At 41.9% G+C, this 144,179-nt stretch overlaps 3 protein-coding genes across 4 annotated transcripts; 2 read left to right on the top strand and 1 right to left on the bottom strand.

Moving 5' to 3' along the window:
* Positions 1-46,037: 46,037 nt before the first annotated feature.
* Positions 46,038-72,411, top strand: si:ch1073-416j23.1 (rac GTPase-activating protein 1). The gene is made up of 16 exons (XM_060928901.1): positions 46,038-46,119; positions 48,378-48,580; positions 48,777-48,913; positions 52,888-52,984; positions 55,569-55,625; positions 55,768-55,866; positions 56,466-56,604; positions 57,516-57,679; positions 57,761-57,922; positions 65,813-65,908; positions 66,977-67,175; positions 67,907-68,012; positions 68,226-68,358; positions 68,459-68,651; positions 72,141-72,252; positions 72,339-72,411. The coding sequence occupies exons 1-16, from the start codon at positions 46,038-46,040 to the stop codon at positions 72,409-72,411; spliced, it is 2,052 nt and encodes a 683-aa protein (XP_060784884.1).
* Positions 72,412-72,815: 404 nt separating this feature from the next.
* Positions 72,816-103,123, bottom strand: gmppaa (GDP-mannose pyrophosphorylase Aa). Its single transcript, XM_060930434.1, has 12 exons — positions 102,940-103,123; positions 92,967-93,064; positions 91,247-91,350; positions 90,547-90,739; positions 90,309-90,368; positions 90,097-90,227; positions 86,519-86,653; positions 83,809-83,906; positions 80,161-80,207; positions 79,735-79,827; positions 76,519-76,687; positions 72,816-73,575 (listed from the first exon to the last, which is right to left on the bottom strand). Exons 1-12 carry the CDS (start codon positions 102,977-102,979, stop codon positions 73,475-73,477), a joined length of 1,269 nt encoding a protein of 422 aa, XP_060786417.1. The 5' UTR covers positions 102,980-103,123; the 3' UTR covers positions 72,816-73,474.
* Positions 103,124-111,316: 8,193 nt separating this feature from the next.
* Positions 111,317-131,319, top strand: LOC132891388 (protein lifeguard 3). Of its 2 annotated transcripts, none has more exons than XM_060928898.1 (12): positions 111,317-111,382; positions 117,943-118,187; positions 119,514-119,584; positions 119,707-119,771; positions 119,851-119,904; positions 120,006-120,056; positions 120,346-120,385; positions 120,542-120,579; positions 120,850-120,937; positions 121,363-121,458; positions 129,589-129,642; positions 129,917-131,319. In XM_060928898.1, exons 2-12 carry the CDS (start codon positions 117,962-117,964, stop codon positions 130,067-130,069), a joined length of 936 nt encoding a protein of 311 aa, XP_060784881.1. In that variant the 5' UTR covers positions 111,317-111,382; positions 117,943-117,961; the 3' UTR covers positions 130,070-131,319. The 2 variants fall into 2 exon arrangements, with proteins under 2 accessions (XP_060784881.1, XP_060784882.1); XM_060928899.1 differs by lacking the exon at positions 111,317-111,382 and adding an exon at positions 111,757-111,838.
* The last annotated feature ends 12,860 nt before the right edge of the window (positions 131,320-144,179 follow it).

The raw sequence follows: 144,179 nt of genomic DNA, 5'->3' as shown, positions 1-144,179 counted from the left end.
CGCACTCTGATTGGCTACACTACGACTAGGATATCAGCTCATATACCATGAGTAGAGAACAACAAAATGGCAGAGTGCATCAAGTCAGATATATCACTTTGTTATCAAGTATTTAAAAGAAACAGAAATAGCTAAAAGAATGTATCCCCCCCCACCAATATCTCCTGTTCCACACTCCAGCCCAGTCGGTGGTGGTAATGCACCTTTAAGTTGGTTTGCCAACCGCCAAAATCACCCTAAAGAAGAAGAAAAACAAAATGGCGGAGCATGTTGCTGAACCAACAGATGGCGAAATAAAAACTCTTCTCGATAACAAACCCCCCCCCAAAAAAAAGTCAACAAAATATGAAATAAAAGTATTTGATGGTAAGAATGCATCTTTTTATTTTTCAAAAATTATTATTATCACATTTTTCAGAAATTGCTTCTGTCATTTCGTCAGTTTGTTTACATTCTAAGCGGAAATTATTTTGTTGGATGCTTTGTATAAAGTTTTTATTTATTGAATTTGCAAAAAATAAAAATGTTCTGTTTCTCAAAACCCAGTGAATGTGGACAGAATAAAACCGTTATTCCACTCAATCTCATCGTACATGGCTTATAGACAACTCAGTGCTACGCACCTTGTTGGCTATCAGCTCATGTACGACTCGATTTTGTGGAATAACTGTTAATTATCCAGTGTTTGGCTCAGATATCTAGAGCAAGGCTTTATTTCTACAGCTAGTTGAATGTAATAAATGTATAAAGATGATTTATTTCTGCATGATTAATGATGAGGAAAGATATATTAGGTCCAACTTCTAACTGTCTTGTTCATCGCTGCTTGTATTAAAGATACGTTCCAACATGATGTCTGATCTCATGACTAATATCTCATCATCTCTAGCTGCTTTATCTTGTTCTACAGGGTCGCAGGCGAGCTGGAGCCTATCCCAGCTGACTACGGGTGAAAGGCGGGGTTCACCCTGGACAAGTCGCCAGGTCATCACAGGGCTGACACATAGACACAGACAACCATTCACACTCACATTCACACCTACGCTCAATTTAGAGTCACCAGTTAACCTAACCTGCATGTCTTTGGACTGTGGGGGAAACCGGAGCACCCGGAGGAAACCCACGCGGACACAGGGAGAACATGCAAACTCCACACAGGGACTCCAACCCGGACCTTCTTGCTGTGAGGAAACAGCGCTAACCACTACACCACCATGCCGCCCCATGACTAATATCAGCATTACAAATCTAAACTCACAAAGTTACACTTTATATTGAAACACAAAGCTAAACTTCAGGTTATTGAAGTAGAAACTGATCCAAAGGGACTCTGTTTGTTTAGCCTCGACTGTGTGCTGCTGTAGTGCTGTGACAGCAGGTGTGTGTATATCAGAGACCTGGTGGCCCGAGTTCCCCGCTGGGAATTCCGAGTCGAATGAATGTTTCATTCCGGTTTTCCGTGTTTCAGGGTTTTTCTGAGTTCTGAGTACAATGGATTGGAGCATAATTTCAGAATCTGGAGATGTCAATGCACTTTTCCTTCGTATTTATTTGTGATGTCTTTATTTAATTTTTATCCACATTGTTTTTTTTTGTGAACTTGAGCTGATGGATGAAGTGTTTTATTTCTAAATAAATTCAACGTGGTGAAGTTTGTGTCCATGTTACAACCCCAATTCCAAAAAATTTGGGACAAAGTACAAATTGCAAATAAAAACAGAATGCAATAATTTACAAATCTCAGAAACTGATATTGTATTCACAATAGAACATAGACAACATATCAAATGCCGAAAGTGAGACATTTTGAAATTTCATGCCAAATATTGGCTCATTTGAAATTTCATGACAGCAACACATCTCAAAAAAGTTGGGACAGGGGCAATAAGAGGCTGGAAAAGTTAAAGGTACAAAAAAGGAACAGCTGGAGGACCAAATTGCAACTCATTAGGTCAATTGGCAATAGGTCATTAACATGACTGGGTATAAAAAGAGCATCTTGGAGTGGCAGCGGCTCTCAGAAGTAAAGATGGGAAGAGGATCACCAATCCCCCTAATTCTGCGCCGACAAATAGTGGAGCAATATCAGAAAGGAGTTCGACAGTGTAAAATTGCAAAGAGTTTGAACATATCATCATCTACAGTGCATAATATCATCAAAAGATTCAGAGAATCTGGAAGAATCTCTGTGCGTAAGGGTCAAGGCCGGAAAACCATACTGGGTGCCCGTGATCTTCGGGCCCTTAGACGGCACTGCATCACATACAGGCATGCTTCTGTATTGGAAATCACAAAATGGGCTCAGGAATATTTCCAGAGAACATTATCTGTGAACACAATTCACCGTGCCATCCGCCGTTGCCAGCTAAAACTCTATAGTTTAAAGAAGAAGCCGTATCTAAACATGATCCAGAAGCGCAGACGTCTTCTCTGGGCCAAGGCTCATTTAAAATGGACTGTGGCAAAGTGGAAAACTGTTCTGTGGTCAGACGAATCAAAATTTGAAGTTCTTTATGGAAATCAGGGACGCCGTGTCATTCGGACTAAAGAGGAGAAGGACGGCCCAAGTTGTTATCAGCGCTCAGTTCAGAAGCCTGCATCTCTGATGGTATGGGGTTGCATTAGTGCGTGTGGCATGGGCAGCTTACACATCTGGAAAGACACCATCAATGCTGAAAGGTATATCCAGGTTCTAGAGCAACATATGCTCCCATCCAGACGACGTCTCTTTCAGGGAAGACCTTGCATTTTCCAACATGACAATGCCAAACCACATACTGCATCAATTACAGCATCATGGCTGTGTAGAAGAAGGGTCCGGGTATTGAACTGGGCAGCCTGCAGTCCAGATCTTTCACCCATAGAAAACATTTGGCGCATCATAAAACGGAAGATACGACAAAAAAGACCTAAGACAGTTGAGCAACTAGAATCCTACATTAGACAAGAATGGGTTAACATTCCTATCCCTAAACTTGAGCAACTTGTCTCCTCAGTCCCCAGACGTTTACAGACTGTTGTAAAGAGAAAAGGGGATGTCTCACAGTGGGAAACATGGCCTTGTCCCAACTTTTTTGAGATGTGCTGTTGTCATGAAATTTAAAATCACCTAATTTTTCTCTTTAAATGATACATTTTCTCAGTTTAAACATTTGATATGTCATCTATGTTCTATTCTGAATAAAATATGGAATTTTGAAACTTCCACATCATTGCATTCCGTTTTTATTTACAATTTGTACTTTGTCCCAACTTTTTTGGAATCGGGGTTGTAAATTGTCGTGTTTGTTGAACAGATGATGATAAACAGGAAGAATCTGGAGACTAATTAACTGTTCTTCGGGTCATGAGGTCAACAAAAACACAGAAACACACTCCCAGAGGTAGGTGTTTGTGTATGTGATTTGATTAGATTAGATTAGATAGAACTTTATTGATCCCTTTGAGATGGTTCCCTCAGGGTGTGTGTGTGTGTGTGTGTGTGTGTGTGTGTGTGTGTGTGTGTGTGTGTGCGCGCATGTGGGTGGGTGTAGATGCACATCAATATGCTCTTAGAAACACTGGTCATTAATGAATTTTTATATGAGTGCCGTATCACCGTAGAGCTGATGGTGATCTCCTGAGTCCTGACTGAGCTGATTATTTGCTGATTTATTTAAATCACTGTGCAGAAGAGAAACAAGTTGCTTCCCTTATTATATAAATTGTGATTAATGAGAGATGAACTGTGTTCCTCACACAGCTCAAATATCTACACACACAAACACATCCACTGCTGTCAGGATCAATAAAGGAACACGCAGGAGTTACGTATAAACACACACACATAAACACATACACACACACACACACACACACACACACACATATATATATATATATATATATATATATATATATATACACACATACATACATACATACATGCACACACAAATATACATGCACACATATATATACATGTGCACACACACACATTATATATATATATATATATATATATATATATATATATATATATATATATATATATATATATATACACACATACAAGTATATACACACATACATACATACCAGTGGCGGCTCCTGAATTTTTTTTCGGGGGGGCAATTTTCCCCCGTTATGTCTACACGGACCGTAAATGTCCACAGGACTGAAGTAAATTGACCTAGGTAGCAAATCAATTGGCCGAACTTGTTTTTGCCTGGTAAATTCAGATATCAATATAGACAATATCTCTTCTCTCCACTAGGTGGCAACACTAAACAAGTTAAAGGTGGCAAACTAAGGTAGCCTAGTAAACTAGACCCACCCGCCTAGCGGCCAAAAATATTTTTGCCTACGAGTGGCAAATATTCACATTTAGTCTGGCTTGCCAGGCTAAAACTAAGGAAGATTCATTGTGAAGCCTTCAAAGCAAAACATTTGGCATCACAATCAATTAATATTACATTACTCATTTATTTTCTCATATTATTCCAGTATTCTATAATAAGTAGACACAAATTCTTAATTATAAACATATTCTAATTTCTTCATTCTAAAGAATGCAATTAAAGTGGCAGGATATAAATCCAAAACAAATGTTTATTTAAGTTTTGAAAAAGATGAAGAAAAGCATAACCATCAAACAAACATGTGCAGCTTAATTGTGTTTTTTTTATATGGAATTGCACCATTTTAACAACAAATAATAATTCAAAATAAATTCTGCAATTTTTTTTCCCAAGAACTCCTCCAGAAAGCCATGCCTTAAAAGGAAATTTAAAGTATTACAAGCATGTCAATGAACACAAAAGGCTTTAGTTATTTAGCTATATACACACAAGGTTACACAAGGTTTTGTAGTCAGTGCAACTTGGCTTAACAAGTTGGAAAAAAGGTAAGGTGCTGCTGGCTCCAATGAGCACACATACTGTACAATATATAAAAACTGAAAATATGCTTAATTTACACCAAGTCAGAGAGAACTTGAGGCTACTGAAATATTCCAAGCATGGCAATGTTAAACTGCCATTGGTAACACACACACACACAAAAACAACTTTTGCCTAGTAAATTCAAATATCAGATATCACTGTACCATCTGCTGTGCTACTTCCAGAGTGGAAGAGAACGCAAGGGTAGCAAAAAAGAGCATTGACTACATCCCAGCCAGCTAGCCAAGTTTTCCGGTGGTACCAGTTCTTGTTAAAACCTCTTGAGTAGGTCTTCTCCCCCTTCGTAGACACTTGCTTGATGTTTAAATTCGGTCTAGGAGGTCCGAGCTGTTTGATTGCCGTTTTCTCCTCATTGGTACGACGACTAAAGGGAACTTCTTTCAGAGACGCTATCGTATTGTTGCACTCAACACTCGCCGCCATCTTCATAGAATGTTCACACATTTCCCGCACAAGTTGCGTTTTCCAGCCCAAAATTATGTTCAAAGCCCGCCAAAATGCACTTAAAACCCCCCAATCTGGCAACACTTGCGCGGCACAACAGGCGTATGACGTAAGCACGCTGCTTGTGCGAGCACATAAAACCTAATAGAAAATGCATTGGGAGCATGATTTTCAAAAAAAAAACGTACGTACCATTACTGTCAATGGGAGATTTTGGGGCAAATCTGAACCTGACAGAAATCGCCCCAAAAGGGCGTGGCTACACCAGCCGCGACCTTAGCCTGATTGGACAATGACATTACTGTTGCCGTGGTAGTAGGAGTAGATAAAAAAAAAAACTCCCTCCCTGTTTGGGAGTGCGTCGCCCAAATCACCCCTATTAACGAGCCGCCAGTGATACATACATACATGCACACACAAATATACATACACACACATATATATACACATGTGCACACACACACACACACACATAAACATACATACACACACATGCACACACACATACTGTATATATTTATACATGCACACACAAATATACATACATACACATTCATTTATTATGAGGAATGTTTTTAATGATGTTTTAAATTAAACATTTTTTTAATTAAATAGTTTATCTTTAAGTTACACTTAATTTTATATTTGGAGAACTTATTTACATTAAAAGTACTAGAGCGGCGGCGACAATTATCGGCAACTTAACGATCTTTTGGCCGTTGCAAAAGTAGAAAAGACTTTCGATGCATAAATTGTGCATGAATAATTCCTCAAACTTCCACTGGAAAAAAACGAGTTGATTCCTGATTACTCCGCGTATCAGATCATGTGACACCATTCCACAATTATCAACATCCAGATGATTATTTATTTTAAAAAAATAATCGGTATGTGGTATTAAGTTAATAAAACATAGTTTTTATTTAAAATTTGTTTCACATACTTATATTTAGTACAAAATATCTTTTATATAAATATATGGATGTGGGTGTTTACGTAAATGAGGAAGTAATTCTAATGTTTGTAAACAAATGAACTGATGATGTTTAACCTGCGTCAGAAAATCTTTCTGTTCCACTTTCTAAGTATTTTCGTAGATCACGTTTTGTTCATCATTCGTTGTTGTTTGTATTAATTTCTAGTTTTGTAGTTTACCAATAAACATCAACAGGAAATTGAGATTGTAACCACATGAAACTCCAGGTCAAAGGTCGCATGTCATTCCTCGAACCAGAATATAAAATGTCTCCTGATATTGTAATATGTGGTCGATATTTACAACAAACTGCAAAAAAAATTCTGAATGGAAAAGAAAAATCTGAATATTTCAAGCGTATAATTTTTTATATGCTAGGAATTTAATAATGTTCTAATTCTATTTATTGCAGTCAGATTCCAAATACTCTATAAACATTCCATTCTGTTATGATTCAGAAAAAAATTATTATAAATCACAGCACTTTTATTTTTTTAAAGTACTTCATTGACTTCAACAATGTTACACAAAGATTGATCCATAACAGTTGTAAATGTCCCTTAATCCCACAGGGTGTCAATAATGGTGGACACTGGTGAAAGTGATCACTATTATCGACACCTCATGTGACTTCTCAAACACGCATTTAGATACAAAATGGTGCCTGTCGAATGAAAGAGTAAGAAATAAAGTAGGTTTCAACGAGGAGATCATGAAATATTGGCAAATTTGATCAGTAAAAACATGTCCATGATCTTTCCACCATGCTTGCCTGCGATGATAACGTCCAGGTTTTCCGAAAAATTGCTGATCGTGCTAAAAAAATTCCATCTCAGGTAACGAGCTGTGTCATCAGATGACAAGATCAAAGGGTGAGGCAGGCCTTCGGTTGATTAATTAACCAATAATAACTGTTGGAACTGAAACTCACCTTTGTAAAATTGTTTTTATTGGTAAATCTGAAAAGGTGTTGATAATTATGGACTATCGATAACTGTAGCCGCTGCACTATTTAGCTTTAAAATATTTGAAGTTAAATATATTTTTTAAGATAAATATTAAGTTTAACCTACAATGACCTGGTGACTTGTCCAGGGTGTACCCCGCCTCTCGCCCATAGTCAGCTAGGATAGGTTCCAGCTCACCCACAACCCTCTACAGGATAAGCGGTTACAGATAATATCCGTCCATTATCTACTCCGCTTACCCAATATCACTTACAGTGGTGCTTGAAAGTTTGTGAACCCTTTAGAATTTCCTATATTTCTGCATAAATATGACCTAAAACATCATCAGATTTTCACACAAGTCCTCAAAATAGGTAAAGGGAACCCAGTTAAACAAATGAGACAAAAAATATTATATTTGGCAATTTATTTATTGAGGAAAATGATCCAATACTACATTCTGTGAGTGGCAAAAGTATGTGAACCTTTGCTTTCAGTATCTGGTGTGACCCCCTTGTGCAGCAATAACTGCAACTAAACATTTCCCGTAACTGTTGATCAGTCCTGCACACCGGCTTGGAGGAATTTTAGCCTGTTCCTCCATACAGAACAGCTTCAACTCTGGGATGTTGGTGGGTTTCCTCACATGAACTGCTCGCTTCAGGTCCTTCCACAACATTTCCATTGGATTAAGGTCAGGACTTTGACTTGGCCATTCCAAAACATTAACTTTATTCTTCTTTAACCATTCTTTGGTAGAATGACTTGTTTCCTTAGGGTCGTTGTCTTGCTGCATGACCCACCTTCTCTTGAGATTCAGTTCATGGACAGATGTCCTGACATTTTCCTTTAGAATTCACTGGTATAATTCAGAATTCATTGTTTCATCAATGATGGCAAGCCGTCCTGGCCCAGATGCAGCAAAACAGGCCCAAACCATGATACTACCACCACCATGTTTCACAGATGTGATAAGGTTCTTATGCTGGAATGCAGTGTTTTCCTTTCTCCAAACAGAATGCTTCTCCTTTAAACCATAAAGTTGTATTTTTGTCTCATCCGTCCGCAAAACATTTTTCCAATAGCCTTCTGGCTTGTCCACGTGATCTTTAGCAAACTGCAGACGAGCAGCAATGTTCTTTTTGGAGAGCAGTGGCTTCCTCCTTGCAACCCTGCCATGCACACCATTGTTGTTCAGTGTTCTCCTGATGGTGGACTCATGAACATTAACATTAGCCAATGTGAGAGAGGCCTTCAGTTGCTTAGAAGTTACCCTGGGGTCCTTTGTGACCTCGTCGACTATTACACACCTTGCTCTTGGAGTGATCTTTGTTGGTCGACCACTCCTGGGGAGGGTAACAATGGTCTTGAATTTCCTCCATTTGTACACAATCTGTCTGACTGTGGATTGGTGGAGTCCAAACTCTTTAGAGATGGTTTTGTAACCTTTTCCAGCCTGATGAGCATCAACAATGCTTTTTCTGAGGTCCTCAGAAATCTCCTTTGTTTGTGCCATGATACACTTCCACAAACATGTGTTGTGAAGATCAGACTTTGATAGATCCCTGTTCTTTAAATAAAACAGGGTGCCCACTCACACCTGATTGTCATCCCATTGATTGAAAACACCTGACTCTAATTTCACCTTCAAATTAACTGCTAATCCTAGAGGTTCACATACTTTTGCCACTCACAGATATGTAATATTGGATCATTTTCCTCAATAAATAAATGACCAAGTATAATATTTTTGTCTCATTTGTTTAACTGGGTTCTCTTTATCTACTTTTAGGACTTGTGTGAAAATCTGATGATGTTTTAGGTCATATTTATGCAGAAATATAGAAAATTCTAAAGGGTTCACAAACTTTTAAGCACCACTGTACTATAAATATGCAGATGACACAGCCATTGTCGGATTATTGTCAGAAAACAACTCCATCACAGCCTACCACCAGTCCGTTACAGACTTTGCACAGTGGTGCTCTGACAACTACCTCCAACTCGTCAACAAAACAAAAGAACAGGTCATCTATGCATCAACACCACCCTCTGGATTTACTCATATTTCCATTCACGGTCAACTAGTCGAACAGGTCAGGACTTTCAAATACCTTGGTCTCACAATTGACAATAAATTAAACTTCAACGAACATGTTTCCATCATACAGAAACGCACACACCAGAGACTGTATATTAGTACGCAAACTAAAATCACTGTCTGTTGCCCCCCATCTTCTTTTGCTACTATACAAGAGCATCATCCAATCCCTTCTACTCTATTGCTCCCCCTGTTTCTTTAATATATTAACTGTCACCAGCAAGAACAAGCTTATTAAAATCTCCAATTTAGCATCCAAGATAATACATCTCCCCACCCCCAGCCTCACTGAAGCAAATGACACAGCCATCACACGTCTAGCCCGCACAACAGCAAGCAGCCCTGACCACCCTCTGAACCGGTTCTTCATCCTTCTTCCATCTGGCTGCAGATATAGAGCCCTGGACTGGAAAAAAGTACATTTCAAGAAAAGTTTTGTTCTCTCAGCGATCACTGCATTAAACAAAGTTTTGTGACAAATATACACCCCTCATGCGGAAAAGGAAGGGAGTTGAACTGTGGAGGGAGGGAGGGAGGGAGGGAGGGAGGGTGGGGGTGCTGAGTGTGGGGCTATATGCTCAGGGGGCTGGAAGGGAAAATACTTGCTATAAAAATGCTTGAATATGGTGACATTCGGGAATGTGGAGGTGGAGTATGAGTGAAGATATGTGTTGTATGTGGGGCAATGAATGTATGTATGGTGGCATAGCTGGGTAAAGAAGAAGGGTTGGTGAAAGTATGGGGGTGTATGTAGGAGCTAGGAGTTTATGTATATGTATGTAGAAGTAGGTGGAGGTGTATATGTAAATGGTGTTTATGTATGTATGTACTTGTTTATGAGATGTAAGTCACAAAGATCTGACTAATGCTGAACCTGATAACATTGACTTGTCTGATGTGAAAACAAATATCCCCTTGGGACAATAAAGACTATTCTATTCTATTCTATTCTATTCTATCAGGGTGGTGGGGGAAGGTGGAGCCAATTCCAGCTGACTTCAGGTGAGAGGCGGGGTTAAACCTGGGCAGGTCACCAATCTATCACAGGGCTACACAGAGATGATCAGCCATCACACTCACGGGGGATTTAGAGGAACCAGGTGACCAAATCCACGTCTTTGGATTGTGGAAGGAAACTGGAGACCCGGAGGAAACCCATACAGGCACAAGGAGAACATGCAAACTCCACACAGAAAGACCCCAGTCAACCATGAGGTTTGAACCCAGAACCTTCTTGCTGTAAGGTGACCGTGATAACCACTACACCATGCCATTATTATTATTATTATTATTATTATTATTACTGATTACATGAATTAATCAAGTATTGTAAATTATTTTAGTTAATCTAAAAGACTGCACTAGATCAGGCCTCATGTCCTCATGTTATGCACACTCGTTCTTTTTTTATTTTAATTCATTTTTTTTTTTTGGATAAATAAGGTAAATATAAAACAAAAAAAACACCTTTTTTTGTTGTTATTTTATTATTATAGGTGCAACGGCAGGGGCTGTGGTGGTTTAATGGTTGAAGCTGTGTGTTACTGATTTGTAGGTCATAGGTTCAAGCCCCATTACTGACAAGCTGCCACTGTTGGGCCCTTGAGCAAGAACCTTCTCTGCTCCAGGACCGCTGTGTCATGTTTCCCTTGTTATATGTCGCTCTGGGTAAGAGCATCTGCTAATTGTGTGTAATGTCAAAGCTTTTTCTCTGTGTATAAGTAACCATAGCTAAACTTGCATTTTCTGAATAATGAGGATGAACTCCAGTAAACTACAGCACTTAGAGGATTGATGTCTCATCTGTGCAGCTTGGTATTTAAATCTTCCAGACAAATATGACTGCACTGCTTTATTTTTAGAGCAGCGTTTACTGAACTGATCTCACTTTAGTGATAAGCTTATTAATCTCTATAGTTATAAAATAAAACACACCGACCTTTAAGTCAAACACTGTGTGCTTAACGAGCCTCAGGAAGAAAGATCCCAGCAGCCCGTGAGTGGAGATATATACGCTTCTCTAATTCATTTCCCATGTACAGCAATTCATCTACAGCCTGCTAAAACCCGGCGCTCGTCTGACGAACCCTCGGAGCTAAACAAGGAGATTTAATGTCTGAAAGATTCCAAAGTGTGAACGCAGTGTGTTTCTGTTCCGGAAGCTGCTTTTCTGAAATCACACTTCAAACAGATCCACGCTTTGAAGTCTGGTTCTTCCATTATAGTAAAACGAAGAGGACGGCGTTTCATCAAAAAGTCGACTCGACTCTAATTTCACACCACGTTTACGTTTCAAAAGGTTTCGAAGATGTATGAAAATCCTCCTCAAAAACCCATTACAGTGTGCATGTGACTCGCAGAAGTCAACCATGAGTTCAGACTAAAGGAACAATTTCTCCAAAAAAGAAGTGTGAAGATCTGTGAAGGTCTCCTGTAAATTATTATTTATTGATTGTTTGTTGGTTGGTTGGTTGGTTGGTTCCTTACATAACAAGCTCTGCCAACTAAAAACAATATCAAAATATTCCCTTGGTCATCAGTCTCAGCTTCCATTCTCCATGCTAATCTGGTAGATATAAGCTTCCATTACTTGTTAGCCACATTAGCCTCTTCCATTCCCATCACAAATTCTCAGAATTCCTGTCACATCTGTGCATGGCTGGTGACTTCTGCCAGTTGTTGGGAAGATAGATAGATAGAGAGAGAGAGAGAGAGAGAGAGAGAGAGAGAGAGTACTTTATTGATCCCCAAAGGAAACTGAAACACAGAGCTAGCTGGATGATGTGTGGAATTCTGGGAACTGGACTTGTGATGGGAGCAGAGAGAGACACAACACCTTGTGATGCCAAAAGTAAAGGTCCTGACTGCAAAGTCATCTGAAATTTTCAAATTTTTTCATTGTGCATGCCATTTTCTGATGTCCCACAAGAACATCTCATCTCATCTGTAGCCGCTTTATCCTGTTCTACAGGGTCGCAGGCAAGCTGGAGCCTATCCCAGCTGACTACGGGCGAAAGGCGGGGTACACCCTGGACAAGTCGCCAGGTCATCACAGGGCTGACACATAGACACAGACAACCATTCACACTCACATTCACACCTACGCTCAATTTAGAGTCACCAGTTAACCTAACCTGCATGTCTTTGGACTGTGGGGGAAACCGGAGCACCCGGAGGAAACCCATGCGGACACGGGGAGAACATGCAAACTCCGCACAGAAAGGCCCTCGCCGGCCACGGGGCTCGAACCCAGACCTTCTTGCTGTGAGGCGACAGCGCTAACCACTACACCACCGTGCCGCCACCCACAAGAACAATATTATGCAAATGAATGAGATGTGATCATTTTAATGTCCTGAGGGTCACTTTTCTCTGTTTTGGGACCATGTTCCTCCCTCTTGAGGTACCGTAAACAATACAGCCCTACGGAAACAGGAAACAGTCGAATGAGAGGACCTTTAAATAATTAGCATAACTATGGAACTGCATCATACCAAGATGGCGACACACAGAAAACATTGTTACTCTGCTTTGACCTTTGAGAGTTTTGAGTTGCAGGTTTTGACATTCATGAATAGATCTGTGAAACAAAACACAAATGTATATTTTCTGTGTTCCTGCTTTTGTGTTCTAGTTTCTTTCTCTGTAAGATCAAAACAGGTGTAGAACTCCGTACTCGCTATCATGGAGTTGAGCCCATGCATTCGAAGGCTAAGATAGCTAAGCGCTAGCTAGAGTGATTTATTTATCTGTCCAGAAAAATTACGTCAACTAACCTTGCTCTATCTTGTAGTTGCACTCATGAGGCAGGCTTTCCTTTTCTTTTCTGCTGGCTTTTAGCTGGAGGGAGAGCCGAATCCGCCATGTTTGCCCATGGCAACTTGGTTTAGTTAAAAGTAGCTCAAACACACCCCATGGTGGTTACGTGATATTGTTGCTCACTTGCTTCGGCAATTTCCGGAATTGTAAAATACGGGACACTTTTTATCTCGGCAAAACATTTACACACAGGATACATGGTGTGTGTGTGTGGAGCAGCGAAACATCTCAAAACTCCAACAGTAACAGAAATAGAGCATTTTGCCCAGAATTCAACTTTACACTCAGAACCTTTAAATAAGAAAAAATTTCAGACACCAGCCCGGGACACTACCCCTCCCAGCCAGCAGAGGTCACAGCCTCCTGAATTGTAATACGACCTTTTCTAAAACCATTTTTAGGTAAACTCAGGGGCGATTCTAGCATCTGATCTTTGGGGGTGCTTAGCCCCCAGAGCTGACAGAGGCACCTGGCTTGAACGACAGTGTTTCCACGTTTATTCCGCATTTAGACTAGACTTAACTAGACAAGAAGACTAGACTAGACAAGACTAGACTTATGCAATGTTTTAACAGAAGCTGACCCAATAAACTATGATATCTACACATTTACAACCACTGACACAAATATTTACGTTATATTTTTAACTAAACAAGACCTACTACTGCATTTGTAATGTTGGAGCTATTCATTGTTATTGTGTATTGTGTAATAATAGTGTGTATTATTATGATTTTACATTAGTTTACATTAGTAAACGCTATGTTACATTAAATAAGATTGACTAACACACGGTGGTCTAGCACCGTAGCACTTGTACAGCTCTGCACAAATGTATCTCGATATGGATGATAAATGTCGTTTTTATCATTCTGTTCATAGACCAGGGAACATCAATATTGCATTATGCATATTATTGTGTTGTGTTTAACAATTGTAACTCCAGTCCGTACCTTCACATCTCGCTATGCCAGTAATACTCAGGTGCTACTTCGAGTTCCTCATCGGCGTGGAATCCAGTTAAAAAAAACACCATGTCGTAGCAAGCACTCGCGCGGACAGGCAACCCAATCAGAGAGGACGCAAGGAGGAGAGGTATTTTACTGGCCATAGACTATCACGTAACAAGTGAATTCAAGAACACACACGCGCCCGCGCACACATTCATTGCGCAGTGCACAAGGGCACTTATTTCTGAAAATTACGTCCAAAAGCAGTGTTTTTGAGGGTGCTGAGCTCGTTTTTGGGGGTGCTTGAGCACCCCCAAAAAAAGGCTAAACACGCCCCTGGGTAAACTTCTGGTTTACTTTCTGAATTTCTAGTACATAAACAATTCCAAAAACATTCATTCATTACGAATTATGTTCTGAGCCATTTCAGCTGCCTCAGCATGTATCCCATTTTCTTGGTTTGTTCTTTGGATTATCCTCTCTCCTGTTTACATGGTTATTTCCCCAACTTCTGTTCTGACTACTGCCTGGTTACACATTCAGGGAGAGCAGGGAGACTTGGGACAGTTTGCAGTCCCATAAATTAATTTCAACCAGTCAGGTTTTAGAGTCCATCAAAAGTTAGATATTGCCCATGAGAGTAACCGACTTCCTGTAACCGACTTCCTTTGGCGCCATGAAGCTCAACACTGCACTAAGGTTTGTGCAGTTCGATATTGTTGTCCCATGTCTCCCCACTATGTCCCAAGTTTCCCAACACAATGTCTTATGTCTCCCTGCAAAAATTAATGAGAAAACATTGGTTTCTCAGCTTGTCCAGTATATGTGACAAGCTGAGAAACCAATGTTGTGGTAAGAGGGTACGGTAAATACTCTCTAATGCAATATGAATGTGATGAGATTTGCAAAGAATTTCACACAATCTACAAAAGATGAAAACTCGTCCCAAGTCTCCCCGCTCTCCCATTCTATACATTTTACACTGAATGATACAAGAACAAGAATTTCAAACACAAAATTAACAGTGTTAATTAAAATAAAAAATAGGTACAAATAAAATCCGAGCATGAGAGTCAGTGGGTACGAACAGAAGTCAGGAGAGGAACAGGATGTTATTTTGGCTAAAATATCAACATTAAAGTGTGTGATGTCCATTCAAACTGTGTACTACGTCATGTTGATTGTTGAGTTAACTGTATCTTGTGGGTCCTGGATGGTGGGAAGAGTAAATATGAGAAACATAGCCAGATGTAAAAGCGCTAGTCTGTTCAGTGAAGATCAGGAGTGTTTGTGGATGACCTGCGATGAAGATTAGTTAAAGACTCTGGTCAAGAGGTTCGGTGAACCATCAAACATATTGAAGGGAAGTGCTGTATCACAGTGTTATGATGTTGAATTAGGATTTGCTGTGGCTACTGTATGAATTATGGATTTTTCGTTATAGGCTCCATCCTATGACTATCAAGTAGCACGGTCGTGTAGTGGTTAGCACTGTTGCCTCGGCGCAAGAAGGTTCTGGGTTCAAGCCCAGTGGCTGACGGGGGTCTTTCTATGTGGAGTTTGCAGGTTCTCCCTGTGTCTGTGTGGGTTTCCTCCGGGTGCTCTGGTTTCCCCCACAGTCCAAAGACATGCAGGTTAGGTTAACATGGGGCAGCCTTGGCCTGAGGTTGGGCTGAAGTGCCCTTGAGCAAGGCACCGAACCCCCAACTGCTCCCCGGGCGCTGTAGCATAGCTTCCCACTGCTCTGGCTATGTGTGCTTTAGATGGGTTAAATGCAGAGGAAACATTTCACTCTGCTTGAGTGTGATTAATAAAGTCTTGTTCTTGTCTTATTATAATGTCTCAGTAATTGTATGCCCAGCCACTGGGGATGCACAAGCCGATGCATACTTAGTGCCAGTCCCAAGCCCGGATAGATTGGGGAGGGTTGTGTCAGGAAGGGCATCTGGTGTAAAAGCCGAAGCCAAATTAAATATGCAGATCATGATGATCCACTCTGGCAACCCCTAATGGGAGCAGCCAAAAGAAGAAGGAATACTTTGTTGCACATGGCAAATAATTAAAGGCCAGTATGTTGGAACCAAAATGAATCCTTTTGTTCTGTTAATGTTTATTGCACCCTCTACAGGCCTGAAAAGTAATACATGACTAAATACCTGGCCAGAAGGGGGGAAGGTGTTGTTGATGGGAGGCATTTACCTACTTCTGGACATTACATTACATTAATGGCATTTAGCAGACGCTCTTATCCAGAGCAATGTACAACATACCCAGAGCAACCTGGGGAGCAGTTGGGGGTTAGGTGCCTTGCTCAAGGGTACTTCAGCCATTCCTGCTGGTCTAGGGAATCGAACTGGTGACCTTTTGGTCCCAAAGCTGCTTCTCTAATCATTAGGCCTGGACCTTGCTTTTCTGTTGCTGCATGGTCCAGGACAGTCAGTAAAAGAACAAGTACTCTCAGTCAGTCACCTAACTGCTGACAAAAGGTCATATGCAGGAATATTTTATTGTATTTTGATGAACTGCCAATAACAATTCTCGGAACTCTCCGGACTCATCGCCTTAGATTACATGAAAGAATAAATCATAATAACTGACAGTAATCTCCTGTCTCGCTAAAAACCAAAATCAGTTTCTGTAATAAAACAGGACATTGCACCACATGTTCATTACAGAATGGTAATGATTTTTTAATCAGAGTTAATTACCCACATTGCCTTTACAATGTATTACAGTAATTGTAATTATCCACAGCAGGCTGAGCAGAACCATCACCATAATCCACTTCTTATCACTACAGATAAGAACCGCAGTCATGTTTCTCAGCTAATTATCTTCCCTCATTAATGAAGCTCCACTTGCGAATATTGCTGTCATGATACGCCTGGAAACCTGCATGTCTTATAAATCCACAATCCTCAGGGGAATATACGAGAGTGCAGTTAAAACTATGATAATTAATCACTGCTTAATAAATTACATCACCTTTAAGTCCTGTAGGTCACAGAGGCATGGAGTGATAACATAGTCATTACATCATCACTTCAGGAGACACCTCAGTAGTGCACCTGAGATAAAGTCCATCTCTTTCAGTTCCTTTACTCTGAACAGATATGAAGGCAGTAATTTCTTCTTAAAAGGCGATGACCCATCATTTATAAAAGTGGTGGACATGTACAGTGTTCCTCTGAATGAGGAATTTATTTACAAAAATGCCTCATGGGAACAGTGGGAACGGTGGAACAGAGTTTTGGAACCATACAGCAGAGCCATTATAGGATAGGGTGCTAAAATTGTGAAATATAGTTCTGAACCCTGGGAGAGGGACCTGAAACTGGGAACTGGGTTCTGAAATCATGGGAGAGCATTCTGATACTGGGGAATTGGATCCTGAACTTTGGAAAAGGTTTTGAAACTGGGGAACTGGATTCTTAAACCATCAGATAGGGTTCTGAAACTGGGGTATTGGGTTCTGAAACAATGGGAGATGGTTCTGAAACTGGGGAACTGGATCCAGAAAATTTGGGAAAGGTTCTGAAACTGGGGAACTGGATTTTGAAACCATGGGAGATGGCTTTGAACCTGGGGAACTGGATTCTGAAACCAGAAGAGAGGGTTGTGAAACTGCGGAATTGGGTTCTGAAGCCACAGGATAGGGTTCTGAAACTGGGGAACTGGATTCTAAAACCACGGGAGAGGGTTGTGAAACTGGGGAACTGGATTCTGAAACCAGGGAATGGGGTCCTGAAACTGGGGAATCGGGTTCTGAAACCATAGGATAGGGTTCCGAACCTGGGTAACTGTATTTGGAACCCATGAAAGAGGGTTTTGAAACTGGAGAATTGGGTTCTGAAACCAGGGGATAGGGTTCTGAAAGTGGGTTATTAGGATCTGAAACCATAGTATAGGGTTCTGAACCCGGGTAACTAGATTTTGAAACCATGAGAGAGGGTTATGAAACTGGGGAACTGGGCTGTGAAACTATGGCCATTATTTTGGAATTGTAAGACATGGTTCTTAAACTGTGGCTCAGAGTTCTAAACCCATGGTACAAGGTTCTGACACCATTGGACAACCCATGAAAGAGGGTTTTGAAACTGGGGAATTGGGTTCTGAAACCAGGGGATAGGGTTCTGAAAGTGGGTTATTGGGATCTGAAACCATAGTATAGGGTTCTGAATCTGGGTAACTGAATTTTGAAACCATGAGAGAGGGTTATGAAACTGGGGAACTGGGCTGTGAAACTATGGCATTATTTTGGAATTGTAAGACATGGTTCTTAAACTGTGGCTCAGAGTTCTAAACCCATGGTACAAGGTTCTGACACCATTGGACAGACTTTGCTAATTTTGGACTGGATTCAGAAGCCACAGAATGGGGTTCTGAAACTGTGACAAGGTTCAGAAAACATAGGACAGAATTTTGAAACAGTGTGTGAGAAAAAGTTGAATTGCAGGACAGTTTGTGAAAACAATGTTCTGGAACCATGAGACAGGGTTCTGAAGCTGTGAGAGGGGCTGGAACTGTAAAACACTTCAGAAACTGTCTGAAAGGTTCATCTCAAAAAAACTCTCCTTCCAGAAAACTTCACCATGATGCTGTTATAGAGAATTAATCAACACCTCTTCTGGCCAATCAGAGTCCAGGATTCTGGACCATGGCAGATGTTGCTGAGGAAGGCAGAACACTTTTAAATCTGCAGAAGAACATGGTGAAATGCCCTTTTCACCAAGTAGGACAACATTTGGGAACATGAGCACTAAGGCTGTAGCGGGTTTCTCCTCTTTTATTCTCTGGGCTTTATCACATTTACTGCTTCACACACACACACACACACACACACACACACACACACACACACACACACACACACGCCCAACACATATTCCATAGCTACAAAGAAATAGAGTGAGGTTCATTCAGTCATTTGAGAATTGTTTTCATGTTATATGCAAGACTTTTTCCTGTTCTGTGTCTGTAGAGTTTAACGCCGTGTACAGCAAAGTTTTCTCAGAGCGCCACTGATGGATTTAAGCGAATAAAAGAACAGAACGGAGTGAAAAGTGCTTTTATCCTCATCATAATGAAAAACTGAAACAGATTCATGAGTTTTACGTCACACGCTGATTCAGAAAAAGAATGCGATTTGACACAGCTGCCTTTTTCTTTCACTTATTGTTTTCCCTCTTCCACTTTTTGTTCTTCTGGTTCTTCTGCCCATTATACTGTCATTTTTGCTTCTTTGACACATGCTGCTGCCCCTTGCACTTGTTCTTTTGTTCCTTCCAGAGGTTCTTCTTGTCTTCCATTCATTTTCTTTTCTTTCAGTTCTACTTATTCATTGTTATTTTACTCATTGTGCCTCATCCACATCTGGTTCCTCTGGTCGTTCTACTCATTCTTTGGTCTTTTAACTCAATCTTCCCTTTACCCTCTGCTCATTCTCCTACAACCTCCACAGCAAGAAGGTTCTGTGTTTGAGCCCAGTAGCTGATGGGGCCTTTCTGTGCGGAGTTTGCATGTTCTCCCCGTGTCTGTGTGGGTTTCCTACGGGTGCTCTGGTTTCCCCCACAGTCCAAAGACATGCAGGTTAGGATAACTGGTGGCTGTAAATTGTGAGTGTGAATGGTTGTGTGTCTCTGTGTGTCAGCCCTGCGATGACCTGGCGACTTGTCCAGGGTGAACCCCGCCTCTCACCCATAGTCAGCTGGGATAGGCTCCAACTCGCCTGCGACCCCGTACAGGATAAACACTTATGGATGGATGGTTGAGAGTTGAACTGCGTAAGGTGGCCCACTTTAGCTCATTCCTTCTGGACTAGATGGGGCCGGAGTGAGCTACACCATCATTGACGGTCTTATTTTTGTGGTTACTGCCTCATAGAGGCTGTAACCACTATGTCATCATGTTGTAAGAATGAGTGTAACAATAGCGCATGCGACTACGCATACATGTGTTCCGATTAAATGGCCGGTGAGTGTATACAATTCAGTTCACCATTCGAAATAAACGGAATAGACTAAAGAAATCACTTTCAGATGTGTTTATGCTTATTACCGAGGGAAAGTGCGTTTGCATTTTAAAATCTACTCCAGGTCGTCTCCCTTTCCTCGCTTTCTTCGGCCAGTGGTCCCATGTGTGATGGAGATGTGACACACTTCTGATAGACTGGTACCAAAATCCAGAATTGTGACACCCAAAGGCATTTTTGAGACAAAGTCGGCAAACAGTCTGATTTTGTCAATTTGGGTGTGCCGAATTCAAATCCGCAATATGCCGAGCTCTATCTGACCTCTGTTGACCTCTAGAGGTCATTGAACTTTGGGCCTGTAAACGTCTCAGCTGAACCCAGTTTCTCAGCTTTCTAAGGAATGAAATGCACTAAAATGATTAATGAAGTTAGCAAATGGCCTCGTTTGTTAAATGCTTGGGTGCTGAATTCATTTTTCATTTGTAAAACGACATATGACCTCTGATAACCTCAAGGTCATTAAACTTGGCCTATAGGCCTATGCATTTAACGGCATTTTTAAACTGACTTTACTCCCCCAAAAAGAATATGAACAGACAAAAAACAAATAGAAAGGAACAAATACAACATTAAATGCCAGTCCATGTACATGTGACTTACTTTTCACAATGAGAATGCCTCGGCGATCACCTTACATAACATTGCATTACATTTAGCGGTTATTGTTTATACAAAGCTACTGAAAAAAGGACAGATTCAGCAGCATACAAAATGTGGGGGCGTACAGGGTATACAGGTTCATCAGGGTTAGTGTATATGAGAGTTTTTTTCTTTGTTGTTTGTTTTTTATAAAGGCTTTACCCCGTTTAAAACAAAACAAACCAAAACAAAAAACAAACAACAAAGAAAAAAACTCTCATATATACTAACCCTGATGAACCTGTATACCCTGGATGCCCCCACATTTTGTATGCTGCTGAATCTGTCCTTTTTTCAGTAGCTTTGTATAAACAATAACCGCTAAATGTAATGCAATGTTATGTAAGGTGATCGCCGAGGCATTCTCATTGTGAAAAGTAAGTCACATGTACATGGACTGGCATTTAATGTTGTATTTGTTCCTTTCTATTTGTTTTTTGTCTGTTCATATTCTTTTTGGGGGAGTAAAGTCAGTTTAAAAATGCCGTTAAATGCATAGGCCTGTAGGCCAAGTTTAATGACCTTGAGGTTATCAGAGGTCATATGTCGTTTTACAAATGAAAAATGAATTCAGCACCCAAACATTTAACAAACAAGGCCATTTGCTAACTTCATTAATCATTTTAGTACATTTCATACCTTAGAAAGCTGAGAAACTGGGTTCAGCTGAGACGTTTACAGGCCCAAAGTTCAATGACCTCTAGAGGTCAACAGAGGTCAGATAAAGCTCGGCATATTGCGGATTTGAATTCGGCACACCCAAATTGACAAAATAAGACTGTTTGCCGACTTTGTCTCAAAAATGCCTTTAACTCCTTAAATAAGCACTTTTTTGAATTTTGGTACCAGTCTATGAGTTGTTACAGCAAGTTGTAGAAAAGAGTATTGAGCCCGCTGAGTAAGAGTAGAATAATATAAAGTACAGACACTTGGTGGGCGGCACGGTGGTGTAGTGGTTAGCGCTGTCGCCTCACAGCAAGAAGGTCTGGGTTCGAGCTCCGTGGCCGGCGAGGGCCTTTCTGTGTGGAGTTTGCATGTTCTCCCCGTGTCTGCGTGGGTTTCCTCCGGGTGCTCCGGTTTCCCCCACAGTCCAAAGACATGCAGGTTAGGTTAACTGGTGACTCTAAATTGACCGTAGGTGTGAATGTGAGTGTGAATGGTTGTCTGTGTCTATGTGTCAGCCCTGTGATGACCTGGCGACTTGTCCAGGGTGTACCCCGCCTTTCGCCCGTAGTCAGCTGGGATAGGCTCCAGCTCGCCTGCGACCCTGTAGAACAGGATAAAGCAGCTACAAATAATGAGATAGACACTTGGTATATTTTACTTCTGTGATTTTTAAATTGTTCATTTTTGGATTACGCTTCATTTTTGTGGCTACTGACTCATAGAGTAAATATATATGCTATATTTACTGTATGGACATGGGATCAGAAAACTATTTTACTTATAAGCAGCAGCCACATGGACCCATAGGGGACCGATTTTTATTCTTCTGCCCCTTCCATTTGTCTTTCTGTCTCTTCCACTGGTTCTTCTGTCCCTTTTACTCATTCTTTGGACTTCTAGCAGTTTTTCTGCCATGTTTTTCACCTCTTCTCCTAATTCTTTTGTCCTTTTCTTACTTTCTGTCTTTGTGCTGTTTCTGCTTGTTTTTCTGCCTCTTTGACTTATTTATCTGCCCTGAGACATGTTCTGCAGACGACAGACTTTTCTACAGTATGTATTTATCTGTTCTTTTAACCCCCTTCATACATTCTTCCGCCTTTTACTTTTCCAGTAGCTCTGCAATATTCACATCATCCTCAGACAGCTTTTATTTTCAAACTAATTGTTTTGCAGATCAAGCGTGATGCTTTGTCTCTCTTGAGGGACAGAAGGAACAAATAAAACAATAAACACTGGTTGTGATAAATCTCTGCTGGGATATGATGGATTGTCTTGGATGCTGAAAGTAATTTAAAGATTTGCTAAGTGAGGATTCAGACCGAGAGAACATGTTCAGCTTGGTTAATATGAAGAACACTGACATTTTCAAATCGCACTAAGCCCAGAGTTATACCGAGCGTGTCATCACAAAGCCTGATGAAAAATAAAGCTCGGCAATTAGAAACACAGCAGCGTCGGCTCGAGGAAATGTGTGCAAAGCAATTCATTTCCTTATCATTTCCTCAATTAGACTAATTAATTCAGCCTCCAGTTATTGAGGCTTAAAGGGAAAAATCATGCTGATTTATAATGAGATTATAATGGAGCATGAAAACTGTTTGGGTTTCGTCTGGTGGATTTCAGGCTCTATTTCGCAGGAAGGATAAATGAGAACTTTAAAGATGTCTGCTAGTCCTGAAGGAGATTACAACAAGGCTGTAATAGTGGAAAAAATAAAATAAATAAATAAAGTGCATACTTAGAGTGAGTTTAAAAAGCTAAATCTACAGAAATATTTTTGAAATTCGAATGCAGAGAAGCTGAAAATGAAAAGTTTGATGGAATGCGGTAATCCAAAGCGGCCCGGCACTACTGAATCCTGAGTTCTGATTGGCCAGAAGGTGTTGATTAATTCTCTATAGCATCAGCTCAGACAGTCGCACAGGTTTATATATCAGCCTAATTAACACGCTCGTTCTGATACATTATGGTTTCTATAGTAACCGCTCATTCACAGGGACGTGTACAGCAGACGCTCCACTGGTAATAAACAGATGTTGTCTGTTATCACCCAAATGAGGATGGGTTCCCTTTTGAGTCTGGTTCCTCTCGAGGTTTCTTCCTCATGTCGCCTGAGTGTTTTTTTTCCTTTGCCACTGTCGCCACAGGCTTGCTCATCAGGGATAGATTAGGGATAAAATTAGCTCATGTTTAAAGTCATTAAAATTCTGTAAAGCTGCTTTGCGATAATGTCTATTGTTAAATGCACTATCAAAATAAACTTGAGTTTAATCATGTGTGTGTGTAATCACTGACGTGGTGGAGATGTTTAACATTTATGCATACATGTCAACCCCTTTGGGCGTCCACCTGTAGTATCAGAGGAAGAAATCCATAAAATCAACATAAAATCCTTATAGCCTTCGAATTGCACCAAACTTTTATTTTGATGTACATTTGTACAATACACATTTACATTATTTTTCGCCAGAACAATGACACCATTAAATGTCTCCTTCCATTCAGGAAGATACCGCCTGCCGTATCTCATTTTCTTTCTCGGTGTTCCCATTCTTTCACTCAGTAGACGCTATTCAAAATCTCTCAGGTGTAAACAATGTCGCTCTGCACAATGAGAAAATCGTTCGAACAATGACCGTTTGGCGCGTTTAAATGCAGATCGTGCGCATGACCGGAACGAGCGAAGTCTCGCAGTCGCGATACTGCACGAGGCTTGAGGAATAAACATCCGGTTTCACATAGTCTGGGTTATCTGCCCCTGCATACATGCTGTTCTTTGTCTATAAATCGAGCTTTTGTATGTTTTTGCGACGATCAGCTGACGATGTTCAAGTAAGATACACAAAATAAATTTAGGTCAGAAAATACTGAAAATCCGTAAGACTTTGTTTATACGCCCGTACGCCCTTGAAATGAGCTAAAATCCGTATAATTTCCGGACAATCCGTATAGGTTGACATGTATGTTTATGGAAGGAGTCTCCAGTTTCAGAACGTACAGCTGTTAAAGGAAAACGATGTACGGTAACAGTATCCTCATCACTTGGTACATATCTGATCCTTAGTGCATTAGTGTAGCCTAAAATGTGAGGTTTTGAAATGTGTAATGAGTTTCTCAGGCATTTTTTGAGTGGTCCAAAAAATATAAAGGTTTTCCTGCATTACCTGTTCAACCCTCAGAACGTTACGATGATCTAAACCTAGAGTGCCAGCTGAAAGGTCACTCAGAGACATTTGTAATTCATTTTAAAACACGCAGAATAAATGACACAGAAGGGCTCTGTCTTTTTAAGATGCAGTCTGAGTTTAGGTTGGACCAAGCGTGTGACATTTCTGTCTAATTATCTTTTAGAAATGTCACAGAAAATTGCGTGTGGTTTTTCAAGTCATTCCACGTCGACGAACCAATTATTCACTTTTCCAAATAATCAAAACACACACACACACACACACACACACACACACACACACACACACACATTCAACACAAGAACAAGTGGGGAAGTGTGTCTGGATGCAAAATATATTCTTAATTTCCTTCATCAGTATCTCACACTCTCTCTCTCTCTCACACACACAGAGACACACACACACACACACACACACACACACACAGAGTGCCGAATTTAAATCAGATCAGCTGATCACATAATGGAGTAACAGGGTTAATTCAGGTATCATGTAACCTCAAGTTTCAGTCTGATCAGTGATTACAGAGACAAACTCAAAGCTACCGAATGCAAACCGAAACTCGAATCTAATCTACTAACTCCATTTCCAGGAAAGTTGGGATATTTTCCAAAATGCGATAAAAACAAAAATCTGATTTGTTAATTCAAGTGAACCTTTATTTAACTGACAAAAGTACAAAGAAAAGATTTTCAATAGTTTTACTGACCAACTTAACTGTATTCTGTAAATATAAAAAAAAGTTAGAATTTGATTCCTGTAACACACTCAAAAAAAAGTTGGGACAGAGGGAAAATAAAACTGAAAAGTTTATCGGATATTTAAGTGGAAGATTCCACAATAAGCAGGTTAACTGGTCACATGATTGGGTCTAAAAGGAGCAGCACAAAAATATCAGTCTTTGCAAGCAATGATGGGGCGTGGCTCACTGCTTTGTGCCAAAATTTGTGAGAGAATTGTTCATCAATTCAAAAAGAACATTTCTCTACACAAGATTTTAGGTCTTTCAAAATCTACAGTCCATAATATTATGAAAAGATTCAGGGACTTCGGAGACGTCTCAGTGTGTAAAGGGCGAGGTTGGAAACCACTGTTGAATGGGCGTGACCTTCGAGCCCTCAGGCGACACTGCCTGAGAAACCGTCATGCTAACGTAACAAATATAGCCACATGGGCTCGGGAGGACTTCGTAAAACCGTCATCACTTAACACAATCTACCGCTGCATCCAGAAACACAACCTGAAACTGTATTACACAAGGAGGAAGCCGTTTATCAGTTCTATACAGAAACGCCACCGATTTCTCAGGGTTTGAACTCAACTCAGATGGACCGAAAGACAGTGGAAACTTGTGCTGTGGTCAGACGAGTCCACATGAAAACTGTACGTTGACTTCTTAGTGCTAAAAGTGAACACAACCATCCAGTTTGTTATCAGTGAAAGGTGCAAAAGCCAGCATCTGTGGTATGGAGGTATGGAGGACATCAGTGTCCACGGTATGGGTGAAGGTACCATTGATATATGAGTCAAAATTTGCTAATGGGTAATAATGGTGAGACACGTATAAAAAATCATCTCCATCCACTATTTTAAACATAAATTGGATATTTTTTGGTTGAAATAAAATAATATTGCTCTAAGAAATAATGTTGACAACTTCAGATATCACAAGCTATATTTTCCCAATAAAATCATGAATTAATTTTTTGAAGTTGGTGAATTTCAGACACCCGACCGTAACAGTTCTGACTAACCAACTTCGACAAGGTTTGATTGCTATACAACTTATTGTCGGAATTAAATCAACTACACTCCATAAAACAGGTTTACTGAAGTGTTTAAAAAACCACATACAATGGGCCTGCACATTTTCTAAACACGAAAAAATCATTTTAAAAAAAGACCCTTATGCACGTTACTGTGTCCGTCAGAAGTCAACATCAACTTGTGAATAAGAATATTCCAACTAAAAACATTAATATAGAACAATATATGTAATCAATCACTTTAATATAAAAGCACCAATTGATTTATAATTAATTCTCGCCTTGGAATCTGCCTGTTTTCAAAATACATCGATGGTAAAATCAAAGGATCGCTGTCTGTCAGAAAATAACGTACACAAGACTGTATCGTATATCTCCGACCGGCATAGCACCGCATGATACACAAACCTCCAGGAAATCCACACTACCACAAGTTTTGATGACATCATCGCTTTCCGAGAAGATGGAGAAAATGGCCGCCTGAGCAGCATGTGTTTGCAGTCTGTCAGGAAAGCTAACGTGCATAATACGTAACGCACGTAAGTATAGATTTGTTCTTCACTCACTAAAAATGAACCGTAGCGATCGGGGAACTGGCTGAAATACTTCATAATGGATGTAAACAAAAATTGAATATGAATTTTACTATATAATTTTAGTCTTAGATTTCTCCTGTTACTTAAATATTCATATTCCCCTTTCCCTAGTCAGATCTTATAGTGCAATTAGAGTACATTTCAATGAATTCATCTTTGGTAATTTATGTCCGTCAAAAGTAACATGCATAAGTATACTAACCCACATGTGTTTAATATTGTATTGTTTCACAGAGTCCTGTTTCCAATCCTTAATGTTAATAGTAAGTTACTACTGTTATGTTATGAGGATTTCTTCACAATGAATTCTTGTGTTATGTCGGTTCATAAGTCATAAGTTCCTGTGAAGGACGGCCCCATGAGGACAGTTGATGGTTATATCTGTTAAAACTGTTAATATTATAGTCAGGCTGTCTGTTGTTGCCCAAATGAGGATGGGTTCCCTTTTGAGTCTGGTTCCTCTCGAGGTTTCTTCCTCATGTCGTCTGAGGGAGTTTTTCCTTGCCACCGTCGCCACAGGCTTGCTCATTGGGGATAGATTAGGGATAAAATTAGCTCATGTTTTAAGTCGTTCAAATTCTGTAAAGCTGCTTTGCGACAATGTTTATTGTTAAAAGCGCTGTACAAATAAACTTGATTTGATTTGATTTGATTTGATTTGATAACAGAAAAGTTATCACCTTGGCTCTTGGTTGTGAATCTTTTCACCTGTTTCTTGAATAATTATATTCTCATTTTCTGGAAAGAGCTTTGATATTTTCCATTAAGTATTGTAAAAACCTGATTATTTCATTCTTATATGCATGGAGTTTTGTAAAATAAGGAGAAAAAAACTAAAAATACTTCATTTTTTTCCATCAAAAAATAACATGCGTAAGCGTAGATTTGATAACTTCGCAGATGATTTTTTTGAAAATCCAGTGTGATTACTATCTTTTCAATTGTTAATATGTTTAATAAAATAATAAAAGTTTAATATGATGTAGTTTAATTTTTCAATAAAAGAATATGAATTTTGACATGATTTATTACATATTATTACCCATTAGCAGATTTTCATTCATATCGGGGTGTATATTGGGATTTTAGAGATGCATATGTTGCCATCAAGCTGATATCTTTCTTCCTGGGAAGTCCATGCTTATTTCATCAGAACAATGCCAGGCCTCATTCTGCACAGGCTACAACACTGTGGCTTTGTAGACACAGAGTGTGTGCGCTTGACTGGCCTGCTGCCAGTCCAGATCTGCCTCCTATTGAGAATGTACGGCACATTGTGAAGAGGAGACTCAGACAACGGAGACCACGGACTGTTGAGCAGCTGAAGTCTTGTATCAAGAAAGAATGGGCAAAAAATTTCAATTGCAAAACTGCAACAATTCGTATCCTCAGATTCCATACAATTAAAAAGTGCTATTAAAGGAAATGTGATGTAACATGACGGTAATAATGCCTCTGTCCCAACTTTTTTTTTGAGTGCGTTGAAGGAATGAAATTCTAACTTTGTTTATATTTACAAAATACAATTAAGTTGGTCAGTAAAGCTACTGAAAATCTTTTCTTCATTCTTTTGTCAATTAAATAAAGGTTCATGTACAGTAAATTAGCAAATCAGAGTTTTGTTTTTATTACATTTTGGAATATATCCCAACTTTTCTGGAAATGGGTTATTAATTCAATCCAATTCAATCTGGTTTCACACACACTTATGCAATCAGGAGCTCGAGATTGAAGTCTGAACCTCCAGGCTGCGAGACGCTAATCTGCTTAATTCTCATGTCACCAGATGAGAGGACATCACGTTATGTTGATTACGTTATTTTCCTAAAACTGCACGTCCCTACACTTTTTATTCCCCTTATACCGCAGCCATAATAAACAGCCGTTCCTTCACCAGTCTCTCTTTTCTCTTTCTCTTGAAATTAATAAGACAAAAGATCGCAGTTTGTCACGTAACTCAGGAACCACACAGAACTGTAAACTCCTCTGTCCTTAAAGCTCCACCTTCATCTCTGACTGTTACAAAGCGCTGACACTGGAGACTCCTTCCAGAAACATTACACAAACACATTTCTCCTGAGAGAAAACTCCACCACATCTACAATTACACGTTGTTTTTGTTTTTTAGCTGTTTATGCGGAGCAGGCTGGAGCTCAGACTGGAACATGATCAGCTTTATCTCCAGGCTACGGCGCGATGATGTCACTCTATTTTGCTCCCTAGTGGAATTACAGAGACTCATCCTGCAGTCCACAAGTCCACCGTTTTAATTTCGAATCCATTTTTCATTGCGCTGTGTACTTTTGTCAGTATTTGTTCTGATGTTCTTTGTTACAGTCTCTTATTTATCCTGATGGTCTCAGACCCTCTCAGGTGTCAAAGTAATTGCTTATTTGTTTGTTTGTTTGTTTGTTTGTTTGTTTGTTTGTTTGTTTGTTTGTTTATTCAGAATCTGTCTGATTTCTCATCTTTGCCGACCTCTGGATAGTTCTCTTATATTGCGGATATTGTTGCTCTCATGTCATGGACCACTCACATTATTCAACCCTTTTATCCCATTGTCACACTCAGACGCAGGTCTGATTCTTTCTGTGAGCAAAAATTTGCTTCACTTTGTCATTTCCCAAACACATCATTTCGATTTGTTTTGACTTATTAACATGAACAGAGTCTCATCAAACCGAACCAAAGGCATGTTGTGTCCTGAGAATCTCAGATCTGATCAGGAATCACAAAAACAAATCCATATTTTAGCATATGTTCATATTTTCTTAAATATTTTGACATTGTGACACTGGTTTAATGAATCATGACAGCAAGAGTGAAATACAATGAGACACAAAAAAACAGACAAATGAAAACTCATTATTGATTTTTTTTTAAATATGCACATTGATTTTAAAATTGGTTTTTGGACACAGAGGGATCAGAGACATAGGGCTGTATCTCAGGGATGGCTTGGGACACGCCCACAGTGGACTGATGATGGTGTTTATGTGGACTATTGCCGCTTTTCCACTACTAACGCGGCTGAGCCGTGCCGTGCTGAGTCGAGCTGAGTCGAGCTGAGTGGGGCTGTTGGAGTTGCATTTCGACTACAACCGCGCTGAACCGTGCTGGCTGGAAGTGGGTGGACACATTGGGTGGAGTTAGCGAAAGTGGGTGGACGTCACGTGATGTCGTTAGGCGGCGCAAACAGTGACATCAGTGACCTTTTAAGCGGTAGTCTCACAACCCGGATAGTAAACAATAAACATGGAGGACATGGAGTCGTTAGTGTTGCTGGTCTTGGTGCTGTGGCTTGTTGTCACCGACAACGCCAACAGATACTGGCAAGAGCGTATAGATGAGGCGAGGCGCATAAGGCTTCAGAAATTCTCATAATTCGTAATTCTTCTTCTTCCGGGTTTACAGTGTTTACAGATCCCAGCGTGCTCGCGGGGCGTGTGTGGGCGTGTGAGGACACTCCTCCTCACCAATCAGTGCACAGGGGAGTGTCTGCTCACGCTCCTAGCCCCACTCGGCTCGGTTTGGCTCGCTTCAGCCCTACTCCAAAACCGTGCGAGTTTTGGGTGCTAAGCAGGGCTGAAGCGAGCTGAGTCGTGCTGCTCTGAGGTAGTCGAAACGTGAGCCGTGTCGGGCTGAAGTGAGCTGAAAAAGGGTAGTGGAAAAGGGCCATATATAGTGAATACGGAATGTGGATTGGGGCACGCCCACAGTGGACTGATGATGGTGTTTATGTAGGGTGACCAAATTTCCCTAGTCTGAAACCGGGACACTTTTGCGTGCGACCATGCTCGTGCACGCACACCTTTTTTTTACGTAAGTGTGACACTCAGAGAGGTGCTCTTATCATTTTGTTGAAGCTCACATTTATCAACATCTCACATGAAATAAAACAAACAGGCATTTTGTTATCTAGTAGCATAGTGGGATACAGATCAGTTAAATTATGGTCAGACAGCAGATGTTGTAATGGCTGAGAATAGGCCAGGCTATGTCCATAGGCCAAATTTAAACTGATTTATTTCACCTGTTTGTGAGACACCAAGAAGAATGCATATGCACATGTAGGCTATATCTCTAAAATTGTATGCACTATAGCATGAACTTAAAAAGTAGATATGTGACCTCAACATAGCCGAGGTCAGAATCAACCTTACTAACCATTCCCCACAACTGAATGAATAAAGCAAGAAGATGTGGACAAAAGTGAACACTTTAATGGAAGGTGCAACAAGCTGTTCAACACAGCAATATGGCCAAACTGTCAGAATGGTGTGTTAAACAGAAACAAAAAAGAGACAAGTGATTTGAGAATATACACTCAAACAAAACAGCAGTAAAGGAGGAGAGGGGCGACAGCCCGAGGAAAGCCCCCACAGGAGCGCTCAGCATTTGCAACATAGGCTACCCAACTCAGTACAAGAACAAAGCACAGGAACAAAGCTAAGGCGACTGTCAATCCACCCACCCTGAACAAAATGCATTAGCCGACGTATATTTACAAGAAGAGTGAATCTTTTCCAGTTTTAATGTGATCCTGTATATCGGCGTTACCACCGTGGGCTACGGAGAAGGAACACTTACAGTGTGTGCAGTCGGCTTCGTGCGCATTGTTCTGCACCTCTCGGAGGAAGGGGTAGGTGCCCTGTAAATCTTTGGAAAAGGTACATTTTCTTTTCAGCATAATTGCTGCGGCATTACTGCTGCTAGCTGCTAGACAAAGAACATTCGCGCCAGTTAATGTTTATTTTATTGTTGCATGGCAACACGTTCTGTTGTCTGGAATAATGTGGCTAAATAAACACCCATGCCACAGGGCCAGGGGGCAGTAACCAGGAAAGTTTGCGATTCCTGTCAATTCATCAAAATAGTAAATGCAGACATTTCTCCGCTAATGATTCCCACGCTGCTCAGTCGCAAACGTCGCGAGTGGCGAAAACCGGGACATATCCGTGTTCCGACAGACTTTTGTCGGGACTCAGGACACACAACCCCAAATCGGGACTGTCCCGGTAAAACCGGGACATCTGGCCACCCTATGTTTATGTGGATTTATCTGTCCCGTAAGGATCTGAGGGACTTTGACAAGGGCCAAAATGTGATGGCGAGATGAGTGGGTCTGAGAATCTCCAAAATGGCAGCTCTTGTGGGGTGTTCCCAGGATGCAGTGGTTAGTACGAACAAAATTGGTCCAAGCATCCAAAGGACAACCGGAGAACCAGAAACAGGGTCATGGGTATTGAAGGCTCGTTGATGCTCATGAGGCACAAAGACTAGGCCATATGGTCCAATCCAGAAGAACAGAAGAGCTACTGTAGCACAAACTGCTGAAAAAGTTCATGCTGACACCTTTCTGTTTTATCCAGACGCATCAACTTATTCAACTTTTTAAACTAATTAATTTCCTTTTTAAATGGAAAATAAACATAAACATGTAGAATAATAACTCAGATGTGTTTGTGTTTTTATTACGCACTGATTATCCACAGGGTTTTTAAACAAATGACTGTTTTCTGGAGAAAAACAGATATTTATGATATTTTCTGCTCGACTCTCGCTATCAGAATTACATTTCTATCAGCACGGCTCTGGGGAGGCGTTTTTCAATTCAAACACAAAACCTGGGTTTGTGAGAGTGGAGTGGATTTAGAGAGAGAGACAGAGAGAGAGAGAGAGAGAGTAAAGAGAGAGAGATGGAGAGAGACAGAGAGAGAGATGGACAGAGAGAGACATGGAGAGAGTGAAAGAGAGGGAGATGGAGGCAGAAACTGATGGAGAGAGAGAGAGATGAAGAGAGAGAGATGGAGGGAGAGACTGATGGAGAGAGAGATGAAGAGAGTGATGGAGGGAGAGACTGATGGAGAGAGAGATGAAGAGAGTGATGGAGGGAGAGACTGATGGAGAGAGAGATGAAGAGAGAGATGGAGGGAGAGACTGATGAAGAGAGAGATGGAGAGAGAGATGGAGGGAGAGACTGATGAAGAGAGAGAGATGGACAGAGGGAGAGAGAGAGGTGGATGGAGAGATTGACAAGGAGAGAGAGAGATGGATGGAAAGATGGACGGAGAAAGAAAGAGAGATAGAAGGATAACATAAACCAGAGACGACTGTGGAGGAAAAAGAATCAGTGAATATTACATTCCAATAAAAGTAAAGTGGTTTGTTCAGAGACGGAGCTCCACATTCACACACAGTTACACATTCAGTAAAAAACCTCAGTATTACCAAAAATCATCCTGATATTCACGTCGTTCTGAAAAACACAATCAGCAAAACTGAACGTGTAAACCAACATCTGGAGAAACGTCTCTCTCTGTCTCTCCTGAAGCCTGAGTGAATAAAGAGAGACCTGTGTTCCTGTCCATGCTCAGAGCAGACCAGCAGCGTGAACAGGCTCATGTAGCGCTGCTGCTTCACAGAAACATGTCTATGATTACATCATTAACTCAACACTCTGATCAACTGAAAATCCCTGGAGGTTAGCGATAGTGAGTGAGTGAGCGACAGTTCTGTGGGTGGAAACAAACACCTTGTTGATAAGAGAGGGTCAGAGGGAAATGGCCAGATTGGTTCGAGCTATTTGGCCAGGAAGGATATAGTAACTCATATAATCACTCTTTACAACCGTGGTGAGCAGAAAAGCATCTCAGCATGGAACAGAAAACAGAAGAACACATTGGGTTCCACTCCTGCAGCCAAGAACAGGGATCTTAGAATCAAGAACAAGTTCCTATTAAAGTGGCCGGTGAGTGTGTGTACATATATATAAATATACAATGGTGCTTGAAAGTTTGTGAACCCTTTAGAATTTTCTATATTTCTGCATAAATATGGCCTAAAACATCATCAGATTTTCACACAAGTCCTAAAAGATGACAAAGAGAACCCAGTTAAACAAATGAGACAAAAATATTATACTTGGTCATTTATTTATTGAGGAAAATGATCCAATATTACATATATGTGAGTGGCAAAAGTATTTGACCCTCTAGGATTAGCAGTTAATTTGAAGGTGAAATTAGAGTCAGGTGTTTTCAATCAATGGGATGACAATCAGGTGTGAGTGGGCACCCTGTTTTATTTAAAGAACAGGGATCTATCAAAGTCTGATCTTCACAACACATGTTTGTGGAAGTGTATCATGGCACAAACAAAGGAGATTTCTGAGGACCTCAGAAAAAGTGTTGTTGATGCTCATCACGCTGGAAAAGGTTACAAAACCATCTCTAAAGAGTTTGGACTCCACCAATCCACAGTCAGACAGATTGTGTACAAATGGAGGAAATTCAAGACCATTGTTACCCTCCCCAGGAGTGGTCGACCAACAAAGATCACTCCAAGAGCAAGGCGTGTCATAGTCGACGAGGTCACAAAGGACCCCAGGGTAACTTCTAAGCAACTGAAGGCCTCTCTCACATTGGCTAATGTTAATGTTCATGAGTCCACCATCAGGAGAACACTGAACAACAATGGTGTGCATGGCAGGGTTGCAAGGAGAAAGCCACTGCTCTCCAAAAAGAACATTGCTGCTCATCTGCAGTTTGCTAAAGATCACGTGGACAAGCCAGAAGGCTATTGGAAAAATGTTTTGTGGATGGATGAGACCAAAATAGAACTTTTTGGTTTAAATGAGAAGTGTTATGTTTGGAGAAAGGAAAACACTGCATTCCAGCATAAGAACCTTATCCCATCTGTGAAACACGGTGGTGGTAGTATCATGGTTTGGGCCTGTTTTGCTGCATCTGGGCCAGGACAGCTTGCCATCATTGATGGAACAATGAATTCTGAATTATACCAGCGAATTCTAAAGGAAAATGTCAGGACATCTGTCCATGAACTGAATCTCAAGAGAAGGTGGGTCATGCAGCAAGACAACGACCCTAAGCACACAAGTCATTCTACCAAAGAATGGATAAAGAAGAATAAAGTTAATGTTTTGGAATGGCCAAGTCAAAGTCCTGACCTTAATCCAATCGAAATGTTGTGGAAGGACCCAGGGGCGCCGCTAGAAATCTTGGGCCCTATGGAAGATTACAATTTAGGGCCCCCCCCCCGGTAAAATTTTCAAGCGCAAGCAACTGAATTTGAAATCTGTTTTTGGCTGGCACTTCTACTTTACTATGCATGTGATCAGCTGCCGAGCAAGTTTAGGTGATACAATTATTTGGTATATGAACATTTTAAATGCAGAACTGTCAGAATTAGACTGAATAGACTGTTGCCAGTTTAACAGCATCAATTCTTGCACTCCAGCGAGTGTCAGACAAGCTGTGGAGAGAGCAGCCGGTAGTTTCTTTGTATGTGGCCCATCGTTCTGGACTGGCACTTACAAATTTGTAAAGACAATTGATGAAGCCAAAAAAAGCTGACACTTCCTCACTTGATCCTGCAGCGTGTACCCCAGTGAGATTTAACACATGAACATTTTGATTGAATGAACTCCATACTAAGTTACCTAAGAATAGTTGCTCATAAAAAAAAGAAATGTCTTTTCATTTTATTGCAAGTCTTAATAGCCTAATGCTGCTTACTGTAGCCTAGCAATTAAAATAGCTTTTAACCCTAAATCCTTTATTCATGGATTGTATTGCTCACCTCCTCCTAGGATTTGGGTTGAGGGCTGGGGTCCTATTCCTGAGGCTGAATCTGTGCATGTCGAGGGCACCTCATTAGTTTTGAAACCAGTTATTAGCACCAGTATCATGTAGGCTAGCCTAATATTTTACCTCACGTATTAGCCCAGTAGGCTAGTTTACTGCACAAGTTTAGCTAGTTCTGTGCAGACTTTCTACATTACATTCATCTGCTCTTCCATGGCAATAAACGTGAAGTATTTAAATAAAATGACACTGCACTGCTTATTGAAAAGTGTTGTCTTGATATTCCAACTCGGTTAAAATGAAATCTGCTAGTCTATCATTAGCTAGCATGCTGTAATGGCATTGAGTGTCAGTGAATAATAGGCTAGCTTTCTCTGGGAAAAACTGAGTCACCAATTGTCGACCCTTTTTCTCCCTTTCAGCTTTCTGCTGCTTCTCCTTCCGTTTTTGATATCCAGACTTCATAATTTATCTCACCACCAGCACTCCTGCTCCTGCTTAGCGACTTCTAGAATGTTCACCTCTGTTGCGCACGGAGAGAAACCGACAACTGATCTGAGCTGCGCTAATAGCGGCGCTGTGCGCACACGGAGCTACACAGTTCACTGTCCCCGCCCACAATCAGACTGTACCATTTACTAAAAAGGGAGGAGGGGTGAAATGACAATATCATAAATAATTCAAGGAAAATGTGATAGCAAATCATAACCATGTATAATTTGCATATTTTAACAGATGAAATGAAATATTTTATTTCAAAAACTTACACAAGGCAATACTATTAAAATAATATTAATATCCCTCACAGGGCCCCCTGTCAGTGCCAGGCCCTTAGAATCGTCCTAACTTTTCCCCCCCTAGCGGCGCCCCTGGAAGGACCTGAAGCGAGCAGTTCATGTGAGGAAACCCACCAACATCCCAGAGTTGAAGCTGTTCTGTACGGAGGAACGGGCTAAAATTCCTCCAAGCCGGTGTGCAGGACTGATCAACAGTTACCGCAAACGTTTAGTTGCAGTTATTGCTGCACAAGGGGGTCACACCAGATACTGAAAGCAAAGGTTCACATACTTTTGCCACTCACAGATATGTAATATTGGATCATTTTCCTCAATAAATAAATGACCAAGTACAATATTTTTGTCTCATTTGTTTAACTGGGTTCTCTTTATCTACTTTTAGGACTTGTGTGAAAATCTGATGACGTTTTAGGTCATATTTATGCAGAAATATAGAAAATTCTAAAGGGGTCACAAACTCCAAAGCACCACTGTATATATAATATGAAGAAGTCACACTCACTTTATATCATGTTGGCGAGCTATGTAGCTAGCTAATGTTGATTTTTTTACATTCCTGTTAAAGGGGCTTCTGGTGAAACGGGTGTCCCTTCTTCCTTTTCATCTTCAAATGACAAGCTTTCATATTTTAAGTCAAAATTATATTCCTGAAAAAGTATATTCCTTGTCCTGTTCACTGATGATGTCACTAACGCTACTGTAATTATGGTTTAAAACTAGGAAGTGGAATTTTCCATGGAGAATACAGACGCGTGGTGTGATGCACACAGTGAAACTTCACAGAGCATTTATAGGAAATATCAACACTTCGGGAACATTGCTTGATCAATCAGGTTAGTGGATCAGTATATATGTTTTTTGTAGACACTTTAGGCTGATGATGTTTCAGCTCTCGCACTCAAACACCATAGTGAAATAGTGAAAATGCAGACACTTTCTCTCTGCTGTTGTCTTTCACTTGCAGATTCAGACATATGACTCTCTAATTTAATTTGACCATGTATGACTTTTTTTTTTGCAAATCTAAAAGTTTCTTGAAGTTAGAAACTACAGGCCGATCAGCATCCTGCTAGTGATGGCGAAGATACTAGAGCTCCACGTTCATGTTTCACTGTATGAGTTTTTAAATAAGCATGGTCTAATTTTTAAAAAAAACAATCGGGCTTTAGACCATATCATTCTTGTGAGACTGCACTTATAGAGCTTGTAGACGATCTGCTCACTAACATGGACAACGGAATGATAACTGGCCTCACCCTAATCGACTATCGGAAAGCTTTCGATCTCGTGGACCATGATGTGTTACTGAAAAAGTTTGAGGTTTATCAACTGTCTGAAACAGCAGTTCTCTGGTTCAAATCATATCTTGAGAATCGGACGCAAAAAGTCTCGATCGGATGTGAGTTATCAAGCCCCCTTCCAGTGACCTCTGGCGTACCACAAGGTTCAATCCTAGGACCTCTTCTTTTTATCGTTTTCATCAACGATCTCTCTCTGCATGTAAACCAAGGTAATCTCTGCATTTATGCTGACAATACGACTCAAGTGGCATCAGGAGACGGTATTGCAGAGGTGAGATCTACGTTACAGGAGGCGTTCAACCACATCAACAAATGGGCAAGGGATAATATGATGGCACTTAACTCGGACAAGACTAAAACAATGCTGGTCTGTAGCAAACAGAAGATGCTGAAACTAGAAAGGGAACATCAAAGTCTGGAAATAACCATCGAGGACAAGCCTATAGAAACTGTTAAATGTGCAAAGCTTCTAGGACTGTACATTGACAGTAACCTCTGCTGGGAAACACACATCGATAAAACATGCAAAAAAGTTTCAAAGAGACTGGGTTTGTTAAAACGGACAAAAAAATTCCTGACTCGATCAGCAAGACTGGCATTTTTTAATGCATTAGTCTTGCCCGTGATGGACTATGGATGTTCCATCTGGGGAAATGTCACTGCATCACATACAACCAAGATGGTAAAACTTCAAAAGCGCGCGGCCAGAATAATTATGGACGCTAAGTGGGACGCCCATTCACAACCACTTCTAAAAGAACTCAACATTATGGAATTCCAAGACAGAGTTGCACATTCTAAACTAAAATGAGTCTTCAAAGCACTTAATGGACTGGCTCCGCAATATATTAGAAATAAGTTTAAATATTTTAGTGAAATTCATGAAAGACACTAGAAATAGTCATCATAATTTAATTTTACCTAAAGTTAAGCATAGTTTTGGGCTGCACACTTTTGCGTTTTGTGCAGGAAATTATGGAATAGTCTTTCACTGGATCTGAAAACCTGCAGGTCACTTTCTAGTTTTAGTATTAGGTTAAAGGGACTCAGGAGTTTGTAAGTTTTAGCCCTCAAAAGTATTTTATGTTATCTGTAGGTTTCATATACATATTATGTTTGCTTTGTTAAGTTTGAGGGCCACATGTATATTATCACTATGATATTTAAGTGGGGGTGGCACGGTGGTGTAGTGGTTAGCGCTGTCGCCTCACAGCAAGAAGGTCCGGGTTCGAGGCCCGTGGCCGGCGAGGGCCTTTCTGTGCGGAGTTTGCATGTTGTCCGCGTGGGTTTCCTCCGGGTGCTCCGGTTTCCCCCACAGTCCAAAGACATGCAGGTTAGGTTAACTGGTGACTCTAAATTGACCGTAGGTGTGAATGTGAGTGTGAATGGTTGTCTGTGTCTATGTGTCAGCCCTGTGATGACCTGGCGACTTGTCCAGGGTGTACCCCGCCTTTCGCCCGTAGTCAGCTGGGATAGGCTCCAGCTCGCCTGCGACCCTGTAGAAGGATAAAGCGGCTACAGATAATGAGATGAGATGAGATATTTAAGTGGAATCCTCAATAAAAAATGTGTAAAAAAAAAAAATCTAACCTGTTCTATATTTTCTGCACATATTTCAGTTTTCAGTTTATTCGTGTTGCATTTGTGCACAAATGGCCTGCAAATGGAGAGCATTACTCTTTGGAATTCTGCCACAATTTCTGAAAGCATAGTGGAGCAAATCCAGAGCACTCACATAAATAATATTAAAACTAACTACCCAAGAAGGACAAGAATACAACTCTAACACTGAAATGTTTGGAGAGCACAATGAGCAATGAGAAATATTCATCATAATGTACACTCTACCTGAAATTGTATTAGCTCAGCTCGTACAAAATAACCTAGCTCATTTTCCCAATAAACATGTTCCAGCTGTCAGTTTGCTCGATTAGACTGTAAACTCAAACTGCAGTGGAGAAAGTTCACATTAAAACGAGTTTCTGTCGCAGCAACTTTATATCGTTTTACACCACAGAGCTGCTGAATCCTGGATCGGAAAGTGTTGATTAATTCTCTGTAACAGCAGCTCTGACAGTAGTGCAGGTTTATATTAATGCATTTGCTCTGATACATCAATGTTTCCATAGTAACACATCATTCACAGGGGTGTGTACGGTATAGTGGTCATGTGACATAAACAGATTAAAAACAACTGTAATCGCTCTGGAAATGGATTTATGTAACATTTATAGAAGGACACATTATAAATTGATTGTATAGTGGATGATGATGATGATGATGTAGTTGAAGTTGATTATTCACTCACCAGCCACTTTATTAGGAACACCCATCCACTTGCTGTTCTCTGCGGGTCTGTAATCAGCCGATCCCTCGACAGCAGCACGATGCATCAAATCACGCAGATACAAACCAAGAGCTTCAGTTAATGTTCACGATGTTCAAACATCAGAATGGGAACAAATTGTGATCTCAATTTTTGTGTGACTTTCTGTCACTGTGGTATGGGTGTTGGTTTGAGCCAGATGGACTGGTTTGAGTATTTCAGAAACTGCTGATCTCCTGGGGTTTTCACACACAGCAGTCTCTAGAGTTTACACAGAATGGTGCGGAAAACAAAAAACACTGAGTGAGTGAGTGAGTGAGTGAGTGAGTGACAGTTCTGTGGGTGGAAACAAACACCTTGTTGATAAGAGAGGGTCAGAGGGAAATGGACAGACTGGGTCGAGCTTTTTTGCCAGGAAGGATATAGTAACTCATATAATCACTCTTTACAACCGTGGTGAGCAGAAAAGCATCTCAGCAGAAAAGCAACAGCAGAAAGAACACATTGGGTTCCGCTCCTGCAGCCAAGAACAGGAATCTTAGAAGCAACAACAAGTTCCTATTAAAGTGGCCGGTGAGTGTATATTGGATGATGATGATTGTTCGTTCGTATAAATCTTCAATGTGGTTATATGGGGATGTCGCAATTGCTAAGCCACACTACCGTGTCCTCGTCAAGGTTGATAAGGCCCCTGCGATCGTGTGATGGTTTATGGCGTGGACACTATTGCACTGTATGTGAGATGGTTTGTGGAGCACTGCATGGACATATATCATTGTCTCTGGTGCCAATAAGATGCAAAAAGGCTCACATTTTCCCCCAGCTGTTCTTCAGATGGTTAGGCGGACCCATGGGTGACGTTCCAAGTTGTGATCTGGAGGCTTACTAGAAGGGTCCCTCACAAACTCACGCAGAGGTGTAGAAAACTGGGCTCATCCTTCTTTCCATCTTTTGTGTGGAGCAGTTACAGAGAAGTTGTGCTCTGATGACAAGGCAATCCCTTCTTATGTGTTGGGGTAAGGGCCCCTCTGGCATAGCAGACACCAGGCTAGATGGCTCATCTCCCTTCTCAGCAAGTTTCAGGATAAGATGGTCACATCTGATGTGTGCTGGGGGGATTCCAGCAAGAAAAGGCAGCATTTCCACTGGGGTTGGCTTTTGCATGCCAGAAATAAGGCGCAATGCCTCATTCAGCACCATGTCAGTGATATTTGTTTGGGTCAGCAGGTTTCTTAGGCTTCGAGATAGCAATATCTTTAGCCCATCTCCAGACAGCAGGAATGGACAAGGTGTCAATGCACGTGGAAAGGAAGGTGTGGAGCCAGCCAAGGGCTCGGATATCCAGGTTGCGCAGAAACTCTGAGTGCACCATATCTAGATCAGGGGCTTTGCCAGTCTTCAAGCAAAGTATAGCATCCATAAGCTGTTCCCTGTTCCCTAGCTGTTCCATAAGCTAGGTCCTGAGAGGTCACTGGTGGCCGGTTGACGGGAGATGGCTTCTTTGATATTGTTTACTCATTGGTATAGAGTTTTAACCTCTTGACTTTGATCCTTCTACTTCCCATTGCTCTCTAAGATAGAAGCAATCGAGTTAGTGGAGACAGAGCAGGGCTTTGGCTTGCTGATGTGGCCTGTCAGGTGACTGATGGTCGACCAAGCCTTTCTACTGGAATGCGTAAAGTCAATGGAGTTAACATTTCCTTCCCATCTGGTATGTCTCTTCTCACGAAAGATGTTCAACAGTGTTGTGTTGTTTTCAACTTTCTCACTAATAACTTTCTGCATTATGTTTGCGAGGGGATGCCTCACACTCGTGATCCCAACATGGTATGTACTGGTCACATCTGCCACAAGGTATAGATAATTTAGTGGCAGTAGAGAGCATGGTTTTGAAAGCAGAGTAGCAATCAGACGGCTTCAATGTTGGGTCAGGGAGATCATTGGACAGTGCATCAGAGAGCAATTCAAATTTGGGCCAGTTGGCTTTCTGAAAGTTCCTTCTCTTCTTATTCAGGCTCCTGATCTTTATCTTCACCTTCATGCTGGTGATAACTGGACAATGGCCAGATCATGGAAACTTGTCTAAGGCTACATCCACACGACAACGGCAACAAGATTTTATTTAAAAAAATATCGCGTCCACATGGACAACGGATCAGTAAAATATCAGGTACATATGGCAACGCAACGCTTGCTGAAAACGATGCAATACACATGCCACACCTCTACATGCGCTATAAGACGGTCCCATCGGAGACAATAGAAGAAGTAGGACGCATGCGCATAAACCCCTTCTTCTACCCGGCGTGAAGTACTCACAGGAACAAACACACAACAACAAGAAGAAGATGGCTGCGACTACGCGAGGAAATCGTGCCTTCTGTGTGTACAAATTAGTTTTATTAGTGTGCATAGTTTTATATAACTTAATTTTCTTATTGTGTGAACATTTTGAAAAGCATTTTTATATAATTTATATAACTTTTTATATTGTGTGTGAACATTCTGAAAAGCAGTCTTATCCAATAAAAAAAGAAATTCAAGAAATGGTTCAGTTACTTGTTTATTTAAAAGAAAAGCTGTATACAAAAGTGAATGCAATGCAGTGGTTCATACAAAACAGCGAGAGTGCTGCTTGTTCTAGTCATGTGGTTGTGACATCATCGTAAACAAATCCGTTCTACTCATCCAGATGACTTCGCAATGGCGCCGTTGCCAGATTTTTCCACTCTGGAACCCCTTTTCAAAAAATATCGTTTTGGGGCACCCAAAACGCCGGTGCAGTGTGGACGCCAGGCCGAAACGATAAACAATTTTATCAGATTCACCTGAATCCGTTGCCGTGTGGACAGGGCCTAAGACAATGTGTTCACAATTAGGGGCAATATTGGAGGAGACAGAGATAAGGTCTGGGTTAGACCACTTCTTGTGGCAGCCAGAGTAGAAGGATGGATGATCTTTGGAATCATACAGAAGATGGAGGCCAGTAGTTTCAGCTCAATGTGCGATGATTTCCCCATTTTGGTTGGTATCTGGGTATCCCCAAGTGGTGCTGCGGCTGTTGAAGTCCTCACAGACTATCGAAGGTGCAGACACAGGGGGCAGGTTGTGCTGGGTGGCTGCGACAGGTGGAGGTTTACAGATGTTAGATATCGAACAGCCACCCATGGAGATAGCAGTCTATTCAATAGGGCTGCCCTGGGTGGATTTACCAGCAGAATTTCCCTCTATGCCTTATCGGACATACGAGGCGATACCATGATAATGGTTTAGGATGTAATTGATAGTTTGGAAGCCCTCAATTGTATGCTTATTTTCCTCCATGCAGTGGATTTCTTGCAGGACAGTGATGTTAGCATCATTTTCTTCAGCCAGATAGCATATAAGGTTGCGTTTTGCTCTGGTGAGCCCTTCAGTGTTTAGCTGGAGTATGTGGATTTTGATACCGGTCATAATGGCTCGTTCTCAGAGAATGAGTGTTCCCAAGTCCACAAAGATCTTTTGAACTTGTGCAAGAATACAGGTAGGATGGGTAGGATGGGGCAACGATTCCTTTATCACTCTGACTGATTTGAGTTGATGAACTTAGACAAACCTTACTGTTGCCAGTAAGTTGTTTCCACTGGTCACCGAGGACAATTCCAGAAGGTATTCAGCTTGACCGGCGATGACGATGATGATGATGTAGTTGAAGTTGATTATATAGTGGATGATGATACTAGGGTGACATGGTGGTGGCAAGAAGGTTCTGAGTTCAAGCCCAGTGGCTGACTTTTTGTGTGTAGTTTGCATGTTCTTGCCATGTCTGAGTGGGTTTCCTCTGGGTGCTCTGGTTTCCTCCGACAGTCCAAAGACATGCAGATTAGGTTGATTGGCTATCCTAAATTGCCCATCAGAGGTGTGTATTTTGTACCCACCACCAGATGAGGGTTTGGGTCCTTCTGGTGTACTATAATCAACCCAAGAGAATTCACAGAAGCTAGTTGATAGCTTCCTGGATTGCTGACCCTCAACAATGAGGATGGCAATAGATAGACTGATGATGGTGGTGATGATGTAGTTAATAATAATAATAATAATAATAATAAGTTAAATTTATATAGCGCCTTTCAAGAAACCCAAGGACGCTTTACAATTATAGACAAGGGAAAAAATAAATAATAAAAAAATAATAATAATAAATAATAATAATAATAATAGTAGGCGGCACGGTGGTGCAGTGGTTAGCGCTGTCGCCTCACAGCAAGAAGGTCCGGGTTCGAGCCCCGTGGCCGGCGAGGGCCTTTCTGTGTGGAGTTTGCATGTTCTCCCCGTGTCCGCATGGGTTTCCTCTGGGTGCTCCGGTTTCCCCCACAGTCCAAAGACATGCAGGTTAGGTTAACTGGTGACTCTAAATTGAGCGTAGGTGTGAATGTGAGTGTGAATGGTTGTCTGTGTCTATGTATCAGCCCTGTGATAACCTGGCGACTTGTCCAGGGTGTACCCCGCCTTTCGCCCGTAGTCAGCTGGGATAGGCTCCAGCTTGCCTGCGACCCTGTAGAACAAGATAAAGCGGCTAGAGATAATGAGATGAGATAATAATAATAATAATAAAAAATAAAAAAATAAAATGTAAAAAGTCCACCAAGTAGGGGTCAGGATGTAATTCCCGTGGTGTAGCAGCCACAGTCCCACCAAAAGGCGCATGAAAACGAGTCCTACATCTCCAGCACCGCTGCCGTGACCCGTCAACAACATCGCTTGAACATCACGCCATGGATCCACACAGCGAACAGAGAAGCTCCGCCATGTAGAGCGCTGGTGTGTCCCAAACCGCCTGCACAGCCACTGCGATGCCACCGAGGAACATCGCTCGGAACATCACGCCAAGCACTAAAGCACAGAGCGCTGGACAACCACAATGTAAAATGAGCAACAGGCTCACTGCAGTCCACAGCTGGGAGCACAGGCATCACCCAAGTTGATTATTATCTCATCTCATCTCATTATCTGTAGCCGCTTTATCCTGTCCTACAGGGTCGCAGGCAAGCTGGAGCCTATCCCAGCTGACTACGGGCGAAAGGCGGGGTACACCCTGGACAAGTCGCCAGGTCATCACAGGGCTGACACATAGACACAGACAACCATTCACACTCACATTCACACCTACGCTCAATTTAGAGTCACCAGTTAACCTAACCTGCATGTCTTTGGACTGTGGGGGAAACCGGAGCACCCGGAGGAAACCCACGTGGACACGGGGAGAACATGCAAACTCCACACAGAAAGGCCCTCGCCGGCCCCGGGGCTCGAACCCGGACCTTCTTGCTGTGAGGCGACAGCGCTAACCACTACACCACCGTGCCGCCCCTGGATGATTATTATTATTATTATTATATAGTGGATGATACTGGCCTGTATCGATTTTTATAAAGTTGTAAACTGAGGCGAGTTCAGCAGAAGATTTATTTCTGAGTGTGTTTGTGAAATGTAGTGAATCAAACCCCAAGTCACTGAGGAGCTCTGAGTCTCACACACACACACACACACACACAGAGAAAGTAGTCTGTAGTAAATTCTCTGACTGCCCTCTAGTGGCCACAGAAGGAACAGAACAGTTCCTACAGAAAGAAAAAAAGAACATTGGATAGATAATTAATTCATTAATAAATACAGCATGTGCTTTGGTGAGTAGGTAATTATTATTATTATTATAGTGTGAGTTATTTCTTTCCCCCATGGTTCTTCAGAAACTCATACACAAGAGAGGAAATAACTGTTGATAGCTACTGGAAACGTGAGAACAGGAAGTGAAATAAATAACAATAATAATGAGAAATTATTTTAAAAATAAAAAGTGGTGGATTTTAATAAACGCGCTCAGATGTTCAGCTGATTGAAACCGGAAGTGTGTGTAGGCAGGCAGGTAGATGGTGCAGCAGGTGTTCTGTCGTGGTGCATCATGGGAGAGGAGTTCATCAGGGAGCTGCTGAATTTGTGTTTACACCGACTCGCTTTAGAGCAAAACACACACTCTGAGCTCGGTAAGTTCCGCGTGGGCTTCATCCTCCTCCCTCTGTTGGTTTTATTTCCTGTAGTCCGCTTCCACACACATCATCTCAGAATAAGTCATAGTACAGAGGTTTGGGGTGTTGTGCGCATGCGCGAGTCTCTCTCTCTCTGCACTCAGGTGATGGGTTTTTTCAGGCAGAAACCACGTGATCAGGTGCCTTGAAGTTACAGTAAACAGGATGTGATGTTGTTTTGTTCTTTCTGCTTTTTTTTTTGTATAAACAGCTATCCAATATTTTTATTTATTTAAAGTGTTTTCCTCCAAAGCAGCAAGTATTTATTTCTGTGAAAATGTTTACTTTTTTCATTTATTAAAATATACCATACTATATTTAGTTTTGTTTTGTGATATATATAATATATATATATATATATATATATATATATATATATATATATATATATATATAATATATGTATGTGTATATGTTAAACATTTTATTTTTTCCTCCAAAAACTCCTGATGCTCAGCAGGTTGGCGTAAATATAAACCGCTTTAACAGAGGAGCTCTGCGTTCACACACACACACACACACACACACCAGTCGAGTCGGTTTATTTGTATCGTGCTTTTAACAACAGACTTTGTCGCAAAGCAGCTTTTCAGAAAATTAAAAGACTTTAAACATGAGCTAATTTTATCCCTAATAAATGTATTTATCCCCAATGAGCAAGCCTGTGGTGTTGAGGAAAAACTCCCTCAGGCGATATGAGGAAGAAACCTCGAGAGGAACCGGACTCTAAAGGGAACCCATCCTCATCTGGGTGATAACAGATCGCGTGATTATAAATAACTCTCTTCTCTAACTGTGTCCTATAGAGTCACAAAGTACAACAGTGTAATCAGGAAATTCATTATAGTGAGTATAAAACTGTTCATGACACCTGCAGTCCTAAAGTTATCGTGCCGATTTGTAGTCCTCAGCCATCGTAGCAAAACTCTAAGTGACCAGAGCGTCTTCTAAGTGTGTCTTTAGACTGTTCATATGGGGCCGTCCTCCACAGGGGCAATGTGATGAGACTCCAGCCAGAAGTAGGGCATCAGGATGGATCAGGCAGGTCTGAAGAGCAGGAGAGGTCAGCATCACTGCTGTTTCAGGATCGACATGTAACTCAACACACACAGAGAGAGAGAGAGAGAGACAGACGGGGGGACACAGGTTGTTGGGTATGCCTGGCATCACCTAATGAGTAAGAACAGGATACAGTTTGCACTGAGTGCAAGCAGGGACTCCGGCGAGACTAACTATAACAGAATAACTAAAAGGGGAGAGCCAGAAGGTAACACAGGCATGAGGGAGCCCTGGGCAGCAGCCACTACACCGTCAACAAACTCGAGTGAGCAAGCGAGTGGGGACTGACAGCATCCATACATCCCAGTTTACCAGAACACTCTATGTCTGAGGATCCTCCAGATCTACACCTTTACCTCAAACACCATTAACACAAGGCTTGACTAAACAGATATGTTTTCAGCCGAGACTTAAACACTGAGACTGTGTCTGATTCCCGAACACTACTTGGAAGGCTGTTCCATAACTGTGGGGCTTTGTAAGAAAAGGCTCTGCCCCCTGATGTAGCCTTCACTATACGAGGTACCAGCAGATAGCCTGCACCTTTTGATCTAAGTAGGCGTGGCGGGTCATAGAGGACCAGAAGTTCACTCAGGTACTGTGGTGCGAGACCATTCAGTGCTTTAAAGGTCAATAGTAGTATTTTATAATCAATACAAAATTTGATTGGGAGCCAATGCAGTGTGGATAAGACAGGGGTGATGGGGTCATATTTTCTAGTTCTAGTAAGGACTCTTGCTGCTGCATTTTGAACTAACTGGAGCTTGTTTATGTACTTATTGGAACATCCAGACAGTAAGGCATTACAATAATCCAACCTGGAGGGAACAAAAGCATGAACTAGTTTTTCTGCGTCACGTAGTGACATTAAATTTCTTATCTTAGTCCTGGTTTCTTGTTGGCTTTTATTTTTCTCAGCTTTTTAAATTTCTTGTTTCCTTTTTTTTTTTTTTACATTTCTTGTTGATGTAATTTTTCTTTGTTTTTTTTTTCTTCTTGCCTTTTTTCTTGTTGTTGACTTTTTTTTCAAAAGTTATCTTCTGGTTTTCTTTTTTGCTGACTTTTTTTGGGGGGTGACTTACATCTCAAAAAAAATGTATTTCTTGACTTTTTGTATTTTTTGTTGACCTTTTTTCCCTCCGTGATTTCTCCTGCAGAGCTTATTGAGGTGGTGAGAAACTTCGAGGCGGTCAGGAAGAAATGGCTCCACGCCGAACTCGAGCTGAAGAAATACAAAGAGCTGCTGGTGAAATCAGACGTGGCCCGAGCCGCCCTGGAGGTCAAACTCAAACATGCCCGCAATCAGGTGGACGTGGAGATCAAAAAACGTTTTAAAGTTGAGGCGGACTATCAGTACTTGGTACGACGCTGCTGAACATGACTCTTGTTTTTATTCAGTTATTTAACAATTATGGACCATTTCAGGTGAAAAATGACTTTATAGTAGCACAGGGAAGTAAAATATTAATTGTGAATCCTTGATAATGGTATTGTGCTTTTATTATTTATAAACTGTTCAATGTGCACGCTGAAGGAAAGTGATCATTTCCTGACAGGAACGCCAGATGCTACTGATGACCGAAATCCTTGCTCAGGATGGCAAATCAAGTTCCTGCCTTAATGAGGAACAGAGAAACATGCTGGCAAACTTCCATCACCAAGGAGCTAACGTCATACAGCACAGAAACAAACGGTACACACACACCTAATAATAATGGACTTGATTTGAAATACAGATATTTTGTCAGGAACTCTGTAAATTCAGCCATGTTTTTGTCCCAGAAACCTCAGGAGTTTAGAAACTTTGGGTACGTGTTTAATACGGGAACGTAAAGGTGCTTTCAGACCAAACAGTTCTCGGGTCTCTCATTGAGAGGGACTACTCCCTGGGGATCTCCTCCAAGAACTATACACCTTCAAGAGCTTTTATTTTATTTTTTTTTCTGTTTGCATAAGCTGGCTGATGGTTGCTATAGCGATGTCACTCGTTTGTTGTTTTTCATATGAATGTGCATCTTGTCCATTGATTAGAATTAGAATGCCTTTGTCACTATACACATGTACCATGAGATTAAAAGCAACTCCGATCACAGTGCAAACAGCATAAAAATATGCAATATAAACACAGAACAAAGAATATAGTGCAAAAAAAAAAAAGGGGTGCTATGTACAGTGTTGTGTTCCACATTATGGAGTGGGGTGTTGCACAGGGAGAGTCTGGGGGCTATAACTATAGACTATAAAGTCAGTGCATATTCGAGTTCAGGATGGTTATGGCTTTTGGAAAGAAGCTGTTTTTGAATCTATTTGTTTTTGTCTTGATGCACCTGTAGCGCCTCCCTGAGGGCAGCAGGTCAAATAGATCAAAGCCAGGGTGGGAGCTGTCCTTGATAATGTTCTTAGCTCTGCTGAGGCAGTGGGAGGTGCAAATGTCCATCAGGGAGGGGAGAGGGCAGCCGATGATCTTCTATGCTGCCTTTACTACTCTCTGGAGCCTCTCCCTGTCTGCAGCAGTGCAGCTGCCGTACCATACTGTGATAGTACGTCAGCAGGCTCTCAATGGATGAGCGGTAGAAGGGATGACTGCCTGAGCCAGGGAGAGGTTGAAGATTCTGGTGAAGGTGAGGGCGAGCTGATGGGCGCACGCTCTGAGCACCTTGCCAGGTATTCCGTCTGGGGCGGTAGCTTTCTTGGGGTTCACTGCCAGGAGCATCTGTCTGACATCGTGCTCCTGTACAGTGAATGGAGTGGTGCAGGAACAGGGTGGGGGCAGGGATGGAGCAGATGAGTGCTGCTGGGATGTTTCAAAGCAAGCAAAGAAGCAATTTAGCTCCTCTGCCAGCGGTGTACTCAGGTCTCCTGTTGACGCATCACAGCCTCTAAAAGTTGTGATGTCTTGTATACCCCGCCACACCTCCCATGTGTTGTTGCTGGACAGGTGGGACTCTATACTCATCCTATGGTCCGCCTTGGCTTTTTTAAATTCCTCTTTTCAGGTCAGCTCAAGCAGCTCTGTACAGAGCTCTGTCACCTTACCTGAAGGCAGCATCGCAGGCCTTGAGGAGTGAGCAGACCTGGCTGGTTCTCATCTGGCAGGGTTTCTGGTTTGGGAAAACCCGGACGTTTTTGTCCACTGTCACATTCCCGATGCAGAACTTGATATAGTCCAGTACCGTTCCTGTGAATATCTCCAGCTCCTGGTGTTCAAATAAGTCCCAGTCTGTCTGATTGAAGCAGTCTTGTAGTTTGGAGAGTGCATTGTCAGGCCAGGTTGTGACGTATTTTTTCACAGAAACATGATGTTCTTGTGTTTCTGTGAAAACATCAAACTATCAACATTCAGATTTAAACTTATGCACTTTTGTGTCATGGTTCAGTCTCACGTTTCTATAGAAACAGATCATTCCACTGAGCTATAGAACGAAGGAGACTGTAAGGTCTGGATTTCCTCCGTCGCATCTACACTCAGTAAAGCCTGGACTTCTCTGTTGCTTCATTTGTCAATTTTTGTTTTTCCATTTCTTAACGCTGATGTTAAGACCTGTATACGTGGCTAAAATTTTACACAGATTTTTAAAAAATTATGGTTGCCAGTGCTGCATTGGTTCATGTTCCACCAGTCACTATACCATTACATCACTTGTGGTTCCTCTTGTGTTGGAAGAGAACCTACCCTGAAGTAGGAGCTAAAAAAGTCCCTCAATATGGTGTTCTAAGAATCACAATCATCCTCAGTTCCTGTAGCGTGGACTCTTTAAATAAATAAGGGGGAACTTCCTCCAAGAGTTCTAAGAACTATGAAAAGTTCCTCCAGTTTAAAAGTGCCTTAAGAGTGTGTTTCCACTAAAGGAACCTTTTCAGGTACTCAGTAACTTTAGCTGAATCTGGCTCAAGGCGCTCAGTCAAAGCAGCACTCTTATCACAAACCCTCAGGCACCATGACGACCAACAACCACATTAAAAAGCCTAGAAACAGTCCAAGTTGCTATCCAGTGCAACATTTCTTAATCGTGGTGTTGAACTACCACCACCCTTTTGATTAAGATCACCATGATCAAGACCAGGACTAGCCTAGGCCAAGTCAAGATCAAGTAAAAATTAAATAAAGACTCGGTCTCAGAAAGACTGAGAAACCTCTGGGGCTGTGACTGTGCAACTCGGAGGCTTGAGCTTCTCAACAGAGTTCTCCTTACATCTGAGGGGTCAGTCTTCCTTTTTACATCTTATCAGATAAGTGTGAGGATTCTATGTCTACACTTGCATCTCCGAGTTTCTTTCAGGTTGATTAATGGCCTACCAGCTGAGCCAACACTTACAACTGCTTCTCTCAGCTCGCATACATGTAGGACCTCCCTCTTGTGCTAGAATCCCTAAAGTCAAAGTCCTTCCCATGCCAAGACCTGGTCTTCCCAGGCAGTCTCCCATCCCAGTAATAATCAGGCCTTTAAGGCGCATTGGGCGGCGCCAATCTCTGCTTCTATAGCACTATGCCTCTTGCCTTTCCAGCTAGGGTTACAGTGGGGGGCTGGTCCTCTGGTAACTGTGAGAGTTTGCCTCCCCACTCGCATCTGTATTGCAGCATGTCTTGCCAGATGGCAGTAGGTACCATTTTTGTGATGGTCTTTGATCTGATCGAGAGGCAGACACACTAACTACTAGGTCAGTGTTATGCTTGACATGCATGCATTGCATGGCGGCCAGACAATTTGATGGACCTTGTCCAGGTCATATCAGTTGTAGTCTTCAATCAGGGTGAACCTGTAGCTCTCCAAGCAGGAGTCACATTGGGTTTAGTTAGCTGAAGGCCAAGATTAACTGATTTCAGGTGTGACTCCTGCTTACATAGGATGAGAACCTTCTTTCACAACAGCACCTTTACAGATAAAATTGGATGCCCATGCCGTAGACCATATCTTGCTTAGCCTTGTTATTTGAACCATCCATCCTCAGGTCAACTTTCCCCTTTCAGGAACTCTGTAACCTTAGGACCATTTTAAGAGCTTGAGGTCCATTTCCACTGTGGGGAGTATTCTGGAGGAATTATTTCAGGAGCTCAATAGGGTTAGGTGTTATCTAGTAGATTCCTGGCTCTGTCCAGTGTGTACCTTTTTTATAGTGTGGACCATTTAACCCTCTTACCTTGCAGAGGTAAGACAGAGTGGATCCCTAAAGTTTCTAGAAAGGCTGGACCCCTGGGTGGTGGATGTCCTTACCATGGTGGCCTCCAGACCTACTCAAAGCCCATCTTCTATCCTGACTTAGTGTTTTCTCCTCCTGGTAGTTCTTAGTTAGAGGTTTACCATTGCAGGAAGTCTGTGCTACTCCGAGATGAGTGTAACCATGTGCCTTGGAGGGATGAAATGGTAACACAAGTGACTGTGGTTCTATGAACCCTAAATAAATGTCAGGGTTCCTTGTCATTTGGAACTTTCGCCAGTTTGGCAAGAAGGTTCTGGAGAATGACTGATTGATTGATTTGTTGAAAGACAGTTGTATTTCTTGTCAATGCAGAGGTATTCAGGTGTTGTACATGCTCTCTGGTGGTGGTGCTTCTTCTACAAGATTCATATTCCCCCTCCAGTTTTCAGACTGTGTACGTTTTATAGATTTAATCATTACAAATGTTTGAAACATCTTTTAATGCATCCTTTTTTTAATGAATATCAGGTTGTCTGTGATCGACGAGTCGTCTTTCCTGTCTCATTCAGACATCAGCTATGACAGGACTGATGATGACCTGGTAGGTTCAGGTGACCACAAACAGGTTTTATAAGAATATCAATTTGAAAAATATTGCATTATACAACCCTGATTCCAAAAAAGTTGGGACAAAGTACAAATTGTAAATAAAAACGGAATGCAATGATGTGGAAGTTTCAAAATTCCATATTTTATTCAGAATAGAACATAGATGACATATCAAATGTTTAAACTGAGAAAATGTATCATTTAAAGAGAAAAATTAGGTGATTTTAAATTTCATGCCAACACATCTCAAAAAAGTTGGGACAAGGCCATGTTTCCCACTGTGAGACATCCCCTTTTCTCTTTACAACAGTCTGTAAACGTCTGGGGACTGAGGAGACAAGTTGCTCAAGTTTAGGGATAGGAATGTTAACCCATTCTTGTCTAATGTAGGATTCTAGTTGCTCAACTGTCTTAGGTCTTTTTTGTCGTATCTTCCGTTTTATGATGCGCCAAATGTTTTCTATGGGTGAAAGATCTGGACTGCAGGCTGGCCAGTTCAGTACCCGGACCCTTCTTCTACGCAGCCATGATGCTGTAATTGATGCAGTATGTGGTTTGGCATTGTCATGTTGGAAAATGCAAGGTCTTCCCTGAAAGAGACGTCGTCTGGATGGGAGCATATGTTGCTCTAGAACCTGGATATACCTTTCAGCATTGATGGTGTCTTTCCAGATGTGTAAGCTGCCCATGCCACACACACTAATGCAACCCCATACCATCAGAGATGCAGGCTTCTGAACTGAGCGCTGATAACAAATTGGGTCATCCTTCTCCTCTTTAGTCCGAATGACACGGCGTCCCTGATTTCCATAAAGAACTTCAAATTTTGATTCGTCTGACCACAGAACAGTTTTCCACTTTGCCACAGTCCATTTTAAATGAGCCTTGGCCCAGAGAAGACGTCTGCGCTTCTGGACCGTGTTTAGATACGGCTTCTTCTTTGAACTATAGAGTTTTAGCTGGCAACGGCGGATGGCACGGTGAATTGTGTTCACAGATAATGTTGTCTGGAAATATTCCTGAGCCCATTTTGTGATTTCCAATACAGAAGCATGCCTGTATGTGATGCAGTGCCGTCTAAGGGCCCGGAGATCACGGGCACCCAGTATGGTTTTCCGGCCTTGACCCTTACGCACAGAGATTCTTCCAGATTCTCTGAATCTTTTGATGATATTATGCACTGTAGATGATGATATGTTCAAACTCTTTGCAATTTTACACTGTCGAACTCCTTTCTGATATTGCTCCACTATTTGTCGGCGCAGAATTAGGGGGATTGGTGATCCTCTTCCCATCTTTACTTCTGAGAGCCGCTGCCACTCCAAGATGCTCTTTTTATACCCAGTCATGTTAATGACCTATTGCCAATTGACCTAATGCAGGGGTGGGCAATTATTTTTTTCCATGGGGCCACGTGAGAAACAGAAAATTTTGTGGAGGGCCGGACCAAAAAGCTGAACTAAATTCTGCATAATATTAATTGTATTTCTTTATATAAAGCAATAAATATCATTGTTTTTACAAGCTGCTAAGACTGGTAAGAGTATGGAAAAAACGAGGTTGCCTTACAAAAAATGTCATTTATTCGATCAAATTTCCCAAAACAATGATTAACAAAATGTGAACGTTTGTACCTTTTTTTTTTTCAAGTCACATTCACCCCAAAACACAATAAAGACATCACAATATTGCCTTTCTACTCCAAATATCAAGCAAGATACATCATATTATAATAATGATGCCCACATTTGTAGTCTAATCACCTCATTTGGTGTTTTTCAGTTTTTCATTTGTTCAGTGAGAGAAATCTAGTCTCTGTTGGTCTTTAACGAGTGCATCAGAGTCAGGTTGAATGTCTGAGGCGGAGATGCGAAGCACAGCTGACAGATGATCATCAGTCGATTCGGTGTAGGAATCGGATCTACAGATCGGCTCGGGCTCCGGCGCCTGCTGGTGACGTCACACTATGTGATTGGCTGGACCGTTTGAAGGATGACGTACAAGTTTGTGGTTGGTCTGGACAAATTACGGAAATGGTTATCGCGGGATTAGGTTTCGTGGGATTTCATGTCATGTTCATGTTGCGCGCATTGCATTTTTGTTGAACACAACTTCAAAATAAAAGCAATGCACATTCAGTCCATGCATGAGGTAAAATTAGAAAATACGTTTATTTTGTAATTTCTAATTAACCTTACGCGGGCCGGTCAGAATGAACCAAAGGGCCGGATGCGGCCCGCGGGCCGGAAAATGCCCAGGTCTGACCTAATGAGTTGCAATTTGGTCCTCCAGCTGTTCCTTTTTTGTACCTTTAACTTTTCCAGCCTCTTATTGCCCCTGTCCCAACTTTTTGAGATGTGTTGCTGTCATGAAATTTCAAATGAGCCAATATTTGGCATGAAATTTCAAAATGTCTCACTTTCGACATTTGATATGTTGTCTATGTTCTATTGTGAATACAATATCAGTTTTTGAGATTTGTAAATTATTGCATTCCATTTTTATTTACAATTTGTACTTTGTCCCAACTTTTTTGGAATCGGGGTTGTACGTACCACACAGCCGAATCCTATCTCCAACATGGCGGATTGTGTTTGTAGGATTTTGACAGTACGGCTGTTGTGAAGCCTCTGAAGTCGAGATCTCGGGAGAAAAGAGTGAGCATCATTCATTCGGTCTCTCTTTCTGTTTTTACTTTAACTTGTTGATGTGCACAATTACAGTGTGTTTATGTGGAATATGTTATTTGGAGAGAAACCCGTTTTTTTTTTCTTCTGTTTTCGTCCTGCACGTTTTCAGCGTTCGTCGATGGGGCCAAGTGTCGGATTTCCGATCCAGAAACGTGGGCGACTCAGTGGACGTTCTGGAGACCTGCTCAGTGCGAGACCACCAGAGAAGGTTCATGAGTCATTTTTTTTTTAATACACATTAGATTTCACTGTAAAATGCTGTTTTGCAAAATTGTACAAGATGGAATTGATGAGTCAATAAATAATGTTAATTGTAACAAATGTCAGGAAAATTAAATGCTTCATTTTTTTTAAAATTACTTGTGTAAACACAAGAAGCTGTAAAAATTATGCGCAAGGTTATTTTGGATAGCAAAAGATATTTTTATATCCACTAAATTTCTCGGAATATTTGAACTTGCGTAATCAAAATGATTTAGCATAATTGAAAGGACACGAATATAAAGCAACGCGTTTTATTGGTAAACTGATGTGCAGTCAACACAATGAAGATTTTTTTTAAACATATATAGAAGTTTTAATAATCCAGCAGTGTCTCCTTACTCACTAATCTGAACATGTTGGATCATTTATTATAATCTGGTCATCTCACATTGCCTCGCTAACTTGGGTGGCGAAGTGATTAAATAAATTATAAATGACGCTTGCAGGAAAAGCAGAGTGACCATCATAATGTGGATGTAGAGATATGTGATGGGCTCTGAGATGAACTTAATTTCCTCTCTGTGTGTGTGTGTGAGAGATTAGGAAGTGGAGGCGACAGTGGTTACGGCATCAGTCACTACCCCTGATAATGGCGGTCAGCTCCACATGGTGATTGACATCACTCAGGAAACACCGGAGCCCATCAGAACCCCCCGAGCTGATCTCCTGCCGTCTGTGAGCGGTGAGGCTCGATTACATCACCACCTTTAATAACCAGGAGCCTCATTTAAAAATTTAGAAATCTTTACATGGATTAAAGAGTAAAACCTGAGCATGCACACTAAATCCATGAAATGGTACATGCACAAGAAAATCTGATTTAAAAAAAAAAAACCTGCCTATGCACGCCTGTACGCTTTATAAAGCTTCATGAAAGTATACGCAGGTGAATCCACCTTTCTCCTGCCCAGTTACCACCCACAAATATCCATACATGGGCAATGCAAATTCAAATTGAATATTTTAAATTTTAAATATGGGGTCTTGCATGACTGCGTTGACCGTGGTGGAGATAAGAAGAAAGAACTGTGCGGAAGGTGAAATAGAAGTTGTGTCTGAGACGTGACGTTAAAAGATCTGGTTAAAAATATCCCTTCGGAAGAACGTGCATCATGGAAGCGTCTCGCTTCTGATCTGGGTGGGTTTTAAAAGGGATTTGTTGATTTTATAGAATGAAATGACTTTCAGTACGTGGAAACAGGTGACCGTTCTTCTGACTGGAGCTGTGAAGGTTGATCTGGAGTGTGGGAGGAGGAGGAGGAGGAGGAGGTCCACTTTCAGCTATAAAGCGCTACGTATCCGTGGAGTGTCGCTAATTCCTGCTGTTCTTTTGGAAATGTTGTATGTGATGAACCCATTGGTTCAAAGCTTCTGTAAATATACACCCCCCCCCCCCCCCCCCCCCCGAGTATTTCTTATTACCCCTGAGGAGGTGTAAGCTCTGTGTATGAATGAGGCTTCTGTACTTTTAATTTTGTGCTTTATTAGTTAATTACGTCAATCTTTTACACTGTTGAGAAAGAGAGAAAGAAAATAAAGGAAGGATAGAAATAAGTCAGGAAAGAAATGTGTGTGTGTGTGTGTGTGTTACAGAGCAGACATCAGTGTGGGCTCAGTCTGAAATCACTGAGGTTGACATGGTGATTACGCAGATGGAAGAGACCAGTGCAGAACCCGAAGTTCCTCCATCTTTCAATCCCATTGTGGACGCTAACGTCCAGCAGAATATTGTCCAGCATGTCTTCCAGCCCAAAACTGTATGAGTCTCTACCTTACTAGTATTTGGGACACTGCCCCGTGCTGTGATTATGTTCATGCCCCCTCTGCCCCCCCTGCAGGTGATCCGTCCCGAGACCTGCACTCCCTGTAAGAAAAGGATCCGTTTTGGGAAAGTGGCGATGAAGTGCAGGGACTGCCGTGTGATCGCTCATCCCGAGTGTAAACACCTGTGTGTGGAAAAATGTTTCCAGAATACACAGAGAACTGCCCAGCCGAATGAGGTAACACACACAACCACTTTCCTAAGTTTTCCCACACCAGTGTTGGGAGGGTTACTTTTAAAATGTGTTCCGTTATAGAATACATGCCCCAAAATGTAGTTTGTAACGTATTCCGTTAAGTTACTCAATGTGAGTAACTTATTCTGAATACTTTGGATTACTTAATTACTTAAGCAAATCAATAAACGGACTACAACACATCCAAAACTCTGCAGCTAGACTCCTCACCCATACTAGACCTTGGCATCACATCACACCCATCCTCCATCAGCTACACTGGCTTCCTGTTAAATTTCGCATCCATTTCAAAATCCTCCTCCTTGTTTACAAGGCCCAGCACAACCTAGCACCCACCTACCTCTCTAGTCTTCTCACTCCATACTTACCCACCCGAAATTTACGCTCCTCTGATACACTCCTTCTCACCACCCCTTCCACAAATCTCCGATCTATGGGTGATGGGGCTTTTAGTGTGGCTGGCCCCAAACTCTGGAACAGCCGCCCACTTTCATTGCGTCAATGCACCTCCCTTTCATCTTTTAAAACCATGCTCAAAACTTATCTTTTTACCCTTGCTTTCTCCTCATAATGCTGAATGATTGAGGTTATTTTTATTAATAATTTTTATTTTATTATTATTTTTAATTGTATTTCTGCATTATCTGTTTTTTTTTTGTTTGTTTGTTTTTTTTTAACTTTGTTGCTGATTCTGTGTCATGCTTCTGTGCTTTTTAACTAGTTCTACTTTGACTTTTACTTACAATTTTTACACTCTTTTTTTTTTTTTTATAAAGTGTCCTTGGGTATCTTGAAAGGTGCTCCAAAGAAAATTTATTATTATTATTATTATTAATATATTGTCATGCTTTTTACAACTGCATGAATGTAGCAATCACATCCTGCAAATTCTTGTTTGTTTTTCTCTACAAATTGGCTGTTTAGCTCCGGTCTCCAATACATTTGCTGTAGAGGAGAAAATATTAGGGTTTGTTAACATAAGATGGTTTATCTGCTGGGTTGTTTTACAATCAGGGTACGCAAGCTAAAAATCACATTTAACACTTATCTTCAATATCAAACGGCTTGACTAAATAAACTCGGTTGTTTATTGTAGCCCTGTGATCGCTCTATTTACCATGCAAAAAAAAATTTGGTGATAACGTTATTTTTGGTGAATGTATGGCAATATATTTCATATTTAGCAAAATTACTCGTGTCATTTAGAAAAAGTGCTTTTTTGACCACAGGGATGCCAAAAGGGATGCACTTACATCATTCTTTATACCATAAAACACATATTTGGTTCCATATCATTGGAAACATAGTTAAGTTTTAATGTTGAATGCCAGTAAGTTTTCAGACTATTTTGATCAAATTAGTATGTAATTGTGTAAAAAAAAAAAAAAATGTCCTCTCCGAGACAGCTAATTTTTCAATATAAAATAACATATCTAAAATGATTTTCATCCTAAAATGTGGTCAAGATATTGGGACATAAATATTAGAGACAACTAACACAAAGCTTACAGCCTTATATTTAAAAGCACTATGGAAGTAGTGGATTCTGAATTGTCCAAAAAAAAAAAAAAAGTCCTCTCCGAGAATCACTTCATTTGTTTCTTCCAGCCCTGCTTAAAGCTACACTTCATCTTCTTTATCTTATAGCAGATTACACAAAACTACCATAGACACATGTCAAAAAATGACCTGAAATCTGTTCTTTAACTCGTCCTTCACTTAAAAACTGGGACAAGAACCAGTTTGAATCAATTTGAATTTTGGACCCCTGTGACACAAACTTTGTACCCTGATTGTAAAACAACCCTGCTTAAAGATAATTAAAGATAATAAGAAAGCCCAGGCTTTACTTAACCATTTCTTTATTCACAAAGGTGGAAGAGTGTTAAACAAACATAAAACATGTCACTGAAAAGTACTTACTGTTATGGTCAGCAACATTTTCCATCACTAAGTTAAAATAAAAAGTAGCCTTGCACGAGAAAAAAAAATCAGCATTTCCAATTACTCTTTTCCTGATTAGGACAACAGAAAGACATGAAATAGGTTTTATAAAACAATTTTAAAAAACTTGAGATTTTGTTTTGTTTGCATTTACTTACAGTATTATTTTTCCACCAATAATTTCAAATTATTAAAGATCCTTCAATTCAAATCAAAATATTCAGACTTGATGTGACAATGACAAAATGCTATTTAAACCTTGCCATCAGATATAATTTATAATAAACACAAGATGGTTTGGTTTGGATCAGTCACCAAACAGGAGAAGAACAGACTGCAATGGACAATAAGGTCTGCAGAGAAAATTATTGGTGTCAACCTGCCCTCCATCCAAGACTTGTACTTGTCCAGAGTCAGGAAACGGGCAGGTAACATCTCTGAGGACCCATCACACTCTGGTCACAATCTGTTTAATCTTCTCCCCTCAGGGAGGCGATATAGATCACTGTATGCAAAAACAACCAGACACAAGAATAGTTTCTTCCCTCAGGCTGTCTCTGTGATGAACAGCTAAAATCCAGATTCTATATCAGTAATATCACTTGCAAAATATCTGCACACTCGTACCGTCATTCTGTGCTCACTGTTACTTATATTTATACTTATTTAAATTTACTATTCTTCTTTGCACTATGCACCATATTGCACCAAAAGGGAAATCCTTTCTGTGATGAACAGCTACAATCCAGATTCATATATCAGTAATATCACTTGTAAAATATCTGAACACTTATACCGTCATTCTGTGCTCACTGTATACTTTATATTTATTTAACTATCCCATACTTGACTTACCTGGATTACTTTGCACTATGCACCTATTTTTGTTGTTGTTTGCTTGTTTGTTTGTTTTGTGTCTACGCTTTTTTTTTATCTGTTTTGTACTATGAGAGCTAAGTGAACCGGAGTCAAATTCCTCGTGTGTGTCCACATACCTGGCAATTAAAGTGTTTCTGATTCTGATTTCTGATATGTTTAAGTGCAACCCAGCAACATTACTTCATAGCCATTTAACAAGGGGCTTGCGACAAGAACTATCCAAGGAGTCAATGCTGAACTGCTTGGTTGAAAAAAAAACAAACAAACTTAAATCTCTTCAAAAATCCAATAATTGGCAAACACTTGCAGTAAACATGTGAGGTGCTGCTTCTCAAAGGCATGCCCGAAAACAAATGAGGTTACAAGTGAAAATGTATCATCTGTGAACAAGACCAAGATATTTTCAGCAACCTTCCTATTATTCTACAGTCCAGTAAAGACGGTTGTAACGCAGCAAGAGCACCTGTTCAAAGTGCTTGTCTGTCATACGGTTACGGTGTGGGGTGAAAATAAGTCCTCCCTGGCTAAAGAGATGTTCCACAGGAGCACTCGACGGCAGAGTTGTATTATATTTCAAGAAGAGGGCTCTGATCACTGGATATGCCTTTAATGAGGCCGATGTCTTATCAGAATCTTGAAGTTACCTCTGTACCTCATCCTCTGCTGTAGAACTGGTCACCTGTGGACTCTGAAAACTGAAGAAGTTGTCGTCATCATCTCCTTCTGGCTCATTTCCCACTGAGGCAGCAGTGGTGCTGGTATCATTTAGATGGTTCTGTGTTGAGGAGACGAGCCTCTTGGACCATTATTCTTCTCATGGATTCTCTCTCATCATCGGCAAGCCACCACAGTCGAAATTTTGGGATGGTGGATGCTGCCATCCTTGCCTCACGGGAGGCCAACACAGCTGCAAATCAAGTGTCGATGGCTTTGATGACTCCTAAGAGGATGCGAGTTGAAAATTGCACTTGTGTCAACTTTTCAGATAACTTGGCTTTCAGACTGAGAAGGGTGGGAATCACATAACCGAAATAACAGTTCTTTTCCCCCTGGAGCAGGCTGACTGAGTGGGCAAGTGGTTTCAGAATGGCTGTGTACTCTTTGAGAAACATGGTCAAGTCAAGTTTATTTGTATAGCACTTTAAACATTGTCGCAAAGCAGCTTTACAGAATTTGAACGACTTAAAATATGAGCTAATTTTATCCCTAGTCTATCCCCAATGAGCAAGCCTGTGGCGACGGTGGCAAGGAAAAACTCCCTCAGACAACATGAGGAAGAAACCTCGAGAGGAACCAGACTCAAAAGGGAACCCATCCTCATTTGGGCAACAACAGACAGCATGACTATAACGTTAACAGTTTTAACATGAAGACAGTTTCGTTGATGTTATAAACTCTTCATTGGTGGAAACTTGAGTGCAAAACTGTTCAGTTTTGTCTCTTGGGGATGCAGCTTTCAGTTGGTCATAGATTTCACTGAGCTGACTTTCTGGTAGACTCATTAGCTTCTCGATTGCATGGTACTCTGAACTCCACCTAGTCACTGAAGACACAACACATCTCATTTGGGCAATTTCTTCAATTGTGTCAGAAGCACCTGATGAGCGATGAGCCTTATTCCAGATGGCAGCACATTTTGCCATTGCGCTCCTATATAATTTCCTGGAAACACCCTGTGAAGCAACTTTATCAAGGTCAGTCGTGGCAATGAGATTTAAAGTGTGCGCAGCGCATCAATGGTGTGGTGGCAAAAAGAAGTTTAGCTCCTCATACTCTTGCTCCTCCTCAAGGGCTGAAGTGACATCAGCAAACTGTACATCATCTGTGTCTTCCAGATCATCTTCTGTATCCGATCCTCCATATTCATTGAAAGCTTTCACAAAATTGCTCCCGTTGTCTGTGACTGTAGCACTAACCTTGCCTTGGATATGGAATTCAGCATGAACCTGGCTTATTTTGGCAGCAATAACGTCATAGGTGTGACGGTCTCTTATCCTCTCACACGCCAATGCAGCAGACTTGCGATCTAATGTGTCTGACTCGATCCAGTGGCATGTGATGCCAATGAAACTTCTGTGATGCGCGTTCCATATATCAGCTGTTGTGCACACATTTTGAGCATGTTGTTGAAGAATTTCAGTTCCATCTTCCTTAATTTTTTTGAAAGGTTTTCTCAATGTGCATCATCAGTGTTTTTGTGCACACAGGAGTCCTGCCCCACTTAGTCCTTCAACCGTCTTACGGAATGACTGGTTCTCAACAGTAGAAAAGGGCTGCACTTTGTTGACTGTGAAGTGAAATACCAAGGCATTTACTCTCCTTTGGGTGATGGCTGGAGTGCTAAGGATGGCTTGTTTGAGAGGAGGAGGCGTTGCATCTCTGCCGCTTTGTTCATCACCATGATCCGATGTTTTGGATAAACTGTGCATGACTCTGGGATGCATCCTCTGACAAAAAAGGACAGACGGAGAGAAAACATGGGCCTGATACAGAAATGGTTTACTATACAAGATCACTGTATAAACTGCTGCCTTAATGTCCACCCTGTCCACTGGTATTACTTTTATATTAAGATTTAAAAATTCTAGTTGGTATTGCTTTCAGAACAAATTGACTTACGAAGACTCTACACAAACGTCATTCCAAAAATAGGAACTATTTCTAAATCTTTTAAGTAGCCTATAATTTTACTTTAAACAAGCAAATTTGCTAGACTAAGAATATTTTGTCAATTTGTCTCTTCTCGTCGTCTTCCGCTTATCCGGGGCCGGGTCGCGGAGGCAGCAGTCTGAGCATGGAAGCCCAAACTTCCCTTTCCCCAGACACCTCGGCCAGCTCCTCGGGAAGAACACCGAGGCATTCCCAAGCCAGCTGAGAGACATAGTCCTTCCAGCGTGTCCTGGGTCTTCCCCGGGGCCTCCTCCCGGGGGGACATGCCTGGAACACCTCCCCAGGGAGGCATCCAGGTCAATTTGTTCTAAAAACAATAAAAACTCAATTTGATTTCTTTTTTTTATGAGAAACAGGATATTTAGACAGCGTTTTTTTGCAGTAACTCGTCCATGATCCCGCACAACACCAACTTCTCTCTCTTAGAGCGGACCGTTTGGCTTCGCAAAAATACAGTAGAGAAGCCTGATGCTTAGAATAAAACTGTGCAAACTCATATGAAAACAGTTTAGCAGCATGAGTAAACCTACCTGTAATAGTTCACTGTCTCGATATTACAAAAATTGAGTGGTATGATGATGATTAAGGCGGCACGGTGGTGTAGTGGTTAGCGCTGTCGCCTCACAGCAAGAAGGTCCGGGTTCGAGCCCCGTGGCCGGCGAGGGCCTTTCTGTGTGGAGTTTGCATGTTCTCCCCGTGTCCGCGTGGGTTTCCTCCGGGTGCTCCGGTTTCCCCCACAGTCCAAAGACATGCAGGTTAGGTTAACTGGTGACTCTAAATTGAGCGTAGATGTGAATGTGAGTGTGAATGGTTGTCTGTGTCTATGTGTCAGCCCTGTGATGACCTGGCGACTTGTCCAGGGTGTACCCCGCCTTTCGCCCATAGTCAGCTGGGATAGGCTCCAGCTCGCCTGCGACCCTGTAGAACAGGATAAAGCGGCTACAGATAATGAGATGAGATAATGATTAAGCTACAATAGCTAAACATATGATGATAATAAAAATCAGCGATAACCACCACAACCTATTTAACACGTCTATACATGTTCAGTGAAACTTTGCCATTAGTAAGCTATGACTATCCTTAACAGTTTTGCTAGCCAAGCACCATTACCAGACAAAAACTGCAGAAACATTTAGGCCTAAGCAAAGATAATTGAATACTGAATATTGAATGCTCCGCATTTGCCCTCTCTGATTTAAGCCTTATAAATGGCGTTAACTAGAACTGCACATGATTTCAGCTAGCAGGTTGTCGGCTGCAGGTTTTCAGCTAGCTAACCTCAATGGCGAGAAGCCTTAGTAATCGATGGCTAAATAAATCACATTGCAGTAGAACATTGGCACATAACCCAGGTAGCTAGAGATACCTACAACTAAAACAACTAGTTGCAGTAGGCTAGCATCGGGTTTTTTTTTTTTTAATTTAGAAAAATAACTTGCTTGAAGATGTTTCTTTAGGTTGGAGGTGGAGTCTTTCGACGCTGACAGCAGTTTGGTTGCTGGTACACAGAGTTTGCATTGCACGGTCAGATTTCGCCCGTCCCTTTCTTCTTTGAATGTGAAGTGGTGTCTGAATTTCCACGTAAGAAAGGCATTCTTGCTTGGGTCCTGCTGACTCTGTTGTGCTTGCTCCGGGTCCGTTGTCTAACTGACGACACCGTTAGGAGGACATTTACATTAGAAGCTCTTATTGCGCGTTGTTTGGGTTTCTGGCAATGCATGGAATTACCAAAATTAGAGAGGGGATAGCTAAACACGTTAAACTGGAAAATACCGCCGTGTAATCCATTTATTTTTACAAAGTAACTATTTTAATTGCCACCCATTTAAGCGGTAACTGTAACGGAATACAGTTACTCATTTGTATTTTGAATACGTAACGCCGGTACATGTATTCCGTTACTCCCCAACACTGTCCCACACCACCCCATTGCTCCTCTCTCTCCACTGGTTTCCTGTCGCTGCTGCATCAGATTTAAAACCCGATACTTGCCTATAAATCCCAAACCAGAGCAGCTCTGAGCCCCGTAACGCTCGTAACCCCCCACACTGCACCACGTCGCCTCTGATCCGCGAACACCGCGCACTGACGGAGACAGTAAAGCACTTCTGTAGTCACTCTGGGTAAGGACACGGGCTAAAGACTGTAAATATTTGGATAACATTAAGATGGCTGGGGAATGGAGTCGGATGAACAGATGGATGGAGAAGAGAAGGTGTAAAAATGGAAGAAAGCTGATTGGATGGACAGGATAAATAAATGGATGAATGGACAAATGAACAATATCCCAGTATCTCATGCTCGCTTGCTCTCTCTCGTTGAGATGATCTTGCTCTGTTCTTCTGGGTTCCTCATGTTTGTGATGTTCCTCTGTAGGGGGCGTTGGAGAGTTTTTGTCCCTCCACTCCACCCCGGATCCCAGCCCTGATCATTCAGTGTGTTGAAGAAATTGAGCGACGTGGCCTTCAGGAGGTAAACACCTGCCTTATTGATCACACAGCACTGAGGAATCTCCTTTACATTTCTTTCCTTCCCTTTCAGTACTTCAGCTTCTTATCTTTCCATCCAGGCCACTCCCCTTTCCTTCCCTTTCAGTACTTCAGTTTCTTATCTTTCCATCCAGGCCACTCCCCTTTCCTTCCCTTTCAGTACTTCAGTTTCTTATCTTTCCATCCAGGCCACTCCCCTTTCCTTCCCTTTCAGTACTTCAGCTTCTTATCTTTCCATCCAGGCCACTCCCCTTTCCTTCCCTTTCAGTACTTCAGTTTCTTATTTTTCCATCTAGGCCACTCCCATTTCCTTTCGGTAGGTCAGTTTCTTATTTTTCAATCCAGGCCACTCCCCTTTCCTTCCCTTTCAGTACTTCAGTTTCTTATCTTTCCATCCAGGCCACTCCCCTTTCCTTCCCTTTCAGTACTTCAGCTTCTTATTTTTTAATCCAGGCCACTCCCCTTTCCTTCCCTTTCAGTACTTCAGCTTCTTATCTTTCCATCCAGGCCACTCCCCTTTCCTTCCCTTTCAGTACTTCAGCTTCTTATTTTTCAATCCAGGCCACTCCCCTTTCCTTCCCTTTCAGTACTTCAGTTTCTTATCTTTCCATCCAGGCCACTCCCCTTTCCTTCCCTTTCAGTACTTCAGTTTCTTATCTTTCCATCCAGGCCACTCCCCTTTCCTTCCCTTTCAGTACTTCAGTTTCTTATTTTTCCATCCAGGCCACTCCCTTTTTCTTCCCTTTCAGTACTTCAGCTTCTTATCTTTCCATCCAGGCCACTCCCCTTTCCTTTTTTTTTTTCTTTCAGTACTTCAGTTTCTTATCTTTCCATCCAGGCCACTCCCCTTTCCTTTTTTTTTCCTTTCAGAACCTCAGCTTCTTATCTTTCCATCCAGGCCACTCCCCTTTCCTTCCCTTTCGGTACTTCAATTTCTTATCTTTCCATCTAAGCCACTCCCCTTTCCGTCCCTTTCCTCTCCTCTTTTTCACCTTTTCCTCCCGGATCTGAGGTGAAGTGTGTGTGTGTGTGTGTGTGTGTGTGTGTGTAGAAGGGGCTGTACCGTGTCCCGGGAGGAGAGCGGGCGGTGAAGGAGTTACGGGAGCGGTACCTCAGTGCTAAAGGTCCTCTCCTGCTGCACCGTGTGGATGAGGTTCACGTGGTCTGTGGCCTCCTGAAGGACTTCCTGAGGAAACTCCGAGAGCCACTAGTCACCTTCAAACTCCACAAAACCTTCATGGAGGCAGCAGGTAATATTTCAGCGCGCGCACACACGCCTGCTGTTATTCTGAGTTTGAAGTGAAACTTTAGAGTCAGAACTGAAAGTCATGTCATACTGAACTGCTGAGTCAAACCTGGAGTAAGGTCTATTGATTCCTCCTTCCTCATGGGTTGAAAGATTGATGCGTCCCTACATTATATATCCAGAATGTACACAATGATCAGCAAATTAACGTCATTCTAAATCTAAAGTCTCTGAGCTCCCAGTGTTGATGAAGAGACGTCCGGCTCAGCTGGATTTCTGAATTACAGTTTTTTGTTCTCTGGTGTAAGTTCAGTAGATTTCATCATGAACTTTTGACATTTTCCCTCAAAGGAATTTTTAGAAATATTATGAAGTTTAAACTAAATTGTTCTTGGTCCAGTGTTTGTTCAGCCCTGAACTTTCCATGGTGTTGAATTCGGACAGCGTTCAGTCTCCAGGCTACAGATCCTCCATCCGGAATCATCAGTCAGGATCAGCTCCTGAATTTCTGCTCTGATGATTAAAGTGTGGAAATGAGGCTTGACTCTGTTTGCTCCCCTCTGGGGCCGTGTCTGAGGGGAGGGGGCGTGGCCTCTGGGGCCGTGTCTGAGGGGAGGGGGCGTGGCCTCTGGGGCCGTGTCTGAGGGGAGGGGGCACGGCCGAGGGGGCGTGGCTTCTGGAGCTGAGTGGGTGTGGCCTCTGTACCTCATTCCCATGTTGATCATTGGTTGATAGAGTTGTCAGATGATGATAACAGCTCAGCGATGATGATTCAGGCCATCGGAGAACTTCCACAGCCGAACAGGGAGACTCTCGCCTTCCTGATCCTGCATCTACAGAGGTAACACACACACACACACACACACACACACACACGAAATAACTGATTACTTGTGAAGTGGTCATATATATTTGGAACTGAAGCACTGTGCACCTCTGTATTGCATGTTCACGTGTTTTAACATTGTTTTTCCCCACATGGTGTTATTACTGTCGACCTGAACACTTAATGTTCCTTTAAACGTGACTCCGTGAGCCGGTGGCTGTGTTTCAGAGTGACTCAGAGTCCTCCGTGTCAGATGGATCAGAATAATCTGGCTCGTGTTTTTGGACCCACCATTATCGGGCACGGCATGTCTGAGCCGTCTCCGCTTACCATCATGAGGGACACCAACACGCAACCCAAAGTGAGTAACACACTCAGGTGTGTGTGTGTGTGTGTGTGTGAGTGAGACCTCACTGCTCTGTACTGTCCAGTCTTATTTTGTCGTGACTTTTGTGCGTCAGGTGGTGTTGCGGCTGCTCTCTCTCCCGGCTGATTACTGGAACAGCCTCCTTACTGCAGAGAGAGATCAGCCCAGATCTCTCTCACACCCGGTGAGAGATCAGCCCAGATCTCACACGCCCATGGACCGAGATCAGCTGATCTCTTCAGTAATCTGGTCCAACATCGGCAGCTCCTCTCCATCCACAGACCGAGGTAAACACACAATCTTTTTTTTTTTTTCCTTTCTTTCCAGATTAATGTATTTATGCGATCAGCACATTTTCTGACACTTGGTGTCTTTTGAAGTGGGTGGAGCTTAAAGCCATCTTGCTTTTGAAGTCAGATCAATAAATACACTCCATAGCCAAAAGTATGTGCACCCCTCTTCTCTTCTGGGAAGACTTTCCACTAGATTTTGGGGCGTGGCTGTGGGGATCTGTGTTCATTCAGTTCAGCTACAAGAGCATTCGTGAGATCAGATACTGATGTTGGGATGTTGAGGTTGTTGAGGTTCCAGTTCTAGTTCATCCTAAAGGTGTTCAGTGGGGTTGAGTTCAGTTAGGGTTCTGTACAGGTCACTCGAGTTCTTCACTCCAACCTTCACACACCATGTCTTCATGGAGCTCCTGTGCTTTGTGTCCAGGAGCATCGTCATGTTGGAACAGGTTTGGACTCTTAGTTCCAGTGAAGGGAAACTGTAATGTTACAGCAAACATAGACAGTTTATACAACTGCGTGCTTCAGACTTTGAGAACAGTGTGAGGAAGAACCACATATTGGTGTGATGGCCAGGGGTGCACATACTTCATGGCCTTTTTATATTAAAATTTTATACTATTTTTAGAATATCACATGGTGTTTTTCTTGAGTAAAAAATAAAATATTTTTAAAAAATTATTTTAATTCATATCTTAATTACTAACCCCATTTCCAGAAAAGTTGCGCTATTTTCCAAAATGTATTAAAAACAAAAACTTGATTTGCTAATTTACACAAACCTTTATTTAACTGACAAAGTACAAAGAATAGATTTTCAATAGTTTTACTGACGCAACTTAATTGTAGTTTGTAAATATAAACAAAGTGAGAATTTGATTCCTTCAACACACTCAAAAAAAAAAAGTTGGGACAGAGACATTATTACCATTGTGTTCCATCACATTTCCTTTAATAACACTTTTTAATCATATAGGATCTGAGGAAACTAATTGTTGCAGTTTCGCGATTTGGAATTTTTGTCCATTCTTTTTTGATACAAGATTGCAGCTGCTCAACAGTCCGTGGTCTCCATTATCCGATTCTCCTCTTCATGATGCACCATACATTCTCAATAGGAGATGGATCTGGACTGGCAGCAGGCCAGTCAAGCGCACGCACTCTGTGTCTATGAAGCCACGCTGTTGTAGCCTGTGCAGAATGAAGCTTGGCAGTGTCCTGCTCAAATAAGCATGGACTTCTCAGGAAGAGATGTCACCTTGATGATGTCGTCTCTCTAAAATCCCAATGTACACCCCATGGTACCTTCAGACACATGCCCCTCCCCCATGCCGTGGGCACTGATGCCCCCCATACCATCACAGATGCTGCTTTTACACCTTTCTCTGATAAACTGGATGGTCATGTTCATGTTTGGCACTGAGAACTCAATGTCCAGTTTTCCCAAAAACGAGCTGAAATGTGACTCATCTGACCACAGCACACGTTTCCACCGTCTTTCAGTCCATCTGAGATGAGTTCCGGCCCAGAGAAATCAGCAGCGTTTCTGTATAGAACTGATGAACGGCTTCCTCCTTGTGTAATACAGTTTCTGGATGTAGCGGTGGACTGTGCTAAGTGATGACGGTTTTCTGAAGCCCTCCCGAGCCCATGTGGCTATATTTGTTACATTTAGCATGACGGTTTCTCAGGCAGTGCTGCCTGAGGACTCGAAGGTCACGCCCATTCAACAGTGGTTTCTGACCACGCCCTTTACACACTGAGATGTCTCTGAAGTCCCTGAATCTTTTCACAGTATTACGGACTGTAGATTTTGAAAGACCTAAAATCTTGCGTTGAGAAATGTTCTTTTTGAATTGACGAACAATCCTCTCATGATTTTTAGCACAAAGCAGTGGGCCACGCCCCATTCTTACTTGTAAAGACTGAGCCTTTAGTGCTGCTCCTTTTAGACCCGATCATGTGACCAATTAACCTGCTTATTGTGGAATCTTCTAGAATGGTGTTACTTGAATTTCCGATGAACTTTTCAGTCTTATTTTGCCAGTGAAACAATTGGAAATCTTTTCTTTGTACTTTTGTCAGTTAAATAAAGGTTCGTGTGAATTAACTAATTGCAGAGGTTTATATATACGCTACCGTTCAAAAGTTTGGGGTCACTTTGAAATGTCCTTATTTTTGAAAGGAAAGCACTGTTCTTTTCAATGAAGATCACTTTAAACTAATCAGAAATCCACTCTATACATTGCTAATGTGGTAAATGACTATTCTAGCTGCAAATGTCTGGTTTTTGGTGCAATATCTCCATAGGTGTATAGACCCTTTTCAGTCACGTGACCTTCGTAAACACGACCGCCATTTTGGACATGTAGTGGACTTCGGCTCGAATCGGTTTGAATGCGAGGAAGGCGACAAACATAAAAGAAAAAGGAGCGAGATGCAGAAAACTGTATTTACTAGTTTACTGTAATTATGATCTGGCAGCTATTTACACCGGATCCAGTGTAAATAGCTGCCGGCCGCGAGCTAGCGCGCTCCGGAACCTCGGACGTTGGCTCCGGCAGCTATTTACACTGGATCCGGTGTAAATAGCTGCCAGATCATAATTACAGTAAACTAGAATGGAATGTTAACAGCAATGTAATGCCTTTTCTGGCTAATTTTATTCGTCTTACCTCCAACAAAGTGGTCACTACACAAGCGTTGGTATGCCGCTATCCATCTTCTCCGTCGGTCAGCATCTACCGGGATCCGATAAAATGATAACCCTTGCCTTGTTTGTTGATGGTTACTACATCCAGGTGCACAACAATATAGTGGCATGATGGAAGTCTTGCTGAAAATAAACACTTTCTTTGCTGCCGTTCCTCAATGCTGGCTGTGGTAAACTACTGGTAGTACATGTCCAAAATGGTGGCCGCGTTTGTCGTGACGTCACGTGAAAAGGGTCCATAGAGGCCCATTTCCAGCAACTCTCACTCCAGTGTTCTAATGGTACAATGTGTTTGCTCATTGCCTCAGAAGGCTAATGGATGATTAGAAAACCCTTGTACAATCATGTTAGCACAGCTGAAAACAGTTGAGCTCTTTAGAGAAGCTATAAAACTGACCTTCCTTTGAGCAGATTGAGTTTCTGGAGCATCACATTTGTGGGGTCGATTAAATGCTCAAAATGGCCAGAAAAATGTCTCGACTATATTTTCTATTCATTTTACAACTTATGGTGGTAAATAAAAGTGTGACTTTTCATGGAAAACACTAAATTGTCTGGGTGACCCCAAACTTTTGAACGGGTGTGTGTGTGTGTGTGTGTGTGTAGTATTTTGGAAAATAGCCCAACTTTTCTGGAAATGGGGTTAGTAGATTAAGCCTAATTTGCATAAATGAAAATTGTAAGAATTACACAGGTCACATTTTGTCTAGCTTCAAATATTTATTGTGCATCAAAGTATATGCAATAGGTGTGTGTGTGTGTGTGTGTGACAGATCGGATGTTCAAACCAGTTACCTCTCCTGAGCTGGCCAAGTACAGCACGACTCCAGGCAGCTCTTCCATCAAGGGCAAGATCAAGATCCTGGGCAGTGCTTTCAACAACCCGTAAGGCAGACACACACACACACACACACACACACACACTCACTCATTCACTCTCTCTCACAAACCTCATGAAAAATTAATTTTTGAATCCTGCTGTATTCCAGAACCAAACCAAAACCTGAACCATCGAAAAAGAAGTTCTTTACATCGCCAAAGTGAGGCGTGTGTGTGTGTGTTCACTCAGTGTTGTAGTGTATATTAGCATGGTCATGTGACTTAGCACTTTATACTAATTATATTGAACCCATGGAGAACCTTGTACTCCTGATGATGTATTTCTGTGATATCAGTGTGTTGTGTGACAGATTATTGACACAGTGACTGTAAATCACTGAATCTGAGCCATGTGTGAAAACGTGATCCTTTTTAATCCATATTATGTTAAACTATACATGGGGAGACGTTATAGAAATAAAATGTGTGTCTGCTTATAGGAAAAATATTTTGGCACTTTTTCTCCCCCTCACAGTAAGCACTGTGTTTTATATTAAAAAAAAAAAAGAACAAATAAACTGAATGCATTGAGCAGCTTCTCTTGGACTTTCATTCAATAAGTACAAACATTTCCATTTTACACTTTTTATTGAACACAACACTTACATCATGACCTGATTTATTAATGTTTCAGAACAGGAAACTCCTGATCCCGAAATCACACACTTATCTGCCTGTTTTTTGGTTTTTTTCCAAATATATCTTTAAACGGCTTGAAGGAATTGCATCAATAAGCATTATTACACTCAATTCTGAGACTCCGAGTAAAAATCTGCCTCGCTGTAGCCGAGTTGGTCATCCTAACAGTTACGCTGCTACGCTAACTCGCTCATCTAAGTAACATTTCGGTCCTGCAGTGAAATACTGTACCTCCTTTCATTTAATACTTTAGTTTATAGCTAACCAACACTACAGCGAGCTGTCTGTTCTCATTCTGACTGTGATTAGTGAATGTCCTCAGCACCTCAACGTTACACTAGCTCTCGCTAGTGAATGGTTTTAGCAAATGGACTCCCTGTAATTAAATAAAATAATGAGCCTTATAACGAGTGGCAGTCACTGGAGCACACGAGCCCGAAGGTATGAGTTTGGGGATTACGTATAAAATAAGTTGGTGTTACCAGACAGATTCATATCCACGTATGAACTGGACACAGTGAGGGGAGGGGTGCCAATATTTAACACTACATTGCGATACATCGTATAACCGATAATCGACGCTCTGCTGTTACAGGATGATCTGGTTTTTGAAGCTGCGGTTCAGGTCTTTGTGTGGAAGGACGATGGAGTTCAGGATGATCACTTCAGACGGGATCGTCACGTTACAGCCTGCACACACGCGTTAAAAATATAAAATACACACTCCAGTTAAAAGTGCGCACACAACACATGATGCTACAGTAACTAGATAAACTACGGTTACAAAAAAAATCAAATAATGAAAACAGAACTCTAAAAAAAACTGTGTAAAACTACAAAAGCACACCAAACGTGTATATTTTTTTTTTTTATAAAATTGGATAAATATTTTTAAACGAGATTATGTAATTTCTTTCTTGCATTCCCTTTTGAGCTCCACTACAGAATATCAAAAAAAAAAATAAGTAACTTTTAAAAATGCACATTGATAAAACTTGCTGAATTCGTGCTGAGTTTATCTCAAGAAGAAAATAAATATATCACAATGGAAAAATAACTCCGTTCCGCCCGAATAAGTTCCAAATCTGTGCTCAAATCAGAATTTAAGGGAGTTGTACTCAATAACGTACAATATGACTCGGGTCATCAATGACATGGACAGGCTTTAATTTTCAAACAAATTTTGCATACACTGTACACACACAATCTTGCCTATAAATACCCGGGGGAAATGATGGGAAAATTGTCATTATTGAAGATGCCACGCCTAAGCCAAAATCAACATGAACAGGCCATCGGGATGTTGCGTGCCGGAAGTACACAGACAGAGGTCACCCGGCACTTCGGTGTTCATCATTCGACCATTTCCCGTTTGAGTCAGCGTTACAGACAGACAGGGAGCACCAGGAATCGTCCACGCCCTGATCAGCCTCAAGTCACGACGCCAGTTCAGGATCAGCACATCAGGCTAGCTCACCCCCGTGACAGATTCCTGACACCCTCAGTCACTGCTGCTGAGACCCCTGGACGACACAGACCCAGAATCTCCAGCATGACGGTCCGAACATGGACCAACTGTCACTTTGAATTTTTTTTATTGTGAATTAATTCTTGAGTTTGACAATAAATGTCCTTTATCGATGTTTCAAGATGTGTGTGCATTACATACAATATCATAAATTTCAAATATATGCATGGATCTAAAGTGATATCGTGTTGAATTCCATTGTGCGTTTTTAAAGTTACTTAGTGTGTGTGTATGTGTGTGTGTGTGTGTGTGTGTGTATATATATATATATATATATATATATATATATATTACACACAAATGTTCCTGAGTAGCTTATATCACTCGCTGCATGAGCACTTTTTATACTCACAATAGAGCACTTTCAGTAAGGGGAGCAATAACTGCAGTTTCACTCGGGATCAATAAACTTCCTTTCCATCTATCTACAGTGCCTTGCAAAAGTATTCATCCCCCTTGGTGTTTGGTTGCATTACAAGCTGGAATTAAAATGGATTTTTGGAGTGTTTAGCACCATTTGATTTACACAGCATGCCGACAACTTTAAAGGTGCACATTGTTTTTTTTTTTTTGTGACTCAAACAATAATTTAAGATGGAAAAAAACAGAAATCTGGAGTGTGCATAAGTATTCACCCCCTTTTGTATGAAACCCCTAAATAAGAGCTGGTCCAAATAATTCATTTCAGAGGTCACAGAATTAGTTGATTAAGATCCACCTGTGTGCAATCAAAGTGTCACATGATGTCTGTATAAATCACCCTGTTCTGGAAGGACCCTGACTCTGCAGCACTACTAAACAAGCAACATGAAAACCAAGGAGCCTCCAAACAGGTCAGAGACAAAGTTGTGGAGAAGTATAGATCAGGGTTGGGTTCTAAAAAATATCCCAAACTTTGAATATCCCACGGAGCTCCATTAAATCCATTATAGCACAATGGAAAGAATATGGCACCACTACAAACCTGACAAGAGAAGGCCCCGCCCACCAAAACTCACAGACCGGGCAAGGAGGGCATTAATCAGAGATGCAACAACGATAACACTGAAGGAGCTGCAAAGATCCACAGCGGAGATGGGAGTATCTGTCCATAGGACCACTTTAAGCTGTACACTCCACAGAGTGGGCGGGGCTTTATGGAAGAGTGGCCAGAAAAAAGCCATTGCTTTAGAAAGCATGTTTGGAGTTTGCCCAACAGCATGTGGCAGACTCCCCAAACACATGGAAGAAGATTCTCTGGTCAAATTAAACTAAAATTGATCTTTTTGGCCATCATGGGAAATGCCACGTGTGGCGCAAACCCAACACCCTGAGAACACCATTCCTACAGTGAAGCATGGCGGTGGCAGCATCATGCTGTGGGGATGTTTTTCATCTGCAGAGACAGGAAAGCTGGTCAGGACTGAAGGAAAGATGGATGGCACTAAATACAGGACAATTCTGGAGGAAAACCTGTTTGAGTCGGCCAGAGGTTTTAGACTGGGATGAAGGTTCACGTTCCAGCAGGACAATGACCCTAAACATACTGCTAAAGCTACACTGGAGTGGTTTAAAGGGAAACATTTAAATGTCTTGGATGGCCGAGTCAAATCCCAGACCTCAATCCAACTGAGAATCTGTGGCATAACTTGAAGATTGCTGAACATCAACACAACCCATCAAACTTGAAGGAGTTGGAGCAGTTTTGCCTTGAGGAATGGGCAAAAATCCCAGTGGCTAGATGTGCTAAGCTAATAGAGACATACCCCAAGAGACTTGCAGCTGGAATTGCAGCAAAAGGTGGCTCTACAAAGGATTGACTTTGGGGGGTGAATACTTATGCACACTCCAGATTTCTGTTTTTTCATCTTAATTATTGTTTGTGTCGCAATAAAACAATTTTCACCTTTAAAGTTGTTGGCATGTTGTGTAAATCAAACGGTGCTACCCCTCCAAAAATCCATTTTAATTCCAGCTTGTAATGCGACAAGACAGGACAAACACCAAGGGGGGTGAATACTTTTGCAAGGCACTGTACATGTATAGATAATGCAACATTAAATGAATACAAGATCTACATCTGTAGGAGCTGCTGCTGATGCTGTTGGATGTGTGTGAAGTCGTACCCAGGATGGTGATGGACGGTGTTAGTTTTCCGTCTCTGAACAGAGTCTCGCTGTCGATTTTGGCGTACGGGTCGTTAGGGTTCGGGTCACTCGGTGTTCCCTCCACTCTCGCCCACTTCCCGATGGTGCTGTCCCACCCGATTATACTGTTCAACACACAGCTGTGGTCCTGTACACACACACACACACGGGATAAACTGAAGTGAATCCTGAGGTGTCGGTGTTCCACACTGCTCTGTAATGATGGTTTTTAAAAGGTGAGCACTGAACTACAGTAACAGTGCAAAAACTAAATTATAGCTCATCAGTAGGGGGCGCTGAAGTGCTGTTTTAGTATTATATTAAAAAAACAAACAAACATTGATCTAACATGACAAATGGACGTACTCGGTATTGTGCAGAGGTCAGTAATATGTAGCGCAATATATTTAACAGTTATTCCATAAAATCGAGTCGTACATGAGCTGATGGCTGACGAGGCGCATAGCACCGAGTCGTCTCTAATCCATGTACGACAAGCTTGAGTGGAATAACTGTTTTATTCTCTCCACATTCACTGGATTTTGAGAAACAGAGCATTTTTTTTTTTTGCAAATTCAATCAATAAAAACTTTATACAAGACGTCCGACAAAATCATTTCCGCTTAGAATGTAAACAAACCGACGAAATGACAGGAGCAATTTGTGAAAAATGCGATAATAATTCTTGAAAAATAAAAAAGAAGATATGCTCTTACCATCAGATACTTTTATTCCATATTTTGTTGGGTTTTTTTTTGTATTTCTGGGGTTTTGTTTTCAAGCAGTTTTTATTTCATCCTCGGTTGGTTCAGCAACACGATCCACCATTCTGTTTTTCTCTACTCACGGTATATGAGCCGACATCCTCGTAGTAGAGTCGCCAATCAGAGCGTCCGATTGCTCATATCCAGTGAATATGGACAGAATAAAAACAACATATACAGTGCTGAGCGTAAATGAGTGCACCCCCTTTGAAAAGTAACATTTTAAACAATATCTCAATGAACACAATTTCCAAAATGTCGACAAGATAAAGTTTAATATAACATCTGTTTAACTTATAACGTGAAAGTAAGGTTAATAATATAACTTAGATTACACATTTTTCAGTTTTACTCAAATTAGGGTGGTGCAAAAATGAGTACACCCCACAACAAAAACTACTACATCTAGTACTTTGTATGGCCTCCATGATTTTTAATGACAGCACCAAGTCTTCTAGGCATGGAATGAACAAGTTGGCGACATTTTGCAGCATCAATCTTTTTCCATTCTTCAACAATGACCTCTTTTAGTGACTGGATGCTGGATGGAGAGTGATGCTCAACTTGTCTCTTCAGAATTCCCCATAGGTGTTCGATTGGGTTCAGATCAGGAGACGTACTTGGCCACTGAATCACTTTCACCCTGTTCTTCTTCAGAAATCCAACAGTGGCCTTAGATGTGTGTTTAGTCATGTTGGAAAAGTGCACGACGACCAAGGGCACGGAGTGATGGTAGCATCTTCTCTTTCAGTATAGAGCAATACATCTGTGAATTCATGATGCCATCAATGAAATGCAGCTCCCCGACACCAGCAGCACTCATGCAGCCCCACATAAGGATGCTGCCACCACCATGTTTCACTGTAGGCACCAGGCATTTTTCTTTGTATTCCTCACCTTTGCGACGCCATACAGTTTTGAAGCCATCAGTTCCAAAATCATTTATCTTGGTCTCATCACTCCAGAGTATAGAGTCCCAGTAGTCTTCATCTTTGTCAGCATGGGCCCTGGCAAACTCTAGGTGGGCTTTTTTTGTGCCTGGGCTTTAGGAGAGGCTTCTTTCATGGACGGCATCCATGCATGCCGTTCCTCTGCAGTGTACGCCGTATTGTGTCACGGGAAATAGTCACCCCAGTTTGGCTTTCTACTTCTTTAGATAACTGCAGTGAACTTGCATGCCGATTTTCTTCAACCCTTCTCATCAGAAGACGCTCCTGTCGAGGTGTTAACTTCCGTGGACGACCTGGACGTCTCTGTGAGATGGTTGCAGTTCCATCTTTCTTCAATTTTTGTACCACTTTTGCTACAGTATTCTGACTGATAAGTAAAGCTTTGCTGATCTTCTTGTAGCCTTCACCATTGTGGTGGAAATAAATTATTTTCTTTGGGGAATTCTGAAGAGACAAGTTGAGCATCACTCTCCATCCAGCATCCAGTCACTAAAAGAGGTCGTTGTTGAAGAATGGAAAAAGATTGATGCTGCAAAATGTCGCCAACTTGTTCATTCCATGCCTAGAAGACTTGGTGCTGTCATTAAAAATCATGGAGGCCATACAAAGTACTAGATGGAGTAGTTTTCGTTGTGGGGTGTACTCATTTTTGCACCATCCTAATTTGAGTAAAACTGAAAAATGTGTAATCTAAGTTATATTATTAACCTTACTTTCCCGTTATAAGTTAAACAGATGTTATATTAAACTTTGTCTTTTCAACATTTTGGAAATTGTTTGTGTTCATTGAGATATTGTTTAAAATGTTACTTTTCAAAGGGGGTGCAATCATTTACGCTCAGCACTGTAGGTTTGTTAACAGACTGTTAGCAGAAGTCGTGTTATATAAAAATAACTGTTTGACCTGTTTATAATATCTACAAGAATGAATGTAGTTTTATTTATATGGCATGTAATGATTCACCCGATGCCTGATTTAATTTAATTCGATTCATGATTCAAGTCTTAACAAGATATTTTTTTTGAAAAGCATTAAATGCAAAACATAAAATTTGATTCACAGAAAATTACATTTATTTTCCAATTCTTTATCAACTCAAATATTCTTTGTTAAATTGAAAAAAAAATTTTGAACGGAAAACATTAATAACTAACCATCCTTTTCTTAATAAACTTTTATGAACGTTTCTCCCGCCTCCATTCGCTCCGATTTCCTGTTAAATCTATTTCCACAGTTAAATCAAGACCGAACAGCTGATTCCAATCAGTTTGTATTTATTAAAAAAAAAGTTTAATAGAGATCTCATGATGTATCCACAGCATCTCAGAAAATATTGCGAAATAATTTATGACCGTATCGATATTCTGTTATTGTGTCACTCAGCCCTAATGCCTTTGTGTACAGAAATCCTGGATGTCGATAGTACACTAATAATAAACTGTACTAAAGAATAAAAAGGGCAGGAAAATATAGAAAATGCCTGTAAAGTGGCTCCGTGGAGGATGATGGACTCTCTGACTCGAACCCCAGCTCCGATCGTCACTCCGGTTCCTATCGACACGTTCGGACCCAACTGCGAGAATAAATAATAATCCAAAAAGATTGAACCTGATTAACTCCGAGACATTTTAAACACTGAGCATTTCAGTTCTCATCGCACCAGCAGCAATGAGAGAATAACTCAACATGATGCTCCCACCACCGTGCTTCACCAAGTAGATTCATGATATAAACATATTATAGTCAGTGAAAAAAGGAATCTTGCGCATTTCATTCGTAACACCCGGCTGCTAATTACTCTCTTCATGACTGTGGAAGTAGGAAGGGTGTACTTTCTTTTTCACATGATGTTAATACTAATAAAGCTTCCTGCAGATGAGGACTCTGATAAATATTCAGGACTTACCACAGCAGTGGGGTCGATGTTCGCAGTCGGATGGACGTAAACATTTCCTAAAAATCAGACATACCGGGCATTAATACTGCATGAGTGTGTTTACATAACGATACATCATCTGTCAACCGTTTATTCCCATTTCCCCCTTTTTTTTAAATAAACAAGGAAACAGGATACACTCTCAGAAAAAAGGGTACTAAACTGTACCATTCCATATCGTTGGAGTGTTATCATTAAACAGACGGATTCTGTAACGTTTACTCACATACTGGACCTTTAAAGGCGTCACGCAGCGGCGATAAAAGTCGCATTATTCTGCACCAGAATGCTTTCGAGATTCAAAATAAATTGACCGTCGATTTTTCAAAAGCTTCCCGCGGTTGTAATCGGTCCTTATTTGGTCATGCCCATCACTTGAAATTTCCCGCGTTCGCAGCGCCCCCTCTCGGTCAATGGAACAGCTGCGTGACGTCATACCAGTAACCACTCGGTGCAGTTGCAACGGCGGACACACCAGAAAATAGGAGCGATGCTGAGGAAATTAGCTTTGATTTTACCGATACAGAAGAAGAAAATGGCCCACAAGTAGAGATTTTGACAGCTGAATGTCCTGGTGGGATCCAGCCTTACAGATTTGAACCTGAGCGCTCATCTTCAGAAGAAAATGAGGACAGTTCTGACGAAGACGAGAATGAAGAAGACCGGCGACTTGAAGACTTGTTTTGGTTGGTTTCTCTGACTAAATCACTACTTGTGTGTATTTTTAAAGACCATTTTCACTTGAATTAGAATGCTGTGCGATTAATCTATGATTGTGTGTAATACTGATAGCTGTAGGGGGTGAAAGTATAGCTAGAAAGATTGAATTCTAGCAACTTGACAGCTTGCGATCTCGCGAAATGCAGTGGGCCTTCTGATACAGTAGACCCCTCGATATTCCAGTTTTCATCATTTTCCTTTTATTGCGGTTGATTTTAACTTGATATTCAGTATGTTATAGGCTGGGAGTATTGAGCTTTGTATTGTATTGTTTAGTAAACGTACAATCGTCAGTAATAAGTGATAATTATTAGTTAAAGGCAGCTCTGTGGCATAAATCTTTCAATTAATCTTCTGTCATCCATTTGCTAAAATTATGTGCCACGTATGTTATCAAGACAACACTTCATGTGACAAAGAAAGATATGACAAATACATAAATGTATGAAAATCATTTTGTACAATTAATGATTGATACATAGAAACACTTAAAACGTGTGTTTTTAAAAAAATATTTTTTTTCTATCAATACCTAGCCATGACCTTGAAATCAGATCCATTGATAACAGTCACAAATAGTGTTCAGTGTTCGTTGTTACAGCCAAACACAATACACCGATTAGGCATTTTGTATCACAGAATATTAATACATCATTTCATAGTGTTTTGAGTGTTCAAAACTATCCACAAACTGAATAAATCCACAAAATCCGCAATGTAAACAACTCTGGTAAACGCACGCTATAGAGAAAACATGGCGACAGGCCAGCATCACCCAAGGGAGGTTACTGGTATGACGTCACACATAAGTTGACCTAGTTAACGGCTGGCTGCCTAAATTTGGCTGTGCGCGTCAACTTTAAATGCTTGTAGCGGGCGCATCGTGACACTGAGATCGCGGGAAACCGAGGGGCTTGAATAACCCACCAAACCCGACATTTTGACACATGATATAGCCTGATTGCTGAAATTACCGCACGACGCCTTTAAGTTACTAATTACTATCCATGTACGAGCAGTAGCTTATGGATACGTTCAACTATTTTAAATCTATAAACTATATCCACATTTCCAGGTGAAAGACACAAAGGAAAGGTACAGAAGAAGTACCGCTGAAGGTACCGACCCAAAGGTACAGTTTAGTCCTATTTGTTCAGAGTGGATCTGAGGAACTGCTGTAAAAATCCTGTTTTGTTTTGATGAGGAAGGTGAAGGTCAAATGTATTACATGAACAAAATTATTCATTAAATTACAAAGTTTATAATGAAAATAGAAAAAAAAGGAAGGTTTATAGAATCATTAAGCAACATGTGTGGATAAAATAAACAAGACGAATATGATCAAATATTCACAAATACTAGTATTCGTAAAAAAATTAAAATTGAATATTGTAAAAAAGTTTGTTTTTTTCATAATTTAATTCAAAAAGGTAAACTTTCATATATTATATATTCATTACACAAAGTGAAATATTTAAAGCCTGTTTTTTTTTTGTTGTAATTTTGATGATTATGGCTTATAGCTCATGAAAATCAGAAATCCAGCATCTCAGATAATAAGAATATTTTCTAAAACCAATCAAAAAGCATTTATAATACAGAAATGTCCAACTTCTGAAAAGTGTGTTCATTTATATACTCAGTACTTGGTTGGGGCTCCTTGACCATGAATTACTGCATCATTGCGGCGTGGCAGGGAGGCGACCAGCCTGTGGCACTGCTGAGGTGTTACTGAAGCCCAGGTTGCTTTGATCGTGACCTTCAGCTCGTCTGTATTTTCGGGTCGGGTGTTTCTCATCTTCCTGTTAACAATAGTCTATAGATTCTCTCTGGGGTTCAGGTCAGGTGAGTCGGCTGGCCAATCAAGCACAGTAATATCAGGGTCAGCAAACCATTTGGGAGTAGTTTTGGCACTGTGAGCAGGTGCGGAGTCCTGCTGGAAAAGGAAATCGGCATCTCCATAAAGCTCGTCAGCAGATGGAAGCATGCAGTGCTCTAAAATCTCCTGTAGACACTGCATTGACTTTGGACTTGATAAAACACAGTGGACCAACACCAGCAGATGTCATGGCACCCCAAATCATCACAGACTGTGGAAACTTCACACTGGACTTCAAACATCTTGGATTCTGTGCCTCTCCACTCTTCCTCCAGACTCTAGGACCTTGATTTCCAAATGAAATGCAAAATTTACTGAAAAGAGGACTTCGGACCAACAGTTCAGTTCTTTCTCTCCTTAGCCCAGGTAAGACGCTTCTGACACTGTCTCTGGTTTAGGAGGGGCTTGATATTAGGAATGTGACAGTTGTAGCCCCTTTCCTGAAGACATCTGAGCGTGGTGGCTCTTGATGCACTGACACCAGCCTCAGTCCACTCCTTGTGAAGCTCTCCCAAGCTCTTGACAATGCTCTCAAGGCTGCACTCATCCCTGTTGCTTGTGCACCTTTTCCAGCCAGCCTTTTCAGCAATGACCTTCTGTGGCCCTCCCTCCTTGTGGAAGGTGTCGGTCTTTGTGGTTGCGTGGACTGAACTAGACTGAGAGATACACAGCGTTTATACTGTTTTACTCAAACTCCAAATCAAATATTCTCATCTTTCGAGTTACCTTTTTTATATACTGTGTGCCATAATTATCAAAATTACAACAGAAAAATGCTTGAAACATTTTGTGTGTAATAAGTCGAGAATATATTAAATTTTTACTTTATTAAATAACTGATATTGAACTTTTTCATGATATTTTAATTGTTTGAGATGCGCTAGGATATAGAAAATGCACACAGAGGCTCCTGTGAGCTGCGTTTTGTCTAATTGGAACATTAAAATGGAGTAGTTTTAGATCGGTGTTATGAAAGTGAACTGAAGCGTGTGTTTGAACCCCGGCAGTAAAACGAGTACCGATTATTTTCGGCCCCCCATCCTTATTGGTGGCCAGTCTCTCAGGGTGGGTCTTGTGGTACTGGTTTAGATACAGCCGACTGGCGTAGATCGCTGATCTAAAACAACAAACAAACAACAAAAAGTGATCAGTGTTGGAGTACAAAAGGTTTAAAAACAGTCTGAGGATTAAAACAAATCCAAACATCAATCCGATAATCCAACTCTAATGAAGCCAAGGTCATGAAATAATTTTGTTAGAATGTAAATAATTAGGGGTGGGACATTAACGCGTTAATTACGATTAATTAATTTCAAACTAATCAATTTGTTAAAAATATTAACGCATTTTATCGCAGTTTGCATGCCAAACAACCCTGAACCATTGTTAGTGCACCGTGTTATGGTGCAACAAATATACTGACGCACACAGTTCCAGTTACAGCAATGGAGCTTGAAAGCATGCCGGGTCTGCTGGACGGTAAATTTATATTCAAAAAACGACCCGATGGAACTGGCGATAAAACCACAGTTTATTGCAAACTGTGCAGAAAGGAGTTTGCTTATCACAGAAGCTCGTCAACTTTACGGTACCATTTAAATGCCAAGCATGTCACCGCGATTACTGAAACAGCTGCAGCTCGAGGTAGCAGTTCTGGTCAGCAGTGCAAACTCGAAGAAATGGCTGGATTCCAGAAGAAAATGAGCAGGGCAACGTCGTAAAATTTAACGAACACGCTGGCCGAGTGGATTGCTCTGGACTGCAGACCGCTATCGGTGGTAGAAGACAAGGGTCTACGAGATGTCTCACAGATTGCAATGTGTGATGCAGAAGGCAACAACTAAAATGGTTAGTAAAATGGCACTGAAACTTTAGTCCCTTCAATTTTGGACAGGGACCTTTGTTTACTACTGCAAAATGAAATGCAATGTATTGTTTACAGCCATTAAATGAGCTTGAATCTAAAAATCATGTCTGTGTATTATTTGAACTCTTCACATATTATTTACAGTGGGGCAAAAAAGTATTTAGTCAGTCACCAGTTGTGCAAGTTCTCCCACTTAAAAAGATGAGAGAGGCCTGTAATTTTCATCATAGGTACACTTCAACTATGAGAGACAGAATGGGGGGAAAGAATCCAGAAAATCACATTGTCTGATTTTTAATGAATTTATTTGCAAATTATGGTGGAAAATAAGTATTTGGTCAATAACAAAAGTTCATCTCAATACTTTGTTATATACCCTTTGTTGGCAATGACAGAGGTCAAACGTTTTCTGTAAGTCTTCACAAGGTTTTCACACACTGTTGCTGGTATTTTGGCCCATTCCTCCATGCAGATCTCCTCTAGAGCAGTGATGTTTTGGGGCTGTCGCTGGGCAACACCGACTTTCAACTCCCTCCAAAGATTTTCTATGGGGTTGAGATCTGGAGACTGGCTAGGCCACTCCAGGACCTTGAAATGCTTCTTACGAAGCCACTCTTTCATTGCCCGGGCGGTGTGTTTGGGATCATTGTCATGCTGAAAGACCCAGCCACGTTTCATCTTCAATGCCCTTGCTGATGGAAGGAGGTTTTCACTCAAAATCTCACGATACATGGCCCCATTCATTCTTTCCTTTACACGGATCAGTCGTCCTGGTCCCTTTGCAGAAAAACAGCCCCAAAGCATGATGTTTCCACCCCCATGCTTCACAGTAGGTATGGTGTTCTTTGGATGCAACTCAGCATTCTTTCTCCTCCAAACACGACAAGCAGAGTTTTTACCAAAAAGTTCTATTTTGGTTAGCAAACTTCAGACGGGCCTGGACATGTACTGGCTTAAGCAGGGGGACACGTCTGGCACTGCAGGATTTGAGTCCCTGGCGGCATAGTGCGTTACTGATGGTAGCCTTTGTTACTTTGGTCCCAGCTCTCTGCAGGTCATTCACTAGGTCCCCCCGTGTGTTTCTGGGATTTTTGCTCACCGTTCTTGTGATCATTTTGACCCCACGGGGTGAGATCTTGCGTGGAGCCCCAGATCGAGGGAGATTATCAGCGGTCTTGTATGTCTTCCATTTTCTAGTAATTGCTCCCACAGTTGATTTCTTCACACCAAGCTGCTTACCTATTGCAGATTCAGTCTTCCCAGCCTGGTGCAGGTCTACAGTTTTGTTTCTGGTGTCCTTTGACAGCTCTTTGGTCTTGGCCATAGTGGAGTTTGGAGTGTGACTGTTTGAGGTTGTGGACAGGTGTCTTTTATACTGATAACGAGTTCAAACAGGTGCCATTAATACAGGTAACGAGTGGAGGACAGAGGAGCCTCTTAAAGAAGAAGTTACAGGTCTGTGAGAGCCAGAAATCTTGCTTGTTTGTAGGTGACCAAATACTTATTTTACCGAGGAATTTACCAATTAATTCATTAAAAATCCTACAATGTGATTTCCTGGATTCTTTCCCCCCATTCTGTCTCTCATAGTTGAAGTGTACCTATGATGAAAATTACAGGCCTCTCTCATCTTTTTAAGTGGGAGAACTTGCACAATTGGTGGCTGACTAAATACTTTTTTGCCCCACTGTAGTTACATAAAATAAATGTTGCTTTTGGGGCAAATATGGTAGTGCGATTAATTGAGATTAATTAATTACAAAGCCTATAATTAATTAGATTATTTTTTTAATCTAGTCCCACCCCATAAATAATAAAACAGATGATGATGATGATGATGATGATGGTAATGATGGGCTCACCCTGCAGATTTAATCTGACTCCAGAATCGGTCTGTTTTGTACACGTAGAGTTTCTCCTGAGCCGCCAGCGCCGTGAAAATATCCTGCTCCAGACGGATGACCTCTGCTCTCTGCCAGCCGTTACACTGCTCATCTCTGCAACACACAAACACACACACAAAATTACTCAGTAAAAGCCAGCATGTGCTAAATCTTCCAGTAATGCAGCTCAGCCATTTCAGCGTCTCAGCTCCACATCAGTTCCTCTACCTTTATCAGGCTCCGTTACTTTTGTCCTAATTAAACATCGAGTCTTATTTGTCTTAATGTATGGATTTGCTCTGGGATCTCCATTTCCCTCGCTATTACAATGACGAACGCACTTTTCATGTAAATTTGTTTGTATCCAGTTTGATAAATGAGGCTCATTGTGCGAGTGAGATTACAAACCCTGCAAAACAAGCAGCGACTGAAAGAAGCTGTGCTACTCGCCTGGTAAACTCTCACAAAAGAAGAATTCAGCAGTTTGGTGATGTCACTGGCTCGATGCAGTTAGAGCAAGCACGAGATATGCAACCAAATATTCAGAGGTTTCTGGGTTATTCTGTGCAAAATCAACCAAATTCCAGAATTTTCCACATACTGGCCTCGGATTTTATTCACTTTGCGACTAAATGGTCCTTTAACCACCAAATGAAGAAATCTTTAGTCGGAGTCAAAATGTCAGCCATGAAATTTAACACCATGTTCAGAGTTTAATGTTTAATTAAATAATAAATCCAGAAACCTGAAATGTTCTATGGCTCTAGACCAGGGGTCATCAAACTACGGCCCGCCACCCCCCTTTGACCGGCCCCCCAGCCCCTCTGCCCCCCACCACTTGAACCGGCCCTATGAGGCAATCCCCAAAAGTGGTCATGGTCTATTTTTTTAAATTGCTTTTTGGCAAATAATAACATGTCTGCATCTTGTATTTTGTTGATTTTATCAATTAAAATTGATATTTAGTTATAAAATGAACTATTCATATTTTCTGAATTTTCGTCATATGCTTGCGATCAAGCGGTGACAGGCAGCGCACGCGCAGAGGACTGTCAGTGTTCAGGACAGTAAAATGGCTAACGGTTAGCGAAAAGCTGACAGAGAGTGCAGAGTTTTTAAAGAACAGTGGACCACCGATTATTTTTTCGCTCAGTGTAAGGACCGTGCAGTTTGTCTTGTATGTAAAAAAAAGTGTGTCGGTTTTCAAAGAATATAATCTGCGTCGTCACTACGAAACCCGCCACAAAGAGTATGCTAGTTTGTGAGGGCAAACAAGAGAAGACAGGATTCGGAGGATGAAATGCGGACTGGCTGCACAACAGAATGTATTCCTTCGCCAAACCCAGATCAACCAGGCTGCTGTCCGAGCTCGCTATAAGGTAGTCTGGCTAACGCAACTTCAAAGCTCTGCGAGCATTTGGTCTGGCAAAGATATTAAGCCCAACCGTTTCCCAAAGCGCGTGGTTGACCCGCCTCCCTGAAATGCCTCAGTTTGCTACTGGTTGAAGCCAGAAAAGGCTGTGACGAAGCTTAAACCAATCACATCACTCTTTCCTCTGACATATGTGACGCGACGGAAACTGCTTGAGTAACAGGAAGAAGATAAATACCTCCAGGGCTGCTCTTTGCTCCATTTTCAATGAGAACTTCCCGTTGAATGCTTTCAATACAGCATCTACTGCTGTGTCAAAGGCTTGCCGCTGCTCCATGTTCGTAACGTTTCTAGTGAATGAAGCGCTTCCGGCATAGATTCTGTAAACAATCTATGGCTTCCGGTCGCAGTTCTACTACGTCAGTGCCTTGAACACGCCTCTACCCAGGGCCGTTGGAGATGCTCAAAGTTGATTGGCTCCCGATTTTTCGGGAGCTTGGAAGAGCTGGAGATAGCTTGCCTTGCCAGACTAAGCTCGCAACAGGCCCTCGTGTTGCGTCACACTTAGGATGGGCGGGCCCAGGCTAGCTATAAGGCAGCTCACCTACTAGCTACCCATGGAAAGCCGTTTACTGATGGGGACTTTGTTAAAGTATGCATGCTTGCTGTGGCCGAGGAGGCGTGTCCCGACAAGAAGGATGCGCTCAACACGGTGAGTCTCTCCGCACCTACTATGACCAGGCGAACTGAAGATTTGGGGGACAACGTGTATGACCAGCTGAATGAGAAAGCGTCAGAATTCGAGTTTTTTGCTTTGGCCATGGATGAGAGCAATGACGTGCAGGACACATGACACACGTGTATTTGTCTGGGTCATACAATTCTGTTATATAGCTGACCCGACCCCGGCCCCCCATCACAGTCAGGAACGACAATGTGGCCCCCAGAGAAAAAAGTTTGGTGACCCCTGCTCTAGACTAACAGGTAGAGATCACAAATACAGCAAGTTCTTCTTCTTTTTCCGCTGTAAATCCTAATCTGAGGATATAGGGTCCATCGTTAATGTTTAGAAGCCCAGAAATCTCACTCCGTTCCCTGCAGGTCGCCGATACTCTCTGTGCTGGAAGTCCATCCTGGTGGCTTTGCTCACGGCCTGACATCAACGTGATGTTGAACTACAGCACCTCCAAACAGGAAAAAACATGATTCTGGGTGACACTCAGGGGCCGGAACTCAACAAAGGCAGAACATGCTGAATATTTTAATGGTTTCATTTTGAAGAACTTATGTAATTTAATAATGCCAAATATCCTGATCTGTTCACGTCTCCTTCAAGGTACAAATATTTTGGAAATATATTGACTTTGAGCCCGCATGGCTTTCAGACTGTCCCCCTGCACGATGGTTTAACACTGGGTGTTGAGTGACTGAACCTCACCCGTGTCCTGTGTTTAATGAACTTCTCCACCACATGCATGGAGCCTGTAAGATTAGGATTTACAGAGAAGAAGAAGAAACTTTGCTGTATTTGTGATCTCTACCTGTGATCTAATGACGGCTGCCATTTTGGGGCCCTGCCCCCCTCAGAAACACGCCCATGACTCAGAAACTATTTGACAGACAGGACTCCAACTAAAGATTTCTTCATGTGGGCTTGAGGGAATATTTAGTGGCAAAATGAAGAAAATCTGAGGCCGAAGGTTTGTTGGTTGATTTGGTATGGAGCAACACTTTTACGTCAAGACTGATCTGTTCCTATACTTTTGCTCACCTAATGTGCCATGTTCTAAACTTTAACTTCTGACCCTTTATCTCATATTCATCTAGATCTCAAACCTCAAGTTAGTACACAGGTGCACACACACACACACACACACACTGAGGCTAAATTTCTATAGTTATGTCAGGCACTACAGTACAGTCTCTAATTCTGCGCGCGCACACACACAGAATAGTGTGACTTACCCCTCATACGGATAACTGATGATGGAGAAACATCAGACAAAACAAACGAAAAGGAGGAATAAATGAATAAGGAAAGTAAAAGGAATGAAATAATGGATATATGTGAGTCTCACTCTCTCTCACACACACACAGCAAGAGGGAATGGGAAGAGAGAGAGAGAGAGAGAGAGAGAGAGAGAGAGAGAGAGAGAGAGAGAGATGGAGATGGTGTCTCACTCACAGCATGACGTCCTGTTGGTTTTTCTGAAACACAGCTCCGATGTGCTGGAAGATCTCCGGAGTGAAAAGGTAAATCCCACAGTTAATGATGTCACTGACGAACGTGCTCGGCTTCTCCACGTAGTGCAGCACCTGCAGAGGAAGAACAAACATCAACCCTCTCACAGTCTGATCTCTCGCTCACGGGGTTCAGTGTGTCAACATCAGCGTCACCTCATTGGTGTGTTCGTTCTCCACGATGCAGCCGTAGTTCAGGGACTGTTTCCTGTTGGCCTGTGGGCGGAAACACACGGTTAGTTCAACACTCGCCATCGTCTCACATTTCCTTCTCCAGTCCGTATTTTCTATCCCGGATTTTTTTCAGAAACATCTGGCAAACTCAGAGGCGAGAACAGCACACAGACGATTTTAATAGTAGTGTAATATGAGTGTGAGTGTGTGTGTTAATGACCGTGGTGGCGAGGATGATGAAGCTGTGTGCGTCTCCGTGCTCCTTTTGGAAACGCAGCATGTCCTCCAGAGGAAACTCCGAGCACACGTCCGCATTCAGGACGAAGAACTCCTGAGGAGAACCAGAGAGGATCTGATCTCGGAAGTGATAGATCCCTCCTCCTGTCCCCAGAGCCGAGTACTCCTGCAGGTACCTCAACACCACACGGGAACACCGCGTCATTACACAGTGGAGGAAACCATTCCACTACACATCAGCAGTGTTTTATTCTTCCTCTTTTCCCCACTTTTATTTCCACTTGTACTCCTTTTTTCTTATTATTTCCATTTCTCCTTTTCCTTCTTTTACTAATTTTATTCTTTTTCTGCTCTTTTTTACTTCTTTTTTCAGTCGTTCTTCCTGCATTTCCCTGTTTCTTTTTGTTTTTCTAATATTCTCTCTCTTTCTCCCTCTGTCTGTCTGTCTCTCTCTCCCCCCTCCATTCCTCTCTCTCTCAAGGTCAGTGATAAGACAGAACTACTGTACTACATTCTATATATAATTATAACAATCTGTTTCTCATGTATATTCATGATATGCAAATTACAGCCACACCTACATCCCCATCCCAGTCCAACCTGACACCCACCCACCCACACGCAGTCCTGTAATAAACGTGTGATTATATTTATATATTGAGATGTTGGGGTTCGGTCCTGACCTCACTGGGATTTTAAACTGCTGCTGTGCTGAGGACAGGAAGCGGTTCAGCTCCTCGTTGGGCTGATAAAACCCGATCAGTAAGATCTCCTTCATGTTCGGCACCTGTTCATTAAAAACAGATCTCCATCATCCACATCCAGCGCAGATTTCAGTCTCAGAACAAACACAAACAGCTTTAAAAGTCCGGTGTGTTTATCCTTCACACACCCAATACCATAAACACAGGAGACCCAGATTTAGACTACGTTCAGACTGCACCCTGAAACAACACAGATCCGATTTTTTTTGCCCATATGCGACCTGTATCCGATTTGTTATTGACAATCTGAACGACACAGATCCGATTTTTTCACATGCGACCCAGGCCGCTTGGATATGTGGTCCTAATTCCGATGCATATCCGATATTTTCACATGCGACTGCAGTCTGACCGGACAGGTCGCATTCATGCGACCTACACGTCATCAACAAGAGACAAACGTCACTATTCTGCGTTGGCTAATCCCGCCTTTTTGGTGGAAAACAACAACATTTGTACAGTTTTCAGAATTTAAATAGACTTTTATAGAATTGATCAAGCTAATGGTGGATTTGGTAGGGACCTGGATGTTGATCTGTTAGCCTGATTAAATAAAACAGTTTCTATAACTGATTTATAACTTAAACCATCCTGTATTACAAGATTATAAGATTGTTCTGGAAATTTCCAGTAATTTGACACCTTCGGTCTCATTAGTCTGCTGCCCACATTAATCAGATTATTGTGTGAGTTCTGCCGCCGCCACAAAAACCACATCGCCAGGTCTCGCCTCATCTCCATCGCAAACTGCACTGGTGTTTCTGCACCTTGAGCCAGCGCTGAGAGAAGTTGCAGAATTCAGCTGGCCATAAACAATCTAAATAAATATTTATAAAAATGTAGAAAAAGTTTATTAATATGACGAAATAAATATGTGCAAATTATTAAGCCTGAATTAAGAGTTTGGTAATACAGCGGCCGTATCCCAAATGACTGCCTACTGCAGCTCGAGTGCACTATATAGAGTTTAAAAATCCATTACTTCCTAGTAACATGTAGTGCACTTGTATAGAAATTAGAGAGACATTTAGGAGTCAACCCTCGTTACCAGGCTACACGTTTTCATTTCAGTTCAGAAACAAAAACACACACGAGACCTCACACTTTAACACTAACCAGATAATTAAACAAACAAACAAAAAAGAAATCATTAAACTTGAAGAGTGCGCTTTTTTTTGTTTACGTATTACGTAGATGTGCTTATTACGTGTCAATTTGCGCATGCGGGACACTTTTGGGTCGTTTTCCGTTCATATTGGAGATCGCATACAAGTCTCATATAATTGGTAATGTGAACGGCCTAACAAAAAAATCGGATTTCACAACAAATCGGATATGGGTCGTTTCAGGTTGCAGTCTGAACGTAGTGTTATATTACTGCACACACACACACTGATGTAAATAAAGTTCTGATCAATTCTACAACACCAGGACGGGATGTTTATGATAAAAACACCAGGAGAATTCAGTTTATTTAATGTCCACAGGATTTGGCTGAACTTTACCTGATATAATTATTCCACATAATCATTATAAGGGGAGATGATGCTCTATTTATTATTGAATGTATTTATCGATAAATAATTATCTGTAAAATCCACTCATTCATTTATAATAATAATAAGAAGAAGAAGAAAACCTTGGCGCAGGCCTCGATGTGGTGCTGGAGCATGGGAACTCCTGCCACAGGAAACAGCGGTTTAGGAACCTCAAAGGAGAGCGGACGGAACCGCGTACCTGTCTCACACACACACACAGAACGTCACACTTCCACCCATTACATTTCTCTTTCCATCTCCCCCTTTTTCTATTTTTTTTCTTATTTCCTTTTGCCTTTTTATTTCTTTTCTATTTCACCCCATTTCAGTCAATTTGTTTGGTTTTCTTTTTCATCTGATTTATTTTCTGTGGAAGAAAAAAAAAGTATCAATTAGTTTTCTTTTTTCTTTTTAAAAACACTGAATTCTGAACAACGAAGATTAAAAACAACTCCCTCATATACAGTGCCTTGAAAAAGTATTCATACCCCTTGAACTTTTTCACATTTTTCCACCTTACAACCACAAACTTAAAAGTTTTTTATTGAGATTTTATGTGATAGACCAACACAGAGTAGCACATAATTGTGAAGTGAAACGAAAATGATAAATGGTCTTCAAAATTTTAAACAAATAAAAATCTGAAAAATGTGATGTGCATTAGTATTCAGACCCCTGTACTCTGATACCTCTAAATACAATCCAGTGCAATCAATTGCCTTCAGAAGTCATCTAATTAGTTAATCGAGTCCTACTGTGTGTAATTTACTCTCAGCATAAATACACTTGTTCTGTGAAGGCCTCAATGGTTTGTTAGAGAACACTGAAGAACAAACAGCATCATGAAGACCAAAGAACTCACCAGACAGGTCAGGGATAAAGTTCTGGAGAAGTTTAAAGCAGGGTTAGGTTATAAAAAAAATCCCAAGCTCTGAACATCTCAAGAAGCACTGTTCAATCCATCATTCAAAAATGGAAAAAGTATGGCACAACTGCAGACCTACCCAGACATGGCCGTCCACCTAAACTGACGGAGCGAGCAAGGAGAGCACTGGTCAGAGAAGCAGCCAAGAGGCCCATGATCACTCTGGAGGAGCTGCAGAAATCCACAGCTCAGGTGGGAGAATCTGTGCACAGGACAACTATAAGTCGTACCCTCCACAAATCTGGCCTTTTTGGAAGAGTGGCAAGAAGAAAGCCATTGTTGAAAGACAGGCATAAGAAGTCTCGTTTGCAGTTTGCCAGAAGCCATGTAGGGGACACAGCAAACATGTGGAAGAAGGTGCTTTGGTCAGATGAGACCAAAGTTGAACTTTTTGGCCTAAATGCAAAGCGCTGTGTGTGGCGGAAAACTAACACTGCTCAAACACCCTGCACACACCATCCCCACTGTGAAACATGGTGGTGGCAGCATCATGCTATGGGGATGCTTTTCTTCAGCAGGGACAGGGAAGCTGGTCAGAGTTGATGGGAAGATGGATGGAGCTAAATACAGGGCAATCCTGGAAGAAAACCTGTTGGAGGCTGCAAAAGACTTGAGACTGGGAAGGAGATTCACCTTCCAGCAAGACAATGACCCTAAACATACAGCCAGAGCTACAATGGAATGGTTTAGATCAAAGAATATTCATGTGTTAGAATGGCCCAGTCAAAGTCCAGCCCTAAATCCCATTGAGCATCTGTGGCAAGACTTGAAAATTGCTGTTCACAGACGCTCTCCATCCAATCTGGCTGAGCTTGAGCTATTTTGCAAAGAAGAATGGGCAAAAATTTCAGTGTCTAGATGTGCAAAGCTGGTAGAGACATACCACAAAAGACTTGCAGCTGTAATTGCAGCAAAAGGTGGCTCTACAAAGTATTGACGCAGGAGGGCTGAATACTAATGCACACCACATTTTTCAGATTTTTATTTGTTTAAAATTTTGAAGACCATTTATCATTTTCGTTTCACTTCACAATTATGTGCTACTCTGTGTTGGTCCATCACATAAAATCTCAATAAAAAACTTTTAAGTTCGTGGTTGTAAGGTGGAAAAATGTGAAAAAGTTCAAGGGGTATGAATACTTTTTCAAGGCACTGTATGACGATGAATGCAAAGTCAAAAAGTTCTAAGACAAATTGAAAAAAAAATCTTTATTTATGAAAATAACAAAGCTATTTCTCCACATATCCTCCATTTAAGTCGAAACACTTCTGCAAGCAGTGTTTGAATTCTGCGATGGATTCTCTGTAGAACTCTGGGGGATCTTTCACACCTTTTCAAATTATAACATCCGTCTTAGAATTTTTTGACTTACCCTCGTGTGTGTAATGTGTATATACGGTATATATACACACACACATACACACTTGTATATATATATAATCAGCTGGATAGTACAGTGGTAATGCTCACTGACTACGACGCAGGAGATCGGGGTTCGAATCCCGGTCGGGGCAAAACATCATCCAGTAAGGGTCCTTAGGCAAAACCCCTCATGATATATCAGCCTACCTCAGGAATGAGTGAAAAAATAACTGATAGAGTCATACCGGCTCAGACGTCGCCCGGGTCAACAAGGTCTGCGTCAGTTGCTAGGGAACCAGGGCAAACTGATGAGAAATGGGCTACTGGAACAAGACATCGATGGACGAGGACAGAAAATACGGATTTGCTGGAATGCTACTATACAAGCAATCCCAGAGAGAGGGGATACATGCAGAGAATGTGGGACCATTGGATACTTCGAAACCCACAATCAAGGCTAACAAAGAAACAGCTATTAGCCCAGTGTTCCAACATCCATAATCGAAATCTGCTATCACAACTAGGGATTAATGAAATACAACAACGATGCTACGGCAAGGGGGAGCCAGGAAGACAGGTCAGCGGGGAGATGTCATCATCCCCACAACCAGAGATTGGGTACCAAGCCCCAACAGCTAACAGCCTCAACACAAGAGCTGCTGACCTGAGAAGGAAGATCGTGACCCAACTGGAAACCTGGAGCCCCCGACAAATACCGAAGCTGAGTTGCCAAGTACCTTCAGAAGATCTACTAGTAGATGTGAATGCTGCTCTGAAGACAATCTCCACAAGAACCATCACTGAGACCAACAAGCTGATACACAGTACAGCAACAGTAATCATGGAGATGCTTGGACACAAGGTGGGCTCGGGACATAACAAACAGTATCCACCATGGAAGAGACGATTAGAGGCCAAGATAAAGGCAGCAAGGAGAGAAGTTAGCCAGCTAGCTGAACTACAGAAAGGGAACATGGTGAATAAAGGGGCGCCCAGGAAGTACAACTCACTCTCCATACCAGAGGCACTCGAAACTGCCAAACAGCGACTAACAGCTCTGGCCACCCGGTTGAGGAGATACACCAAGGAAGGAGAGGCCAGGAGAATAAACAAGCTGTTCTCCACTGAACCAGCCAAGGTGTACTCTCAATGGCAGGGGAACAACAACCGGTCAGACCCACCAAGAGCTGAGGTGGAAAAATACTGGAAAGACATATGGGAAAGAAAGGCATCACACAACACCGATGCCCAATGGTTAGTGGACCTAAGAGCTGACCACAGCAACCTCCCAGAACAAGAACCAGTAACCATCTCAATGGCAGACGTCCAAGAAAGAGTGTCAAAGATGAAGAGCTGGACAGCACCAGGCCCCGATATGATCCATACGTACTGGCTGAAGAAGCTAACTGCACTCCATGAACGCCTAGCAGCACAGATGAACCAGCTGCTGAGGGATGGAACCCACCCAGAATGGCTAACCCAAGGCAGGACAGTCCTAATCATGAAGGACCCCCAGAAGGGACCCATCCCATCCAACTACCGGCCAATTACCTGTCTCTGCACAACATGGAAGGCCCTGTCAGGCATCATTGCGGCAAAAATGAGTAAGCATGTGGCTCAATACATGAGCGAGGCACAGAAAGGAACCCCCTCAGTCAGATCATCACGAAGAGCGGCTACAGGTACCGATTCCGTAGTGGGGCAACAATCAGCCACCTGCTCTACATGGATGACATCAAGCTGTATGCCAGGAATGAGCGAGAAATAGACTCGCTGATCCACACCACCCGGATCTACAGCGATGACATAGGGATGTCATTCGGATTGGACAAGTGTGGCCGGATGGTCTCAAAGAGAGGCAAGATGATCCGGACTGAAGGGATTGACCTACCAGAGGGCAACATAGGTGATATCCAAGACAGCTACAAGTACCTTGGCATCCCACAGGCTAATGGAAACCATGAAGAGGCCACAAGGAAGTCAACCACAGCCAAATACCTCCAGAGAGTAAGGCAGGTCCTGAAAAGTCAGCTGAATGGTAAAAACAAGGTCCGAGCCATCAACATGTACGCACTACCAGTCATCAGATACCCCGCTGGTATCATAAACTGGCCAAAGGAGGAGATAGAAGCCACAGATATCAAGACTAGAAAGCTCCTCACCATGCATGGAGGGTTCCACCCCAAGTCCAGCACCCTGAGACTATACACTAAGCGGAAAGAGGGAGGCCGAGGGCTAGTGAGCGTCAAGACCACGGTCCAGGATGAAACATCGAAAATCCGAGAATACATCAGAAAGATGGCCCCAAAGGATGAACTGCTAAGTGAATGTCTCAGGCAGCAGAACCCTGATGAGAGTGCAGAGGAGGAGGAGGAACAGACAACCTGGAGAGACAAACCCCTACATGGCATGTACCACCGTCAGATAGAGGAAGTGGCTGATATCAAGAAATCCTACCAGTGGCTGGATAATGCAGGACTGACAGACAGCACAGAGGCACTAATCATGGCAGCACAAGAACAGGCCATAAGCACAAGAGCCATAGAGGCCAGGATCTACCAGAGTAGATCAGACCCAAGATGCAGACTGTGCAAAGAAGCCCCTGAAACAGTCCAGCACATAGTAGCAGGGTGTAAGATGCTAGCTGGATCAGTGTACATGGAGAGGCACAACCAAGTGGCTGGGATAGTATACAGGAACATCTGCAACCAGTATGGAATAGAAATACCCAAGTCCCAATGGGCCATACCACAGAAGGTGGCTGAGAACAACAGGGCCAAGATTCTGTGGGACTTCAGCTTCCAGACTGACAAACAGATCCTGGCTAACCAACCGGACATAGTGGTGGTGGACAAAGAGCAGAAGAGGGTGGTGGTGATAGATGTGGCGATCCCAGCTGACGCCAACATCAGGAAGAAGGAACATGAGAAACTTGAGAAGTATCAAGGGTTGAAAGAGCAGCTGGAACGGATGTGGAAGGTCAAGGGTTGCGTGGTCCCCGTGGTAGTGGGGGCACTTGGGGCAGTAACCCCCAAACTGGGAGAGTGGCTCCAGCAAATCCCAGGAACAACATCTGAAGCCTCAGTCCAGAAGAGCGCAGTCCTAGGAACATCGAAGATACTGCGCAGAACCCTCAAACTCCCAGGCCTCTGGTAGAGGACCCGAGCTTGAGGATGACATGGATACCACCCCCACCCCCCCACCCCCCCCGCCGGGGGTGAGAAGGAGATTTTTTTTATATATATATATATATATATATATATATATATATATATATATTTATACACACTAGTGCATCTCAAAAAAATTAGAATATTGTGAAAAAGTTCAATATTTTCCATCAGTTATTAAAGAAAGTGAAAATGTTATATATTATAGACTCATTACACATAAACTAAAATGTTTCAAGCATTTTTCTATTTTAATTTTAATCAGTATGGCATACAGTACAAAAACATAAAAAAACCCGATCTCAAAATATTAGAATATTTCATTTCGAGTTTGAGTAAAACAGTATGAACACAGTGTATCTCTCGGTCTAGTTCAGTACACACAACCACAATCATGGGGAAGACTGCTGACTTGACTGTTGTCCAGAAGATGATCACTGATGCCCTCCACAAGGAGGGTAAGCCACAAAAGGTCATTGCTGAAAAGGGTGGCTGGAAAAGGTGCACAAGCAACAGGGATGGCCGCAGTCTTGAGAGGATTGTCAAGAAAAGTTGATTCAAGAACTTGAGAGAGCTTCACAAGGAGTGGACTGAGGCTGATGTCAGTGTATCAAGACCCATCACGAACAGACATCTTCAAGAAAGGGGATACAACTTTCACATTCCTAATATCGAGCTACTCCTGAGCCAGAGACAATGTCAGAAGTGTGTTATCTGGGCTAAGGAGAGAAAGAAATGGACTGTTGCTCAGTGGTCCAAAGTCCTCTTTTCAGATGAAAGTACATTTTGCATTTAATTTGGAAATCACGGTTCTAGAGTCTGGATGAAGAGTGGAGAGGCACAGAATCCAAGGTGTTTGAAGCCCAGTGTGAAGTTTCCACAGTCTGTGATGATTTGGGGTGCCATGTCATCTGCTGGTGTTGGTCCACTGTATTTTATCAAGTCCAAAGTCAACACAGCCATCTACCAGGAGATTTTAGAGCACTTCATGCTTCCATCTGCTGACGAGCTTTTTGGAGATGCTGATTTCCTTTTCCAGCAGGACTTAGCACCTACCCACAGTGCCAAAACTACTACCAAATGGTTTGCTGACCATGATATTACTGTGTTTGATTGGCCAGCCAACTTGCCTGACCTGAACCCCATAGAGAATCTACGGGGTATTGTCAAGAGGAAGATGAGAAACACCCGACCCAAAAATACAGATACGCTGAAGGCCACTATCAAAGCAACCTGGGCTTCAATAACACCTCAGCAGTGCCACAGACTGATCACCTCCATGCCACACCGCATTGACACAGTAATTCATGGTAAAGGAGCCCCAACCAAGTATTGAGTGTATAAATGAATATACTTTTCAGAAGTTGGACATTTCTGTATTGTAAATCCTTTTTTTGATTGATCTTGGGGAATATTCTAATAATTTGAGATACTGGATTTCTGATTTTCATGAGCTATAAGCCATAATCATCAAAATTAAAACAAAAAAGGCTTTAAATATTTCACTTTACATGTAATGAATATAGAATATATGAAAGTTTACCTTTTTGAATTAAATTATGAAAAAAAGGAACTTTTTCATGGTATTCTAATTTTTTTAGATGCACTAGTATATATATGTGTGCGTGTGAGTGTGCGTGTGAGTGTGTGTATGTACAGTACCAGTCAAAAGTTTGGAAACACTTTCAAATTCGATGTTTTTATTTTTTAATTTTTTTTCTTACATTGTAAATTAATACTGAAGTCATCCAGACTATGCAGCAACAAATCATTTAGTAAACTTTAAAATGTCAGTCAAACCAAAATATGTTTTAGATTTTAGGTTCTTCAAAGTAGGCACCTTTTGCTTTGATTACAGCTTTGCACGCTCTTGACATTCTCTCAATCAGCTTCATGAGGTCATCACTCGAAATGGTTTTCCAACAGTCTTGAAGGAGTTCCCAGAGGTGCTGAGCACTCGTTGGCTGCTTTGCCTTCACTCTGCGGTCCACCTCATCCCAAACCATCTCAATTGGGTTTAGATCAGGTGATTGTGGAGGCCACGTCATCTGACAAAGCACTCCATCACCCTCTTTCTTGGTCAAATAGCCCTTACATAGCCTAGAGGTGTGTTCTGGGTCATTGTCCTGTTGAAAGACAAATGATGGGCCCACTAAGTGCAAACCAGATGGGATGGCATGTCGCTGCAGAATGCTGTGGTAGCCATGCTGGTTAAGTGTGCTTTCGATTTTGAATAAATCGCCAGCAGTGTCACCAGTAAAGCATCCCCATACCGTCACACTTCCTAGGAACCACACATGTAGGAACCATCCGCTCACCTTTTCTGCGTCTTACAAAGACATGGCGATTGGAACCAAAAATCTCAAATTTGGACTCATCAGACCAAAGGACAGATTTCCACTGGTCTAATGTCCATTCCTTGTGTTCCTTGGCCCAAGCTATTCTCTTCCTCCTGTTGTTCTTCCTTAGAAGTGGCTTCTTGGCAGCAATTCGACCCTAAAGTCCAGATTCACGCAGTCTTCTCTGAGCAGTTGATGTTGAGATGTGTGTGCTACTTGAACTCTGTGAAGCATTTCGGTGGGCTCTTATCTGGGGTGCTGTTCACTTGCGGTTTCTGAGGCTGGTAACTCTGATGAACTTATCCTGTGCGACAGAGTAACCCTAGGTCTTCCTTTCCTGGGGCGGTCCTGATGAGAGCCAGTTTCATCATAACGTTTGATGGTCTTTGTGACTGCACCTGGGGATACTTTCAAAGTTCTTGAAATTTTTCGGACTGACTGACCTTCATTTCTTAAAGGAACGATGGACCGTCATTTTTCTTTTCTTAGTTGAGTAGTTCTTGGCATAATATGGATTAGAACAGTCCTCAAATAGGGCCATTCACTGTGTACCAACTCTACCTCTTCACAACACAACTGATGGTCTCAAATACATTAAGAGGTCAAGAAATTCACTCTTGACAAGGCACAGCTGTAAACTGAAAGCCATTCCAGGTGACCACCTCGTAAAGCTGACTGAGAAAATGCCAAGACGTGCAAAGCTGTCATCTAAGCAAAAGGTGCCTAACTTTGAAGAATCTAAAATATAAAACATATTCTGGTTTGATTAACACTTTTTTGTTTACCAAATAATTCCATATATATTTCTTCATAGGGCGGCACGGTGGTGTAGTGGTTAGCGCTGTCGCCTCACAGCAAGAAGGTCCAGGTTTGAGCCCCGTGGCCGGCGAGGGCCTTTCTGTGCGGAGTTTGCATGTTCTCCCCGTGTCCGCGTGGGTTTCCTCCGGGTGCTCCGGTTTCCCCCACAGTCCAAAGACATGCAGGTTAGGTTAACTGGTGACTCTAAATTGAGCGTAGGTGTGAATGTGAGTGTGAATGGTTGTCTGTGTCTATGTGTCAGCCCTGTGATGACCTGGCGACTTGTCCAGGGTGTACCCCGCCTTTCGCCCGTAGTCAGCTGGGATAGGCTCCAGCTTGCCTGCGACCCTGTAGAACAGGATAAAGCGGCTACAGATAATGAGATGAGATTTCTTCATAATGCCGATGACTTTAGTATTAATCTACAATTCAGAAAATTTTAAAATAATGAAAAACCACTGAATTAGAGGGCATTTCCAAACTTCTGACTGGTACAGTATGTGTGTGTGTGTGTGTGTGTGTGTGTGTGTGTGTGTGTACACAGTATGTATATGTGTGTGTGTACAGTATGTGTGTGTGTGTACACAGTATGTATATGTGTGTGTGTGTGTACAGTATGTGTGTGTGTACACAGTATGTATGTGTGTGTATGTGTATACAGTATGTATGTGTGTGTATGTACAGTATGTGTGTGTGTGTGTACACAGTATGTATGTGTGTGTATGTGTATACAGTATGTATGTGTGTGTATGTGTATACAGTATGTATGTATGTGTGTGTGTATACAGTATGTATGTGTGTGTGTGTGTGTACACAGTATGTATGTGTGTGTATGTGTATACAGTATGTATGTGTGTGTATGTGTATACAGTATGTATGTATGTGTGTGTGTACACAGTATGTATGTGTGTGTGTGTGTGTACACAGTATGTATGTGTGTGTATGTGTATACAGTATGTATGTATGTGTGTGTGTATACAGTATGTATGTGTGTGTGTGTGTGTGTGTATAATCTCCCCTTTAATGAACAGGGTTGAGTTTCCCAGAAGCATCGTAGCACAAAGATCCTCGTTAAATGGTAGAGCGAGCATCACAATGAACTGTCTCTCTCTCTGTGTGTCTCTGTCTCTCTCTGTGTCTCTGTATCTCTCTCTCTCTGTATGTGTCTCTCTCTGTCTCTGTCTCTCTCTCTCTCTGTGTCTCTCTCTGTGTCTCTCTCTGTGTGTCTCTCTCTCTGTCTGTCTCTGTGTGTGTGTCTCTCTCTCTCTCTCTCTCTCTCTGTGTCTCTCTCTCTGTGTCTCTCTCTCTGTCTGTCTGTCTGTCTGTCTCTCTGTGTGTGTCTCTCTCTCTCTGTCTGTCTCTCTGTCTCTGTGTGTGTCTCTCTCTCTCTCCTGGTTAGGATGCTGTGAGTGCAGCAGGTGTTTGGGCGCTGCTGGACTCGCAGGCAGTAAACAGTGTAAACTCGGGCTGGGTTTGTACCTTTCTGCGCTCCTCCGATGAGAATGACAGCTTTCAGCATGCTGACCGTCTGATATCAATTATAATCAAATAAATCACATTAATGTCCTGTAACAGGGAGAAATAAACTGTGATTAACTTCTCCAGATTATTATCTTCCTCACGGCACCGTGTCTGTGTTTATGTTTGATGTACTTCCGCCTTTACTGTCACACTCACTTCCGGGTTTCAGATGTCAAAATAAAGGTTTCAAAATAAAAGTTTCTTCAGTTGGCAATCACGACTAATAATAATAATAATAATAATAATAATAATAATAATATGTTTTCATTGGAGGCCTCCGTCAGTCGTAGTCGACTATGGGCACGTCTCATCAGTGCTGTTGGAGCATCTTCGGCGGTGGCTGAAGAGCCCGATCCTGGACTGGCAGGCACGGCTGCAGACAAAGGTGGCATCAGTGCGTGGGGTCATACGCCTTTCTTTCCTTCAGACCCGCTTGTCCTCAGCAGCATTAGTGAGCTTTTCTTCACCAAGCGTGGTTTGCTGTTTCACTGCACCCATTCAATTGCCGCGGTCTGCCACCAGCTCTTCCCAGGAGTTTATGTCAATGTCCAAAGCCTTCAGGTCCATCTTACAGACATCCTTGTATCGCAGTTGGGGGTGGCCAGTGTTCCTTTTGCCAGCCGCGAGTTCACCGTAGAGGATGTCCTTTGGTATGCGACCATCCTGCATGTGCCATACGTGACCCGGCCAATGTTGCCTGAGGAGGGTAACCATGCTTGGGAGACCAGCTTGAGACAGGACCTCTGTGTTTGGCACCTTATCTTGCCAGCTGATGTTCAGAATGTGATATTCAGGTGTAGTGGTTAGCATGGTTGCCTCACAGCAAGAAGGTTCCGGGTTCAAACCCAGTGGCCGGCGAGGGCCTTTCTGTGTGGAGTTTGCATGTTCTCCCCGTGTCTGCGTGGGTTTCCTCCGGGTGCTCCGGTTTCCCTCACAGTCCAAAGACATGCAGTTAGGTTAATGTGGGGCGGCCTTGGGCTGAGGTGCCCTTGAGCGAGGTACCGAACCCCTGACTGCTCCCCGGGCACTCTGGTGTGGCTGCCCACTGCTCTGGGTGTGTGCGTGTGTGTGTTCACTGCTTCAGATGGGTTAAATGCAGAGGACTAATTTCACTGTGCTTGAAGTGTGCATGTGACGAATAAAGGTTTCTTCTTCTTCTACTGTACTGAGGACGCAAACATTACACAGTTATATACACCATTTATTCATTATACCATACCTATTGTAATGTTATTATTGTTGTGATTGTTATTATTTTGGTCATCTGATATTGCAGTGATTTATTTTATTAATATTTCAGGTTGGTTTGCAGTGATTATTTTGTTGGTTGAAATGTCCAAAAGCACAGTCGACAAAATCCACATACAACCCCGAGTCCAAAAATGTTGGAACGCTATGCAAAAACATAAATAAAAATAGAATTCAATGATTTGCAAATCCTTTTCAACCGACAGTCAACTGAACCCAAAGACAAGATATTTAATATTCAGGCTGATAAACTTTATTGTTTTTTGTAAATATACACACATTCTGAATGTGATGCCTGTAGTACTTTCCAAAAAAGTTGGGACAGGATCAACAACAGACTGGGAAAGTTGTGGAATGCTAAAAAAAAAAAACCACCTGTTTGGAACATTCTGCATGTAAACAGGTTAACTGGTAATTAGAAAGACTCAGTTGGTTACATTTAAGGATGGGGCAAGGTTCACCATTTTGTGAAAAATTGTGTTGGCAAATAATCCAACAGTTCAAGAACAACAACATTTCTCATCATACAATCACAAGAAATTTAGAGATTTCACCATCAACAATCCATAATATCATCAAAAGAGTCAGAGATTTGGGGGCATCGTGGCTCAGGTGGATAAGGCACCATACCATAAATCCGGGGACCCGGGTTTGATTCCAACCTGAGGTCATTTCCCAATCCCTCCCCGTCTCTCTCTCCCGCTCATTTCCTGTCTCTACACTGTCCTATCCAATAAAGGTGAAAAAAAGCCCCAAAAAAATCTTTAAAAAAAAGATCCAGAGAAATCTCTGAACGTAAGGAAAAAGGCTGAAAATCAACACTGAATACCTGTGACCTTCAACCCCTCAGGGGGCACTACATTAAAAACCCAAATGATTGTATAAAGGACATTACTGCAAGGGCTCAGGAACACTAAGGAAAACCGTTATCAGTAAACACAGTTCATCATTGCATCTACCATGCCAAGGGAAAACCAAATATCAACAACATCCAGAAGCACCAGTGAATTCTCTGGGCCTGAGTTCATCAAGACACAAAGTGGAAAAGTGTCTGATGAGTCCACGTTTTGAATTGTTTTTAGAAATCATAGACATCGTGTCATCCAGGATAAAGAGGAAAAGGACCATCTGGATTGTTAACAGCACAAAGTTCAAATGCCAGCACCTGTGATGGTATAGGGGTGTGTTAGTGCGAAATTGGAAGGGGGAACTTACACATCTGTGAAGGCTCCATTAATGCTGAAAGGTACATACAGGTTTTGGAGCAACATGCTGCTATCCAGACGATGTCATTTTCAGGGAAGTTTCTGTTTCTTCCAGTAAGTCAAGGCCAAGCCACATTCTGCACATGTTACAACAGTGTGACTTTGTAGTAAATTAGTTAGGTTTTAGTAAATTAGTTGGGTTAGTAAATTAGTGAGTTTGTGGGTTAGTAAATTAGTGAGTTTGTGGGTTAGTAAATTAGTGAGTTTGTGAGTTAGTAAATTAGTGAGTTTGTGAATTAGTAAATTAGTGAGTTTGTGGGTTAGTAAATTAGTGAGTTTGTGAGTTAGTAAATTAGTGAGTTTGTGAGTTAGTAAATTAGTGAGTTTGTGGGTTAGTAAATTAGTGAGTTTGTGAGTTAGTAAATTAGTGAGTTTGTGGGTTAGTAAATTAGTGAGTTTGTGGGTTAGTAAATTAGTGAGTTTGTGGGTTAGTAAATTAGTGAGTTTGTGAGTTAGTAAATTAGTGAGTTTGTGGGTTAGTAAATTAGTGAGTTTGTGGGTTAGTAAATTAGTGAGTTTGTGGGTTAGTAAATTAGTGAGTTTGTGGGTTAGTAAATTAGTGAGTTTGTGAGTTAGTAAATTAGTGAGTTTGTGGGTTAGTAAATTAGTGAGTTTGTGGGTTAGTAAATTAGTGAGTTTGTGGGTTAGTAAATTAGTGAGTTTGCGGGTTAGTAAATTAGTGAGTTTGTGAATTAGTAAATTAGTGAGTTTGTGGGTTAGTAAATTAGTGAGTTTGTGAGTTAGTAAATTAGTGAGTTTGTGGGTTAGTAAATTAGTGAGTTTGTGAGTTAGTAAATTAGTGAGTTTGTGGGTTAGTAAATTAGTGACTTTGTGGGTTAGTAAATTAGTGAGTTTGTGGGTTAGTAAATTAGTGAGTTTGTGGGTTAGTAAATTAGTGAGTTTGTGGGTTAGTAAATTAGTGAGTTTGTGAATTAGTAAATTAGTGAGTTTGTGGGTTAGTAAATTAGTGAGTTTGTGGGTTAGTAAATTAGTGAGTTTATGGGTTAGTAAATTAGTGAGTTTGTGGGTTAGTAAATTAGTGAGTTTGTGAAGTAGTAAATTAGTGAGTTTGTGGGTTAGTAAATTAGTGAGTTTGTGGGTTAGTAAATTAGTGAGTTTGTGGGTTAGTAAATTAGTGAGTTTGTGGGTTAGTAAATTAGTGAGTTTGTGAGTTAGTAAATTAGTGAGTTTGTGGGTTAGTTAATTAGTGAGTTTGTGAGTTAGTAAATTAGTGAGTTTGTGGGTTAGTAAATTAGTGAGTTTGTGGGTTAGTAAATTAGTGAGTTTGTGAAGTAGTAAATTAGTGAGTTTGTGGGTTAGTAAATTAGTGAGTTTGTGGGTTAGTAAATTAGTGAGTTTGTGAATTAGTAAATTAGTGAGTTTGTGGGTTAGTAAATTAGTGAGTTTGTGAGTTAGTAAATTAGTGAGTTTGTGGGTTAGTAAATTAGTGAGTTTGTGGGTTAGTAAATTAGTGAGTTTGTGGGTTAGTAAATTAGTGAGTTTGTGAGTTAGTAAATTAGTGAGTTTGCGAGTTAGTAAATTAGTGAGTTTGTGGGTTAGTAAATTAGTGAGTTTGTGGGTTAGTAAATTAGTGAGTTTGTGAGTTAGTAAATTAGTGAGTTTGTGAGTTAGTAAATTAGTGAGTTTGTGGGTTAGTAAATTAGTGAGTTTGTGAGTTAGTAAATTAGTGAGTTTGTGAGTTAGTAAATTAGTGAGTTTGTGGGTTAGTAAATTAGTGAGTTTGTGAATTAGTAAATTAGTGAGTTTGGGGGTTAGTAAATTAGTGAGTTTGTGAATTAGTAAATTAGTGAGTTTGTGGGTTAGTAAATTAGTGAGTTTGTGAATTAGTAAATTAGTGAGTTTGTGGGTTAGTAAATTAGTGAGTTTGTGAGTTAGTAAATTAGTGAGTTTGTGAGTTAGTAAATTAGTGAGTTTGTGGGTTAGTTAATTAGTGAGTTTGTGAATTAGTAAATTAGTGAGTTTGTGGGTTAGTAAATTAGTGAGTTTGTGAGTTAGTAAATTAGTGAGTTTGTGAATTAGTAAATTAGTGAGTTTGTGGGTTAGTAAATTAGTGAGTTTGTGGGTTAGTAAATTAGTGAGTTTATGGGTTAGTAAATTAGTGAGTTTGTGGGTTAGTAAATTAGTGAGTTTGTGAGTTAGTAAATTAGTGAGTTTGTGGGTTAGTTAATTAGTGAGTTTGTGAGTTAGTAAATTAGTGAGTTTGTGGGTTAGTAAATTAGTGAGTTTGTGAATTAGTAAATTAGTGAGTTTGTGGGTTAGTAAATTAGTGAGTTTGTGGGTTAGTAAATTAGTGAGTTTGTGAGTTAGTAAATTAGTGAGTTTGTAGGTTAGTAAATTAGTGAGTTTGTGGGTTAGTAAATTAGTGAGTTTGTGGGTTAGTAAATTAGTGAGTTTGTGAGTTAGTAAATTAGTGAGTTTGTGAGTTAGTAAATTAGTGAGTTTGTGGGTTAGTTAATTAGTGAGTTTGTGAATTAGTAAATTAGTGAGTTTGTGGGTTAGTAAATTAGTGAGTTTGTGAATTAGTAAATTAGTGAGTTTGTGGGTTAGTAAATTAGTGAGTTTGTGAGTTAGTAAATTAGTGAGTTTGTGAGTTAGTAAATTAGTGAGTTTGTGGGTTAGTAAATTAGTGAGTTTGTGAATTAGTAAATTAGTGAGTTTGTGGGTTAGTAAATTAGTGAGTTTGTGAATTAGTAAATTAGTGAGTTTGTGGGTTAGTAAATTAGTGAGTTTGTGGGTTAGTAAATTAGTGAGTTTGTGGGTTAGTAAATTAGTGAGTTTGTGGGTTAGTAAATTAGTGAGTTTGTGAGTTAGTAAATTAGTGAGTTTGTGGGTTAGTTAATTAGTGAGTTTGTGAGTTAGTAAATTAGTGAGTTTGTGGGTTAGTAAATTAGTGAGTTTGTGGGTTAGTAAATTAGTGAGTTTGTGAATTAGTAAATTAGTGAGTTTGTGGGTTAGTAAATTAGTGAGTTTGCGAGTTAGTAAATTAGAGAGTTTGTGAGTTAGTAAAGTAGTGAGTTTGTGAGTTAGTAAATTAGTGAGTTTGTGGGTTAGTAAATTAGTGAGTGTGTGAATTAGTAAATTAGTGAGTTTGTGGGTTAGTAAATTAGTGAGTTTGTGGGTTAGTAAATTAGTGAGTTTGTGAGTTAGTAAATTAGTGAATTTGTGAATTAGTAAATTAGTGAGTTTGTGAGTTAGTAAATTAGTGACTTTGTGGGTTAGTAAATTAGTGAGTTTGTGGGTTAGTAAATTAGTGAGTTTGTGGGTTAGTAAATTAGTGAGTTTGTGAGTTAGTAAATTAGTGAGTTTGTGAGTTAGTAAATTAGTGAGTTTGTGGGTTAGTAAATTAGTGAGTTTGTGAGTTAGTAAATTAGTGAATTTGTGAATTAGTAAATTAGTGAGTTTGTGAGTTAGTAAATTAGTGACTTTGTGGGTTAGTAAATTAGTGAGTTTGTGGGTTAGTAAATTAGTGAGTTTGTGGGTTAGTAAATTAGTGAGTTTGCGGGTTAGTAAATTAGTGAGTTTGTGAATTAGTAAATTAGTGAGTTTGTGGGTTAGTAAATTAGTGAGTTTGTGAGTTAGTAAATTAGTGAGTTTGTGAGTTAGTAAATTAGTGAGTTTGTGGGTTAGTAAATTAGTGAGTTTGTGAGTTAGTAAATTAGTGAGTTTGTGAGTTAGTAAATTAGTGAGTTTGTGGGTTAGTAAATTAGTGAGTTTGTGAATTAGTAAATTAGTGAGTTTGTGGGTTAGTAAATTAGTGAGTTTGTGAATTAGTAAATTAGTGAGTTTGTGGGTTAGTAAATTAGTGAGTTTGTGAGTTAGTAAATTAGTGAGTTTGTGAGTTAGTAAATTAGTGAGTTTGTGAGTTAGTAAATTAGTGAGTTTGTGGGTTAGTAAATTAGTGAGTTTGTGAATTAGTAAATTAGTGAGTTTGTGGGTTAGTAAATTAGTGAGTTTGTGGGTTAGTAAATTAGTGAGTTTGTGGGTTAGTAAATTAGTGAGTTTGTGGGTTAGTAAATTAGTGAGTTTGTGAGTTAGTAAATTAGTGAGTTTGTGGGTTAGTAAATTAGTGAGTTTGTGAGTTAGTAAATTAGTGAGTTTGTGAGTTAGTAAATTAGTGAGTTTGTGGGTTAGTAAATTAGTGAGTTTGTGGGTTAGTAAATTAGTGAGTTTGTGGGTTAGTAAATTAGTGAGTTTGTGAGTTAGTAAATTAGTGAGTTTGTGAGTTAGTAAATTAGTGAGTTTGTGGGTTAGTAAATTAGTGAGTTTGTGGGTTAGTAAATTAGTGAGTTTGTGAGTTAGTAAATTAGTGAGTTTGTGAGTTAGTAAATTAGTGAGTTTGTGGGTTAGTTAATTAGTGATTTTGTGAGTTAGTAAATTAGTGAGTTTGTGGGTTAGTAAATTAGTGAGTTTGTGAGTTAGTAAATTAGTGAGTTTGTGGGTTAGTAAATTAGTGAGTTTGTGAATTAGTAAATTAGTGAGTTTGTGGGTTAGTATATTAGTGAGTTTGTGAGTTAGTAAATTAGTGAGTTTGTGGGTTAGTAAATTAGTGAGTTTGTGGGTTAGTAAATTAGTGAGTTTGTGGGTTAGTAAATTAGTGAGTTTGTGGGTTAGTAAATTAGTGAGTTTGTGAGTTAGTAAATTAGTGAGTTTGTGGGTTAGTTAATTAGTGAGTTTGTGAGTTAGTAAATTAGTGAGTTTGTGAGTTAGTAAATTAGTGAATTTGTGGGTTAGTAAATTAGTGAGTTTGTGAGTTAGTAAATTAGTGAGTTTGTGAATTAGTAAATTAGCGAGTTTGTGGGTTAGTAAATTAGTGAGTTTGTGAGTTAGTAAATTAGTGAGTTTGTGGGTTAGTTAATTAGTGAGTTTGTGAGTTAGTAAATTAGTGAGTTTGTGAGTTAGTAAATTAGTGAGTTTGTGAGTTAGTAAATTAGTGAGTTTGTGGGTTAGTAAATTAGTGAGTTTGTGGGTTAGTAAATTAGTGAGTTTGTGGGTTAGTAAATTAGTGAGTTTGTGAGTTAGTAAATTAGTGAGTTTGTGAATTAGTAAATAATTGAGTTTGTGGGTTAGTAAATTAGTGAGTTTGTGAATTAGTAAATTAGTGAGTTTGTGAGTTAGTAAATTAGTGAGTTTGTGGGTTAGTAAATTAGTGAGTTTGTGAATTAGTAAATTAGTGAGTTTGTGGGGCGGCACGGTGGTGTAGTGGTTAGCGCTGTCGCCTCACAGCAAGAAGGTCCTGGGTTCGAGCCCCGTGGCCGGCGAGGGCCTTTCTGTGTGGAGTTTGCATGTTCTCCCCGTGTCCGCGTGGGTTTCCTCCGGGTGCTCCGGTTTCCCCCACAGTCCAAAGACATGCAGGTTAGGTTAACTGGTGACTCTAAATTGACCGTAGGTGTGAATGTGAGTGTGAATGGTTGTCTGTGTCTATGTGTCAGCCCTGTGATGACCTGGCGACTTGTCCAGGGTGTACCCCGCCTTTCGCCCGTAGTCAGCTGGGATAGGCTCCAGCTTGCCTGCGACCCTGTAGAAGGATAAAGCGGCTAGAGATAATGAGTGAGTTTGTGAGTTAGTAAATTAGTGAGTTTGTGGGTTAGTAAATTAGTGAGTTTGTGGGTTAGTAAATTAGTGAGTTTGTGGGTTAGTAAATTAGTGAGTTAGTTTGTGAGTTTGTGATTGAGTAAGTTTGTGAGTGAGTTATTCAGTCAAACAGGTGGACATGCTGTCACGCCGTTGTTTCCGAGATGCGCATGCGCAGAACAGAGAGCGAGAGAGAGAGAGAGAGTGTGTGTGTGTGTGTGAGAGAGAGAGTGTGTGTGTGTGAGAGAGAGAGAGAGAGAGAGAGAGCTGAGAGAGAGTGAGATCTCCTCAGAGCGGTGAGTTTATATTCTCTTTTTATTAGTGATGTGCGGGTGGGAGTGGGGTGGTGGGAGTGGGAGCGGGTGGGAGTGGGGGGGAGGGAGTGGGAGCGGGTGGGAGTGGGGGGGGAGGGACTGGAGTGGGGTGAGAGTGGGGTGGGGGTGGGGTGGAGGGAGTGAGAGTGTGTGAGTGACCCTCAGCGCTCCTCGCGCACTTTACTGCTCCGTGTTGAAACTCCGCTCGCGCGCTCACTCCGCACCGCTCTGTCTATAAAACACCAACATCCACTTCCTGCCTTTCACTTCCGGACAGTCCCGGTCCTCAGCTGTAATAACGGAGTAATAACGGCGTGACTCGGACAGGCGGCGTGCTGAGCGCGTTCCCCGCGGGGCTGGAGCGCAGAGGGTCAGTCGGGTCCCTGTGCAGGAACACAGCGCCGCTTTCACCGCGGACACCCGGGACAGCGGCGCCCGGTATCCATGGCAACCGCTTTCAACTCCTCTTCAACTCAGTTCATTGAAAATGCTGCAATAGAGATTTACAATATATACATCATTATATATATATATATATATATATATATATATATATATATATATATATATATATATATACACAATTTAAATTATTATTTAATTTTGGAGTACTTATTTTGAGGAAATAAATGTGCTGTATTATTATTATTATTATTATTATTATTATTATTATTATTATTATTATTAACTTGTTCAGCACTTTTTAAATTGTATGTAAACTACTTTTTAAAGTTTATTTATTTATTTAAACGTTGGGGTTTTTTAGTCAAAAATCTTAAAGTGCTTTGTTATATAATAACAATAATAATATTTGTTTGTTTGTCTGTTTTTATATCAGTGTTTGTGTGTTAAAGTTCCAAACCTGATTTATATAGTATTAATGATAAAGCTAGTAAAGTATCTACAGTGCTGAGCGTAAATGAGTGCACCCCCTTTGAAAAGTAACATTTTAAACAATATCTCAATGAACACAAACAATTTCCAAAATGTTGACAAGACAAAGTTTAATATAACATCTGTTTAACTTATAACGGGAAAGTAAGGTTAATAATATAACTTAGATTACACATTTTTAAGTTTTACTCAAATTGGGGTGGTGCAAAAATGAGTACACCCCACAACAAAAACTACTACATCTAGTAGTAAATTATGGCCTCCATGATTTTTAATGACAGCACCAAGTCTTCTAGGCATGGAATGAACAAGTTGGCGACATTTTGCAACATCAATCTTTTTCCATTCTTCAACAACGACCTCTTTTAGTGACTGGATGCTGGATGGAGAGTGATGCTCAACTTGTCTCTTCAGAATTCCCCAAAGAAAATAATTTCTTTCCACCACAAAGGTGAAGGCTACAAGAAGATCAGCAAAGCTTTACTTATCAGTCAGAATACTGTAGCAAAAGTGGTACAAAAATTTAAGAAAGATGGAACTGCAACCATCTCACAGAGACGTCCAGGTCGTCCACGGAAGTTAACACCTCGACAGGAGCGTCTTCTGATGAGAAGGGTTGAAGAAAATTGGCATTCAAGTTCACTGCAGTTATCTAAAGAAGTAGAAAGCCAAACTGGGGTGACTATTTCCCGTGACACAATACGGCGTATACTGCAGAGGAACGGCATGCATGGATGCCGTCCATGAAAGAAGCCTCTCCTAAAGCCCAGGCACAAAAAAGCCCGCCTAGAGTTCACCAGGGCCCATGCTGACAAAGATGAAGACTACTGGGACTCTAGGGTTAAAGTCTCCAAGTGGGTCTCCCTAGACCCACTTGGTCTAGGGAGACCAAGATAAATGTTTTTGGAACTGATGGCTTCAAAACTGTATGGCGTCGCAAAGGTGAGGAATACAAAGAAAACTGCCTGGTGCCTACAGTGAAACATGGTGGTGGCAGCGTCCTTATGTGGGGCTGCATGAGTGCTGCTGGTGTCGGGGAGCTGCATTTCATTGATGGCATCATGAATTCACAGATGTATTGCTCTATACTGAAAGAGAAGATGCTACCATCACTCCGTGCCCTTGGTCGTTGTGCACTTTTCCAACATGACTAAACACACATCTAAGGCCACTGTTGGATTTCTGAAGAAGAACAGGGTGAAAGTGATTCAGTGGCCGAGTACGTCTCCTGATCTGAACCCAATCGAACACCTATGGGGAATTCTGAAGAGACGAGTTGAGCATCACTCTCCATCCAGCATCCAGTCACTAAAAGAGGTCGTTGTTGAAGAATGGAAAAAGATTAATGCTGCAAAATGTCGCCAACTTGTTCATTCCATGCCTAGAAGACTTGGTGCCGTCATTAAAAATCATGGAGGCCATACAAAGTACTAGATGTAGTAGTTTTTGTTGTGGGGTGTACTCATTTTTGCACCACCCTAATTTGAGTAAAACTGAAAAATGTGTAATCTAAGTTATATTATTAACCTTACTTTCCCGTTATAAGTTAAACAGATGTTATATTAAACTTTGTCTTGTCAACATTTTGGAAATCATTTGTGTTCATTGAGATATTGTTTAAAATGTTACTTTTCAAAGGGGGTGCACTCATTTACGCTCAGCACTGTATATGTGATACAGAATACATTTCTAATACTTTACAACAATAACAATAATAATAATAATAATCAGAGGAATGAGGCTATACTGGGTGTATTGTTTTGCGTGCACATGCAGAAGCAGTGTCATTATTATTCACACACTCGCTGTGTATCGTGTGTACTTCCAGAAGATTTAAAGGTGATGTTCAGAAGGCACTGTGTCAGAGCCAGAACGTCGCTGTCCATCAGGCTTTACCGTTTTGCACCGTCACACACAACGGCGTTAAACACACTGAGGAGCTGAGTGTCTCTGACAGCATTCTGCTGTCCCCATCGCTGCTGTCATGAGCTGTGTCTCAAATCACAAACTCGAAAACTACATAAAAGAGCATTAACTCATCTGGAAAATCCAGAAGGCCGGAACACAAACAGAGCTTTCAGAAGGTGTGAAGGTGGCCTGGGAGTTGTTTATTGTCCGTTTTTTGTTGCCGAAGTGCAGGGGCGTATCAAGGTTTCCAAAAGCGGGGGTGTTCTGGAATGGGGAAGCCATATCACTAGAAATCGGTTTATGGCTATATACACGCCCGGCGTGTACACTGTGATGTAGTGTCAATGACCGATATGGAACTTTTTCATCCCCATGGTCCATGGATGCAAATGAAAGGGAGGACAGCAGAAAGCCTATAAATCCAGTTGACTCCAGCCAAGTTCTGCATTTCATGCAGAGATCTATCATGTTGGGTTTTGGTGTTGTTACTGCCAGGGCTATGTAATTATTCAGTAAGTGAAGGCAAAAAGTATTGAGTGATAATTCTAGGTAACAGGATACTGTTCTATAACAGAGATGTCAGTATTGCTGCCTACACTGGTATACACTGATATCAACAAAACCAAAAACTTCACATAGCCCAAGAAGTCATACACAATGTATAGATCATACACCATCATGCATAACAGTTTGGGCTGGGATCGCTTTGTGTGAGCAGGAGGCATGGCTAATCAGTTCATGTTGGAGAAGCGCAGCATCCTGGAAGGACCTCTTTAGTATAGCATTCAAATAAGACGGGGCAGTTCCTGCTTTTAATGTCTTTAATTATTCAAACTCTGTTAGGGTTTTGCTGGGATTCAAACCCAGGTCGCTGGCATGATAATCCAGCAAACCCCCACTAGGCCACCAGGGGGATGACTCAAGTGCAGAGGCGTGAGGCGAAAGTAGAGTATCAAAAACAGTTTATTTACACTATGTACAGTCCAAAGGAAAAAACAAAAGGATAATCCAAAAGCTCAGAAGATGTACAAAAAACAAAAATATCCAAAGGGTCAAAGTCCAAAATCCAACTAAGAAAAGAAGAGGCAAAAACTCAAACGCTCAGAAGATCAAAAGGTCAAAACAAAATCCACAAAGTCCAAAAGAAAGAAGCAAAAAACAAGAATACAAAGACACAGGCAAGGTACATGGGACAGAGGGAACTAGCACTAACAGCATCTCATCTCATTCATCTCATTATCTCTAGCCGCTTTATCCTTCTACAGGGTCGCAGGCAAGCTGGAGCCTATCCCAGCTGACTACGGGCGAAAGGCGGGGTACACCCTGGACAAGTCGCCAGGTCATCACAGGGCTGACACATAGACACAGACAACCATTCACACTCACATTCACACCTACGGTCAATTTAGAGTCACCAGTTAACCTAACCTGCATGTCTTTGGACTGTGGGGGAAACCGGAGCACCCGGAGGAAACCCACGCGGACACGGGGAGAACATGCAAACTCCACACAGAAAGGCCCTCGCCGGCCCCGGGGCTCGAACCCGGACCTTCTTGCTGTGAGGCGACAGCGCTAACCACTACACCACCGTGCCGCCCACTAACAGCATAGCATAGGAAAAAGACTCCGTGACAAGGGAACAAACAGAGGGGTATTTATACACACACTAATTAAGGACAGGGCGGGGCAGGAAACAGGCAATAAGACAAAAACAAAACACAGAACACAGTGGTGACCTCTAGAGGCCAAAACAAACATGACCAGAAAAGGAAATAACAGCGGCCTCTAGAGGCCAAAACAGTCCCAGTCCTAACAAACTCGTGTACAAAACTTGTTTGCATCATGCATTACTTAACGGCCAAACACTTAATGGCCAAATAACATTACTGTACAACAATTATTGAACATTCATTCGATTTGAAATGCCTTTAAATCTCAATTGAAAAACTCTTCTAAAAATTGATAAGCAGTTATAATGCATGAAAAATAGACTTGGTACAAACACATAGCCTAGCAAGCCAGACTAAATGTGAATATTTAGTCTGGTCTCGGTCGTAGACATTTCCGACGGGGGTGGGAGGAACAACCCACTGTCTTTCAAACTGTCTCTGTGCGTATAGGCCAACGCTCTGACCAATCAGCGCAACAGTGACTGTGACGTAGTCAGAGCGACAGAAAGCAGTGGGGGAGGCCTTGAAATAAATAATTTTTCAAAATGCGTATTAATTAATAAACAGGTTCTAGATATTAAGAAGTTTGGAGATAATGCCCACAAGTTTGGAGTCTGTACCAAACCATACTTAACTCTTTTTTTTTTTTTCAAGGGTTTGCTTAAACTGTTTTTGAGAGTTTTTATTTAGTGGTGTTTGATGAAATAATTTCCCTTAAATTTAAAATAACGGGAAAATAAGAAACAATCAAAAAGTAATGTTTCAAAGCTGTTTATTAATTCTTCGTACTGCACAAACTAGCCCCATCCTTTTGGCTACGAGCGGAGCCAGCTGGTAGATCAGACTTTTGCCATAGCCGGTCGGCAAAACAGCGAAAACGTCCTTCTTGAAAAGGAATGAGCGGAGAGCCTCTTCCTGCTCATGTTTCAACGAAAACTCCAAGTCTAATTCTTCTAAAACTGATTCCAAAGCGGAGTCAAACACGCGCTGTTCACTAGCCGTAGCCATCTTTCCTGTTGCGCTTTCTCCAGCGTCGCGCAGCTTTGTCGTCACTCCTGCAAAAGCCTGCCCAAAGAATCCAAACAAAAACCTTGCGTTGTGATTGGCGGGCACGATTTGATGCCCGGGTGTGTTGTTGATATGGTGCGAGGCTAGACCCACTCGTAGGCAAAAATATTTTTGGCCGCTAGGCTGGTGGGTCTAGTTTACTAGGCTAGCAAACACACACACTCGTAATAAAAAATTTGCCTCAACTGACTTTACAACTAGTAACTACTACTATTTAACATCACTGTTAACAAATCCTGACAAGTTAGGGCATGGCACCTGGGACAACTGTTTGAACGACGGCATCGCAAGCGCTTTGAGAAGGGTCTGTGTGCAGAGCCGCAGAGCCAGGCACAGTAAGCACCGCATGCGACGTCAAACCTGGAACGGTGAATGAGGAGCGGTAAAACTGGTGTTGGCTCTGCGGCTCTGCAGACAGATACTGTATTATTGAGCGCTTTCGGCACGCTACGCAAACTGGCTATTATATTCACGCAACTGCTGATTGGTCGGGTGAGAAAAACTGTTTTGAGTCCGTTGCGTGGCTGTTTTTTGTCTAACGTTATGGCAATAGTTTACTTCCTTGTTACACATTTTATAGTAGCTGTATAATTTTCATAATGATGTCATTTTAATCTGACAAAAGTGCGGGGGATGAAATTGTGTTTCAACAAAAGTGGAGGGGGTGAAACGTACGCATCCCCTGCGGGTGATACGCCCCTGCCGAAGTGCACGAGTGCAGTGTGTCAGGAGAGGGCAGAGACTCGAATGTCTGAACGTGACTCACAGTGACACTTCAGAATATCAGCCCACAGATATCTCGATATTTCTAATATTAATTATTAAAGTGAGATAGTGAATCAGGTGAGCTGATGTGGGGTCATGACCCCTCCTGCTTTACTGTAAACTGTGTGACCCGGTGCTCTTTCAGTGGTGTGATAAACCTACACGTCTAACACCTTTCACTTTTGGCCCACTGTGGAACGCACAGTCTCACTCTGATCACACGTTTAAACTTCACAGCACCGTCACCACCATCACCATGATTAAGTCTGATCTCCCTCCGACTTATGAAGAGTCGCGACATCATCATCATCAGCAGCAGCAGCAGCAGCAGTATTACAGCGCTCAGCCCCAGGGGGAGAGTTATCCTTTCACACCCTACACTTATCCCACTCCAGTGTGGCACGGGGCAGGAGCACCAGCACCGGGAATGGCACCCGTTATTCCCACATACATGTCCTCAGGAACACCTCCCTCCAACCCAGGTACAGGGACAACACAAACCTGTCTCTCTGTCTGTCTGTCTCTCTGTCTGTCTCTCTCTCTCTCTGTGTTTCTCTCTGTCTGACTGTCTCTTTCTCTCTGTCTCACTCACTCACTCTGTCTCTCTCACTCTGTCTCACTCACTCTGTCTCACTCTCTCTCTCTCACTCTCTCTCTCGCTCTGTCTCTCCCTCACTTACTCTGTCTCTCTCACTCTGTCTCTCTCGCTCTCTCTCTCACTCTTTCTCACTCACTCTGTCTCTCTCACTCTGTGTCTCACTCACTCTGTCTCTCTCTCACTCACTCTCTCACTCTGTCTCTCACTCACTCTCTCTCTCGCTCTGTCTCTCCCTCACTTACTCTGTCTTTCACTCTGTCTCTCTCTCTCACTCTTTCTCACTCACTCACTCTGTCTCTCTCTTTCACTCACTCACTCTGTCTCTCACTCTGTGTCTCACTCATTCTGTCTCACTCTCTCTCTCGCTCTGTCTCTCCCTCACTTACTCTGTGTCTCTTTCACTCTGTCTCTCTCTCTCACTCTTTCTCACTCACTCACTCACTCACTCACTCACTCACTCACTCACTCACTCACTCACTCATTCTGTCTCTCACTCTGTGTCTCACTCATTCTGTCTCACTCTCTCTCTCACTCTCTCTCTCGCTCTGTCTCTCCCTCACTTACTCTGTCTCTTTCACTCTCTCTCTCTCTCACTCTTTCTCACTCACTCTGTCTCTCTCTTTCACTCACTCACTCTGTCTCTCACTCTGTGTCTCACTCATTCTGTCTCACTCACTCACTCATTCTGTCTCTCACTCACTCTCTCGCTCTGTCTCTCCCTCACTTACTCTGTGTCTCTCTCACTCTGTCTCTCTCTCTCACTCTTTCTCACTCACTTACTCTGTCTCTCTCACTCTGTGTCTCTCTCTCTGTCTCTCTCTCACTCACTCTGCCTCCCTCCCTGTTCTCTCTCTCTTTATCCCTCCCTGTCTTTCTCCCTGTTTCTCTCTCTCGAGCCCTCCTTTTCTCTCTCTCTCTCTCTATCCCTCCCTGTCTCTCTCCCTGTTTCTCTTTCTATCCCTCTGTTTCCCTCTCTATCCCTCCCTATTCTCTGTCTCTCCCTCCATCTCTTTCTCTCCATCCCTCACTCCCTCTGTCTGCCTCTTTTTCTCTCTCTCTCTCTCTCTCTCTCTCTCTCTCACTCTTACACACACACACACACACACCATTAAGTTTTCCTTCCATTCCTTCAATTCCAGGAAATAATTTCTCCATGATCCGATTCATGACCATCACAGGATCTGTTTATCGCTGTTTGTTTGTGTCTCAGGTGACCCGGAGATGTACGACTTCAGTGCATTGTGGGAAAATAAAAGTATCCGCCATGCATTCATCAGAAAGGTGAGACGTCTGATTTTACACTGTAAGTCCTGAAGGATATTAAAGGGTTAATAGAGCAGAAGCAGTGTGTGTGTGTGTGTGAACGCAGGAGGAAACACTGTGCCTCGTCTGTGTCGTTACAGGTTTATCTGATTTTGGCGGCCCAGCTGTCCGTCACGACCTCAATCGTAGCCGTGTTCACGTTCATGTGAGTGCCGTTAATGCACAGACTACAGAGCCACTCGTCACTGTTACACTCTTCACACACGTGTGTTTGTTTCCCACAGTGATCCAGTGCGCCTTTTCGTCATCCAGAATCCTGTGATTTACTGGGTGTCACTGTGAGTTTGGGGATTTATCCGTGTTAATTATAAACACAAACATAAAGATGATGAAGACGATGATGATGATGTGTTTCAGTATCGTGTGCTTTTCTCCACAGCGGCCTGTTTTTCGTCACCTACCTCGTGTTGGTGTGCTGTGAGAAAGCGAGGTGAGATCATCCATTTCTCCGCGTCAAACACTCTGTCAGTAAATCCAGAAGGTTTTGAAAATCTCTCACACACACACACACACACACTGTGGCAGGTGCAAAGGTTTTGGCACATTTATTGTAGCACGGCTGACTGTCTCTCTGTGAGACACAGGTTTTGTAATCTGACTGACAGCTAACGGGGTGCCAAAACTTTATTTTATCGTTAAATACTGTGCTTAGTAAAGTGTTAAACGATATAAAGCGATATACAGAAGTGTGTATAATTGTGTTTCCTTTTCTTTCCCAGGAGACGATTTCCTGTGAACCTGGTCCTTCTGTTCATCTTTGTAAGTGTGTAACTCGGGCTGGAGGACGGCAGAATGTCAGAATGTGTTTTAGCCAAAATATTTTTGCGATGGATGACTGCATTGTTCTTCTCTTGTCTGGTAAACAAGTGTAGGCGGTGAAATGTGCACAACTAAATCTGTTTCTCTCTCCCACAGACTCTCGCCATGTCCTACATGGCAGGAACAATATCAAGGTTACACACACACACACAGACACACGTTTAGCGCACCGTGCTAAACTCGAACCCATAAGCGTCTAGAGACAATACAGGTCTTAGCTGATCGCATAAATTTGGTTGTATATATTTAATATTCACACTTTAATCCATGAATGTTAATATAAACTGATGTTTATTAGTTGTAATATAAACTAAAATATTCCACCCTGGGTCCAGGTTCTTTATGATACACTTTATGATGCATTCTGTCAGACTGTAAAACTTCACCCTCCTTTACGATTCCAGTTATTACGAGACGAAGGCCGTGTTCTTGGCTGTAGGAATAACGGCGCTGGTGTGTGTCGTCGTCACGGTCTTCAGTTTCCAGACCAAGGTAAAGACGGGACACGCGCTCTGAGAACGCGCCTTTGTTCAGCCTTATCGAATGAAACCGTTGTCTCGCCTTACAATGGCCATCTGTCCCTCTTAAAACATTCATTTCCTGCTGGTAAAACCGACCCGGACTGGTCCCGACACAGAACCCCTGAGTCACACTGTCACCCCTCACCCTGCCCCGGACTTCACCACAGTCACTTAAAGATAGAACAGTTAGACTCTCAGCCCCAGTGTGTGTTAGAGTTACCGCAGTATTAATGATCCTGATGGACGGGAATCACGTTCTGCCTCCATGAGCTCAGAGCTGCATGTGTTCAGGATACACAGTGTGTGAAACTGATTTCTGACTGAGGAACTCTGTGTGTGTGTGTGTGTGTGTGTGTGTGTGTGTGTGTGTGTGTGTGTGTGTGTGTGTGTGTACAGGTGGACTTCACTTCCTGTACCGGTTTGTTCTGTGTTTTGGGCATTGTGGTTCTTATCACAGGCATCATTACAGCCATCGTTCTCTCTTTTCAGTATGTAAGTGCTAACGCCCACGTAACACACACACACATACACTGTAACACACACTGTAATATAGACGATCACAATAACACACACTGTAACACACATACTCTGTAACACACACGTACACTGTAACACATACACAGTGTAACACGCATACATTATAACATGCACACTGTAACGCACATGCACTGTAACTCACTGTAACACACTGTAACACATACACAGTGTAACACGCATACATTATAACATGCACACTGTAACACACATGCACTGTAACTCACTGTAACACATACACAGTGTAACATGCACTGTAACTCATATTCTGTAACACACTGTAACACACACACTAACACACTGTAACACATGCACAGTGTAACACGCATACATTATAACATGCACACTGTAACACATGCACAGTGTAACATGCACTGTAACTCATATGCTGTAACACACACTAAGACGCTGTAACACATATACAGTGTAACACGCATACATTATAACTCACTGTAACACATACACAGTGTAACATGCACTGTAACTCATATACTGTAACACACTGTAACACACACACTAACACACTGTAACACATGCACAGTGTAACATGCACTGTAACTCACTGTAACACACTAACACATGCACAGTGTAACGCGCATGCATTATAACATGCACACTGTAACACGCATGCACTGTAACTCACTGTAACACATACACAGTGTAACATGCACTGTAACTCATATAGTGTAACACACTGTAACACACACACTAACACACTGTAACACATGCACAGTGTAACACGCATACATTATAACATGCACACTGTAACACATGCACAGTGTAACATGCACTGTAACTCATATGCTGTAACACACACTAAGACGCTGTAACACATATACAGTGTAACACGCATACATTATAACTCACTGTAACACATACACAGTGTAACATGCACTGTAACTCATATACTGTAACACACTGTAACACACACACTAACACACTGTAACACATGCACAGTGTAACATGCACTGTAACTCACTGTAACACACTGTAACACATGCACAGTGTAACACGCATGCATTATAACATGCACACTGTAACACGCATGCACTGTAACTCACTGTAACACATACAGTGTAACATGCACTGTAACTCATATAGTGTAACACACTGTAACACACACACTAACACACTGTAACACATGCACAGTGTAACACGCATACATTATAACATGCACACTGTAACACGCATGCACTGTAACTCACTGTAACACATACACAGTGTAACATGCACTGTAACTCATATACTGTAACACACTGTAACACACACACTAACACACTGTAACACATGCACAGTGTAACATGCATACATTATAACATGCACACTGTAACACGCATGCACTGTAACTCACTGTAACACATACACAGTGTAACATACACTGTAACTCATATACTGTAACACACTGTAACACACACTAACACACTGTAACACATGCACAGTGTAACACGCATACATTATAACATACACACTGTAACACACATGCACTGTAACTCACTGTAACACATACACAGTGTAACATGCACTGTAACTCGTATACTGTAACACACTGTAACACACACACTAACACACTGTAACACATGCACAGTGTAACATGCATACATTGTAACATGCACACTGTAACACACATGCACTGTAACTCACTGTAACACATACGCAGTGTAACATACACTATAACTCGTATACTGTAACACACTGTAACACATACACAGTGTAACACGCATACATTATAACATGCACACTGTAACACACATGCACTGTAACTCACTGTAACACATAAACAGTGTAACATACACTGTAACTCGTATACTGTAACACACTGTAACACACACTAACACATTGTAACACACTGTAACACATGCACAGTGTAACACACACTGTAACCCTCACACGCACTGTAACACACATACATTATAACATACACATTGTAACTCACTATAACACATGCACAGTGTAACACACAATGTAACACACTGTAACATACACATAGAGTGTAACTCAGATTGTAACTCACTGTAAAACACACAGTGTAACACACGCTAACACATACTATAATATACAGAATAACACACACTGTAACATACACATAGGGTGTAACACACACTGTAACTCACATACTCTGTAACACACACACACTGAAACACACATACTCTAACACACACACTGTAACACAAATGTTCTGTAATGCTGTAACATCCACTGTAACACACACACTGTTACACACATATTGTGTAACACACACACTGTAACACAAATGCCCTGTAACACAGTGTAACAGACACTGTAACACACTGTAACACACACACACACACACACACTGAAACACACATACTCTAACACACACACACTGACACAAATGCTCTGTAACATGCTGTAACAGACACTGTAACACACTGTAACACACACACCATAACACATTCACAGTGTAACACACTAACACACACTGTAACACATGCGCACTGTAACACACATACTCTAACACACACACATACTCTGTGACACACAGAGTCTGTAACACATTGTAACACACTGTAACACACACACACACACACACACACTAACACACACACTGAACTTACTGTAACATATACGCAGTGTCACACACACTGTAACTCAGAGACTCTGTAACAAGCTGTAACGCACTGTAACACATACTATAACACATGTAACACATACTATACCATACACAATAACATACTGTAACATACACATTGAGTGTAACACACACGGCAACACACTGTAACACACATGCTCTGTAACATACACACACTATAACAAACATACTCTGTAACACACTGTAACACTGTAACACACACAGTGTAACACACTAACAGTGTAACACACTGTGACACACATACTCTAACACTCACAAACACACACACACTAACATACACTAAGTACTGTATGTATGGGCACTGTTTGAGACGGCTGCCTCTCTAGTAGCTCTGTAGTTTTTAGCTCTTTAAACCTCTTTTTTTCCACATTTTTTTTACTTTTTTGCTCTTCTTACGAAGACATAGTGTGTTTAACGATATAACATGGATATATTTAACTTTAACACGCAACCAGGACCCAGTTTTCTCGCTTATTTGAGAGAGAAGCTGCTGGCCCTGAAAACAATGAGACGAGCCGGGATACGACACCCCATCCCAGCCGAGCTGAGGAGGAAACCCAGGGGCTGCAAAGCTGGAGCTAAGCTAAAGGCTAGGCTAGCAGACAACCGGCAGCGCTACAAACCATCCATTCCCTCCGTTATCATGGGGAATGTGAACTCGCTGCCGAATAAAGTCGACGAGCTATCCGCACTGAACAACCAGCGGATTTACCAGGAGAGCAGCTTATTTATCTTTACGGAGACATGGCTAACACACCTTGTACCGGATGCTAACATGGACCTGCAGGGATTCACTGCTGTGAGAACCGACAGAGACACTAACACATGCGGGAAAAGCAAAGGTGGGGGACTCATCATTTATGTTAACAACCGCTGGTGTAACCCGAGACATATCTCCGTAAAGACAGTTTTATGTTGCCCGGACTTGGAGCTGCTAGCCGTTAGCCTGCGGCCATATTTTCTGCTGAGGGAGTTCAGTCACGTGATCACCATCTGTGTTTACATCCCTCCGAGGGCAGACACAGCCGCTGCATGTGAGAGGATTCACTCTGTCACAGCAAGGCTGCAGACACAGCACCCTGAGGCATTTATCATCATTTCTGGGGACTTTAATCACGCTACTTTGAACTCTACTTTGCCTGCTTTTTACCAGGCTGTGGACTGTCCAACAAGGAACAACAGGACAATTGACTTGCTGTATGCTAATGTGAGGGATGCATACAGAGCCACACCCCTCCCCCCACTGGGAAAGTCTGACCACAACCTGGTTCATCTACAGCCGAAGTACACCCCCCTGGTTCAAAGGCAGCCTGCAACAACTAGCTCCATCAGGAGGTGGTCCCCTGAAATGGAAGATGCCCTCAGAGACTGTTATGACATCACAGACTGGGATGTGCTGCTTAGCCCACACTGCGAGGACATAGAGGGGCTGACACACTGTCTGACGGATTACCTCAGCTTCTGTGCAGACGTGGTCTCCCCTGCTAAGGCTACATTTACATTAGACCGTATCTGTCTCATTTTCTTCGCGGATGCACTGTCCGTTTACATTAAACCGCCTGGAAACGCCGGGAAACGGGAATCCGCCAGCGTCCACGTATTCAATCCAGATCGTGTCAGCTCCGGTGCTGTGTAAACATTCAGAATACGCGGATACGCTGTGCTGAGCTCTAGCTGGCGTCTCATTGGACAACGTCACTGTGACATCCACCTTCCTGATTCGCTGGCGTTGGTCATGTGACGCGACTGCTGAAAAACGGCGCGGACTTCCGCCTTGTATCACCTTTCATTAAAGAGTATAAAAGTATGAAAATACTGCAAATACTGATGCAAATACTGCCCATTGTGTAGTTATGATTGTCTTTAGGCTTGCCATCCTTCCACTTGCAAGTGGTAAGTGATATGCGCTGGGATCACACACACAGCGGCTCAGTCCCGAATCACTGCTTGTTCACTTCACTCGCATGCTCTGTGAGCTGCGCAGAGCCGGAGTGCGCACCCTCCAGAGGGCACTCGCTGTTCAGGGCGGAGTGATTTGGAGCGCAGGATGCCTGCGGAGCCGAGCGTATCCGTGTATTGGTATTGCTGTGTGCACGCAAATCGTGTATTGGTGTTGCTGTGTGCACACTAATCATTTTAAAAACGTTAATCTGATGATCCGCTGATACGGTTTAATGTAAACATGGGCTAAGACTGTACGGTGTTACCCTAATAACAAGCCATAGGTAACACAGGAAGTCAAAGCTGTCCTCAACAGGAAGAAGGCCGCCTTCAGGAGCAGGGACAAGGATGCGATGAAAGCAGCACAGCAGGAGGTAAAACACTGTGTGAGGGAAGCTAAGGACAGCTACAGGAGAAAGGTGGAGCAGAAGCTGAAGGAGAACAGCACGAGGGAGGTCTGGGAAGGTGTGAAAACCATCACAGGCCACAATACAAAGACCAGAGTCGTTGAGGGGACAGTGGAGAGGGTGAATGAGTTGAATGACTTCTTCAATCAGTTCAACCAGCCCACGTCCCCCCCACCCTCTCCCTCACTGCGGCCATCTCTCCTTCTCCCCTCAACACACCTCCCCCCAGTCATCACAGCAGCCCCCTCCTCCCCCACCTCAACACAGACTCCTCTATGCATTACTGCAGACCAGGTCAGAGGTCAGCTGAGGAAGCTTCACCCCAGGAAAGCAGCAGGCCCGGACAAGGTGTGTCCATGACTACTGAAGACCTGCGCTGCTGAACTGGGTGAACCACTCCAACACATCTTCAACCTCAGCCTGCAGCTGGGGAGAGTGCTCACCCTCTGGAAGACATCATGTATCGTTCCAGTTCCCAAAAAGAATCGGCCCAGCGAGCTGAATGACTTCTGACCGGTGGCACTCACTTCACATCTGATGAAAACGTTGGAGAGGCTCTTTCTCAGCCTCCTCAGACCCCAGGTACAACATGCCCAGGACTGTCTGCAGTTTGCGTACCGGGCAGGTGTTGGTGTGGAAGACGCCATCTTCTACCTGCTACACCGAGCCCACTCGCATCTGGATAAGGGAAATGGCACAGTGAGGATCCTCTTCTTGGACTTCTCAAGTGCCTTCAACGCCATCCAGCCCCTACTGCTTCAGGACAAACTGAACAGGATGCGAGTGGACCCCTGCCTGGTCACCTGGATCTCCAGCTACCTCACTGACAGGCCGCAGTACGTCAGGTTGAAGGACATCACGTCTGACACTGTAATTAGCAGCACTGGAGCACCCCAGGGCACAGTGCTGCCCCTCTTCTCTTCACCCTGTACACCGCAGACTTCTGCTACAACTCGGAGCTGTGTCACATTCAGAGGTTTGCTGATGACACAGCCATCATTGGGTGTATCAGTGATGACAGAGAGGAGGAGTATAGGAGCCTGGTGAGGGACTTTGCTGTGTGGTGCAACAGGAACCATCTGCAGCTCAACACCTCGAAGACCAAGGAGCTGGTCATTGACTTTGGGAGGTCCAGACCAAGGTCACAACCAGTTCTGATCAAGGGAGTCGAGGTGGAGGCTGTGGATTCCTACAAGTACCTTGGGCTGTGGCTGGACAGCAAGCTGGACTGGACTTGCAACACCAACCACCTGTACAGGAAGGGACAGAGCAGGCTATACTTCCTTAGGAGGCTGTGGTCCTTTAACATCTGCAGGAAACTCCTGTGGATGTTCTATCAGTCTGTGGTCGCCAGTGTCCTGTTTTACACTGTGGTGTGCTGGGGGGGCAGCACATCCAAGAAGCACACATCCAGGCTGGACAAACTGATCAGGCGGGCCGGCTCTGTGGTCGGCATGAAGCTGGACTCTCTGGTGACGGTGGCAGAGAAGAGGTCTATGGACAAACTACTGAACATCATGGACGATGCCAGTCACCCTCTGCACACTGTCATCAGCAACCAGAGGAGCCTGTTCAGTGACAGAATGCTCCTTCCCAAGTGCAGGACTAACAGACTCAAAAACTCCTTTGTCCCTCACGCCATCAGACTGTACAACTCCTCTCTGGGGGTGAGGAGGGGTAACAGGAGGACAGAGGACGGGAAGGAGCAGTAGCCTAGCCTGACAATCAGCAATACCGGACAATGTGCAATATAAAGTGCAATATCTTTCCTGCTTCCCCCCCCTACACACACACACACACACACACACACACACACTTACCCTAACCCCACTTCTCCCCCCTTTCCCCCTTCCTCTCTTCCCCATATCTTGTTCTTTTTATATTTGTATATGTAAATACTTAATTTATTTTAATTTATCTAGAAGTTTTTCTCTATTTCTTTTCTCTGTTTATCTGTAATGATGATGCTGGAATCTTAATTTCCCTGAGGGAACCCTCCCAAAGGGATCAATAAAGTTTTATCTAATCTAATCTAATCTAATCTAATCTAATCTAATCTAATCTAATCTAATCTAATCTAATCTACACACTGAAACACACATACTCTAACACACACTAACACAAATGCTCTGTAACACACTGTAACAGACACTGTAACACACACACTATAACTCACATATTCTGTAACACATTGTAACACACACACTCTAACACACACACACTCTGTGACACACACTGTCTGTAACACATTGTAACACACTGTAACACACATATACTCTAACACACACACTGTAACACACACACTAACACACACACTGAACTTACTGTAACATATACACAGTGTCACACGCACTGTAACTCAGATACTCTGTAACAAGTGGTAACTCACTGTAACACATACTATAACACAATAACATACTGTAACATACACCTAGATTGTAACACACACACACACACACACACACACTGTAACATATACTCTAACACACACATATACTCTGTGACACACGGACTTTGTAACACATTGTAACACACATGCTCTGTAACATACACACATACTGTAACAAACATACTCTGTAACACACTGTAACACATTGTAACACACACTAACACACTGTAACTCACTGTAACACATACACAGTGTAACATACACAGAGTGTAACACACACACTGTAACACACTGTAACACACATATTAAGTGTAACACACAGTGTAACACACACTGTTACCCACTGTTACACACTATAACTCATTAACACATACGTAACACACACTGTTACCCACTGTTACACACTATAACTCATTAACACATACTGTAACATACACAATAACACACTGTAAGATACACACTGACTGTAACATGCACTCACTGTAAGAAATACACGTACTGTAACACTCATAATAACACACATCCACACAATCTCACACACACCCTCTGTGTACAGCAGGTGATGGTCAGTAAACTGAGAGAGAGAGAGAGAGAGAGAGAGTAAATGTGTACAGATTATAATCAGTGATTGTGTGTGTGTGTGTGTGTGTGTTTAGTGCTAAATGAAACACTCCTGAATTGTGCAGTAATAAACTGATTTCCTGTGTGTGTAAGAAGTGTTTCCTCTCCACTGTGTGTAGATTCGCTGGCTGCACATGCTGTACGCTGCTCTCGGGGCCATCGTTTACACTCTGGTGAGTTCACGCTCAGTCACTCTCACTGTGTGTGTGTTACACCGTTAGTACTGCATTCTCAGTGTGTCAGAAACAGCTCTGACTGAAACAGATGTTGGGACGTGATTTGAAACGCAGGCAGTGTGAACACGAGAGTAAAAACTGTACACTGTGTTAATGATTAACGACAAATATATAACCATCAGTCATGAAAACGAACATTTAATGTGAACGTTGAGCTGACATCATCACTCTGTGTGTGTGTGTGTGTGTGTGTGTGTGTGTGTGTGTGTAGTTCCTGGCGTACGACACTCAGCTGCTCCTGGGGAACCGAGCTCATAGCCTGAGTCCGGAGGAGTATGTGTTCGGAGCCCTGTCCCTCTACACTGACATCGTACAGATCTTCCTCTTCCTGTTGCAGATCATCGGCGGCAGCAGCTCTGACTGAACACACACACACACACTTTCTCTGTTTGTTGAGTGTGTGTGTGTGTGTGTGTATGAGACGCCATATCAAACTCACACATCTGCTTGTGCACTTTACACGATTATAATATTTGTGTGAATGTGATTTATTATAAACACACCAGACCTCTGACCTAACACTGCTCAGATCAAGCACATGAAGTGTGTGTACACACACTCAGGTAACCAGCACTACAGGAAGTTGAGAATCGACATGTAAATCATAACACACACGCACACACTAATCTTTGAAAGAGATTTTGTCTCAGATCTCACACACACTCCGAAAAGAGAAAAAGAAAGATAAACGTGGGTGTATTGGTGATTAAAGGCGATGAGACACACTGAAATAATAGCGTGAATGTAAAATAAACGCGCGTGCGTGTGACGAAGGTGTGAGCGCGAGTGAAATTTAAACACATTTCCACAGTCGCTGTTTAAACGCTGTAATAATTTCACACTTGTCGTTGTAATCGCTCCTTCCTGCGGAGATGAGACTCAGTCCGTTTCCACACACACTCTTTCTGTTCGTTATCTGTGTGGAGCGTTGCTTACTGACTGAGCACGCTGCGCCACAAAGCCTGTGATTGGGCAAAACGAAAGAGGTGTGTCCAATGCAGTACAAGGGTTCACTAGCTAAAGAAATAATGAACTGAAGTAAACTTGGCGTCCTCGTTAGTCCTCGACGGCTTACTGAGTCTGAGTTCTCTTCTCCTTCCTCATCTCCAGCAGCTCCTGGGATGGTTATAAGGTCGTTATAGCACCACCTATAGGACAGGAAGTCCTCGTGAATTCACGAAGGTGATTCCGTCTCCACATGAACTATGCATAAGACAAACTTTCTCAATCAAATATAAAGAAAAGAAAAGAGTTAGTGTTATACTTGCTGCTGTAGTGTGTTACATCGTTGAATTTTATCTTCAAACTTTTATCTTAATACCTGCCCCTCAGGTGTGTTAACACACACACACACACAGTCTCTGTCCTTCTGATGGACTCTCTTAGGGTGAAACGTCACAAATTAAATATTCATTTATGCAAATATAATGTAAATAAAATGAGAACAGGGAGCCTGCTATCCACCACAGAGCCTGCTAGTACATCAGGTTGCACATTTTTCACACTGATATTAACACACACACACACACTTTTACTCAATCAGAGTCTTAATGTTCTCTGCTTGTTTGTGTTTATTCTATTTTGCTAACATAAAACTAAAGCGATGTTTGAAAATGGTTCTGTTTGGTTAATCTGTGTGTGTTCGTTCATTACATCACTCCGCTGTTGATTTCTGGATTCTGATTGGTCATGAGATGACTCAAGTTGACCTCATCGTTCCTATAGGAACAGATCGACGCTCCACTCCAGTGATAATAAACAGATTAAAAAGGTGTTGATGACATGTGAGGACTCGGTCACCTCTGTGATGCTGATGGAAGGAGTCTCCAGTGTCAGCGCTCTGGACGTGTTCTGGCGTCTCCAGGAAGAGAGAATAAAGAGACGCTGGTGAGCAGTGACGGTTCGAGCTGCTACAGCATCAGTGAGGACAGGGACGTTAGAGGGAAATATAAACGAGTGAAATGTGTGACGCCATGCTGTATTTAATAACAGATTGTAATTGTGCCTGCAGCAAAAAACAAATAAATGACTAGGGGGCGCTGTTATTGGAAAATAATCCCCTTCTGGGTGGAAGAGTAACTTCATCACTGCCACCCTGTCTGAGGAGTTGACTAGAACAGCAGCAGTCCTTACAGCGTGTGTGTAAGTAATAGTGGCTGAGTTGTGGAACGGGCTCATCAGTCACCTGATCCCCACAGAACAGATGAGATCAGGCCTTCAGTCCCGAGAGGACGATCTCATTACCGTCTGAGTGAAGCTCAGTGTGAACCTGGAGGAGAGAAGTTCACTACAGACTCTCTCTCTCTCTCTCTCAGTGGAGTTTAGTTTGGAGTTGATTGCCGTTTGCAGGACGCCTCTGCAGTGCAGCTCCACTGGGATTCTCGAGTGTTTTCCACCAATCAGCTTCACAGACATTATTATTGGGGGGGGGTTTACAAAAATACAAAACCACATACATTCTAAAATGAGAAACACTAACACACACTGATAACAGAGAGAAGTAACGCGAGGGCCGGCAGAGCTGAGGGCCGGCAGAGCCGAGGGCCGGCAGAGCTGTGAGAGGCTGCTGTTAAACTCAGAGCAGCTGCAGAGGAAGAAAGAGGAATAAAGTCTGCAGTGGTTTTGTGCGTTTATTACACAAATCAAGTGAGGATCGCACAGAGTGGCTGAGGAGGTAGAAACAGATATTAGAAGTTATCCCTCTCTCTTTATCCCTCCCTCTCTCTCTCAATCTCTCTTTATCCCTCCCTCTCTCTCTATCTCTCTTTATCCCTCCCTCTCTCTATCCCTCTTTATCCCTCCCTCTCTCTATCCCTCTTTATCCCTCCCTCTCTCTATCCCTCTTTATCCCTCCCTCTCTTTCTCTCTCTCTATCCCTCCCTCTGTCTATCCCTCTTTATCCCTCCCTCTCTTTCTCTCTCTCTATCCCTCCCTCTCTCTATCCCTCTTTATCCCTCCTCTCTCTATCCCTCCCTCTCTTTCTCTCTCTCTATCCCTCCCTCTCTCTATCCCTCTTTATCCCTCCCTCTCTCTATCCCTCTTTATTCCTCCCTCTCTTTCTCTCTCTCAATCTCTCTTTATCCCTCCCTCTCTATCTCTCAATATCTCTTTATCCCTCCCTCTCTTTCTCTCAATCTCTCTTTATCCCTCCCTCTCTATCTCCCTCTCTGTCTCTCTCTCAATCTCTATCCCTCCCTCTCTTTCTCTCTATCTATCTCTCTTTATCCCTCCCTCTCTCTATCTGTCTCTCTGTCTATCTCTCTTTATCCCTCCCTCTCTTTCTCAATATCTCTTTATCCATCCCTCTCTCTGTCTCTCTATCTCTCTTTATCCCTCCCTCTTTCTCAATCTCTTTATCCCTCCCTCTCTCTCTCTCTCTCAACCTCTCTTTATCCCTCCCTCTTTTTATCTCTCTCTTTATCCCTCCCTCTTTCTCTCAATATCTCTTTATCCCTCCCTCTCTCTATCTGTCTCTCTATCTATCTCTCTTTATCCCTCCCTCTCTTTCTCAATCTCTCTTTATCCCTCCCTCTCTCTATCTGTCTCTCTGTCTATCTCTCTTTATCCCGCCCTCTCTTTCTCTCCCTATCAATCTCTCTTTATCCCTCCCTGTCTCTATTTATCTCCCTCTCTCTCAATCTCTTTATCCCTCCCTCTCTGTCTCTCTATCTCTGTCCCTCTCTCAACCTCTCTTTATCCCGCCCTCTGTCTCTCTATCTCTCTTTATCCTTCCCTGTTTCCCTCTCTTTATCCCTCCCTGTCTTTTTATCTCTGTCTCTCTCCCTCTGCCTTCTACACTTTCACCTTCACTCGTTCTTCATCCATGTCACCATTTTCCTTTTATTTCTCTTCTTTTTTCCTTCATTCCACCTCTTGAGTACAGACGATTCCTCTCACCGTTTCATTCTTTATTTCCTCCATTATATTATTTTAAATATTCTCTTTCCTCTCTTAGATTTCAATATTCTTTTAATGTTTCTTTCCTTCACTATATTGTTTTCAGGGCCAGGCACCTGATTGGGTGTGTGTGTGTGTGTGTGTGTGTGTGTGTGTGTGTGTGTGTGTGTGTGTGTGTGTGTTTTGTAAACTTCCCCATGGCCCAGAAGAGTCTCAGCAGCTGTAGTGTCCCCACTTGAGCACTGCAGCGCCACCTACAGGCCAAAGCTGGACATGTCACCTGTACATTGACACTGAGATGAACACCACGTCAGAGAAACATCACTCCTCGGTTCCTCCGATTCTTTGGCTCAATCAGAGCTCAACGGACACCAGGACGCTCTTCAGCCATCTTGGATTTTCCAGCATTTTTTATTTTTTCTCCTTCTTCTTCTACAGATTTTGTCCAGCCCTCACCAGAGCTGAATCACAGCATCGGGAGACAGTCAGCTTTCTGGAAATGATGGACAGGACAGTTTGTCCAAATCACTAAACAGGAAGTGAGGGTGTAGTTCACTAACAGTGACGCATTCAGACCAAGTCGTATAGATGAACAAATTCCTTTTTTTCGTAGGAGTCCAATGGGTTTTGTTTAAATTGACCTGCTCAACATCCCATAACGATTCCCTGGAAGGGGCGGAGTTTTCCTGATGTAAATAATTTTCAATTTGACAAACAAAGTTACTCATTCTGGAATTTAATATAAACCGAGTTTCACGTCTCCGACAAATGTCCAATCAGCACCAAATGTGGATCACAGCATTGTAAAATAAAACTCATTTCTTGAATTTTTTGTGAGACGGAAACAAATTTGATGTCCAAGTCACCGTACAGGAAGGGATGCGATATCTCAGTAACACATCCGTCGATCTCCTCGGGCACGAACAGCGACGATCCGCGTGACTGCTGCTCTTTCTGAAGCCTGAAGTGCTTGGACCCCTTAATCGCTGCTTGCAGTATTATTTCCCTTTTTCTTCTGTTCATCTTTCTCTTCTCTTCATTCACTTCTCTCATCTCATCTCATTATCTGTAGCCGCTTTATCCTGTTCTACAGGGTCGCAGGCGAGCTGGAGCCTATCCCAGCTGACTACGGGCGAAAGGCGGGGTACACCCTGGACAAGTCGCCAGGTCATCACAGGGCTGACACATAGACACAGACAACCATTCACACTCACATTCACACCTACGCTCAATTTAGAGTCACCAGTTAACCTAACCTGCATGTCTTTGGACTGTGGGGGAAACCGGAGCACCCGGAGGAAACCCACGCAGACACGGGGAGAACATGCAAACTCCGCACAGAAAGGCCCTCGCCGGCCCCGGGGCTCGAACCCGGACCTTCTTGCTGTGAGGCGACAGCGCTAACCACTACACCACCGTGCCGCCTCTTCATTCACTTCTTTTTAGATATTCTCTCTCTTCTCTGATTTTTCCATTTGTGTTCTTTTACATTTCTTTAAAAATTCTCAGTTTACTTATATATATATATATATACATATATATATATATTTTTTTTTTTTTTGCTTATTTAAAAGGGACAATGCACATTAATCAACATCTCTATCTGAATTAAAAATGTAAATGCGCCAGAGTTAGCAAATTAGCTAATTTTCATCTGTAGTCCCTTGGCAGGTCAATACAGCAACATAAAACAACAACAACAACAACAACACAAGCACCCAGCACAAGAATGAGTAATTTTGTATAAGAGTGATGTGTGACCTGAGGGCTATTCATGGTTACAAGACTGGTTCATTTTGATCCATCTCTTAAGTCTGGTTTTAAAAGTTGTATAATTTGAACTTTCCCTTACCTCACAAGGAAGTCTATTCCAGTAGTTAGAGGCCCTTACTGAGAAGACTATACGCCCAAGTTTACTATATCTGCGTTGTATCATACAGTCTCCTCGGGTGGTTGCCCTAGTTACCCTGCCACTACCATCCATCTGCTTCACAAATTCACTCAATGGGGGAGATGCAAGCCCATGTAATATCTTAAAAATTAGGCAAGCATCTAAAAAAACGGGGCGGCACGGTGGTGTAGTGGTTAGCGCCGTCGCCTCACAACAAGAAGGTCCGGGTTCGAGCCCCGTGGCCGGCGAGGGCCTTTCTGTGTGGAGTTTGCATGTTCTCCCCGTGTCCGCGTGGGTTTCCTCCGGGTGCTCCGGTTTCCCCCACAGTCCAAAGACATGCAGGTTAGGTTAACTGGTGACTCTAAATTGAGCGTAGGTGTGAATGTGAGTGTGAATGGTTGTCTGTGTCTATGTGTCAGCCCTGTGATGACCTGGCGACTTGTCCAGGGTGTACCCCGCCTTTCGCCCGTAGTCAGCTGGGATAGGCTCCAGCTTGCCTGCGACCCTGTAGAACAGGATAAAGCGGCCGGAGATGATGAGATCTAAGAAATGTAAAAAATTAAATAAATTGTATTTCTTAACAATATGACAGTGGTGATAGCTGATTGTTTTTTTGTCAAAAACTTTTAAAGTTTGCTTATATAGGACCTCTATTGGTTTCAAAGTTATCTTATTAGCTTGAGACCAACTTGTGAAACAATATGAAATGGAAGAAAAGATCATGGCATGCATAAAGACGTTAGCTGCCTCTATTGTTAAATATGGTCGTATGTGTCTAAAATCTGCCAGGTTGAATTTAATGGTGTTGATCACCTTTTTAACATGTTTTTTGAACGTTAGGTTAGAGTCTAAAATGATTCCAAGATATTTAAAATCAGATACAACCATGAGCTCTTCTCCACCAATTAAAACATCAGGTTGATGCGTCTTAGCATGTTTCTGTGAAAAGAACATAGTGTTTTATTTATGTTTAAATGTAAGCATGAGTTTCTTAACCACTCAGAAACATGGACCAAGGCTGCAGTTAACTTGCTTGCAGCTTGTTGTTTGTTTTTTGCATGTACGTAAAGAACTGTGCCATCAGCATACATCTGTATGTTGACAGATGGACATACTGATGGCAGATCATTAATGTACAGACTAAACAAGATAGGTCCCAACACTGATCCCTGTGGCACTCCTATATTACAGTTTTGATAAGAGGAATGAGTATTGCCAATAAGTACACTTTGTTTCCTGTTAAGTAAATAAGAACGCATCCATTTAATGGCATCTATTGAAAAAAAAAAAAAAAAAGATAGTTTTGCTATTGGGCGGCACGGTGGTGTAGTGGTTAGCGCTGTAGCCTCACAGCAAGAAGGTCCTGGGTTCGAGCCCCGGGGCCGGCGAGGGCCTTTCTGTGTGGAGTTTGCATGTTCTCCCCGTGTCCGCGTGGGTTTCCTCCGGGTGCTCCGGTTTCCCCCACAGTCCAAAGACATGCAGGTTAGGTTAACTGGTGACTCTAAATTGACCGTGAGTGTGAATGGTTGTCTGTGTCTATGTGTCAGCCCTGTGATGACCTGGCGACTTGTCCAGGGTGTACCCCGCCTTTCGCCCGTAGTCAGCTGGGATAGGCTGCAGCTTGCCTGCGACCCTGTAGAACAGGATAAAGCGGCTAGAGATAATGAGATGAGATGAGTTTTGCTATTAGCGTTTGATGGTTCACAGTGTTAAAAGCCTTTTTAAGATCTAAAAACACTGCGCCTATTTCACCACCTTTATCTAATTGGGGTTTAACACTTTCCAAAAAATAACAATTAGCTGTTTCTGTGGAGTGGCTGGTGCGAAATCCAAATTGTTTTGGATGCAGTGGGGTACGGCCCAGATTTAGGTGTGCTGTCAGCTGTTCCGCTACCCATCTCTCAGCCACCTTGGATACCACTGGCAGGATGCTGATAGGTCTGTAATTTGACGCAGACGTTTTATCACCAGACTGGAGTTATGACTGCTATTTTCCAGATACTGGGAAATACACCACTTTTAACTGAAAGATTGATCATATGAGCAATGGGACGAGCTAAAGCATCCTTATGCAGGACTGTGAAATAGAAATGACAAAATCCAAGGAAACAATTTTAGCAGGGGGTCTGGGGGCCGCAGGGCCCCAGAAGCTGAACAGGTTTTGTGTATATTGATAGATTTGAAGCATCTCCTGAAAGCAAATATTTTCTCAACCATGCCATTTAATTTGAACTGTTATTATTATGTTGAAATAATACAATTTGAACTGATTTACCTTTTAACTGATAAGGGTTCACTTGAAGAATGAAAATATATCAGTAACATACCTCATATTGTAAATTCACTTATATTCTTGTGTCGATTCGTATCAATTCATTGGGTACCATAATGTCTTTTCCAGGGGGAAATTCTAGACTGACTATTAAATAATAGTCACTAATATTCTTGTTTTTGAACTGATTCAATACCAAAATGTCTTTCTTGTTCATGTTAGACAGATTTTAGTCAAAAACTATATACAACTATTTACAAGTCAATATTTATATTTATTTCCTTTTCTTTGTTAGCAGTTTCTTCAGCTTAGAAAGCCTACCCTTTTCTTTCTGACTTTCTATACGGCTTTTCCTTGCTCTTTTGGTCTCGCTTTCATTACATATTCATGATAACAATGAATATTATGAACAATAACAAGTTAAAACTACATAAATAATAAATGTGAACAAGATGGTCTACCTGGTAATCTATAGTTCAACAGCTTCAATTTCACCAATCCTGCATGTTTTTTTCCTTTAACATGGTCAACCAAACGTGTTCTTCCACCAGAACCGGACTTCACATCCTGATGGCACAAGATGCGGTAAGCTTTCCCCGGTTCTTTTATCTTCTGTATGTGCTCATGGAGATATTCACTACCGGCTTTAAACTCCAGCCATCGCCAATTCCATGGATTTTTGATGCCGTTTTCCTTGTCAATGTTTTTGACATCGTCGGTCTCACCGTCCTCCCTCTGAACGATGTCCCTCCGTGACGCGGACATACCGCGAAATTCTCCTTTTCAAAACCGTTGATATCGAAAGCGTGTTTAAAGAGCACAATGGTAAAACAAAAAGAACACAAGATTCGCGCCATGGTTTGTAAGCATGGCACAAATGCCGTAAACTGGTCTGTCATTGTCGCAAAAGAAAAAAAGATACCAAAAAAATTACAATGTCGTTACAGAAAGAACAATTTGCGGTAGGCTCTTTCCCAGACTCGCCGGCTCGGTGACACTCGCTGTACGAGACTACTAGCGGTCGGTAGACAACACCCCCCCCCCATTTGTTATTGCAAAATTAGATGATTTACTAAAATTATATTTTTGGCGGCCAAATTCGCGGAATTCCACGGATTTTTCACAGCCCTGCTTATGTGATTTTAGAAATGTGGTATCCAAGCCATAGACATCCTTTGCTTTTGAATTTTTCAGAGATGCAATGATTCTTTTCACTGCTAATTCAGATATCTCCATTATTCTAAAAGATGGTTTTGTGTCATCAATAAAGACACATGGTGTAGTTCCGGTTGGCAAGCCTTGGGCCAGCTCCTCAACTGAGTTTATAAAAAAAAATCATTAAAAGTGCTTGCTATCATACCTTCATCTTGGATCATTATACCGTTTACCTCAAGTTCAGATACAGTTGTTCGCTGTTCATTATTCCTATTCGTTAATTTGTTAAGATTTTTCCAGATAAGTTTCCCATTACCCTGTGCCTGGTTTATAACTCATCTCATCTCATCTCATTATCTCTAGCCGCTTTATCCTTCTACAGGGTCGCAGGCAAGCTGGATCCTATCCCAGCTGACTACGGGTGAAAGGCGGGGTACACCCTGGACAAGTCGCCAGGTCATCACAGGGCTGACACATAGACGCAGACAACCATTCACACTCACATTCACACCTACGGTCAATTTAGAGTCACCAGTTAACCTAACCTGCATGTCTTTGGACTGTGGGGGAAACCGGAGCACCCGGAGGAAACCCACGCGGACACGGGGAGAACATGCAAACTCCGCACAGAAAGGCCCTCGCCGGCCACGGGGCTCGAACCCAGACCTTCTTGCTGTGAGGCGACAGCGCTAACCACTACACCACCGTGCCGCCCGGTTTATAACTCTAATAAAAAAATCTGCTTTAGCCTTTCTTATGCCCTTTAAAACCTTGTTTCGAAGGGTTGTGAAAATATGCCTGTCACTTCTATGCCCTGATTTAAGTGCTTTCTTCAGAGAAAGATCTCGCTCTTTCATTTGTTGCCAGAGAGTATCATCAAGCCATGGTAAGATGTTCTTTTGCCTGTGTTTATATTGAACCTTCCTGCTAAAGGAGGCTATTACTTTCTTAATGGTTGTTAAGAAAGTGTTCCAGCTGTGCTCAGCGTCAGTACTGGATATGAGGTCAGACCAGTCTATTTGTTTTACAGCATTTTCCAAATTGGCCTTTTCTTTTTTGGGGATTCTCTCATGGTATTGATTTGTTTTGGTACTATTTCTCAATAGTTTTTTGGTTATTTTCCGTACCATTAATGTGATATTATGATCTGACAGGCCAGTTAACATGTTGCATGGTCATACATGTCAACCTTTGGTCAATCAAACCTGTATAACCAACCTCCAGAATCCGTATTTCCCTTATAAAATCCGTATAAGATGCAAATTAAAATAATTTACCTAAAATTTGAATGATAATTAACAATGATATATCCCAGTTACTTTTTATTCAATATTAATAACAATAAACCTTCAGAATGAATACAAAGATCCAATGTTTGACAAAAACACAAAGTGTTAACAGCGTAGTTACGAAGGAAATACTTCGTTGTTTGGAGACAGGTTTCACCGAGCGGCTATTATGCGCGAGACTTCATATTAGCCACAAAGTCAGAAAAATCTGTTTGTAAAATTACGTTATAATGACCAAATACAATGAAAAGTATTTTTCCAGTCTCACCTGTGAAAGGTAATCTCATGTGATCTTGTTTGGACGGTAAACCTGTTGGTACAGTTAAACGTAGCACATGAATGAGGCGTCTTTATTCTCGGCTACTGTCTAGACGCTATACCAGAGACGGCTGAAGAATCTCCACTTTGCCACATCCAATATGGCGGCGAGGATGATGTAGGATTCTACGCAGAAGGCGGCGTCTATGTTTATATGTCTATGACTTCACGGTTGGCGGGATTCTTGCAATGCGGTGTGCACATGATCAAAAGTGGAATGAAGTCTCGCTATCACAAGATAACGCGCGATTTCATAAGACTCTTTACTGGCTGTCTGTGGTGTACGGTACGTTTGTAAATGTTATGCGCTCTTTTATCATCGTGGGAATTGATTATAGCTCTAAATAAATATTGAAGTTTTTTAAAAGAATCCGTATAACTTTATTTGTACGCCCGTATACTACGTTTATTGAATCAAATCCGTATAAAATGCGGACATTCCGTATAGGTTGACATGTATGCATGTCTTAGTGACGCTCTGTGGTCTGTTAGTAAATATCAGATGAGTTTGGCTTTGGGAAGAGTTAGTTACTCTTGTTGGTCCTTGTACCAGCTGAGTAAGATTAAATTTATTTACCATCTCTTAATTTTTTTCCGTCTGCTTTTCTGTCCCAATTTATATAAAAGTCACCCATTGGTATTAATTCTTTCTTACTGTCACATTGCTTCAGAATATTGTGAAGATACTCATAAAACAGGTAATTGGATGATGGTGGGCGATATACCCAAATAACAATAAAGGACATTTGAGGAGATAGGGAGACATTTAACCCAATACACTCCAGATCTATTTCTTCTGCCCATTCAATGAGATTGCATTTAATTGTGTTTTTGACGTAGAATAACGATCCCCTTCCCCTGCCCTTATTTCTATCTCTCCTAAATACATTATACCCAGAAACATTAAAAGCAGCCACAGGAGAATATTTACTAAGCCAAGTTTCTGTTATGCCAAGAAAATCCAAATTGGAGCTGTAAAGTAAATGTTCTACTTGATTACTCTTGGAGACAATACTTCGAATATACTCCTAGTAATCCTTTAGGTTTGGAGCACGGATCCCAAATAATTTTCGCATGATTAAGAGTTTGAAAAAAGTTCGTTCTTCGGTGTTTCCTAATCGCCGGATTCAAGCCTTGCTGTTGTCGTTGTCGACCTGGAACAGTCTGTTTATTGAGGTTCGTGAATTGATCGGTATTCCTTAGTGACAGCGGGACAGTCAAAGTTTGGTATTTGTGGACGCGAGCTTTCTCTGCACTGCGCCCGGGGGAAAACCACTACCGGGGCCGCCGTGACATCCAGAACAGGGAGAGCACTCCACGGGCTAGCAAAGGAAGATGTAACCGCCAAATCGGGAACGCCGTTCCCCAACCAAGGAACAACCAGGGTACTCCACCCGCCATCGTCGCCCTCCGGCAGCTGCCGGCGTCTCCCGCAGGCCATCCGACCGATCAGCGTAGGGCGAGAGTCCATTGCATCCAGAGAGTCTCTAGTGGCCAGACGATGGGGCCCTGGGTTCAGCTGGACATCACCAGCCAGCAGGAGAATCGCCATCAGGTACATGATTTTTCTGTACGGTCGATGAAATCTCTCTGTCCCTCGGATCCTAAGCCCGGTAGTTGGTGGAGTTGCTCGGCCATTGTTTAAAAGTTTTGCACAGACTACGCATCGACTCCAAGAATTGAGATTTGAGCTGCAGTGGAAAGCGCACTCAGTGTCGCCATTAGGCCGCTGTTGGTTAGAGTAGCAGCAGCACACGGATAGTAGAAATAATGCAAACACATAATTTAAAACAAAGTCTTTTGACTACATGTCACTCTACGAGCTTTGTGTGCAACGCTATTAGTATAACACAAACCAGGTTTACGGTGGTAATTGGCGAGCTTGTTTGCGTACACTTCAGCAGGACCTGCCAGACTGCACCGCCATTTTGATTGAACATTTTGAAGAACATTTTTATGTTCTTTCTTCCTTAAATCTTTACTTTAACATTTCTACATGTAATTTCATTCTTTATTTCTCCAAACTGTCTTCACTTTTTCTTTTTGCTCCCTTTTACTGCGTTTCGTTTCTTTCTGTCTGTAAGCACAGTATTACGATAATTTTCTTTCTTTCATTACATGACTTTTAATCTTTCTTTTCATTCTTTCATTATTTCTTTACTGCTGAATATTTTCCTTCCTTGCATTCTTTTAAATAATAGTACTTATTTTATTCATTATTTTTGCTTTTATTTTCCCCCCTTAATAACATAGCGGTGCTTGAAAGTTTGTGAACCCTTTAGAATTTTCTATATTTCTGCATAAATATGACCCAAAACATCATCAGATTTTCACACAAGTCCTAAAAGTAGATAAAGAGAACCCAGTTAAACAAATGAGGCAAAAATATTATACTTGGTCATTTATTTATTGAGGAAAATGATCCAATATTACATATCTGTGAGTGGCAAAAGTATATGAACCCCTAGGATTAGCAGTTAATTTGAAGGTGAAATTAGAGTCAGGTGTTTTCAATCAATGGGATGACAATCAGGTGTGAGTGGGCACCCTGTTTTATTTAAAGAACAGGGATCTATCAAAGTCTGATCTTCACCACACGTTTGTGGAAGTGTATCATGGCACGAACAAAGGAGATTTCTGAGGACCTCAGAAAAAGCGTTGTTGATGCTCATCAGGCTGGAAAACGTTACAAAAACCATCTCTAAAGAGTTTGGACTCCACCAATCCACAGTCAGACAGATTGTGTACAAATGGAGGAAATTCAAGACCATTGTTACCCTCCCCAGGACTGGTCGACCAACAAAGATCACTCCAAGAGCAAGGCGTGTAATAGTCAGCGAGGTCACAATAGTCAGTGAGGACCCCAGGGTAACTTCTAAGCAACTGAAGGCCTCTCTCACATTGGCTAATGTTAATGTTCATGAGTCCACCATCAGGAGAACACTGAACAACAATGGTGTGCATGGCAGGGTTGCAAGGAGAAAGCCACTGCTCTCCAAAAAGAACATTGCTGCTCATCTGCAGTTTGCTAAAGATCACGTGGACAAGCCAGAAGGCTATTGGAAAAACGTTTTGTGGACGGATGAGACCAAAATAGAACTTTTTGGTTTAAATGAGAAGCGTTATGTTTAGAAAAAGGAAAACACTGCATTCCAGCATAAGAACCTTATCCCATCTGTGAAACATGGTGGTGGTAGTATCATGGTTTGGGCCTGTTTTGCTGCATCTGGGCCAGGATGGCTTGCCATCATTGATGGAACAATGAATTCTGAATTATACCAGCGAATTCTAAAGGAAAATATCAGGACATCTGTCCATGAACTGAATCTCAAGAGAAGGTGGGTCATGCAGCAAGACAACGACCCTAAGCACACAAGTCGTTCTACCAAAGAATGGTTAAAGAAGAATAAAGTTAATGTTTTGGAATGGCCAAGTCAAAGTCCTGACCTTAATCCAATGGAAATGTTGTGGAAGGACCTGAAGCGAGCAGTTCATGTGAGGAAACCCACCAACATCCCAGAGTTGAAGCTGTTCTGTACGGAGGAATGGGCTAAAATTCCTCCAAGCCGGTGTGCAGGACTGATCAACAGTTACCGCAAACGTTTAGTTGCAGTTATTGCTGCACAAGGGGGTCACACCAGATACTGAAAGC

Source organism: Neoarius graeffei, chromosome 9 (assembly GCF_027579695.1).
Source record: "Neoarius graeffei isolate fNeoGra1 chromosome 9, fNeoGra1.pri, whole genome shotgun sequence".
Taxonomy (NCBI): domain Eukaryota; kingdom Metazoa; phylum Chordata; class Actinopteri; order Siluriformes; family Ariidae; genus Neoarius; species Neoarius graeffei.
This window is presented reverse-complemented; position numbering and strand designations above follow the sequence as displayed.

Coding starts and splice junctions, on each gene's coding strand:
- gmppaa (XM_060930434.1), bottom strand. CDS start 102,979: ATGCTGAAAGCTGTCATTCTCATCGGAGGAGCGCAGAAAG. Junction 80,208..83,808: donor TGGGGGGCCGAAAATAATCG/GTACTCGTTTTA, acceptor TCTGATTTTTAG/GAAATGTTTACGTCCATCCG. Junction 73,576..76,518: donor ACCGTCCATCACCATCCTGG/GTACGACTTCAC, acceptor GCGTGTGTGCAG/GCTGTAACGTGACGATCCCG.
- si:ch1073-416j23.1 (XM_060928901.1), top strand. CDS start 46,038: ATGGGAGAGGAGTTCATCAGGGAGCTGCTGAATTTGTGTTTACACCGA. Junction 52,985..55,568: donor GTTCAGGTGACCACAAACAG/GTTTTATAAGAA, acceptor TTGTGTTTGTAG/GATTTTGACAGTACGGCTGT. Junction 55,626..55,767: donor CGAGATCTCGGGAGAAAAGA/GTGAGCATCATT, acceptor GCACGTTTTCAG/CGTTCGTCGATGGGGCCAAG.
- LOC132891388 (XM_060928898.1), top strand. CDS start 117,962: ATGATTAAGTCTGATCTCCCTCCGACTTATGAAGAGTCGCGACATCAT. Junction 119,585..119,706: donor GCCATGCATTCATCAGAAAG/GTGAGACGTCTG, acceptor GTGTCGTTACAG/GTTTATCTGATTTTGGCGGC. Junction 119,772..119,850: donor GTAGCCGTGTTCACGTTCAT/GTGAGTGCCGTT, acceptor TGTTTCCCACAG/TGATCCAGTGCGCCTTTTCG.